The sequence below is a fragment of the Gobio gobio genome (genome assembly GCF_949357685.1).
Source record: "Gobio gobio genome assembly, chromosome: 12".
Taxonomy (NCBI): Eukaryota; Metazoa; Chordata; class Actinopteri; order Cypriniformes; family Gobionidae; genus Gobio; species Gobio gobio.
Genome location: NC_137105.1, coordinates 43173457 through 43317635, shown reverse-complemented (window position 1 = coordinate 43317635; position 144179 = coordinate 43173457). Strand labels below are relative to the sequence as shown.

The window sequence follows — 144179 nt, the reverse complement described above, 5'->3', positions numbered from 1 at the left end:
AGACATCCTGAAAAGGACAGCACGTCACCCGTGAACTCTTTTTGTGAGGAAACGCTCTTGTGCTGAAGCACTCAGGGGGAAACGCGACAGCGCACGGGATTGTTGTGCAGCCCGTGCCTGTACTCAGCAGGAAAAACGCCCAACCAGACCAACAGGATTTGCTGTTGCTGTTAAAACAGCAGTTTTTCTCTGCTTGCAGAGGCAGCCGATGAGTCAGCGCGGATCCCGCTGGAATGTGCCGTCTCTCCAACACGCGTTTCCTGGATTCTCCGGTCTTCTAAATAACTTGCTGATAGCAGCGATAAACTCAAGCAGTGTAGCATTGAGAGTCCTCTTCATCTGCCGTGTGGCTCCGAAGTGAATGACAGCGTGCATTCGCTCTCGCTTCCTGTTTATACCCGCGGCGCGGGGCGGAGCGCGAGATGCAAATCTCGCACGCCAATTGTTCATTGGCCGGTTCTAGATAGCTCGAAGCTGATAGGGGCTCCCAGAAGTGATCCCAATTCGTCGGTACGTCCGACGTACGTCGAACGTGACCGACTGAATGGGAACTGAAGGAAGAAAGCGGATGCTGAGGTACGAGTATTTTTAACACGAGCGAGTTTGTGTGAACATGTTTGAGTGAAGTATTGATTGTGAGTCTGTCTGAACCTCTGACCTCTATTATGCAACTGTGTCTGACTCACTGTCTTGCCTTAAGTGTTTGCGTTTTTTTTTTTGACACCACAATAAAGCTCTGCAATAAGATACTTAGCATAACACAAACGTATATTCTTAGATACAATATAATGCATAACCATTGAATTTTTTTTAAAATAAATAATTATTAAATTGGTAATAAGTAATAAATTGAATAAATACATAGAACATTGGGGTTTGCACTTCTTTTTACTTTGTTTCTACACAGTAATATTAACAATCCATACATGTATAAAATTCATGAATACATTTTTTTTTATTAGATTTTTACTTTGTACCCCCCAGGAAGGCGTTTCCTCATGACATAAACAGTCAAACTGAGGAGGGAGGGTGGGGCCTCTGGAGGAGGACGAGGTGCTAGTGAAGGGCAGGAAGTAAGAGGAGATGGTGGCGGGAGAAACCAGGGTGGTGATCATTGATGCCAGGAGCAGGAGTAGCCAGGTGGGAACCCAGAGCGCAGCCAGGACGATGGCCCACGGCGAAGTTGAGGAAGGGAGGAGCCATGGGTAGAGACTTGGCTAACAACACCAGGGGGGCGATGGAAGTAGAGCCCATGGCACAGACGAAGATCAGGCGGGACCAAACAACACTTATGGTTTAGGAGACCAAGGCAGAGCTGCAGCGACAAGCATCCAAGGTGGAGTCAGGGTCGAAGCCGGTGGGACTGAGGACCAAGGCGAAGCCGGAAGGAAGGTGGAGCTGGAGGAAGCCGATGGGGTGGTGGGACAAAGTGTAGCTGAAAGTCTGTGGCACAGAGGGGGTGATGTCTCACCAAGGCGTAGCTGGAGGGACAAGGGAGTCTAGTGGAGCCATAAGAACGATGGTCCCAGGTGGAGCCGAGGGAAGGAGAAGCCAAGGCGAAGCCGACAGGTCGACGGGGCAGAGGTGGAGTGATGTGACCAGTGGCTGGAGGCGGAATGAGGGACTCCTCTTTACTAGGTGGAGATGAAGACTGGAAGACCAGAGGCAATTCCACACTGTAGGAGGAGAAGACGAAAGGCTGAAGGGAACAAGTGGAGGCGGGGCTGAGGTTCTGGCTGTTATTGGAAGAGGAGTTGGGAGAGGGAGGCTGGGTGCTAACTCTGGAGACATAGGAGATTTTGTGCTGGACGGGACCAGCGGGGACGGGGACTTCCATTTCCAAATAATGTCCAGAGGTCAGCCGCAGCTCACACTCAGTGGTGGGAGTGTGGGAGGGGTCTTCCTCTATTTAGTACTCCACTAATACTCCCATGGCGGCACATGATGTTGTCGGCTTATGCACCTGGTCAGACATTTCATGAGGCTTGGGCTCCAGGGTGATGGTAGGCTCAGTCCTCCTTACTGGTACTGGATTGTGCATTCCGGCACGGCAAGCTGTAACTCTCCATCTACGGTGGGCTCTGGCATCATGACTGTGCAGTGGGGTGATGGCTGTCTGGGCTCTGGTTCCCAGCAAAGGGAACAGTGAAAAAGAAACCAAACCTAAACATTCACTTTACAGTCAGCCTATTTTAAGCAAATGGATAACACATTTGCAAAGAGGCCATAGAGTTCAATTCACATTTATTTGTGCTTTTCACAATACATATTGCTCAAAAGCAGCTTTACAGAAAATGCATTGATCTACATGTATCTACACAAAATTTAGAGTGATCTGTTATCAGAGGTGACTGTGTCAAGTTATACATTTCAGAAATGTACCTATACAAATCACACAGTTAGGTAACAATGTATTAATTTAAGGCAGAAACAGTGAGCTAATGAATGCATATTAACAAATGAACAGGATATATAGAAACTTTGCTTATGTTGATACAAAGTTTGCATCATCTGAAGTCCTGTCAGGAGTTGAAGTCCTTGAGTCATCTCTTCACAGGTGTTGGGGCGTCTGAAATCTTCATAAGAGGCTGGATACAAACTGGAGGACAAGGTTATGAGATGCATTATGTGAATGCTTGACTGAAGAGATGCGTGTTTAATCTAGATTTAAACTGATAGAGTGAGTCTGAGCCCTGGACATTATCAGGAAGGCTATTCCAGGGTTTAGGAGCCAAATGTGAAAACACTCTCCCTCCTTTAGTGGACTTAGATATTCTAGGTACTACCAGAAGCCCAGAGTTTTTTACCTTAAAGAGCATGATGGATTGTAGGGTGATAGAAGATCAGGTAAATACACAGGAGCTTAACCATTTAGGACCTTAGGTCAGTAGCAATACTCTGTAATTGATAAAGAAACTTAATAGGTAACCAGTGTAGAGATGATAAAATTGGTGTTATATGATCAAAATTTTCATGACCTAGTAAGAACTCTATCAGATGCCTTTTAGACTATTTGTAGCTTGTTTATTGAGGATGCAGGACAACCACCTAGTAATGCATTACAGTAATCGAATCTAGAGGTCATGAATGCATGAACTATCTTTTCTCCAGCGATGTTTCTGAGGTGGAATAAGGATGTTTTTGAAACATTTGAAATATGATTTTCGAAAGACAAAGTTGCTGTCTAAAATAACACCCAGGTCTTGAAGTAACAGTACTGTACATCCTTCTAAATGCAGATTGTATACAAAGAGATTATGTATGATCTAAACCACCTTGAATACCAGTGTAATTTTGTAGTTGATCTAAGAGTATTTCATGATCTATAGTGTATAGTGTCGAATGCAGCACTAAAATCAAGTAAAACTATTGAGATACAACATTGTTCAGAAGCTAGAAGTAAGTCATTTGTAATTTTAACGAGCACAGTTTCTGTGCTATGATGGTGCCTGAATTCAGACTGGAATTTTTCATAGATATCAGCACAATTGCTCCTTTTTCTAGCATTTTAGTCACACATGGAAGATTTGAAATGGGTCTATAACTTGCTAATTCCTTTGGATCTAATTGTGGTTTCTTAAGGAGAGGTTTAATAGCTGCCAGCTTGAATGGTCTTGGGACTTGGCCTAGAGATAAAGACGAGTTAATAATATTGAGAAGAGAAGAGTGTATAAATACATAAAGTATAGATAAAAGTTCAGTACAGAACACGGTATATTTCTGATAACTAAATGAATCATGGGTGGTTGAGTCTCACCTCCGCCTATGAGTGTGGAAAGGTGTTTGGAGGAGAACTGTGACTCTGTGTACTGACCCCCGAGACTGATAAACACAGTCCAGATGGGGACAGAGGGGCCGACAGAGGGAGCCCAGCAGGGCCCACACACCCTCAGTCAGATACCGCTCCGGTGTCCTCTATAACCCCTCTCCTCTTTCATCCTCCACAGTCCATATGCATGTGAGAAAACAACAACATATATTTATATACAAATATATACATGTTGTTTTTTCCCCCTCTGTGTGTGTGTGTTAATTTCTGAAAAGAACCTCACTACTGAAGATCTTAGAGGAGCTCGGGGGAATGAAAGCAACAACTATCTGCATTGTCATGATAAAGACTATACACAGAGATAGACAAAAAGTGATAAAAGCTCTTTAGGAGGGTGATAAAATGCTCTCTTTGAGTGATAAGTATGTGATTAGTGCTAATTGTGTACGGCCATCAGAGCATTCAAAGCCAAGTGCGCAGTTAAACATTTCATTTACATTTGTTTTCTTATCAATGCTATAGAAATGCTATTTTATACACAATTCATGTGAGTTTGGATACAATTTCACAAAATAAAATATTACAACATTATGGTAAATAAAATTCTGTTCATATAAATGTATGAAATGTTATTGATACTCAAACTAGCTTAAGCTAAAATAATAATGGCTGTTACGCCTGCATTAGTGCATCCTGGTGTGATGATTTATTAAAAATGTCATGCCAAATAGACAGCATCCCCCACTGCCGGTCCATCTGTACACACTATCAGAGACACACATTCATATATTAAAGCAGTATTAATGCGATCTTTAGACATACACTGACCATCTGTCCTTCATATACAGCCCATGCATTTTCAATCTGTTTCCCCAACTCTGAGACATGTGATGAACTAAACGCATCCATTTCATGTGTGGAAGAGAGTTATTGTGTTACATAAGCCCTTGAAGTCTTGAGATGCTTGTGTAGTATCCATCTGTACCATTAAAGAAGAGTCTCTCTCTGAGGATGAATGTGCTGTTTCAGCTGGCTGGAAACTAAGGCGAGCTTCACAGTGCTGCATCCAGGGAGTTATTTCTGGCGTGCCTTGCTAACGCGAATTGCTGATGACTCTTTAATATGTCCTGTCACTAAGCCCTTTCCAGGAAGCTTTCTGAATCTTAGCCAAAAGGGAGAAAGGACAGGTGTCACTTTTATTCTATTCTATTCTATTCTATTCTATTCTATTCTATTCTATTCTATTCTATTCTATTCTATTCTATTCTATTCTATTCTATTCTATTCTATTCTATTCTATTCTATTCTATTCTATAACCTAAATGATAGTACACAATAAACTAAATACCTTTATATCTTGATACTAATAACTTTGGGTTAGTTCACCCAAAAAAGAAAATTCTGTCATTTATTACTCACCCTCAAGTCGTTCCAAACCCATAAGACCTTCGTTCATCTTTGGAACACAAATTGAGATATTTTTGATGACATTTGAGCGCTCTCTGACCCCTCCTTTCTTCAATTTCTTCATGTCTGTGTCAGTGTCCTACAAAGTTTACGTTGGTCAGCTTCTACATCAGCATCACACGCATGCGTTGTGGTGCCCACGTGAACAGCATCAGCCAATGGTAAACCGGCGTTCTGGCGTAGCTCTGACGTAACTTTGAAGCGCTGCACTGTATTTACCATACGTCAAAACAGCTAAGGAGACTGACACAGATGAGAAGAAATTGTTGAATAAAGTCGTTATTTGGGTTTGTTTTTTACGCAAAAAAAATATTCTCGACACTTAACATTAAGGTTGGACCACTGAAGTCACATGGACTATTTTAACGATGTCTTTACTACCTTTCTGGGCCTTTTGTTAATTAAATAGCTGTCTATGGAGGGGTCAGAAAGCTCTTGGATTTCGGATTTGTGTTCCGAAGATGAACGAAGGTCTTACGGGTTGGGAACGACATAATTAATTACTTAAATGAATTAAAAATTAATTTTTGGGTGAACTTACCCTTTAATATAGCTTGAACATTAAATATATATAATGATCAATCTAATAGCGTGAAGCAAATAAAGAAGCATGTCAAGCGATTTCACAGGGTATTTAAGCAGAAGGAACCAACATGAAATAAAACCAATACATAATTCAAGATGGTATTTATGACATTAACCCAAACAAAAGTGCAGAGTCACCTTTCATCGTGTGCCCGACGACAGGCCACATTTGTGCCAACGGTCTAGTTCAGTACCTCACCCTTCCCTGTTTCTGAGGTGCAAGAAGGTTGTTTTTGTAACAAATGAAATATGATTTTCAAAAGATAAGTTCCTGTCTAATATAACACCCAGGTATAACTGTAGATGATGAAGTTACAGTACATCCTTCAAAATGCAAATTGTATTCTAAGAGATTATGTGTACAGTTTTTGGTCCAATAAGTAATACCTCAGTTTTATCTGAATTTAATAGAAGAAAATATCGTTAACACATCAACTTGGATCATTTAGAGATTTCATCTGGTCATATCATCGGCGTAACAGTGGAAACTAATTCCATGTTTTCTTATAATATTACAAAGTGGCAGCATATATATTGAAAATAGCAGAGGGCCTAACACAGATCCTTGTGGCACTCCATAATTTACTGACGTTATATTAGATTTTTCCCCATTTAAATAGACAAAATTGTAACAGTCTGGTACGATCTAAAACACCTTAATGCATGTCCCTGAATACTAGTGTCAATCTAAGAGTATTTTATGGTCTACAGTGTCAGACGCAGCACTAAGATCAAGTAAAACCAGTATTGAGATACAGCCTTGGTCAGAAGCTAGAAGTCATTTATAATTTTAAAGATGGCTATAAAAGTAAGTCTGTCGCCCCAAACATGTCAAGCGATTTCAAAGGGTATTTCAGCAAAAGGAACAACATGAATAAAACCAATACAATTAAAGATGATATTTCCAGTCATGACATAATTCAGCTCATACATTAACACAAACATAGTGCAGAGTCACCTTTCATCGCGTGCCCGACAGCAAGCCGCATTTGTGCCAACAGTCTAGTCCTGTACCTTCCCCTCCCCCCTCAAAAGCAGCTTATGGATTACTTGCAAAAGCACTTGCAAACCCTGTGTGACGAAACACTGTGTCTTTAACAAAAACACATTGTAGGCCAATAATATAATGACTTTGATCACTTAATCACTCAACATGCATCTCAAATATGTGCAATTTTCATATACAGTACATTGTTCTGTTTTATCGTGTGTGTGTGTGTCCACTGATGGAACAAGGCTTTATGTAAGAAGATAAGGGAAGGTGAGCGGGTGCAAAGCAGGCTGACAGACCAGTGTTTTGTCTCCTGGATTCACTGCAGACATCCCAATCTACTTTACTCTCACCTGAACACTAACGTGTCACATATCAAAGTGACTAAGAACTTGTCACACGCCATCCGTGGATAAGCCACGCTGTGGGACTGAGAGATTCTCTATGTCGGTGTGAGTGTGTATAAGGAAGAGAAGCGGTGTGATTGCATTCCTTCTAATCCCATGATCCAACATCTTGACGCAAGCTAACCGTCAATTAAATACTAATCACATACATTTGAAAATGCTTTTATTTATCCAGAATTCTGACGAGTTGTCTTCTGTAGAGCTGCTTTGAATTTGTTTCATAATTGATGAATTTTGCAACATTGACACTGAATAATGACACTATTGCCTTATGTATCTGCTTATAGCTGAATTGATCTTTATAATTAATGAACTTTGCAACTGAATTAAATCAACACTGAACTGGCTTGAGCTGAATAATGACACTATTTTCTTTTTAGAGCTGCTTTACAGCAGAATTTGTCTCTTATTTCATAAAGCTTTCATCACTTATTCTGTTATTTTCCTGTTTATTACTATGAAGCTGCTTTTGAAACAATCTGTATTCTGCATCCGTCTTTTCACATTTATTGTAATACAGTATGACACAAATGCAATAGCATATCATAAAAGCAAGATGACGACAAGTTATAACCGTAATTAAACTAAACTGTTCTATCTTCATGCAGCATAAATTCTCTGGCTCTGTGCATCATACAACAGTTCCCACACGAGCGATTTATAGATTATCATGACAGAATATGCTAATCAATGACTTGATGAATTTATGTAGCTGATGTGGAGTTCGTCAATTCTTCTTGAGTCTATTCATTATTGTCCGACTCCGGTTTGAGCATAAAAGGCTGAACAGTTTCAGACAATTTCAGTGCGTGTCTGCATGAGGTAATCTGAGCTGCTAACACGAGCTCTTGAAGCTCCGCCCTCTTCTTGAAAGGGGGCCGGGAGCAGCAGCTAATTTGCATTTAAAGGGACACACACAAAAACTGTGTTTTTGCTCACCCTCAAAAAGTGAAAATTTTAGCATGCTATAAAAGTTATCAGTAGTTTTTTTGAGCTAAAACTTCACGCACATAGCCTGACGTCATCATACTTAGATTCTAGTCAGAATATGAGTCTGACACTGCTCCATTGGGCTGTGATTATGGGGGCGTGTTTCAACCCAACCAGGACAGAAAATGCCTCTGCACTCAATTGGATAGACCTACAACCAATCAGAGCAACCAAGCGACGCATAGTTGTAAACAGAAATCGACTGCACGCACACTGGAAGAAGTAGAAGATGAGTGTAAACGATCTTTGCCGGTGTTGTAAAAAAGAATTTAAGGATACACGGTGTATTTACCAACACAATCATCATTTTTGAGAGAAATAGTAAAGGTGAATGTTGTGGGCGGGGCTAAGTCCGGCTTGTATCCAGGCTATCACACACACTCTAGGGACATCAGAGACTTATTTTACATCTTGTAAAAAGGGGCATTATAGGACCCCTTTAAACAGAATACAAATCAAAGCACATTTTTTTCCCTTAATGGTTAAAAATAATGTAATCCAGCCAAGGCCATTAGATTAATAAAAAAGGTTTACTTTTAAAAGGATCATGTCTCCTCAAGGGGAGTGTTATTGTTAACTAAAATTAAAACAAAAAAATTTAATAAACAATAAAATAAAATAAAAACACATTACAAAATTACAAATCCTAAACTAAACTAAACCTAAACTAAAAATAAAAGCTATTTCAACCTACTAATACATCTATAAAAGCATATAAATAATACTAAAATAACACTGCATTTTAAGATCAAATAATCAGTCAAATACTATTCAAATCATCTCAATAAATGAATAAATGTATCATATAGCGCATTTTCACAATGGCATTGGAACGAATGTAATGGGACTTTTGCTTTTGCGTGATGCTGAATCCAGACCTTATCACAACGCAAATTAAAAAAAACTATGTACATCTTTAAGATGCTGATCAATTGATGTCATGGCGATTTAGACAGGAGGTGCCTCTCAAGCAGACAGAGAAGTGAAAAGGGTAGGTGGTGAGTGAGGCTACAAGTCATTACTTAAGACAACAGATTCATTCCCAGACCCTTAATCCCATTACTGCAACATGAGATCAGTTTTCTGTTCTACTGGTAGGGAGGATGACTCTGGTCATGAGCACTCATGATGCCTGCAAACCCTAATAAATACTGTTAACACATATGATCGATATTATACAATTCAACTATATATAAGCATATCAACTGTCTGTCCTTTTCTATGAGAAATGTTGTTGCATGGTGACTGTTAGAACTTGGACAAAGTTATCTTTGTCCTTTAATGGATTGTGTACGTTAAGTAAAACACACACACTCACACACACACAACCAATCAATAAATCAAAGTCTTTAACAAAGCACTTTGAAAGACTAGAAAGGAAATGAGTAGGTTGGAAATAAAACTGCAGGAGCCTTAATAAGAGGATGTGAACATACCGGTGTTTACAGTAATGACATAAGAGCATAATTACTTATTCCTTTTCTGTTAGGCTATTTTTACTGCAGATTATATGCCTCACCTGTTACAAGCAGATTTGCTTTTATAGATCATTAATATGGAATATCTCAGAATATTGTCTTGTGCCTTTTAATTATGTTTAAAAGTAGCATTGCTGCGGGATGAAATTGTTTTGGTGAGATGGGTTTATAGACAAGCAGCTGGAGGACAGCCAGAGGACTGTGACAGTGTCAAGCTGTACTGCACAGACAGGGAGTGTCATTTAATCTGCCCCTGGGCTTTCTGTCATATTGTGTTTTCTAATTTTTTTTGCACGTCTTTGTTAAAAGAACAAATTAATATACAAGTTTAATTGTAATTATACAACAGGAGCTCTCAAATGCTTGAATCTTATTGGTTGACGAACGTTCTAAGATGTATAGGGTTGGGAATCGTGAGAAATTGTCCGGTTCCGGTTCTGGTTCTGCCTAACGATTCCGGTTCCATTAAAATTATTAAACAAATAGTGGTAAAGGAAAAAGGCACAATACGCAACTCAAACAATCCTTTTTGTGTTTATTACTTGCTCTAAAATTAATTTACAGGTTGGCAATGACAAAAAAAGTCCTGTACTGCACATATATTACAGTATTAATTAAGCCATTCTTGCAAAAAAAATTTTTTCAACTGAACACCTCTTATATTGTCTTATTACATTTTCTCTCTCTGAGTCTGTCTCTGAATAAAACCAAGTTATAAATTATATTTATTAGTTATATTTATGAATTAGTTGTATATTACAACCCCAAATCAGAAAAAGTTGGGACAGTATGGAAAACGCAAAAAAAAAGAAAAAAAGAAGTGATTTCTAAATTTACTTTGACTTGTATTTCATTGCAGACAATATGAACAAAAAATATTTCATGTTTTGTCTGGTCAACTTCATGTCATTTGTAAATATGCATCCTTTCCTGTCATTCAGACCTGCAACACATTTCAAAAAAAGTTGGGACAGTAAAGCATTTACCACTTTGTAATGTTGCCATTCCTTTTCACAACACTTAAAAGACGTTTAGGGACTGAAGACACCAAGTGATGAAGTGTTTCAGGTGTAATTTTGTCCCATTCTTCCTGCAAACAAGTCTTAAGGTGGGCAACAGTACGGCGTCTTCGTTGTCGCATTTTGCGCTTCAAAATGTGCCACACATTCTCTATTGGAGACAGGTCGGGACTGCAGGCAGGCCAGTCAAGTACCCGTACCCTCTTCCTCCGCAGCCAGGACTTTGTAATGAGTGCAGAATGTGGTTTTGCATTGTCTTGTTGAAATATGCATGGACGTCCCTGGAAAAGATGTCTTCTTGAAGGCAGCATATTATGCTCCAAAATCTCTATGTACTTTTCAGCATTAATGGTGCCTTCACAGAAGTGCAAGTTACCTTTGCCAAGGGCACTGACACAACCCCATACCATGACAGACCCTGGCTTTTGGACTTGTTGCTGGTAACAGTCTGGATGATCCTTTTCTTCTTTGGTCCGGAGCACACGGCGTCTATTCCTCCCAAAAAATACCTCAAATACTGATTCATCTGACCACAGTACACGTTTCCACTGTGTGATGGTCCATCCCAGATGCCTCTGAGCCCAGATAAGTCGACGGCGCTTCTGGACACTGTTAACATAGGGCTTCCTTTTGGCACAGTACAGTTTTAACTGCCATTTGTGGATGTAACTACGTATTGTGGCACTTGACAAAGGTTTGCCAAAGTACCTTTTGTACCAAATCATAATTACAATCACCTGTTGACATCACCTGTTTCAAATCACATCATTATTTAACCATTTTACCTCATTACTAGCCCTAAATTGCTCCTGTCCCAACTTTTTTTGAAATGTGTTGCAGGTCTGAATGACAGGAAAGGATGCATATTTACAAATGACATGAAGTTGACCAGACAAAACATGAAATATTTTGTGTTCATATTGTCTGCAATGAAATACAAGTCAAAGTAAATTTTGAAATCACTTCTTTTTTTTTATTTGCGTTTTCCATACTGTCCCAACTTTTTCTGATTTGGGGTTGTAATTTAACAGTAATTCAGTTATTCAGTGAACTTGTAAATAATAAATGGTAATTCAGCATTACAAAGGTAATTGTGCCTAAACGCTTACCTAAACCATGGTGACTCAACGGTTGAAAAAGGATATAGGCCTTTCACTATAAATCTGGTATCAGCCCTGTGGCACTCATCTATTCTCTGTCGTCATTTTCCCTTTACTCGCTAAAGTAAATGGATTTACCGTCTCCGAAGTTCCAAGAGGGGGTGTGGGAGTGGCGCATTGTTTAACATCAGAAAAAACATAAATAATATTTCTATATATATTGATAGTCAATAGTTTATTACTACTGAAATAACATATTTACCCATGTATGAATTCCTACCTGGCAATGGGGACGTGCAAAGTGCAGCAGTCTTCCTTAAAGGTCCTATGGCATGGCATTTTTCTATTATTTTATAATGTTTCCTGAGGTGTACTTATATTGTTAGTATGATTTTTACATCATAAAATATCATAATTTAGAAATAAAAGGCATTTTTTCTATACTGCTGTTTGCCCTGTGGCTGAATGCCCTGCTTCAAGAGGCGTGTCTGCTGTGAGACTTCAGTAAAAACGCCCACTGTTGTGATTGGCTGACATCTTTGCATTTGAAATGAGCGGAGGGGGCGTGGTTTAACGAGGTCTACGAGGCACGAGCAGGCACGAGTTGCTGCCAGAGAGACGGATGGACCTGAGTTCACTTCACATCGGTTCTGTCAGTCTCAGTTCAGTGAACTGTTTTAGTTACAGCATATACTTCAGGTTATTAGTCTATTTCTAGTCGGAGGGGCTGTCACTCATGTCAGAAAGTTAGTAACTTTAGTAAATTATGGATCAGCGCTGACTGGAGACGCGAATCGTTTAGAACGATTCAGTCCGATTTGGTGAACTGATTCGGTTCACTAAAAAGAACCGGTTCAAAAGAAAGATCGTTCGCGAACCGGACATCACAAATGTACCAGAGACTGAGCTCAGCGATTGCTAACAAAGTTATTTATAGTAAATACTGAGTTATGAGAGCGCTGTCAGTCAGCGCGAGTTTATTGTGTTTGTATTTGAGAGTTTTGAATAAACACGAGTCCCAGTCACACCGTTTTCATCATTATTACCAACTTTGTAACACATGCAAAGTACCATTACAGCTGTCGAGATGAACGAGTTATGAGTAAGTGTTGATAATACAATTATTTTTAGATGTTCCTATCATATGGAAAGCGTCAGTGACGCGCATTGAGTACACAGCGCAAACAAAGACACAACAGCAGTAATCGAATGTAATCCAGTTTATTGTGGGAATAGCTGGCTAGCCTAGCCCAGATACGCTCACGCTTACCCCCCTTCTGCTTAATCTCGTGCCGCGTAAGGCGCCTCCGCTGTGGGCCAGATGCAGTACTGGGGGTCGGGGATGTTGGAGGCCGACCGATCAGTGCAGCCCGAGCCTCGGCGTGTGTAAGGTTTATCTCTAAAGATGTAACGACTGTATGCACATTGTAGAACCGATAGACGCGACGAGGACGTACAAAAACACTGACTCACAAGATAGAAAACACGAAAACACCGTTCTGTCGGGAGAGAGAGAAGCCGCAGTGTGTGCACGAATAATAAATAATTAACTACACATCAGAAATCACAGATCAGAAGGAACTGAAAAAAGACTTCTGTTTTCATTTGTACATCCAAACACTGAGAAACTGCCAGCGTTCACTCGTTCACAAGCAATGATGCAATGATCTCTCGAGCGTTTGCATGGGCGTGCTAGATTCTCTGGGCGGAGGAAAGGGAGGTAACCGTTCCTGCTTGGACGTCAAACCAGGAGACTTCAGGATTGGCTCGTCTGGCCTGTCATTTTCTCAAAGGCAGAGAGAGACAGCCAGAACTCGGGTTTACACCGATCAACATTTCTATCCACTTGGGGACAATATTCAGGCTAGGGAAACTCATATTAATGTTGAAAAACCTCATAAAATGAAAATTTCATGCCATGGGACCTTTAAACAGTTGAAAACATTGCATGTTTTGAGGTTGATTCTGTGCTGTAGCAAATGTTTTGTCAAATTGCTAGTGCAGCCTCCTTTGCAAGTTATTAACTTTTCTCATGTGTTACATTTTGCTTCATTATCATTCATTCTTTGGAAATGAATCCATACTTGTGACTTTCTCTTCGCCATGCTGGTGGTCAACGAGAAAATATCTGACGCAAAACCGTGAATGTGTAGCGCGAGGGCTTTCAGTGCTGAACTGCGTTAATTGGTTACACTCCTGGAAGCGGCAGGCAACGTAATTAATATTCATGATGAGGTGAGCTGCCACTCGCTATTAAACGATACGCTCCCAGCGCTTCGCACACACATTGCACCAGAACCGTTTTCAGAACTGAAACTTCAGGTATTTTTCAAAAATCAGTATCGGTTCTGCATAAGAACCGGTTCTTGGTTCCCAACCCTAAAGGTGTGCAATTATTTTCAGGGAAACGCATGGCAAAAGTAGTTCCAGGCAGGTCTTGACCGCGTTACAGTTCAGTATCCCTTTACCAAATGATTTCAGTTGTTTCAAAAGGTCCTTAAGGCCTACAACAGCAAAAGAACCAAAACCAACAATGACACCGACCAAGCAAATAAATATTATAAATAGGATAAAAACATAAAATGTTTAAATTTTTGGCCACAAAATTACGTTTTATTATGTACGGAAAGCACAGACTTTCTTTCTCCCTCTCTCTATCCCAAAAAAATAGACTAATTTCAATGATTTATGCTAAGCTATGCTACAAGTGCTACCGCCAGACCTGGAGATTGGCTGAATAGATTCGAAAACGGTAAAACTCAACTGTTTAACTCTAGTTTTACTCTATTAAAAGGAACACCCCACTCTTTTTGAAAATAGAGTAAAACTAGAGTTAAACAGTTGAGTTGTACCGTTTTCGAATCCATTCTGCTGATCTCCGGGTCTGGCGGTAGCACTTTTAACATAGCTTAGCATAGATCATTGAATCTGATTAGACCATTAGCATCGCGCTCAAAAATGACTAAAGACTTTCACTATTTTTCCTATTTAAAACTTGACTCTTCTGTATCTTCTGTAACTATAGTTACATTGTGTACTAAGACTAAGACTGTACTAAGTTGCAATTTTCTAGGTCGATATGACTAGGAACTAAACTCTCATTCCTGCGTAATAATCAAGGAACTTTGTGCCGTACCATGGGTGCAGCGGCGCAATGATATTACACAGCGTCCGAAAATAGGCTAACTTCTGTCAACATAACCAACGTGACAACCTGCTTACACAGGGAGCGTGCTGGGGACTAAAACTATTTTCAGGTGCTGTGTAATATCATTGCGCCGCTGCACCCATAGTTCCTTGACTGAGCCTATTTCCAAAAAAAGTGGAGTGTTCCTTTAAGAGACAGACTGAGGTCATACATGTTTAATCTCTCTCTCTCTCTCTCTCTCTCTCTCTCTCTCTCTCTCTCTCTCTCTCTCTCTCTCTCTCTGCATTAATAACTGCATTAGTCTGCTATCACTGGCTCAAGTCTCCGTTACTAGCTCTAAAATGATGTTTTGGAATTAGCAATGGAGGCGTGGAATGAGATGTGTAAGAATGTAGTCCTACACACAAGAACGTTTTAAGGACAAAAACCAGACAAACCTAACCTTGAAATACAATATCTGAACAATATGTTGAAGTGTGGTAACGTAGTATAAGCTGAATAATAGACTCCGGTCCATTGAATTATTCGAAAATATTAATGCACACGGGTGTGTATTATTTTCTAATAATTCAATGGCCCGTCGTCAATTATTCCTTTACATAAAATATTAGTAGGTTGATTTGCCTATAAAGTGTAAACACTGTGTTTTTTTTTTTTAAAAATTTGTTTGAGAATTCCAACATCTCCAACAGTAGGTCAACAAATGGCATGATTTTAAGGTGGGACTATCTGTTTATCTGACCAATGGCAGGCCGGGGGAGTGTTTGGGAAACTTTTTTCTCTTTTTGCTATTTGTGAGATATAGTGGCGCAAAACTAACACATATTGGTTTATCTCAGTCCAGTGTCATACTTATGTGATGATGACAGGATGATTATGTAAATTAAAAATGTATTACAGTTTAGCTTGAGAAATATTGCACATTTCATACCCAAGTCACTACAAAGTATATGCATATATCTTTGCTTTAAAAACATAAAACCTACCAAAAGACCAAATGGAATAAACCGACTGACAGCAGAGGAAACAAAGCTTTAACTGCAGTACGACCCACACAAACACTAGCCCATAAATCCTCTCAGCACAACACAACCTGCCTGGTGTTGAAGGCTGGAAGATGAGAGATGACGCTGGTGTGGGACCTGCTTCCGCCGTTTTCAGAAACTGTGAAATCCAGCATGGCAGTGACGGAGACACTGAGTCTATTGCTGCGGTAACAGGGCAGATTTTGAAAAGGGTACTGACAGCTTACTCAATGCGGGCATAGCCACGGGCTGCACATCGCTTTGCAACGGGCCCTGAAGTAGGGAAAGACCTGGCAAGACCCTGCTTTCCCTTTACATACCAGCATCTCGGCCAGGAGAGAACAATGCAAAAGCATTTAACTAAAACTATTTTTCACTTACATTTTATCTATGAAAAAAAAAGTTATTTTATTTTTGTATTTTTATTCTGTGCATGTTAGTTTCAGTATGACAAGATTCAGCGAATGGACATATAAAATGTATAGCCTTTCTCTTGTAGAGAAAAAAAATATATATATTGATGACTCATCCTGCACTACACAGATATTTTTACCCAATCAGATACTCATATAATCTCTCTAGAATGAGAATGTCCCTCCCCTTATACTAGGAAGTAAAGGAGAGATAGAGAAATTAGATGAATATGAAAATATAATTTATGTATTTTAAATACATACATGCACACACACACACTCACACACACATACAATTTAAAAATAAGGTAAAACGTGTTAAGATCAAAGCACACACCGCAAAACAGTGTGTGCTTTGATCTTAACACCTTTTACCTTATTATTTCAAATTTTCAGGTTATGTGAAGTAAGTCCTAAATTATAAGCGTTTTAAATTACTTACAATTTGGTCAGAAGACTTCTCTGTGTTATGTTCTTATTCAAAGTCTTAAAACTCTAAAAATCAAAGCCTCGGTAGGCAGTTTTAGTAATCAGTTAAATTTCTTTAAATCAATTCAAATGTAAAAGCAAACAAAACTTCATCATTACAGTATAAAGTACAATAATCCCACTTTAAATCAAAGGTATAGTCAGCTCTGGGCTTCTTGTCCTCAGCTCTGTGCTTCTAGGCAATAAACTCATCAGTCTTTTATGTTGTTTGACACCGAAGGTAGGTTCTAATATTCTTGATTGATGTAAGTTGTAACTTTCCCAAATTTTCCAATATCCTTCTCAAGGCCTCGCCTATTCATGTCCTTGAACTCCAGTAATCTCAACCAAGATGGCTGATTTCCTTTTAAGGTTCTAGGAGTAGAGCCACAGTAAAACCAATCTTTTGTGTTCTTGAACACACACACACATAAACGTGCACACTTCTGCTCCTCCTTCTCATGGGTAGGCACACACACATACATAACTAACAATTACTGTACATCTCCGCCCATACAGTATAAGGCATTTCTTAGAAACAAAAATAATTAATAATTGTAAGCAATGCACTATATCAATACTACTACGTATATCTTTACGTAGACTTTATATGAACAAAATGGTTTTTATACTGTACAAACTGTATATTCTATCCCCTAAAACTAACCCTACCCATCACAGAAAATGTTCTGCATTTTTACATTTTCAAAAAAAACATCACTTGGTATGATTTATAAGCTGTTTTCCTCATGGGGCCCAACCAGATGGCCCCACAATATCAAAAGTTTTCACATTTTACTATCTTTGTGGGGACATTTGGTCCTCATAATGTAGGTTAAAGGGTTAGTTCACCCAAACATGAAAATTCTGACATTAATTACTCACCCTCATGTTGTTCCAAACCCGTAGGACCTTCGTTCATCTTCAGAACACAAATTAAGATATTTTTGATGACATACGAGAGGTTTCTGAACCAACGTAATTAACACTTTCAAGGCCCAGAAAGGTAGTAAAGACATTAAAATAGTCCATGTGACTCCGGTGGTTCGACCTTAATGTTATGAAGCGACGAGAATACTTTTTGTGCGCAAAAACAAAACAAAAATAACGATTTTATTCAACAATCTCTTCTACGTCATTCTCCTATGCTGTAGAGATGTGTCGTTCATGAATGATTAGTTCATTTTGAACTAATCTTTATTCTGACGCGAGAACGAGTTGTCTCAGAGAGCGATTCGTTCATTGTGTGTTGACTGTGCATGCGCAACATCCCATATGCTCTGTACGGGAAACAGAATTGATTAGTTCATCTCTCGAGTCTTTGGGTTTGAGTCATTCGTTCATCAAGTCCCAGCCCCATAGGCAAGGCTATGCAGTCACCGGAAACAGAAAAGATCCGTTCATCTCTCGAGTCTTCTCGTTCAAGTCGTTTTTTTTTCACATGACCGCTTCCCTCTTCAGTGTCTCGCAACATATACATTACAGTCGTATTATTGACTGCGTGACATGACAGCCGTGTTGGATACAGAAATGAGTTCCTTCCTTTACAGTCTATGGTTAATTCACAACCTTCCTTACAAACAAGTGAGTAGTTTTTTTTATGTTTGTTTAGTTCAGTTTTTAGCTACTATGATTGATTTTCATATAAAGACAGGACACATTGGGTTGTTCAGTATGGATAGGCATAACAAATGTCTATTGCACATATCGTCTGATGATTTTATAATAATAAATATATTACAACATGCAGTCAATAATACGACTGTAATGTATATGTTGCGAGACACTGAACAGGGAAGCGGTCATGTGAAAAAAGAACGACTCGAACGAGAAGATTTGAGAGATTAACTAATCTTTTCTGTTTCCGGTGACTGCATAGCCTTGCCTATGGGGCTGGGACTTGATGAACGAACGACTCAAACCCGAAGACTCGGGAGATGAACTAATCAATTCTGTTTCCGGACGCATGTATTACATATGAGGCTGTCACGGCCCAGATCAGACATGATGAACGAACTAACGGCTCATACCCAAAGACACGAGAGGTGAACTAAACTTTCCAGGGAACAGGCGTGATTAAATGTGAAGTGACAAAGGAAAGAACGATTTGGATCGGGAGGTGAGGTGAACTAACTGACTGCATACATAGCCTGAAGACCCAGCTAAAGCAAATAATTAATCTTTTCTTTTCTCAAACTTTTCTCAAAGTTTGGCCATGGCTGCATTAGCTTCTAGTTTATTTTTTTATTCCAAAAGTACTAAATGTGTTGAAAAATGTAGCAAGCAACATTTTAATTAGATTCTGCTGAAATGAACGCAATGACTTGAAAAAAGATTTGTTCATTTTGCTGAACGAGATTCAAAGATCCGAGTCAGTAAAATGATCTGAACTTCCCACTAATACTATGCTGTTCACGTAGTAAACACAGTGCAGCGCTTCCAGGTTCTACATCAGAACGCCGGCTCACCATTGGCTGACGCTGTTCACGTGATCACCACGATGCATGTGTGTGATGCTGACGCAGGAGCTGACCAATAATGAGACGGTGTTCTGCTGATGTCTTTACTACCTTTCTGGGCCTTGAAAGTTGCAATGCCGTTGCTGCCTATGGATGATTCAGAACACTCTCAGATTTCATCAAAAATATCTTAATTTGTGTTCCGAAGATGAACGAAGGTCTTACGGTTTTGTAACGACATGAATGCGAGTAATTAATGACAGAATTTTCATTTTGGGGTGAACTAACCCTTTAAAGGAGGACACACACACAGTATATATGCATTCTAATTCTGTACTAACAATACTATCAGCATATCAAAATATCCTCATTGTTTTTACAAGGCCAGGTACAATCATTTCCTGTGGTTCAGTTTTTTTAATATGTGAGGTAATAATTCAGGGCTGCGGGTGACCCCTCAACTGGTGCGGCAGAAAGCTCTCCACCCCTCCCCATCCATCCACATGCCTCCATTTTGCTGCTGAGCCTGTTCCTCATGAATTAATGAGCCTTGCAGTGCGGCAGTGAGGCCACAATGTGCTGCAATGACTCACAAGAGTCCTGCCGCAGCCTGACAGCAATTCAGTTAAACTATAAATTCAGTCCTACATTCCAATTAACAAACTGGACTCCCAACCAACATCCCCTCAAGAACTAGCTGAATTTGTTATAGGACTGCATCTAACCTTTATTGTTAAAAACAGTAGTTCATTGTAATGCCATATCTGCTGATATTGGGTTATTCTACGACTGCACTTAAAGGAATAGTTCACCTAAAAAATAAATGTACTCACCCTCATGTTGTTCCAAACCTGAATGACTTTCTTTCTTCTGTGGAACACAAAGGAAAATATGTTGAAGAATATTGGCATGCAAGCAGTTTATGTTCACATTGACTATGGCCAAAAAATACAATTTGTAAATATTAATAATAATATTTCCTAATAAAATATATTTGTTTATGTCCCACAGACAAAAGAAAGGTTTGGATTGAGTAAATGGTGAGAGAATTTTCATTTTGGGGTGCACTGTGCCTTTAAAGGGACAGATCACCCAAACTGAAAATAGGGAGAGAATAGAGCAAAAGATGTAGAGCAGATGTGTGATGATGGAGAGCATTGCATCAGGGGGAGGGGCTATACGTATGTAGAGTGTAATGGGATATTGGCTCAAGTACTTCTCTTGCTTGTCACATTGCTGTTAAACTTTAATGTAATCAGAGTGGCATGGCTGGCAGTGAATGGCCTTTAGAGCAAGGCATGCATCGGAGATGGGGTAGATAAAATGCTGTAATACAGGAAAAGCAAGAGCAGATGAAAAATGACACCAAGTCTCCTCTTTCACTCTCTCTGTTCCTCTTTAATGCTGACTTGCGTCCAGTGCCTCATTTGAATGTTGCAAGGTTGTTTTGACCTTTAGACTAGAAAAAGCTTTCCACTGCCTATTCCTCTCTGTATTGAGAATTGTGGTTCACTTCTCTTTTATTTTAAAAGTGAAATGTCATTTTATGCACAAATTTTATGCATAAAATGACACTTCACTTTTAAAATAAAAGAGAAGTCACTAAATGGAATAGGGAAAATACTTGCAGACAGCAAAGCAAATGTCAATGTTAATTTGACTACCGGTATGTTAACATTTCAGAACATATATTTTCTTATGTTTTCCCAAAGCATAACTGTGGCAAGGTTGTATAAGGACACCTTGCAGCAACCAACATCTTCCTTCATCTGCAGTGGAACAGTGACAGGACAACTGTTCAAAGAAAGGAGAAGAGGATAGAGGACAGGTGAATAAAGTCATAATAGGAGTGTGAGATGCCAAGGTGCATCATGGGAGACTGCAGCACTGCAGTGGTAACTGCAGTAGCTCCTCCTCCTATAGTGTCTTACGCACACACAGATTCACACAAATGCATTCATCTCATCAGCCTTGCACATTCACAAGGACAGGAAAACATCACAGAAGGAGGAGTCTTAAAGGCACGTGGAACAGGACAGCGACACACTCTTAATGTACAAATCCCACATGCAGACTAGTAGATGAGATGTTAAATCATTCATAACTCAGGGCAGGCTGCGCTTAATTGCTGTTTCTATCTTCTGCTCTGAAGAAAAAAAGCCTTCCGTGTCCTGCAGTGTATCAAGCCATTCAGCAAATAGAGCTATCATAAGATATAAGACTGAATGGAAAAAGCCATTCCAAAACCTAGTGAGAATTTTAGGACAGCACTGTGACAAGCTCAGTGGAAAAAAAACCTATCCAAAATGGTGGCGTCATTATGAATGTACTTCATTCAGTACTGAAAAGTATTAATAAAAACAGTTCAATCTAATTCAAATGTACAGTTTTATGCAGTATTTGTGTGTTAGGAATATGTTATGCTTGTTACAGCAACATGCCAATGTCAAACTCTAGTTGTGTCCCAAATGACGCACTATACACTCTAAAAAAAAAGGCTCGTAATCATAGGGGAACCTTTTTTTAGTGCTATATAGCACCAATTTTGGTGCTTCAGTGGTTCTTCAGCGGTTCTTCAGAGGTGCTATATAGCACCTTAGTCAAAGAACCGGTGAAGAACCTCTGAAGAACCGCTGAAGAACCTCTGAAGAACCGCTGAAGAACCTCTGAAGAACCGCTGAAGAACCACTGAAGAACCGCTGAAGAACCTCTGAAGAACCGCTGAAGAACCACTGAAGCACCAAAATTGGTGCTATATAGCACTAAAAAAGGTTCCCCTATGATTACGAGCCAAGAACCATTTTTGGTGCAATATAGAACCTTTTTTTTTTTAGAGTGTACACTATAGACTTATGCACTGTGCAGCGTACTCAACTATGTGTAGTATATGAATTTTATACTGTATTTTGTAAATCAACATCAGAGTCTGATATCCCCTCTGCTATGTGATTAAAGCTACAACAGTTGAGTGCATGAGTCACACTTCCTTTTTTCGGTTAATTAAAGGCACAATATGTAAGATTTTTTGATTAAAATATCCAAAAAACACTATTTTATCCAGTGTAACGGACTGTGTCCTTGCATCGCCTTTCAATGATGTCATATCCGCGATACACTTGATTTTTTCTGTAGAAACCATGAAAACTCTAAAATCATAATATGTATTTTATTAGACAGGCGAGCAACTGTTTGGATATACATTTATCAACAGAAAACGAATCATTATTATACAGCGCAACACGGTTAGTCTTATTGATTGAATCGCTTGTTTTCTTGATTCACCACGAGCAGTGTTGGGAATAACGGCGTTACAGATAAACGGCGTTACTAACGGAATTATTTTTTTCAGTAACGAGTAATCAAACGAATTACTGTTTCTCTCGTTACAACGCCGTTAGAGTTACTGAGGGAAAAAAATGCGGCGTTAGTCGCGTTACTATAATTGAGCTCACTGAAGCGCTTTTCATCCGAACAGGCTCTCTGTCAGTCGGACCTGCAATGTGTGTGTGTGTGTGTGTGTGTGTGTGCGTGTGCGCGCGCACCAGCCATGCGTGTTGGGGGTGGGTGCGGTGGTACACATAACTGATGATGATTGGTGGGTGGGAGACAAGGTTGAAGTTGATAGGTTGAGTTCACACCTATTTTTTTTCACGGTCTATGGTTCACACACACACACACACACACACACACACACACACACACACACACACACACACACACACACACACACACACACACACACACACACACACACACACACACACACACCTATGACGCACACACATTCAGCGATAGTCCAACGACTTCAAAGGTAGCTTTCGCAAATTGGAAGTATAAGCGCTACTTTTCCCTCGTTGAGGTGAAAGGTAAGAATATTTAAGTAACGTGCAACTTATGCCCAGGAAGAAAGAGTCTCTCCACGCCGGTGGCAAGTGATTCTGAAGCGCCTCACATCATCATATGCCACAAAATTAGTGGCTAAAAACCCAGGTGATAACGTGAGCTCCACTACCACAGGAAAGTATAGTACTGATAATATTTACACAATATTTACACTATAGTAGGCCTACTGATAATATTTACAATAATGCATTGAATTTGATAGGTGTCTCACATTGTCCCACAGCAACATTACAATAGTGCACATTAATGTACAATGTTTTATAATAATAATTTATTCTATTTAGTGTCCAATTCATTCATTTAACATATCTAATATTGGGGGCATCCAAATTATTTGACATATTTGAACATTTGAAAGAAAAAAAAAGTAACGCAGTAATTACTTTCCCTGGTAATTAGTTACTTTTATAATGATGTAACTCAGTTACTAACTCAGTTACTATTTGTAAGAAGTAACTAGTAACTATAACTAATTACTTTTTTAAAGTAACGTGCCCAACACTGACCACGAGTAACATTTTGACCATGCCTCAGAGACAACACTATAAGCAGAATACAAGCTCAGAGGCCGGTGTTTCGCGCAGGTAAATGGACTGCATTTATATAGCGCTTTTAACAGACCAATGGCCATCCAAAGCGCTTTACACATTGCCTCACATTCACCCATTCATACATAGACGGTGGTGTCAGCCATGCAAGGCGCCATCCAGCTCGTCGGGAGCATCCTGCTTCATACAACCGTAATGTTAATAAAACTTTAATATATTCGCTCATTCATGAACATTATTTCTACCCGAGTCCGTCACCATCGGCTGTGGAGGTGAAGAGTCAAGACTACAACTCCCATGATTCCACGTTTATTCACAGCGTCATCAAGCTAAGGTAAGGCGTCATCAAGCTAACACAATATTTATACTACAAAATGGCATAGAATAGTGCACAAGTGCTTAAACTGGGATGCACAGTTTATTGGAATCTGAAATTGTGTGTAATGCGCAAGCTGCGTAGTTTTCCAAATGAATCACTTATTAAGTTCACACTGCCCTATCAAACCACCCACACACACAAAACAAAAATAAAACAATATATCCTAAATATATGTTGTCAACAGCACGGAAAGAAAATATTTTTAAAACTGAAAATATATTTTGTTAAAATAAAAAATGCAAACATACATTACAAAATAAAAAATACAAGAATGGATATATATACATATATGTATATATAAATTTTTTAAATCTGCAAAGAGGAAATTTAACAAATCAAAAATATATTTATGTAAAGCAGTGTTGTTATTGTTAACAAAAACGAATTGAAATAAAGCTGCTTGAAACTGAAATAAATCATTTAAAAGACAATCAAATAAAGCTGAACAGAAATTCAACTAAATTCAACTTGAAAATGAAAATCAAAACCAAAAATCTAAAAATAAAATAAATTAATAAATACTATTATAGCATATAAACAAATATTAAAATTGATGTTAATATATTTAAAAATCTAACAAAAATAATTTTATGTATATTTTGAAATCTATTTTAAAATACAACCGAAAATATATATTTTGTCCATTTTGGCAATAAACTAATTTTTGTTTGTTTATTAGTTCCTTGGATCCTTGTGTTCACCCTGTTGGAGTCTGTTAGGAAGGCATGAGCTAGCCTTGAAGACAGCTGCCCATGTAAGCAATAGACAACAAGTCAGCTCACTAAGCTGTAATGCCGTACACGGTCTCTAATGCAAGCAAAGCTCACCGTTTAAGATGTGAGAGTGCTTGTAGGTGGGAAACAAGCAAAGACATTCAATCTTTCATACTTTCAAGTCACCTCCCCTTTTCTGCCCCTGCCTCCTCATGGCCTTTAATCTAGAAAACTCTCATACAAGAACATAATTACAGTCAGCAGACAATTGCTCCCCATGTCCCCGAGTGCACAGAAACACTTTAGCAAGCCTTTTTGAATGCATCTTGTCAATGGTGCTTTGAAATCCTCTGCATTTCCCATGGCTATGTGGCAGACACAGGTGTCAGATGAGAGAGCTTTGATGAGCATCTTGCTTTGAGAAGAACACAGGACGGCATTGTTACACAGCCTGTTGATATGGGCATGAAAGCCACGGTACCGTGTTCCCGTGTGTTAAAGTGATGCCAACAGGGGCAGCGGGAGGTACAGAGGTCTCAGAAAACCAAAGGCAGGTGGCAAGCCAAGCCAATACACTTGATCAACATTTTTGAACAGATGGACGTGACTTCATTCATTTACTTTACCATAAATCATGATCATAATCACAAGATGCTGCATTACAATGAAAACTTAAGTGTGGATGTTAAACAATAATTGATGGTCCTGGAAAAGGGCCAACTTAATCCATTTAAAAAACAGATGCATATTATTTATTTTCATTTTTTACTAAGAAACAATTTTAAAGGGTATGTCAGCAGGCATACAGCTAATTTGAGATGCTGAGATCAATATAAAACTATGAACGTTTGGGGTTTTATTCAGCATGGATGAATTCAATTGATCAAAAGTGACTTTTTACATTGTTACAAAAGATTTCTATTTCAAATAAATGCTGTTCTGTTTTCAACATTAATAATCAGAAATGTTTCTCGCACCAAATCATCATATTAGAATGATTTCTAAGGATCATGTGACACTGAAGACTGGAGTAATGACGCTGAAAATTCAGCTTCCCCAACACAGGAATAAAACTCGACAAGTCTTTATGGAATATTGCAATTATTAAATTGCGGGGCAACCTGTCACTCACATGACATCACAGCAATAGCAAACCACAATGATCCAACCATCCAATCAATTCCCAATCGACAAAATCAAGACCTGTCCGACATTTTTTCTTGTTCGAGAAGCTGTTTCACTCGGATATGCGCCATAATAAGGAAAAAGAGACTACCGCAACTTGTTTTATGCGACTTTAAAATAATTCTAAATAGTTATTCTAAATAGTAATAATACTGCACAATATCACTGTTTTTACTGTATAAAAAAAAATGCAGCCTTGTTGAGCATACGAAACTTCTTTCATAAACATTTAAAAAGCCATTTGAACCGTAGTGTAAGTCAAGTGTAGGTTTTAATTTGATTTTCACAGAGACAGGATACATCATTCACACAGCTTGTGAAAATAAATGAAGGTGCGCAGGACAGCCAATCAAGTCTTGAATTTTAATAGGAGGATGTTTAGGAGGAAGGTGCTTATGATGACAGTGATGGATTCTGGGTAAGAAATGCCCTAGAATCTGTTAGATAAGGAGACAAAGATTGAAGACATGAAGGGAATGAAATCGGAGGGTGGTGGATGTGACGGTGGGTTCTGCCTTCCAAAACATACACATAGGCAAACACCTTAGGGCATAATAAATGACATTTTTATCTTTTTAACACATTCTGCAGGAACAATTTCAACAGTGTCTCATAAAATACAGATGAAAAGAAACATTTTGGGACTGTTTGCATGTTATGCTCAAACAGATTATTTGCTGTTAGCGTTTAAGCATTCCCTGGGATGGTTGTTTGGCAAAGAGCTCTGAGCTCTTTCAGTACAGAGATGAAGGACACTGGCATTAAACGTGATTATATAACACGCTTATGGATGTGAAATTCACTGCATGATGGGATGAGAGAGGGGAATGGGGACAAAGACAAAGTAAGAGATAAAGGCAAGCTTTACACTGCACTGCATCCACTGGAAGAAACCCGATTGATACTGCGCCCGCCCATAAAAAAGCCACCAGTGTGTCTTACACTGTTCTGCCTTTAGAAATGCACCAATATCAAAATTCTAGCTAATAATTATATTCATTTTATTGTCAGTAACTCATAATTGGCAGATATTAAAATTCCAGATACGATTGTCTAAATAAATGAAAAATAAATCTGTTTACATGCATCCAAATATTCTGTTATTAATCGAAGTGATGACTCAGATTGAGAAAAGCCTTCATGTAAACACCTCAATCGATCTGATTCGATTGGATTGAAAGGGGTGGTGTAGACCTGAAATAATCTGATCAATAGGAAAAAAATAAATAAGCATGTTAATACATGACTATGGCTCAATTGAATACCTTACGCAACATGCACAGTGCAGTGATGTGTATGTTTACCACAGCTATTTTTTAAGATATCTATGTGCATATACTTCTTACGAACGTCCATATGTTTCTTTACTGGTTAGTGAAGGAGACCGAATACAAAATATTTGCTGAAAATGCTCTTCCTTTTCAATCAAGGCAAAACCAGCAATTATACTCGCGGAAGCTCCTGTAACATTATAGCAGTGGCTTTTTCAAGTTCTGAACGGTGTGACTGGGCCACAGCGAATGCGCTTAAGTTTTGTTCGAGAAATTTCAAAGTTCATATAAACAGAAATGTCAGAATCTGATCAAATTAGTGCACGTAAACATATAATACTGAAAATTAATGGTTTTAAAGGGGACCTAATATGCACTTTTGAACAAAGTGTGTCGGCTGTGTGTGTACACAACCACCCTATAATAGTAAAAATCCACCCACTGTCTCAAAATGAGTCGTTCTCATTTTCCACCCAATGTTGCGTCCATAGACTGTAAAAAAAAAATATGAACATAGTGTCCGTGACGTCACCCATAGGATTATGAAGCGCAGTTTTGAAGCGTAAAGTAGGGTCGAGCTGGCCGCTGCCATCTTGGCAGCGCCTCATCGCGTGTCACTCACGGATAACAGAAAATGGGCAAAGAGGCGGGACGTGGGCAGAGCTGAGGTGCTGACTAACAGACAGCAGACAAACGGCAATCCACCTGTCACTCAAAATGGCCACGCCCTTAATTATGCAGAACTTAAAGGCTTTATATAATGTAAACGAATGAGTTATAAAAAAATACACCCCCCTCACAGTTGTCATGAAGGGCAAAATTAGATATATAGACCAAAACCACAATTTGTACCAGGCTGTAAACATGTTTTTTTCTGCTGTAAATTTGGGCATTTTAACATGGGGCTCAATGAGATTCTGCTCCCTTCTGGAGCCTGTCCCTAGTGGCCAGTCGATGAATTGCATTTTAAGTCACTTCCGTATTGGCTTCAAGAGAAACTGGGGGAGGTTGCCGCTTGGTTACGTCACAATGGAACAGGCCCCGCCCACGACTGCTGACAGACTCTGCCCTATTAGCTTAGATCCTCCCCTGAGTGAGCTGTACACAGTCTGCCATGTTTATCTCCTCGCTAGTGGAAACACAAGAATGTGTCAGCTATGATAAACAAACAATCTAAATGTTCTGTTGTTGGCTGTATCAATGAACATAGAACGCATTGTGTTTGACTGTTGCGCTCGTCTCGCATCTTTCACAGTGCCTCGCACAGGAAATGGCAGCACTCAAGTTAAAAGAAGTTTATCTTTTAAAAAACACGCCTTTTTCAAGACGCATGTTGAATTGCCCCCAAATGGGAGGAAAAAAACTCAATGTCCGCCTAGTACGTGTTTCATAGAAAATACTGGAAAAGCAGTGCAGTAGAATGCAAAAACGCGTTCTGTGGAAATAGCTAAATAGCTCTACTGTTTCTCCTGTTTAGTTGTTGCTGTAGTGTCCGAGTCATAATCTGGAAAGGGGGGCGGGGAGCTGCAGCTCATTTGCATTTAAAGAGACACGCACGAAAACAGATATTCATTTTTATAAAAGATTATATTTACCAGTGTTAAAATAAAGGAAATGAACAAATAATATCTGATCCATTATCCAATATATAATAACAAATCTCTAATGTCAGCCAATAACCGATATGGTACCAATGTGCATCCCTCCTTGCCTCTCATTTGCATTAAGTTGTCACCTCCAACAATATTTCAGTCTTGTAAGGAAACTCAAACAGAAGTGAATGCCTTGCCCTGAGCAGGGCAAATCAACACAACCAGGCCAAAAAGATTCTATATGACATGCCTTTTCAAGACCTTTTGAACAATAAAATGAATCAGTTTAATGTGGCATTTTCCTCCATTATGCTGTACGGTTGGCTGGGAGACTGCGTGGGCATCCAGTCAGTGCAGAGGCTGGGAACCATGCCTTCACTCATAATTACCCACTCCACACAGCCTGCTGCGCCCTCTCAGCTAATCTGAGAGGTGAAAGGAGCGCCATGACATCATCGCCACTTTTGTTCTCATGGCAACAATGGAGGCAATGTTTCATTAATACAGTAGCCATGGCGTTCATATGCAAATGGGCGTCTGTGAATGAACGTCCAGCAGGTGGAAAGGGGAGGGAGAGCTATTCTGCACTCGTCTAATGATAGCTCGTCTGCAGGAGACAGTGAGAACCACAATGACATGTAGGCCACAGGCACAAGGTCCAATTTTGTCTCTTAGCACAGAAATCAATTACAGCACGAAGCACTGAGGAAAAATAACTCTGCAGTCTTGACAAGGCCACACAGCCGCAGGACAAACCGAACGAGAAGCAGACAGATGAAGGTGACTGGGTTTTTTCCGTCTTCATTGTTCTCTCTAATAGGTGGTTTTGGGGAACAGGAGTTGAATGCATAAACACTACTGTAGAAAGAGTGTTTAAAGATGCATTAAAGGAGAAATGAGCCTTTCCCTTTCACCCACTCCGGATCAGACAAAGCCCCAGGAGCTGGAGGAGGGGGAAAGAGAGAGACGAGAGAGGGGGAAGGATGGAGAAATATAGAGGAGGGGGTCAATGGCAGACATGTTTGTTTCCTCCTCCACAAACCTCAGGCTGGGAACTGAAAGATGCCAGAATGCAAACATTACAACCATTCAAGAATATAACAGAATTAGGAAACAATACAGATAAACTCATAATTATTTTCATGATATGGCTAATAACTGATAAATGGCAGATATTAAAATTTTGCCTTAAGAGTGTAGTGTTGTTAGCACGCCCGCCTCCCATGCCAGAGACGCTGGTTTGAATCCTGCTCAGAGCGGGTTGGGTAGAACTGGTTACATTTTGTGCCGTGACCCAGATGGGAGTGAGGTTTAGGGGGGTGAGTGTAATGGAGGCCAGCTAATAAAAGCTATGCATGTAAACCTCACCAGCGACTGTGGTCTTTATCGTCCTTGTTAACATGCCCGTCTCCCATGCCAGAGACGCCGGTTTGAATCCCGCTCGGAGCGGGTTGAGTAAGACTGGTTCCATTTGGTGCAGTGACCCGGATGGGAGTGAGGTTTAGGGGGGTGAGTGTAATGGAGGCAAGCTAGTAAGAGCTATGCATGTAAACTTCACTAGTGACTGTGGACCATGTTGGCGTGCCCGCCTCCCATGCCAGAGACGCCGGTTCGAATCCTAGCCAGGGGTGCGTTTCCCAAAACCATAGTTACTAACTAAATTAGCAACTTTGATGGTTGCAATGCAATTTCCCATTGCCAACGACCTAAGTTGCTAACAGGTTAGCAACTATGGTTTTGGGAAACGCACCCCAGAGCGGGTTGGGTAGAACTGGTTACATTTTGTGCCGTGACCCAGATGGGAGTGAGTTTTAGGGAGGTGAGTGTAATGGAGGCCAGGTAATAAGAGCTATGCATGTAAACCTCACTAGCGACTGTGGTCTTTAGCGTCCATGTTGGCGTGCCCGCCTCCCATGCCAGAGACGCCGGTTCGAATCCCGCTCTGAGCAGGTCGAGTAGGACCAGAAATCACTTGTGTTGAGTCTCCTGCACATTTTTTTGGTGATAAACACAGTTACTACCTATGCAGATTGTTCCAAAACGTTCACTTATTATGGCTTGAGATGAGTCCTACTGTGTGTAATGCCAGAACAAATTGCTACACAATCGAGCAGCAAGCCAGCTGAGCTGTCATGCAGCATCATATGAATGCCTCCACACGTGACCAGCAGAAGAGACAGGGAGGGAGAATGAGACAGCAGACCCCACCCACTCCACTCAATCTAATATTTACGATAATATTTCACATCTTGCAGCAAAACACTGCAAGATGTGTATTTCGATGTGTATTTGGGGGAGAGCGGTTGTTCCCTTTCATCAGTGTATAAATCTGCTACAGACATGATATACTCAGATACACACTCCCGCTGCATAGCCCCAGCACATCACTGTGACGTTGCATGCTGTGTGACTCAGTGAGAATGAGTGTGTGTGTGTTATGTCAGTGAATTAGACAATACGTGAGTGTGTTATGTAATGCAGAGCATTTGTTGCATGCTCCGTCCCATCTGCAGCAGAGAGCTGTTTTTCGGTGTGTCAGCTAAGTGCTGCTCACTACATCAAGTAAAACATAACTTTCTATAGCACTAAAGAGCGTACATGGTATGGACTCGGGAATGGGATACATTACTGTAGAGCTCTTCACAAGCACTAAGCTTAATTCCTCTCCAGCACGATACAAACAGTCTGAAAGTCTTTGATTCTCTTGAGATCCATTATAAGAGGCTCTTTCGGGTGCTTAATGGTTTAATATGCGAGTCTTGTACTAAAGAGACCAACACCAGTAAAGCATGTTGTTGCACGGTGTTTTAATCAGTCCCATCTGCTTTTACCATTACAAAGATTTATTTCTAAATAAATTAGCAGTATTTAAAAAAATATGCACCAGGGATGCGCCAGCATTTAGTAAGCCAATAATTTCACACTAGGGCCGATAACCAACAAATGGCCAGTACTAAAATTCTATACTCTTTTGTCTAAATAAATAATAATAATAAAAAATTAAACACTAAAACAACAATCAATCGTTTTTAAATGATAAAGGGATCACAACAATGTAGTGTACAGTACGAAAATGTAATATTCTTTTTGAGATTTTATAAAGATTATATTTAACAGTATTATTACACTATTAAAGATTAACTTTAAGTGAGTTTTAGATGTGGCAAAGGCAATCTATATGTAAAAATATAGGAAATTACTCTGCACAATTAAATATCCAATATCGACAATACTAATAAATTAAAAGATAATATTAGGTGATAAATAATTTAGAACCAATATACAGTATATTGTGCATCCCTAACATGTGAAGAAGATTCCAATCATATTAGTAGGCTAATACAAATTTCTGGTTGAGATCACATAACCAGAAAATACTATTCATTTTATATCAGTAACCCCTATTATTGAACACTTTTGGTGACCGAGTAACTTAATTATGGGTGACTGTGAATAGCGCATTTCTACAATGGCATGGGAAACTGAAATACATATTGTTTTGCGCAACATATACATCAGTATAAGGACTAATCTATACAACATAAAAATAAATGCCATGTACCTTTAAGATTTGACAGCATATGAAACACATCTACTGTCGATTACCACACAAAATAAGTTTGTACCTCAGTTTGTAACAACTATGGAAGCCCATGCTTTGGTAAATCTAAATTATGACAAAAAAAAGTCATAATTCAGCAAGAAAAACTCCTTGTGTGTGCAAACATACTTGGCAATAAAGCTCTTTCTTATTCTGATTATGATTATGACAAAGTTTATGAAATTAAAAGTCATAATGACATGGTATGTTGAAATTATGACAAGAAACATAACTATGAGATAAAAGATCCAAATTATGAGATGAGGTTGAAATGTCATGATTTACCAAAGCATTATTTTTCTTTCTTATGTGGAAGAAATGCACTTCCATAAAAACAGACAACAAAAACCGAAACAACGTTGACAGAAATAAACTTTAATTTATAGACTCCTATTCTTACTTAAATACTGTCAGTATAGCTTATCTTGTATTTATTATTGAGTATTTAGTATAAATATTCCTTCAAGATCACATCAATAAGTGTGTTAAGCATTGTGCAAAGCCTTTAAATAGTCATGTATGACTCATGTATGACTATTTAAAAGCTTTGCACGATGGTTGACACACTTATTGGTGTGATCTTGAAGGAATATTATTATACCTCCAGTTTTGAAACAAAGCCCATGAGGCAGTTCACAGTAACCCCATAAACAGTTAAGTGCTGAACTCCACAGCTTCAGTCTCTCAGCTGAATACACTGTTGTCTGGCATAGACACTGAAGGGCAGGCTTTCTCCACTCATGGATGGGCTCTGTCACTGCAGGAGGGACAGCAGTCTAGATTTATTATTCAAGATAATTGAGCTCTTATGAAAGCCGATGCTGACCTAAATTCATTTGACTGGTTAAAATTTAAATGGCCTCTGCCATTGCCAGCCCCTGTGACCACAATAGGCTGAGAGCAAAGGCAAAGCAGCCAATCTTTATTGGCCACTGAATGGAGGAGCTGGAAAATTGGTTGCGTCAAGCTGTTTGCGTACAATAGCGCCTGCCATTTTGCTTGAAAGATTTGGGCGTTCTGCCACAGTTGTACAGTTGTTTTCCAGTATTATATTACGTCATGCACTAGTTTTGTGTATCTGTTTAGTGTCTTATTGTTCAAAGAACTCTCTAAAAGTCTCTAAAAGTGCTTTACTCTAATTCCAAATGTATGGCTGTAAGCCAACCACTTTTCTCATTGGTCCATCTGAGTGGTGCTGTTGGATTGGGCAGTAGAGAACAGATGGCTGCTGATAGGTCAATGTAAGTGTCAGTCAATAGAAGGCAATGGTTTTAAAAGGCAGGTGTGCTGCAATAGATATCTTTAATCTACCTGGCTGGGATGTGTCAGGCGAAAGCCAAGCTGAGGAATCCTGTTGCCCTTCAGCCCAATGTCACTGCGCTCATGAGCTCTCTTGAGAAGCAGGCAAAACAGAAAAAAAACATATGATCGATGTGATATGTAATGGATGATGTGTTACGTTGACTTATCGGGGAGTTTATGGAAGAAGTCTCTGATGTTCACCAACATAAGGCAGCATTTGTTTGACGAAAAATGCAGTAAAAACAGTCTTTTGTAATATTTTAAATGTCTTTCATTTGTCCTTCTTGATTAAAAAATCATACCAACCCCACACTTTCGAATGTTAGTGCACATAAGCTAAGCATAAATGTGCGGTTATATTAAAAATCACCTCAAAGAAGAGTTTTGAATATAAAATAGATTTGAATACATTTGAATAATGTTTGGCTTCCTGTCTGCGATCACTAAATAGTGCTGATTTGGCCTCTCCGCAGTGCTTCAGAGAGGTGACTGAGGAGGAGGAGGGGAAAAAGAAAGGATTAAACGCTCTCAAGAGCGATGCAAATGAGACATTTGAAGAGAGGGAAGGGGTGATTTTGACAGCTCCCTGTCAGGAGGGCTTGACAGACAACATGGATGTGAGACATTGCAGGCTGTTAGCCTTGTGTGTAGGATAAAATTATATGAGAAAGGACTTATTTCAGTGACAATATGCATTTTATAGCTGCTGCGTTGTCCTGCTTTAGTATACACGCAGTGTTGTTTTCATTCAACAGTATTCTGCTCAGTGCATTGTACCTATAAAAACAAGAAAGCTAAGGTGAAATATATTTTGCTGTAGACTCTCTATGACATCAGCACTCCCCAGCGTTTGTCTCACCCTGTCAAAGTGTGATTGCTGACCACTACTTTGCAGTCCCTGAACCGGGGAGAAAAAAACAACAGTCCACAGGGTTGAGAGGGAAAACACTGCCATCATGAATACTCATCAGCTGCAGCCTTGGCTTCATTCTGACACCAGTTCTCCTTCTCAGATCGAACATTTTCATTTTGTAAAAGAGTTTAAATATTTAAAACAACATTTCAAAATGAAAACTGCCTTCTCTTGTCGGCTTACCAGTTGTTATGCTAATGCTAAAGCTAGTTCATGAAATGCGTAAACGTGTAGGCCTACCTTCAGTGAGGCAGTCAGTCACAAAAAGGGGTGTGGTCAGGCTGAGCATCCGTGATACTAGAGAGAAACAGCAAGGTACGGTTAAGCATGACACCAATGGCAGTTTTCCGCAATATGTGATTTCTGACAAAGCAAGAGGTAGAGGCAGGACAAACAGCACTGAACTACAGTAGAAGTCAAGCACTGTGGAGATGACATTATCTTCTCAGCATGGATGTCTCTCCATGAGCCCACAGTTAAGCTCCTGTGAGTTTACTGTACACGGGAGACTATAGTTAACTCTGTTCCTAGCCAAACATAACTTAAACTCCCAAAGGCAACAGCCTCATAGTTACAGGACCAGTGTATCATTTCCTTCATACCAGGTGGTCCTTTAAAACCCAGGAAATCCTGAAGGTTCTCGTTAGTAATATACAGAGACTGAGGTAAGGTAAGGTCTGTCTAAAACAAGCTGTAAATGTCCAAATTTTGGTAACATATTAATATAAAGTCCTTCCATAATATGACAGCTAAAGGGTAGATAACACACCGTTCAATAGTTTGGAGTCGATAAGATTTTTAAAAATGTTTTTGAAAGAAGTCTCTTAAATATAGAATAGTTTCTATTCCCTTAAAGACAAGTCATTTCACTCGGCGGCCATCTTTGAAACGCCTCTCGGGCATGCAAATGCAGCTCCTATCTCTTTGAATGGGGAAACATCAAATTTTCCAAAACTGTTCGCCACACTTACAATTAAAGGTGCACTATGTACATTTTTCGTCCGCTAGAGGTTGCCTGTTCAAAACAAAGGTGTAGTTTGATGACGCCACGTTTGAGAGCAGAATCTTGGGTCATGTGGTCTTCACCTCACAGCCGGTGGGAAAGAATCGGGAAAAGACTCAGGCAGAAATCATGTTCATGGATGCGATTATTAACGTTACTGTAGTATGAAGCAGAGCAGGACCGAGTGTTGTGGAGCTGAGGAACCGCTGGAGCGATTGTTAATGAGACTTTTATTATGACACAGTCGCCGGCGCCACTTCCGCTTTTCCGGTCATGAGTATGAGGTAACGCAGCTCTGTTCAACGAATTAGATACATCTGAGTGTGTTGAAAATGATGTTATGACGTTACTCAGTGCGTTCGCTCTGCGGCTGCTATGACACTTGTTCACACTGTAGTAAGAGTAAAACGTTTCTGCTAAATAAAACCGGAAACCGAGGGTAACGCAGATATGATGCCACGTCCCGGTTCCTTGGTTAAAATAGCAATTTCTCACAATTTACAAATAGTTGGAAACCTTTTGGATATTGTAAGTACTCAACTGAACAACCACTTAGTGGTTTTTGGAAAATGTACATAGTGCACCTTTAAATTTCATATTTGAAATCCCCAATGAAACTGTCTCATAAATTTTGTTTGTAAACGCTTGAATCATGATTTTAAAAAACAATTTTTCAGCCTGGACAAAGTTAATGCGCAAAACACGCCTAAACACGCCTGTTTCTATAGAAACCGGAGCTTCTAACGGCAGCTGCAGTGACTCGATTACTTCTCAACAATTGGCTCTTTAATTTAGAAGGCGGGGCTTATTCGCCACGGAGTGCACCGTCTTCCTATACATAAAGTATTTTTTTTGCGCTGTTGAACAGATTCTTAAACCCCTCTGATTGGCCATTGTGTTCACAAGCTCAACATATATGTCTGTGATTGGCTACAACGATCAACGCTTCAAAAACATGTTGTAAATAGACATCTTCACCCAGTGCTTACACAGATACACACGGGACAGGAGTGTTTGAAAGCAGGTGTCAATCAGTGGATTCATCTATCAGCAAATACATATCGGTTCAAACGCTCCCGTGTGTATCTGTGTAACACTCGGCGAAGAGAGCATCAAAGATGTCTATTTACAACATGTTTTTGAAGCGTTGATCATTGTAGCCAAGCACAGATATATGTTGAGTGGGAAATGCTGGTATTGTCATATTTTTTACATTTCAGTACCGACACAGTAATATTGTAAAATATGATCACAGGAAAACATTTTTTTTATTTTTATATATATATTCTAAAATGTAATTTATTCCTATGCTGGCAAAGCTGAATTTTCAGCATTATTAGTCCAGTCTTCAGTGTCACATGATCCTTCAGAAAACATGCTGATTTGCTGCTTAAGAAACATTTTTTATTATTATCATATCAATGCTTTTTTTTTTTTTTTTTTAAAACATGATGCATTTGTTCAGGATTCTTTGATGAATAGAAAGTTATTTTGTAACATTATAAATGTCTTTACTGTCACGGATCAATTTAATGAATCCTTGCTGAATAAAAAAAAGAAAAAGAAAATCTTACTGACCCCAAATTTACTACTGTATATTTGTTAAATACATCTGTTACAAAAAGTAAACAGGCTTGTTTGCCTTTCGTAATATTAATGAATATACTCAAATTGACAAGTGAAGTAGCAGAGATATGACTGCCATATTTAAGACACCAGAATGTACATAAGTGTCAGCATTTAAGGTCTTATTACTATTAACTGCCTGAGAACAAAAGGCCATAGTGATTTTAAAATTAAAATCAGAGGGGAATGAACATTCTATTGTGTTTCTGAAAGATGTCAGCAGGGTTTAGTTACACTGAAATCTGAAGCACCGCAGATTGATGACTTTGTTTAGAGACTGCATTTATTTTTATGCAGATAATGCCATAAATGTATCAAGTAACACCTGATTAAAGAGCAAAATTGGAGACTGGTTTAAAGGAGACTGAAAATAAGCACTTGCATAAACAATGCTTCATGAGGCAATATACGGGATGACAACATAAAACCAGAAATAAATTAATTTCCTGTGAAAATGAAAGCACATCCTCGCTACATCAAGGTGATGATGCATTAGTGTGATATACATAGAGCCAAGCACACACGAACAGACAGATGTTCCCCTTTAAACCAGTGAGGCATATTATTATCCAGACAGCGCAGAGCAAAACATCCGAGAGTCTTGATAAAGGCATGAGATCGAATTCCATATTGCTCGATTTTGTTGTCAATCATGACAAGGAGAACCGTCAAGGAAAAACATCATGTGATCAATGTAAGCAAATAGTGGATGTTGTGGAGGTGATGCGACGCCCGGTCCAATAGAATGAATGGACTCAAATAGCGTCCAATCAGAGGAGAGCTTGGGCTCGATATAAAAACCCCACAAAGCCGATTATTTCTGGACACCATTATCAGTCTTTGTGTGGGTTCTGGTGGACTTTAGGAAGGATTAATTCCGCTTTCCCAAAGAAAATCAGTACAAGGTATGGTTTTTGCTTAAAATCATTCAAACAAGCCTTTGTTATTCTAATATTCAGAAGTTGTGATGTGATAACGCTGCCAAATCAATTGACAAAAACATACATTTCTGGGCTGTATTAATGATTTAATCATGATCAGGAATGCATCCATTTCCAGACATAAAACGTGCGTTTAAGCTCTGTTGGCAATTTGCAATGCGCCGTTTATATTTACCTAAATGATTTAAACGCGTAGAAAGCCCAGCAATGTCAATACAAAGACGTTTGAACGCTTTAAATGAGATGTCGGCCAAGAGAACACGGATTTGTGCAGGATCTGGTGCTTTTGTCCCAAACATCAGCAACGACCTTGCAGTCAGCCTCCTTCTTCTGCAAGGTCTTTGGAGACGTTGCGCATTACGCATTCGCTTGCTTCAAAGAATAATACATGTTTCCCATACAAGACTTTCGTGATGCACAGAAGGCATTACATGACATTCAAAAACTCAATGCTTCTTTATAATGAGGCGTCAATTATTGGACGCGCGCGCTCGACATTCCATCATATTTACTGCCCGCGTGACATGACACATCACCGAGCACAATTGTCGTCACACCACGACCGTTAGGTGCTGAAACGGTTTACGCGAATATAAACACATTCTTCTGTTTTAGAAAGTGCGCTTTAATGCCGTTACATCGTCATTAATGCAGCTGAGGGACTGTCTTTGCCACCGCGTTTGAATTCGCCTTTAACGTCCTTGTTTCCAAACATTTGCACCAGGTAGACGCAACCATGCCTTTCGGTAACACTCACAATCAGCTGAAGATGAACTACTCCGCCGAGCAGGAGTATCCCGACCTCAGCAAGCACAACAACCACATGGCGAAGGTGCTGACGCCCGAGATGTACGCAAGCCTTCGGGACAAACAAACTCCCAGCGGATTTACCCTGGATGACGTCATTCAAACCGGAGTTGACAACCCAGGTAACGTTAAATGACCTACCTTAAAAATGGTCAAGTGTCCGTATTTCAACCGGCGTCCCGGTGCAAGGTGCTCAAATGTTAAAGCATTATGAATTTTTTTTTTATATACATATTTTTTATCGTGTTTATAGCTTTAAGCTTGTCTATATGCTGTTTTACCTCAGAATGTCAAGAAACATGTACTTTTATCTCTGTCCCGGTCACTGGAAGAGGTGACCAAAGATGTTGATGACTCATCCTGCACTACACCGTTTTAGACCAATCAAATGTTCTCTAGTATGGGAATGTCCCTCCCCCAATACCTCCTGAAGCCAACTAGCAAGTTTGTTTTAATTGCTAAGTTATCACTTTTTTTTTTTTTTTTTTTTTTAATACATGAATAAAGAACCAATGCAAATGTACAGACTCAATATAGTACATAACTAGGAGTGGAAAGCACCAGTTATTTATACAAAATGATATCTCGACATTTCTCATACTTCAACAAAATAATAATTAAAAAAGCAGCAGCACAGGTTTATCATAAGCCTTTTTGAGGGTTTTTTTTTCCCAAGATGAAATGTCTAAATGGATATTGAGCAAGTAAAACAATTAATAAATCCTGGTTCATGTCTGTGAGAAAGCCGAGTTTGGTTGAAAATGGACAAACCCAGCGGTTGGGTTGTTTTAACCCAGTGAATGGGTTTTTTAAACCCAGCGGTTGGGTTAAATATTTGCTTAAAACAACCCAATTGCTGGGTTTGTCCATTTTCAACCCAACTTGGGTTATTTTTAACCCAGCATTTTTTAGAGTGTATATTTGACATATTATCTCATTCATCCTCATGTGATAACTCCAGCTTATTAATTAGACATCACCAATGATTTTAGATAAAACATTTTGCACCAATAGCAATAGTAACTTTTAAATTTCCTCAGGTCGTTTGTGGTACAAAAACGACCTTGAATATAATTTCTGCATCTGTATGTTTGAGTTACCGGGACTCTGGGGACGCCTCCTTGGGCTGGCTCATATTTGAGTGCTTTTACAAAGCATACATTGGGCTTTCATTGTGGTGGTGGTGGTGCACTGATCGTCCCATTCAAAGCATTCTTGCCTGATATGTCTAAAATAAACAAACAGGCTCTGAACCTGTATTGTACAAACATCCTTTGCATATCACGGCTTGCTCATACTTGCTGTTGTCATCCTAGTGGCTAATGCATGTTATGCACTTCAGTATAAGCTTTTTCATGCATTTGACTCTGTATACTAAACAGCGGAAACCAAATTTCTAAGGTTATATTTGTGAAGTCCAACAAAGAGAGGATTGTGTTAAATCTCATGATCGCTGCAAGGCCAACCATGCGTAACCAACATGAGGTGTGGCTATATTAAGCTGTGGGCCCAATCTGTAATTTCCCCAAATCCTTCTGTCGCTACAACAAACTATCGAAGTCCTGGATTTGTCTGACTGCTGATGTTGTGTTCCAGGGCATCCTTTCATCATGACGGTGGGCTGCGTTGCTGGAGACGAGGAGACCTATGAGGTGTTCAAAGATCTTCTGGATCCCATCATCGAGGACCGTCACGGTGGATATAAACCCACAGACAAACACAAGACTGACCTGAACCCAGACAACCTCCAGGTACTCTGCGTCTCTCTGTCTGGTGCATCTAATTGGGTTTAACGTTTCAAAATAGCCGGCTGTTAATAGCGGTGTTTTTAATAGGGTGGAGATGACCTTGACCCCAACTACGTTCTGAGCTCCAGAGTGCGAACCGGCAGGAGCATCCGTGGTTTCTGCCTCCCTCCTCACTGCAGCCGCGGGGAGAGACGCGGCATCGAGAGTCTGTCCGTCGAGGGTGAGCTCACCTAGGCGTCTGTTTGCAGAGGACGCACTTGAGTCATGATTGGTCGTTAAAGAGGAGTGGGAGGGAACATGAGTGATTCAAGCATCCACTCTGTAATGCTGCAGGTCTGATGTATCCTGTGCTTTTTCACAGCTTTGGGAGTCCTTGATGGCGATCTTAACGGAAAGTACTATGCCCTCAAGGACATGACAGACGATGAGCAGCAGCAGCTGATTGATGACCACTTCCTGTTTGATAAGCCTGTGTCCCCACTGCTGCTGGCCTCTGGGATGGCCCGTGACTGGCCCGATGGCAGAGGCATCTGGTGAGTGAGAGCAGGCTTTTGGGTTCATTCCTCTTATTACATTTTGGAGTTTGTCCCAGCATACTAAATGGATCCATGTAGGTGCAATAATAATAATAAAAATAAATATAATATTCAATAATTTAAAAAAATATATAATAAGTTGGAATTCCTACATTTAATTGATAAGAAAAATAGCCATGTTGGTGCTGAGATTTTCTAGTTTATTATATACTATATTTTTATATTACGGGATGCATATAAATATAATTTTATTTTATTTTTTTTTAAATTGGATGCACAGACCAAATAATTTTCAGGGTAAAAAGAAATCAAATGTGTTCTATACCTCCATCTCTATACCTCCATCTCAGCTGGCACCTAAATGCAACACACACGCACCTTTGTATATGGGATGCATTTAGGTGCCAGCTGAGATGGAGGTATAGAACACATATTTGATTTCTTTTTACCCTGAATATTATTTGGTCTGTGTATCCGATTTATAATAATAATTATATATATATATATATATCTCTATCTCTCTCTATCATATATATCATATATATCATATATATGATAATTATATATATATATATATATATATATATACACACACCTATAATTGTCATATATGATATATAATTATAGTTGTTTTTATTATATATATATATCTCATTATTTTTATAAAAATATTTATATATATCACACACACTTTATTTTTATAAAAATATTTATATATATATATCACACTTTATTTTTATAAAAATATTTTATATATACTAATTTATTATTAATAATAAATCCAAATTAACCATTTTGAGCTTTTATATATATATTTTTTTTTTTATAACATTAATTTTCTTAATGTTTTTAGGCACAACGACAATAAGACATTCCTTGTCTGGGTGAATGAGGAAGATCATCTTCGTGTCATCTCCATGCAGAAAGGTGGCAACATGAAGGAAGTCTTCAATCGCTTCTGCACTGGTCTCACAAAGGTGTGCTTTTCTTTTCCTGTCTGTCCCCTTCACTTATGTAACATTGTCTGCAACTCCAATGTTGTCATTTTTAATTCTTAACCTGCTTCTCTTACAGATTGAGGAATTGTTCAAAGAGAAGGGCCACGAGTTCATGTGGAACGAGCACTTGGGCTACGTCCTAACCTGCCCCTCCAACCTGGGCACAGGGTTGCGTGGTGGCGTTCATGTCAAACTTCCCAACGTCAGTAAGCATGAGAAATTCGGCGAGATCCTCAAGCGACTGAGGCTCCAAAAGCGTGGAACAGGTATACATGTTCACCTGAGCCATATTTCAAATCCTAAATCCTGTGCCGGATGTCATCTCCAGTACTAACCCTGCTCTCTTCAACAGGTGGAGTCGACACCGCTGCAGTAGGCGGTGTCTTTGACATCTCCAACGCAGACCGTTTGGGCTTCTCTGAGGTTGAGCTGGTTCAGATGGTGGTGGACGGCGTTAAGCTGCTTGTAGAGATGGAGAAACGCCTGGAGGCAGGCCAGTCGATCGACGACCTTATGCCTGAGCAGAAGTGAACACTAACTTAACTCCTTCCCTGCCTCCACCAGTCCTCCCTTCCTCCAGTACCAATAATCTTAACCGCATCAAGGAACATACACTCCACCCAAATGGTAGTGGCACTAAAGTTAGACAAGTCTTCCATCAGTGTGAAGGATTTTGTATCTCAAACGTCCTGCAATGTTGAAGATGGAGTTTAACACCAGAAAATAAAGTCTCTTTGGCCCATGGAGTTTCTTGTGTGCATGTCTTCTTGCTTAAATGAGAGTTTGTTTGCTGTAATTTCATGGAACCATTTTCTTCTGCGTTTGTTACCAGAATCAATGCTCTGTTCATGTGGTTTTCTAGTCAAATGATGCTTATTTTGTGTTTACAGTTTTAAACTGTAAAGATGTCATTGTGTGCTGTCTGGGATACAATGGCCAATCCCTGTGCTTAAGGTCATTTTATAAGGGGACAAACCGACAGATCGTTACTGATTTGCCTTAATACAAGAACCACAATCTCAAGAGCATTTGTGGTTTGAAGAGCAGACTGTAGTTCTTATTGCATTCATATATATCATTCAAAAGGGGTCGCTTTTGAATGCTACTGTCAAACCGGTCGTGTACTGCCACCTAGTGGCCATAATAGGACATGCATCAAAAAGGACTTCATTATTTTTGTTGCGCTTTGTTTTGATCTCTTAATACTTGCTTTATTCCAAGTTGTAAACAATTTTACGGAAACCATGAATGTAATTACAGACATTCCCCGTATACTACAGGTGTTTATCCAACAATGTCATCCAAAAAAAATCCCTTTTTTGTCTTAGACTCTGTACAAAGAAGGTAAACCCGTTTAGTTATTTTAATTACAAAGGATACATTTTAGGTAGTTAACACTTACAGCTCAACAATCGCTATAAAATATAAAAATCTTTGTCAACTCCGACATCGCAGAGAAAAGTAACGCGATGACAAAAGTCTGTCTTCAGCCTCGCGTCTATACGACAACTATTAGAACGGAGTACTACTATTTTCGCTATTCAATTTAAAATACACTGAAGAATTTTAATATTTCGACCCATTGATTAAATGTGATACTGCACATTTGAATCTCAAACTCTACAAGATTAGTTGGATTTATGAGTGACTTCTGAACTGAACTATTCCAAAATCTTTCAAACCTTGGGTCATTGTCATGAAAGTAAATTCATCTTTGCACTGAAATGTCTAAAATACTTTCTCTAGGATTTCCAGTATTTGACTCAAACATTTAAAGCAGCGCTATGTAACTTTCTTGTGCTCAAAAATGTATATAATGAGCGAGTACATCACGAATCCATTTTCCAAACCGTGTTTTTGTCTCATTCTGAATGACAACGGTTAAGGTACATATTTGAGTGTGACTATTTAGTCCGGCTCGGGTCGCACCGCTGCGGAGGAGCACAGTACCTGCGTGCCTCGCTATAGACATAAACAGAGAAGTAGCTCCGGCTACAATGTTCTTCCGCAAGACGCATGCAGTTTTGTTTATTAAACACTAGAGCGCCAAAAGTTAACTAGTGTTGCTTTAAGCTCATGTTAGTACTCCTAATACTGAGAAATATGGAGTGTGACCGAGTGCTAGTTCTGCTACACATTTAAAGAAGGTGAACTTTAATATATAAAAATACCATTAAATCTTGTTGGATGAAGCCTTTTGCTTAGGAGCCTTATTCTTATAAGAACAACTGAAGGCTGTATTTTATGTGCCCCAAATATAGTGCTTTGCTTTCAGCTTTTCTTAATATTCATTCTATCAGGTGTGAAATTGCTTATAGCAACCAGGCATGACTAAAAGTTGGCCTTTTTAGGCCACTAAAAGAGCATTTAACCAGATGGTAAAATCAATGTATCAAGTAAAAACACAGAGACTGGTCATAATAACACAAGGTGACATGATTTCTTGCTACGACTCATTTCTTTTTATTTGTGCACATGTATAGAACACAAGGTGCGAGTCACTGTATTTCACAGAAGCCCACACGGGCAGTTTAGTCTAACAGCATCGAGTCAAGCATGTCTCCTCTCTCCCAGCCTCACAGTATTTACAAGGTTAAACTCCACAATAAAGCTCTTCACTGCCTCAGCGGCAGAATATAAAAATCACATGACTAAAAACAGGAGTGGAGTGGAATGGGCTGGTATAATATAAAGTAACATTAAAAAAAAAAAAAGAAAGAAAAAAAGTGTTAAATAAATGTAAATGCGCAGAACGTTTTCAGCTGAATTGAAGCAGGCTGTCGCACCCCAGCCAAATCCTGAACGTATAGTGTCAGTTCCTGTAGGCTAAATACTGATTGTATAATGATGGTCCACCTTAATCTCTGCACACTTCACACACTCTTCAAAACACGCCAATGCTGTGGAAAACTCTGCACTTCACTCTTCTGTATGATGCACACTGCAGTGAAAAAAGAAAATCTCACTCACAGCATACATAAATCCCATACGCAACACATACACCCTCACATATATGCCTCTTTATGAATCATATACATGCTTATCAGTATATGGGGTTTATCAGTCATCGATCAGAATAATCGTTCTACGCAAACTATGTATATTTTTGTTCTCTGCTCTCATATACTTCCGTTTTGTAGATGAGCTATAAAACATATATAACACATCAGCTCTTATCGATCCAGTTCAATTAGAAGTACACAGAATCCTCTCTCTGACAAAGAGCACTGCCTGCCCTGCCACTGCCTGCCCTGGCAAAGCATCATGGGTAGGCAACTACAAATAAAGGAAAGCTCTTGTCAAAGTGATTAGTGCTTGATCCCCAAGGTGTGATGTACAGCTATATTTTACATGGATACAAGAAACCGTGAGAGGATCGGAGGGGGAGATCCGGAGGCCTGGAAGCAGAGCTGATGGGGGCAGACCGAGAAACCTGAGGCTGCTTGTTTGGCCTGGAGAGTGTGTTTGTGGGTAGTGTGTTTGATTGTGCCTCCGGGTTCAGGGCTTAGCAGCTTCACCCCTTCTGTCGTCCAAGTGGCACAGAGGTGAAAGATGGAGGCTCGACACCTCGAGACATCAGTCCAGTCAGTCACCCAGGACAGGGTTACGCCAGAGACCTCTGACGTGGTTTTATTCTGGGGTACAGCTACAGAGAAACACATTAACACATAACTATTAATGACATTTTTATAATATACACTACCATTAAAAAAAAGGAAGAAATACTTTTATTCAGCAAGGATGCATTAAATTGATTTACTTTAAAATGTGGCAATGTATCAATACACACTCAAGTAAATCACAATTACAGCCGTTGTGTGCACCTACCCCCAATAGGTTACGTGGCACATAGCCCTCTTTGTCGTTGAGTTTACTCCACCACCACTCGGTCTCGGTATCATCCTTCCTGCGTAGGACAGTAATGGCGTCACCCTCCTGAAAGGAAAGCTCATCTGCGCTCTGAGCCTCATACTCCCACAGAGCGTACACAACTCCTTTATTCATCACGCCCATCTTCTCCTGCACGCCTGTAAACACAGAGAAAGAAAGGTCTTAATACGGTTTGCAAACGTCTCGTGCGGTACAATATTATAGCATTAGGATGAGCGCCACACAAAACAATTGGTTACACCTAATAATATTAGTGAGAATTGAGTAATACTATTGATTTAGAAGTTTGTCAGTACAATGTTTTTGAAAGAAGACACTTATGCTCACCAAGGATACATCTATTTAATCAAAAATACTGTAAAACTCTAATAGTGATATATTGTTGTGTAAAATAGCCATTTTCTGTTTTAATATATTTTTAAAAATGTCATTTATTCCTGTGATCAAAGCTGAATTTTCAGCATCATTACTCCAGTCTTCAGTGTCATGTGATCCTTCAGAAATCATTCTGATATGCCAATTTGCTGCTCAAGGAACATTTATACTTTAAAATGTTGAAAACATTTGTGCTACTTTTTTCTCATGATTCAGGATGAATAGAATTAATAAAAAGCATTAAAGGGTTAGTTCACCCAAAAATGAAAATTACCCCATGATTTACTCACCCTCAAGCCATCCTAGGTGTATATGACATTTTTCTTTCAGACGAACACAGAGTTATATTAAAAAACACCATTGCTCTTCCAAGCTTTATAATGGCAGTGAATGGCGGTCCTGATTTTGAAGTTTAACAAAAATGTGCATCCATCCATCATAAAAGTAAACCTTATGACTCCAGCGGGTTAATAAAGGCCTTCTGAAGTGAAGCGATCAAACAACTAGCCTCACAAGTCGACTTGCGTCAAAAGAGTTTCCCCTGGCGTGATGTGTGAAGTATAGGATGTAGGAGTAGAGTAAAGCTTTGATGCCTCTCATGGTTCAAACAAATAGAGCTGGGCAACAAACTCTTCCCGTTTATCGAAATCCTCCAATATTTCTCTTTAAAGATTCTCGTTTTAGACTCGTTCATGACCAGTGTTTTGTTTTGCTCTATCCTCTGCTTTTGGCTGTTTGTCATCGCATTGGGTCAGGGGTTACTCTTTCACCATAAATCGGTGTGTACAGCTGTCTGTCAGAAGCTAGATATTTCAGTTGATTAAGATTTAAATATGGATATTTTTCTTACATAAACACATCGCTTCACTTCAGAAGGCCTTTATTAACCCCCCACGGCTCGTGTGGAGTACTTTTATGATGGATAGATGCACTTTTTGGGATTCAAAATCTCAACCCCCATTCACTGCCATTATAAAGCTTGGAAGAGCCAGGACATTTTTTTATATACCTCCGATTATTCATCTGAAAGAAGAAAGTCCTAGGATGGCTTGAGGATGAGTAAACCATGGGCTAATTTTCATTTTTGGGTGAACAAGCTCTTTAATTAAAAAAAATTTAAATGATAGTGTACTTAAAGAGCACCTATCATGGAATTTTGAAATTTACCTTTCATGTAGTGTGTAACATAGATCTAAGTGAACAAAAACATCCTGTGATAGCTTGAAATATGACAGTGCACCGTATTTATAGTTATTTTCTTTCAAAAGTAAGAGTCGACTCGGAGTCATTTTTAAGAATCGTTAGAAGACCGAAGCTTTTTCTCTGACTAGATGACGTCAACTTGTCAAGTTATTTGAATACGATACGCCCACTTATTGCGCTCCAAGACGCCAGTGAAAACTAGAAAACATCATGGCCACGAGACGCTGTGTTCTGAAGTGCGACTCAAAAGCAAACTTTTTTCATCTGCCCAAGGATGAGCATTTGAAGACTAAGTGGCTTGAAGACAAACCATACATCGTCGCGATTGAGTGTTTATTATTAGTCGTCAAATGTATGTTTCGCGATCTCAGGAAGCTTTTATTATGGACTTTTATTATGGCACATGGTATCTTCTTCGTCTGTCTGTACCATATATGGATTACATGTGCACAGAGCGCCCTCCGGCTGCCAGTATGAATTGAAAACAACACATAAGAGACTCAATCGCTCATGATTAGGCTATCTGCGCATTTTGAGGAAGTATTGAATAAAAAATACTCCTCTGTTTAGAAATTTGACACAGACATATGAGAATCTATCAATATGTCTCCTCATCTGCACACTTTTGAACTAAAAGCCCTGAGGGATGTTGATTTGTCGCGAGTCTTCGTGAGGAGTTTTTTTATGAATGAGATCAGCTGAGGCTCATATTACAATCAAACAGTACCGACGCGGTTTTCATATTCATAACTCCTGACACATATTAACAAATTACTGTCATTATAAGACTTTGATGGGCGTTCCGTTTCCGAGAATATCTGCACAGACTATACCAATCACAACTGACTGGGTCATCTGACCAATCACCACAGATTAGCGTCACGTAAAGGCGGGGTTTTGAAAAGTGAATCACTAAAGGAATCATTTGAGAATCGCTGTCAAAACAGGTAAAAATAAATGCATATTATAAGAAAACTAAAGTCTTTTTTGTCATTGCATGCATGCAAAACTGTTGTTGGGGACTTCTAAAACAATATTTGGAACATTTTAAATGCCATGATAGGTGCTCTTTAATATGTTAATGTTTTGTGGAACAGCTTTGGAACTTTTAGAGCAGTTCCACACATAAAAGTGAGTCCACATGAACAATCTTACATCAATCATGCCTAACAACCCGACAATGGGTAACTTCCACACAGTGGATCATTTTGTACAGCAATTGGTTTACTTCATTCAAAGTGCTCTAAACTCTGTACGCTGAGGACATCTGCTGGTTAAAGGCTTGTAAATGCAATGAGAATACAGCAAAAATATGTTCAATGACATGTTTTACAAAACAAATATATAATATCAGTAAATATTAAAGAGAAAATATCTGTACATGCCGTCTTTTATTAATTTCTAGCACTTAATTTGTGCTCTATTTCTTTAAATGAAAAATCACATGGCTGATATTTTGTCATCTAACGCAGTTACTTTCATACATTGAGACTTAGGCCCCGTCCACACGGAGACGTGTTCAGCTGTATACATAAAAATGTTGTACCGTATCAGCGTTTCGTCCACAGGGATCTGCCGTTTTAATAATAATAATAATAATAAATTTTATTTGTACTGCACTTTACATTTGGAACAAATCTCAAAGAGCTACAGTTAAGATCATTTAAGAAGGATAAAATACTAATAGATTGAATAGTTAAAAGTCATAAGTTCTCCTAAAAAGAAATGTTTTTAGTCCTTTTTTAAAAGTCTCAGTAGTTTGAGGTGCCCTCAGATGGTCGGGGAGGGCATTCCAAATCCGAGGAGCGGCAGAACAGAAAGCCCGATCACCCATAGTGCTGAGCTTTGTCTTGGGGAGAAGGAGGCGGTTTGAGTTTGTTGATCGAGTTGTAGTTGAAGGTGTGAGTAGTTCTTTCAGATAGGGGGGGCATTTCCATAGATGCACTGGTGGGTTAGAAGGGAGACCTTATATTCAATCCTGGCGGTAACAGGAAGCCAGTGAAGTGAATGGAGAATGGGTGTGATGTGATCGTATTTTCGAACTCTCATCAGGATCCTAGCAGCACTATTCTGAACATACTGCAGTCTCTGCAAGTTTTTGTTAGGGATCCCGATGTGAAGTGCGAAACAGTAATCCAGTCTGGAGGAGACAAAGGCGTGGACCAGTTTTTCAGCATCTGCTAAGGATAGCGTTGGACGGAGTTTTGCAATGTTTCTGAGATGGTAGAAAGATGTTTTGCAGAGGTTTTTGATATGGGCTTTTATTGGCTATGGGTTTTGGGAGCATGAAACCTATATTTTTTGAAACCTTGTCCCAGACAGAGTGGATAAATCTGAAACGTGTGTACAGCCAATCCATATATTCTGTGAAGCGGTGATGTCATCACACCATGCCCCGCACGGCAAAGACTAGAAGGGATACAACTACAGGCACTGGGCATGCGCACATCAATATTGCATCATTTAATTACTGTATTTGCATTATTGTTAGGATAAGTTTAGGGTTGGGTATAGGCGTTAAAAAAACAATCTTGTAAGTAGCAAATTTATTTGTTATTTTAATGTGAGATTTTGCTGTACCCCTTCTAGCCACAACTCTTCTTATCTGTTTTTAGTGTATTTCTGTGGCAGAATTACAGCGCCACATACTGGCCTGGCATGTATGCTACATAGTTTTGAGTCGGTTTCAGTGCTCTCGTGTGTACACGGAAATTTCTTGAAACGAGGGGAAAAAAAGATTGGATAGGGAAAGCTCTGGCTTTGTGTGGACGGGGTCTTAGAGTGTCAAATGTTTTGTAGATGAATTTGTACAACATGAGATGCACAAATGGATTGTTTGATTCATTTTAGAAAACTATTTTCTTAATCGCCTTCACGTTCCCATAAAATTCAGAGTTATCAAATCGGATGGTGTGACAGAAGGACAAATAAAGTAATTCTCTGGAGACTCTGAGAGGAAAAGAAAGATGCTCTTACCATAGAGAAACTGTGAGCACTGTATATAACCCTCCTCCATCTCCTCACATTTGTCTGCTGCCGTCTCCACATCACTGATGGTGGTGGCAAAGATGGCAGCACCAGACTCCACCAGAAGCTTACACAGGTGCACGCTGTTACAGGAGGCGGCACAATGCAAGGGCGTCCTACACACACGGATACACGTCAGTGACTCCGTCTACTCACCACCTGTTAGCTTTAATTGACTGATCAATCTCTTTCACACTGAAACTCAACGTGTCCTCACCAGCCATCACTGTCTGCTGCATTCACATTAACACCAAAGTCCAGCAGGAACTTGACGATGTGGTGGTGTCCAGCGCACACTGAGTTATGGAGGGGTGTGATGCCCTCATCATTAGGGGTGCTGGGATTGTCAACCTATGAAATTAGAAGAATTAAACCGGAATTGGTTAATAAAGATGGGCAAAATCCATCCGTGTCTGCAATATCGGTTCACTACACCACATGGCATAGATCAATATACATACCTCATAGATTATCCTTTGTACGAGGTCAAACTCGCCCTCCAGTGAGGCATCCAGCAGCAGGGCGAGTGGGTTGAACTTCACTCTAAGGCCGTGACCCGTCCGCTCAGAGTCTGGCTTCTTTAGGTTAGTGCGTTTGCCCTGTTGAGGACATGGACCATTAGGCTTTGTTCACACAGCACATAACCTCATTTTTTAGGGCTGACTGTACTATTGTTATACTATTGTTATACATAGTATAACTATGTTATACTATATTATACTATGCTGATTTGGGGCTCACAAAATATATATATTTTTTATATCTCAATGTTGAAAACGGTTGTGCTGCTTAAAGGGTTAGTTTTGGGTGAAATAACCATTTCATATTTTGTTGGAAAATGTAATTATTTTTTCAGGATTCTTTGAGGAATAGAAAGTTTAAAATAACAGCATTTATTTAAAATAGAAATCTTTTGTTACATTATAAAGTTTTGATTAATTTAAATGCACCCTCACTGAATAATAATATAAAAAAAAGAGAAAAAAAGACTGACCCCAAACTGTTGTATTATGTATGTATTGTATGTAAAATGGCCTCTAGTAAAAACTAAAAAACTGAAAAAGTAAAACGCATTCCAAAATATCCAACTTTAATCAGATACTCTAATATTCTGATTTTTAATTTGAAATGGGATAGTAAATGCCAGATTTCATGTCGTAATATCTGCAAATAGATATGAAATAGGTGACCTTTTTATGTCACATTTTATGTTGTAATTATGTCGTAATTAAATAATTTCATTATTGCAAATGTACAATTTATTATTTAGATTGCATATTACAATACAATCTAAAAAATATATTATTGTATAATATTAGTTAATAAAAAGTTTAGATTATATTGTAATATACAAAAATTATAATCTAATAATATTTATATGCAATACTTGATTATGATTATTGGTATTGTTATTATTGGGGATATATAATTATTATAAAGCTTCAAAGATTTCACGTTTGTAGCACTGAAAATGAAACCTCAAGGGAATTAAGAGTTAAAAATGATTGAGCATGGGTGTGTATCAGTAGACTAACCGTGGGCTGGGATGAGGGTGAGGTGTCTGCTTCTTCAGGGGTGCTGGCCTCAGCTAAAGGACTCGGCAAAATCGCTAAAGGTTCCGCAGGATTATTGTTACTGTCTTCTGATGGTTCTGGTGCCGGAGGGGTCAGCGTTTCATCTGCTTGCTCTAGGGGCTCATTATCATTGGTGTCACCTTTCAGGACATCGTCCTCAACAACAGCACCCTCTGAGGGCGTGGTAGGTGTTTCTGAGGGTGGATTCCCATTGTCTGCATCATAGAGCATTTCACCTGTGGACCCGGAGGGCTGGTAGAATGGAGTCACTCCTCCACTTCCACTTCCTCCCTCCATCCCTCCAGCCAGGGTGTTGAACCGCTGATAGAGAAGTTTCTGGATGTTGGGCCCGTTGGGGCCCTCTGGCTCTGTAATCGAGCTTCGCTTCTTAAGCGGCCGTGGAGCATTGGCCAGTTTCTTGCGCAAGACCTCCAGTTCGGCATCGCTCTGGTAGCGCATTGGGGAGTGCACCATGGGTGTGAGTTTAGTGGGGCTGAGAGGTCGTGGGATGTGGTCCACACTGGGTGGGGGCGGCTCAGGAACACCTATGATTTGTCCATCGAGGTCCAGCTCAACATCGAACATATCTCCTCCAGGACCCTGCAGGGCAGGAAAGGCCCCAGAGCCCCCGAAAGGTAAGGGGGAGGGGGGTGTAGAGCTGGGAGGTAGGACTGGCTTACCATATACTGCAGACATAAAGAAGAAGATACTCAATTATACTGTACTCGGGAATAAAACAAGCACATCATCAAGAAATAAACCTCATCATTCACAGAAGACACTTCATTCTTGCATCTGTCTGCACAGTTTTATTTTGTTATTTTTCTAAGTAAAATGATATCTATCTTTGACACCTGTGATGTCTCTAGCTGTTTTTTCAGTCTTTCTTTTAAGTAGTGCATTTTTGAAAACACTGTGTAAAGTTAAAGACACCTGCACTGTTCCATTCTGCTGCACTACATCTAGCCGTTTTTAAAACACTAAGACGCATCCTGTGTGAACATGGACTGTAGCCTAGAAATCTAGACGCACCCTAGCAGCAGCAAGTCTAATTTGCAGCCAGGGTAGTCTAGCAACTCTCCGTTGGCTTGCGAACTGGAAAAACAAAACTCTGGTCAGGCCAATCACGTCGTGTACAGAGTCGGTGGGCGGGCTTAACATAATGACGGCAGAGTTGCCGTGGTTGCGTGCTACTAGTAAACAAAGAAGCTGGCGAACAGAGGTCTTTCGAACCGGCTTTGGCTGCGACTCTGGAAGACTTGGAGTTAAGCTTTTCTTTGAGAAAAGAACAAAGGACGGCACTGAAGTCATTCTTAAGAAAGGAAGATGTGTTCGGAGTTTTGCCGACCGGATACGGCGAAAGTTTAATCTATCAACTAGCTCCGCTTCACCTTCTTCGTTGCTCTGGTTGGTTGTAGCGCTATCCTATTGCGTGCAGAGGGAATTTGAAAGACAACCGTTTATCCCGCCCCTCGGATTGAGCCCTGCCAATGATGTGTTCCAAGACCCAACATCTTGATGTGGGTCTGGCTTGTCAGGCTACACGGACTGTGTAAAAATACAGATTTTTTATTTTCATATTCATTATATTTATTCATAGAATCCCAAAGCAAGCTTATTGATTTATAGATAGACATTTTCTATACAGGGAGTGCAGAATTATTAGGCACGTTGATTTTCTGATCATATTTTTTTTCCAGGCACATTTGACCAATTCCAAACCACAGTAATCCTAATAACTACTATTGATTTAGTATTTAATAATGTATTAGTGATATATAATTGTTCATGAAGGCTGGAAATGAAAATCACCTTATATTCAGGTGTGCAGAATTATTAGGCATGTTTTCTTTTACAGATAAATTGAGCCAAAAAAGAGATTTAACTCAGACTGAAAAGTCAAAAAGTATTAAATGCCCATGAGAAGGATGCAATACTAATGCAATACTAGACATTGCAGTTAAGGCATGACCATTGGACAGTGAAATGCTCGTTGGGTCAGCAGGGTCAGACAAAAACATGTGGCGGAGAAAAGACACCTGTTAACTGCAAAAGAATTAAGAATTAAGGTGAAGAATTCAGGGTGAAACCATCAGGAACCCTTTAGTCTCCAGCGCCACCATTTTCCAAAGCTGCAACCTACCTGGAGTCTCCAGAAGTGCAAGGTGTCAGGATCTCAGAGACTTCAGTTAGGTAAAGAATCCTAAAAAATGACCCCCACTAAATAAGAATCATAAGCTGAAGTGTTGTAAAATACATGAAGCCTGCTTTTTTATAGACTTTATAGGTTTTATAGGTTGAGAATGACTCTTGAAGGACCAGCACCACATCCTCTAGTACCACTGTTTGAAGAATTCATCTTCCAGAATCTGGCAGTACGTTTTGGGAGTTCATTTTAGTCCATCCTGAAGTCCGTTTTGCAGAGATGGACTAAAAATGAACTCCCAAAACGTACTGCCAGATTCTGGAAGATGAATTCTTCAAACAGTGGTACTAGAGGATGTGGTGCTGGTCCTTCAAGAGTCATTCTCAACCTATCTGTCCATAAAGCCTATAAAAAAACCTTCTTCATGTATTTTACAACACTTCAGCTTGTGATTCTTATCTAGTGGGGGTCATTTTTTAGGATTCTTTACCTAACTGATGTCTCTGAGATCCTGACACCTTGCACTTCTGGAGACTCCAGGTAGGTTGCAGCTCTGGAAAATGGTGGCGCTGGAGACTAAAGGGTTCCTGATGGTTTCACCCTTAATTCTTCACCTTAATTCTTAATTCTTTTGCAGTTAACAGGTGTCTTTTCTTCACCACCTGTTTTTGTCAGATCCTGCTGACCCAACGAGCATTTCACTGTCCAATGGTCATGCCTTAACTGCAATGTCTAGTATTGCATTAGTATTGCATCCTTCTCATGGGCATTTAATACTTTTTGACTTTTCAGTCTGAGTTAAATCTCTTTTTTGGCTCAATTTATCTGTAAAAGAAAACATGCCTAATAATTCTGCACACCTGAATATAAGGTGATTTTCATTTCCAGCCTTTATGAACAATTATATATCACTTATACATTATTAAATACTAAATCAATAGTAGTTATTAGGATTACTGTGGTTTGGAATTGGTCAAATGTGCCTGGAAAAAAAATATGATCAGAAAATCAACGTGCCTAATAATTCTGCACTCCCTGTACATTTTCATGGGTGTTTATTACTGAAGTGCTAATGAAATTTCATAATAATTTTAGACATTGATATTATAACAGGTTTACACAAAATGCATTTTAAAGTTGACTTTAGTTAATATCTGCAGAGCGGTTTTTGGTTGTCCTATTTTATCAGTTGAACTGCAGTTATAATAAAAAAAAAAACTACATTTTGTTAATATTATAATTATATATTTGCAATTATATAAATACAGAATTATATATTTTTAATTAATATTATTATATATAATATATGAATATAAATATGTTCTATTAATTGTATTAATATAATATTTTTAGTAATGTATCAAGTTAGAAGTCTCCCTGCATAATTGTACAGTATTAGCTTGTGTGTCAATACTTATACCTGATATGAGAAGATTGCCTTAAAGGTGAGAACAAACTGCCAATATAAGTAGTAAACTGTTGAACTTTCACATTAAATCAGTTGCTGATGTATACCTGCTTTAACTGCAGGCTTGATGTTCAGAGGGTAGTTCTTTGGGGCTGCTTGTTGTAGGTACATGTGGTAGATGGAGCTTGAGTTCATGGTGGCTGGGCCTTTTCTGGGTGACTGCGGTCTGGAGCCCTTATCTGGGATGAACGGTCTTACCGCAACAGCTAGAGGAGGGTCTGGTCTCTCTCCGGGGGGGAAAAAGGGTGGACTGGGCTGGAAGGTGGGGCTGGGGGGCACAGAAATGCGCTGCTGGATCTGCTGAGATGACGAGCCGGTGGGTGTAGGGGGGACACGGGGCCAGGCCGGCAGTGGCGGCGGGTTGTTGGGTAGGCTGGGCACTGGCCGGAGAGGAACGTCCTTGCGGCGATCCAAGGAGCTGGTGGAACCCGAGTTGGCAGATGAGAGGGGGTGGTTGCTGGTATGGGCTCCATATGGGGGAGGCTGGGGCTTGTTGAGAGGAGGAGTAGAGCCCATTTTAGTGGAATCCTGAATCTAAAAAAACACAGGAAAACACTTTATGATGGTAAAATAATAAGAGAGCAGCTTTTTGTGTACGCTGGTGTTAGTTAGACACACCTTATCTGCAGGAGTGCCTGCAGGTGATGCCGTTTTACTTGTCGTGTCCATTCCAGATTCCTTCCAATCAAGTGGCTTGACTGATGCGTTGCTCTTGTTGAGGGTGGGCCAACCGGCATCATTAGCTAAAAAGGGAAAGGAAGAGACCATTAGAACAAGATTAGAAATGACAGAACCCCTCACAAACACATTTATGATTAGAGCAGTATGACGACTGCACTGCTAATATATTAGACACAACTTCTAAAGATGCCTAGGTATGTTCTTGAGTTGGGAGACATGAAGTGTTACAATCTTGCAGGTGGAAAGTAGGTTTACAAGAATCGTTCAGGTGACCCTAAATTGTAAGATAATGCTATTCTGCAAAGCCTTCATGAGTAATGTTGACTGCAAGATATCTTGACAATTTCAGAGCTTGAACGAGCTTGATGTGTGGTGTGTACATTTGGTGTGAAGTCAACAAGTTAGCTGAATGTTAGAGAATGATGAAATGGAACCAGTAATTTAGTGAGTTTTAATGTACTGAGGAAGGAGTAGAAAGCCCAGTGAACCTAATCAGGGTAGAGTTTCTCATGCCATCACATACATTCACTCTCACTCAGGAGACCTCACACAATCTACCTCAATTAGATTCTTGCACACACAATCATATACACACATACTCCCAAAAGACAGGATCAGCAGCTTTTGACTTGTATTGAATTACAGTAAAGAGTAGAGTGAATTTAATTGGCCAGGCAGAAGGATTGAGTGTATCATTAAGGTACTACTGGCCATGAAAAAACTATAATTTTGACTTCTCTCTTAAGCCGTATTCTGTTTGGAAAATTGCACCTCTGCGATTTTTAAAAGTGGATATGAACTTTAGAAGGATTACTCCGACTGCCTGGAAGAAAGTTAAATACTCTCTGTAAAAGACTCAGCAATTCAGTTTGCTTAGATACACAGGAGTCCAAAAGTCTGAGATCACTAGAAAAATGCTATTACTTTGACTATAATTTTATATTTCTTTATATATTACAAATTACACTACTGTTTAAAACTTTGGTGTCGGTAAGATTTTTCAAAAATAAATTAATAGTCATTCAGCCAGAGCATATTTGATCAAAAGGGACAAAGACACGTATAATGTCACAAAAATATATATTTAAAAAAATGCTTTTCTATTGAACTTCCTATTCATTTAAGAGTCCTGAAAAACTTTCAGGAAATGTTTCTTGAGCAGTAAATCAGCATCAAAGAAGGTTTTCTGATGGATCATGTGACACTGAAAACTGGAGTAATGATGCTGAAAATGCAGCTGTCATCACAGAAGTAAATTACATTTAAAAATATATTCAAATAGAAAAGTTGTTTTAAATTGTGATAATATTTCACAATATATTTTTGCTCAAATATATGCAGCCTTGGTGAGCAAAAAAAAACATTAAAAAAATTCTTACCACCAAAACTAGTGTATATTATCAGCAATAGAGCCGCAATTAGAGACATTTAAATTGAAAATTAACACAAATTTCAGATTGTCTTAGTATTTGGTGATTCTCTTTCGCTTTAATGACAGCAGCACTCGTGACTCGAGTTGGACACAAACTTGATGATCATGTACTCCAGAAGAGACTCCTGTCTCTCCAAGGGAGTCACATGATCAATAACACTAATTTACTTATTCATTCTGTATTTTTATTGAGACTCATGAGCCATATGGGGTAATGTAACCGAGTCACGGAGACTAGGCCAACTGCATTGATCCTGCTCACAACACTGAATAAGGTTCATAGGCCATTCATCCTGCCTTCCATCAGACACCTTCCCACTCACGAGAAGCGCCGTCCGACCCTGCCGTAGAGCAGGTGACTGGGGGTGGAGCCCCAGGGCCTGGGCGGGGCTCTGGAAGGGGCGGAGCAATCGGGTCCACTATGATGTCTAAATCAGAGACCTTCCAGGGGCCAGGAGGTTTTCTCACTCCATCTAATCCCCCCCCACAAATCCCACAACATCAAAGTACAGGGACAGCAAAGAGAAAAGAGACACACACACACACACACACACAGACGTATTCACAGCACAGAGCAGAAACAACACAAGAGGTTAGAAGGGAAGAAAATGAGAAATCAACTTCATAATAAAACAGTAATTGAAGAGAGTGAACCCACAGCAGAAAGCGATGGGATACATGCTGTGATCTTTAAGAGAAGTACCAAACCACTATTTACATTTATGCATTTGGTTTTCATCCTAAGCAAATTACATTGCATTCAAGGTATACATTTAATTAGCTCATGCAGTCTCTGGGAATTAAACCCATGACCTTGGCATTGTTAACGCCTCACTCTACTGTTTGAGCTACAGGAATGCTGCACACCAATCTAGGAGCTAGTCTCAGCCTTAAGCTCATAGTATATTTTGGTAATATTATTGTTGTGTGCATGCTGATTTTTCTAAACACACATTTTGCACTAATTGGATGGTCCACAAGGTGGCAATACTGGCCCAGGCCAACATTTCACAGTCGGAAAAACAAAGAGTCAGGACAACAACATGTGTCGAGCATCTGCGTTCTACCACTTCGAAATGGTCCACGTTTGGCTGTACGCATATGCCAGCCGCCAAAACTGAAATATACTTTGGGCTTTAGACAACAAACAGGTCTTTCAAACCGGCTGGCTGTTACATTGTCTGCACAAGTCATATTTACAGGGTATCAAGCAGATATAATTCTGAGTAAGAATTAGTTGCTGGATTTGCCAAAGTTAGAAAGAGTCAACAAATCTTTCAGACTTGAGACACTTAGTAGAAAGTGAAGTAGACATTCATAAGAAAAACTAGTTTTTCAAGCTGTGTCTGTAAAATAATTGTGTCTGACTGTTACGTGTGTCTGTGTTTAATTTATTTCTGAGTCCAAAGGTGGCGTTAGAGAAGGAATCCCCAATGGGAGAGGACTGACGTCATCTTGGATTTATAAAATATAGGACTCAACAGCGTCAATGGCACGCTCGCTTTCTCTTTGTTCCTCATGATATGGTCACTGGCTGTACACTATCTGTGCACTGTTATTTCTCTTTGTCTTTATTCGTTAATATATATTTTTGTAAACATCTTTTGTGAATCCTTTTGTATTGATTTTTGGAGTCTGTCGCCTAAAGTGTCTGCGATTGATTTATATGTTTGACCCATATCCATTATTATTTTTTATTAAATCAAACAATATATAATTTGGTTATTGGCTGTGACCCTGATAAATAAGCGGAGAGAGTTTTCTGGTGTTTTTTGTACAACAGTCACAGAGACATTATTTGAATAAACATCATTGCTTACTGGTCTATTATCAGAATTGACTGAAGATGTGAGAACAAAATGAAATGTGGCTGTTTGCTTTAAAAGGCTAAGTGAGCACTTCTTGGCGGGAATAAGCTGAATAGACTATGCTGGTAAATCAAAAGTCCGGATCTGCAAGACTAAATGTAGACCTAAATACAGACTACCATTGATCTAAAGTGATCAAAGCAGCTTGATATTCAACCCAATGTGGATACATTTTATGTATTACAAAATTATAAAGCTGATTCACAATGTAGGATAAAGATAAACAGACATAAAGGGTACCATTTATTTGGCACCATTTAATTCCAAATAAATGTTTGCAGTTATCATGCAGAAGTCAGTGTTTAAGGACTGACCTGATTTGGAGCGGGCATGGTTGGCCGGGGTGTTGACACCCAGTGCCTGAGGTTTGAGGGGTTCAGGAGGCACTACGTAACCCTCCTGCCTGCCTGGCACTGGGACCTGAATGTAGGGTCCCACGGCAGCCACACGGCCGGTGTTTCCATGAGCAGGCTGTGGAGAGGGAGGACCATTTACTCTATTCAGCTGCAGGAAGGGGAAAAAGGAAAAAAGGGGTGCAAAAAAGGAAACAAAAAAGGGTAATGAGTCTAGTTGAAATTCAAAAACATTTCTCTAGCAACCAGATTTATTCTCTAGATGTCTGAATGGTTTCTGAACAAGCCTGCTAAACAAATGAAGCTAAGAAACATGAGTGAGTGAGTGAGTGATGCACTCTCATGGCCTTACAGGAAGGTTTTCTTTTTGACGTGCCTCAGCTTTTCTCTTGTACAGTCGATCTCGGAGCTCACTGATACGCTTGTCCATCAGAGTCACCTCCATGTTTCTCTTATTCAACAGCTCTTTCTGCTGCTGAAGTTTACTGTTCTGCTCCTGATTCAGCTTATTGCGGATCTGATGGGGTGGGAAAAAATGCAAAAAAAGATCAATATCACTGACAGAAATAACACAGATATACACAGACTAATAATCAAGATCTACGTTTATGGCTGATTCCATGTTTCTATAACAACTAGTTAACAAATAGTTTTTATCTTTTAACTCTTTCCCTGCCATTGACTGAATTTTCAGGCTTTCCGTGTAAGCAGATGCATGTGTAAAATAACACAATTAAAATTCAACAGCATGTAAATGAAAAAAGGCTTAACATTACCAAATAAAATAACGACCCAGAATGAGGTATGGGACTGTGCAAGCTTTGGGGGTGTTGGACTCTATCTACTCCATCTATGTTTTGATCATCGTTCTGAATACGATCTGGATGTAGTTTCTGACAAAAAAGCTATTTTTTTTCAGCTTTTCGCTCAAAAATTTTATGAAACTTACTTACTCACATTCAAGTGTTGAGCAAAAAAGAATGCATGAAGAATAAAATGAACATTTTTGTGAAAATTATTTAAAAAAAATACTAGCGGTGGCTGGCAACTTTTTTAAAAACGCTGCCATACCCAATCCTCTTATATAATAGAAATTAAAACCTGTTGACGAGCTGTTGAAACTTAAGCACTTTCACTGACCATCTGAAAATGGAACCATGGAAATATAGATTTCTCTGGATTTAAGCATTGTTGGAAACAGTTTGGATTACATAACTACACAAGTCAACAAAATAAAACACTTGTTCTAGTGTTTTTTTTATATTTTAATGCAAAAATCTTACATATTGTACCTTTAATATATCAAGATGGAAAAATCACCACAACAAAATCTCTTAAAATGTAATAATGGCTAAACGGTGCCCATACCTGCAGTTCCTGGTAGAGTTTGCGGAGCTCCAGGGCAGCGTTGCCGGTGACCTGACCCCCAAGGGTCTGCAGGCCGTTCAGTTTGCCTCTCCTCAGGTCCTCCAGCTGCAGGCTGAGCTGATCCACCCTCGAGACGGCCGCCTGCAGCTCCGCCTGCTTCTCCTGGAACAGCCCGCTGATGTGCTCGATCTCTGCGGCTAACAGAACACAGGAGAGTTATACACACGCAAACTTGCGTGCAAACACATACATGAGCCGACATACTTTCTCCATTACTATAGGATTATTATTTCATGTTCACTGAAAATATAAATGCATGGCTGCCCATGTTGTACAAGAGCTCATTCAAAATGCAAAACTAGCAGGCTGAACAGATATATTCTATACAGCAAAACTGACTTTTATTGCTTTTACAACTTAACCATAACATAGCCTAAATCCCTGTAGGAAAAAAACAGCATATGCTGGTTAGGTATGTTTCGAAGCATGGCAGCTGGTTTGAGCTGGAGCTAGTGTCTTAGGACCAGCTTTACACCAGCACTTGACCAGCTGCCATGCTTCAAAACATACTTTTCAACAGGGATGCTAGCACAACATGAACAAAACACAAAAACGAGGGTTAAAACTATTAAAAAAAGTTTCATAAATAGATAATCTTCACCATGAACCTACCATGAAGTACCTATAACAATCCACAAAAATCCAATTTTATAAGACTCATCTCCAGCGGAGTGGACAATCCCATCTGGAGTTGCAAGTGTGGGAGAGTTGGCATTATGTCAGATCATTATAATTCACAGGCTATCGCAGTCCTAATCCTGACCGTACAGGATGTGTATTTAAGTGTGCATGTGCTCGCAGTTGCAGTTGGAAGCTCAGTGCCCTTTCACACAACTACTTACATGAAGCAAGCTGGCTTAACACAGCCACGCAAAAGGTCAAAACCTCATCATAATCAGCAGTGACCAGTAACTTATCTATTTGGATGAATGCTAAAGTCAGTGATCAAGCAAGTACATACACAGGTTGCCATTGATGACTTTGCTGTAGTCCACTTGGCCCCTCATGGCACGGATCTTTTTGAGTTTGGCTTCCTGACTCTCCACCCTCTCCTTCAGCCTCTGTAGTTTTTCGGTCTCAGACACAGCCTGCTGCTGCCGTCGCTCCTGCTGCTTCAGATAGCGCAACCTCTGCTCCTGCGGACACAACACATACATGAGCATGCAAAAAAAGCAGTAAATTGTCAAGGGCAATCAAAGTATGTACTGAACCACTCAACGACTATCATAGGCCTTTATTTGACCTTACGACAGCTCAAATAGCTAAATCAAATCATTGCGCTAATAAGCTTTACCATAAATTTTTCGGCACTGATGTGACATACAGACCTCGTTTTTGGCAAATTCCCAACATTACGGTAAAAGGTGTTATGGTGTATGTAATTTGTATACTAGGTATCCAGAGCCGCTAGTGAATCAGAGAAGCGTTGAATCAGACTCTATGGTAGACTACACAATAACACTTGCAAATGCTGAATGATTGCCCCAAAGGAAAACATCTCTATGTTTGCACAAAGAAAAGGAAAAGTAATGTTTAAGCCCGGGGCATCTGCAGTGCCCTAACAGAGTAAAGTGCATTCAAGACAACACCAAGCAATCTTGTCATTACATCACAATACATCACTTAAACAACCCAGACAACCTAGTGATTTACTGTCAGTGTCAAGCATCAAGACATTTGCTATTAAGAGCAATAGTAGTACCTGTGGGAAAAGATGCTGCTTACAAACCTGACTTATTGAGTAATTAAGAGAAAATAAAAGCAATTAGGCTTTTTTTGGTCAATTTTCTTTATCTGCAGGGAACACAAACAGATGCATTGAAATGGAAACAGTGTCTCTGAGTGAGTGAGAAAACTAAAAATAGCACATGGTGGACTTTCAATGACTGGAGGCTCATAGTCATCACAGCACATCGACTCACAGCAATAATAATCCAAAGAGCTCTGAGATCAGTGTTCCTGTCGGGTCTGATCCTGGAACAGTCTGTATGTGTGACCAGTTCTAGATCCCACACAACACTCTTTGTTGAATGTAGAAACTAAGCTATTTAGCACTAGTGTGGATGAGAAATGCCTGCCACCGCATACAAAGCATGTCAGAGTTGTTTGCTACATAATTGGCATTTTCTGTCTTGTCCAGTTTCCCGCCTCAGCCTGCGGTTCCCATGACTAACACCCCTATAATGGTCAGAGAAGCCTACTGTAATGTCCTATAAATGGCACTGAGGAAAACAAATATGAGGTCAGTAACTTAAAATATCTAATAACAACATTGCACAATGATAATAAAGAGATTAAGCTACTTCATAAACAAAGTTAGAGGTTTACCCAACAAGCAGCTGTGTTTTGAATAATTACAGGGATCCTTAACACATTAATTACCAAATTTTCCCCAGAAATGTCTTAATTACAGTTATTTGCATAGTTAAAGTTATTTTTTTCCAGCATAAAGATTATAGTTTATGGACAGTGGGCAAATATCTTTCAAATGCATATTAGAAGCCTATGCAAAGATTGAGAAAATAAGTGTTTTTCCCAAGTGCAAATATGAGTAACACTCAGAACTGACAGTGTGAATTAAATCACCCCTAAATGACACATTAATCAGTTGGCAACAGCTCTTCCCATTTCCCAAGGTTACTACTTGTTTTTATACCATCTATAGTCACTTTTTCTTTAATTAAACTTCAGTAGCTTAAATTAATACAAAAATTTATAAAAAAGGCTTACACTTTTCAATGATTGTTGACTTAAGGAACTAATTTAATGGCAAAAAATAACTAATTCAACATTTTATCTGAAAAATAAAGTCAAAGCATGCAATTACACATGGTACTCAAGCACCTTTCCCCAAAGATATGATGCTACTATTCAGCTGCTAGCTATTCAGACATCACACAACTGCAAGTTTGGTTCTAGGGCAAATGAAGATGGATAAATAAAGAAAAAGCTACATTGCATCTACAATTGGAGTCAAATAAGTTCATCAATTTGTAAGTTACACCATGCAAAAAATACAATTCACAACATAGTGTGGCCCAAAAGTAAGAGACCACTAGAGAAAACGCTTCTATTTTGTAATCTTTTCTAATAATAACATCATAATAATAAAGTTACACATTTGCTGACATTTTAAGAAACAACAGACATTTAAATAATGGGTAATTCTACATTCTACCTGAAAAATAAAGCCAAAGTGTCTGATTATACACCACAGAGTGCCACCAAACACTATCAAAATAAATGGTCACTCTGCTTAAGGTCTAAAGAAAGTGAGGCTCAATCCACAATATCAATTAAATAAAAATAGAAACCATGCCATTTTAAAGTCAGTGAATTAATTTATGCCAATGTTTGATTTACTTGCAAACGCTAACTGGAGGAAATATTTGCGCGTAGTCCCCACACGGATGAAAACAAAGACCTATAAAAAGATGCCCATCAAAGGACACATCTGAGCGTGTTACCTTAGCGACAAGCATCTGTTGCTGGGCCTCAATTTGCTGCTGCTGACGAGTGGCCATCTCCTGCAGCTCTGAGAGAGTGAGCTCCACGCGAGGGTTTCCCACCTACACACGGACAGAGAGAGGGAGAGCGAGAGAGAGACAGAGAGAGGGAGAGAGAGAGAGAGAGAGAGAGAGAGAGAGGGAGGGAGTGTGTGATGGAGGTAGAGAAAAAAGGAGGGGCAATCAGGACAAAAAAAATATATGCACAGAAACAAGGATACAAAGATGGCTGGTTTAATTCTACAGGCATAAATGACAGAGAAGACTGTGAGAAACAGACACAACCAGGGCTCACTGTAGTGAGAGTTGGGTGTGAAATGACCTGTGGCCAAGTAAACACTATGAGCTTAATTATAGCAGAAGTGCTATGTTAGCATAGGCCTGCTAAGCTCATCGTGAAGAGGAACGGCAACGCTTTTAGCCGAAAGGTTCTAAAACAGGCCAGTGCCAGAGATGCATCCCAGAATCCCACTCTCTGTCACTCTGCATTCTGGAAGATAAGAGCAATTGTCCATCACCGCGACTGTCACCAGGGTGTCGCCATGGCAGCAGAGCAGAACCGCTGTGTAGCAAAGATTAAAGGCACCAAAATACACAGACTGCAATTGCTATGATAGACTGTTATTTAGAGCAATCAAGCAAAACTGAGTTCGATTCAAGGCGGCGCGGTACAAGATGTGAACATGGAGTAGTGTAGGATGACTTACATAAACCTGAAGCAGACCACTCAAGATTCAAGATTCAAAACTTCTATTGTCTGTGTCAATATGACAAAGCTTCCATTTCCTAAAAAGTCAACAGTCTGTTTGTCTCTGGGCTGTTCTAAGCAAAAGCTATACAAGTGCACTCAGTGTTTAAGGTTGAAGCTGGGCCATTCGTTAAGGTTATGTAAGGACTACATGCAATCAGGCATATCAGTTGGAGTCAAATGAGTTCATCAACTTTGCCAATATGTTAACTACATTATGCCAAAAATACAATCCACTACACGGTGGGGTCCAAAAGTCTGAGACCACTAGCGAAAAAGGTTGCCAAACATTTATTAATTAATTTAACAATTATAATAGTTACAAATTTGCTGGCATTTGATTAGCAACCTAGAAACTTAAATCAAAGTATTTTACACATAACTTTTATGTCTTATGTTTACCCAGGCTGCATTTATTTAAATAAAAAATACAGTAATAAAACATTAATATTGTGAAATATTATTAGAATTTAAAATAATATATTACAATAATATGATGATTTACTTCAATAAATATTTGTTATTATTTATCAATGTTTAGAGTTGTGTCGCTTAATCCTTTGGTGGAAAACATGGTCATTTTTTCCACTGAAAATCTTTGATAAATAGAAAGTTCAAAAGAAAGTTAATTTATTTGAAACATAAATCTTCTGAAAAACTATAAAATGTCTTGATTTAATTAAATGTGTCTTTGCTAAAAACAAAACAAATTGTCCCAAACTTTTGAAAGTCGATGCAATTTTGTCTTTTAAAAAAACATTAGACGATGTTCTGTAATTATATGAGAAATGTGTTCCAACATGTGCTAGGCATTGCCCATCACCACTGTGTCCCTCAGCAAAACACTTGCTGAAACAAAAAGTCTCACTTTGCTACAGGGAGACTATGCTTTCAATAGTAACCTCCTCTTACTGACTAAATTTGCTACCCAACAAAAGTTTAAAAACTCTGCCACATTGATGCATCATGGAACGGGATTCAATGCCAATCTATTAGCATTAATACTAACATTAACCCGCATGAGCGCACAAATATGCACAGCATGAGAAAGAAACTGTGGTGATGCTCGTTGTGAGGTTTTGCCAGGTCACCTATAGCCCATAGCTACTTCTATTCTTAGCCAAGTTAATACCATGATCTATATCCATAATTCATGGGTAGTATTTTTTTCCACTATGATGTAATGGTTGAATACTCATGTCTCACGATTTCTTGTTTTTGTTGATCTCTTCGCTTTAAATCACTATGTGTGAAAATCGCCTGCTAAATCACCCCTGTTGTTACAGCACCATATAATTATAAAATGGATTAAGATAACAGTGGGTTTAGCAAAAAGAACAGATGCACACACTGAAAACAACAAACAACAAATAAAGGGAACACTTTACAATAAGGTTCATTAGTTAACATTAGTCAACTACATTGGTTAACATGAACTAATAATGAACTGCAATTTTAAAGCATTTATTTATCTTTGTTAATGTCAATTTCAACATTTACTAATGCATTATTAAAATCTTGTTAACATTAGTAAATTTACTGTGAACTAACATGAACAAACCATAAACGGTGGTATTTGTATTACCTAACATTAACAAAGATGAACTAACCATGAACAACAACGCTGTTCTAATGTTAACTAATGTAACCTTATTGTAAAGTGTTACACAAATAAAACGAGCAGCTCTACGTACTTTAAGCAAGATTCTATTCTGTGGGATTTCCTTCCTTATTATGACCGTCTTCAATATTAACGCATTATAACAGCACACATCCACGTATCACAACAGATGTGCTCTCTTGCTTTATTCAAATGCAACTTGCGTTTTGAGTCTCTGTTTTTGACTTTACTATTAATACTACTATAATTATTACTATAACTTCTTGTGATCATCTTGTCTGGACGATTGTTTTGTACCCTGTACAAAAAGGATTTATAAACAGGTAAGATTTAAAACATTATATCCCCTTAATTATTTATGCGTTAAAAGAAAATCTGTGTTATTAGTGTATAATGAATATACATTATTATCCCTTATATGTCATCCTAGACTTGTCTGAACTTGTTCGCTCGTCTTTGGCTCAAAGACATTTGCTGCAAACTTTTCTTCATGGAAGCTTCACATTAAATAAAATATTTCAACTCAAAACTTTGTGTACAATTATTTCCCAGACGTAGTTTTGGTATTGAGGTTAAACTCAAGTCCACTTGCCTTGCGTTCGCTATATAACAGTGGGTGGTCACAAAAACGATTTGGCAGATTTTAAGTGTTTGCCCCTATAGCAGCGAATTTATTTTTGCATGTTCTGCAGACAGGGTGACCAAACTCGATTAAAGTTTCCCTCAGTACCATTGTTAAAGCTAAAATATGTCCACACCTCAGATTTGGTCCTTTTAGGAGGCTGAAAAATCTCCCGAGCGCTGTCACTGCCATCTGCCATTTCTTCTCATTCAAAAAACAGCGTTGCACGTTGCGCCTGTGCCAGACTGATGCTGGCTAGGATTTACCGCGAGTTCTCAAAATCGTGATAATCAAACATGGTTTTGATGATAATTACATTTTAAACGATATTACTAACCGTCAGTACATTTTATCGTGGTTTATCGTGAAACCGGTAATCGTTCCATCTAGGGATGCCACAATTCTCAATATAATATTGAACCGTTCGGTACGGCCTTCACGGTTAAATACGTGCTTGTGAATTGCGGTTTTTCGGTTTTGCATTTAATTAAGTATTTTTCTACAAATTCTATCATTTGCCTCCATCCCAATACACTGAACAACGCGACATACATTCACATCACACGTTAGTGGTAGAGTTATACTCACGGAACACTATAGTTATTCACAATCAAGAAAGTTCATTATTTGCATGCGTTTTAAAGCCTTGTCGGTGTGTGCACGGTTTTAACATGCGCTTTTCCGAGCGCGCGCACTAAACGCTGGTCAAACACGTTATTACTGGACTAATCGTCTTACTGCGCTACACTACTGTCAAATACACACAAGGTTAACATAAACACAGTCGGTTATGTCTAAAGTGAAAGTAAAATCGGCACGTGTCTGTATTAGATGCACGCAGGTCTTACATTGACAGCAGCAGCCTAGTGAACACGCGGTCCTTAAAGGGACAGTTCACCTCTAAAATTATGTCATTATTTACTCACTCTAATATTGTTCCAAACCTGTATTCATTTCTCATTTTTGAGTGAATCATCCATTTAATGTTAATACAACAACAAAAGACAAAGAGAAAATCACTCACTGCTCTTGACTGAAAAACTTTAATACAGTAGGTTTAATAAGAATCAATGTATATTTTATTTTATAGTGAAGTCTATGTAATGTTTTATTTTTACATTTATTCATTCAGTTTCATACGTAAATGCTGCTGTACAGCTCTGAGCTGCCAGTGTAAATCTTTATATATATATATATATATATATATATATTTTTTTTTTTTTATATTATACAATACACTAGGAATGTGTACAAGGGCTTTTTTTTTAAGTTTAAGTAAGGTTTTTCAATTCTTTTAAGTAAAATAAAGAAAGACTATTGCAATTAAAAAAATAGTATTTTTTCTCCTTAACCTCTTGCTGTTCCTGTCGCTTAAGAATAGACTAGAAAAAAACTGATGTGACAAGCCATCAGAACCGAACCGAACCGAAAACCGTGGTTAAAAAACGGAGGTATGTATTGAACCGTGGACTAACTCTATTGTTGCATCCCTAGTTCCATCCCTAAATCCTAATAGAGCTAAAATGTTCAATTAATAGAGACTTTGATTTTAGGTCATATCATCCAGTCCTTTGATTTCAAATTTAGAAAGATTGTGCTCATGCTTGGTGTCAATACCAAACTGTCCCTTCTAGTCCACTAATGATTAGTGATTTCAGAGAAAAAAGTGGGTTTTGCCTGGAGCAGAAGGCCCAATCGGGTCTGGATCAAATCAACTGTCATTTTTAATCAGAGTGAGGGATTGAACTTTTTCCCCACTGCTACCGCTTTGCTTGGAAAAAAGCAGGCTATATGTTAGATACACCAAGCAGCATTACGAACACGGGTCTGAAGACCCCATCAAAGAAACAACATTTCAATACTTTACATTATGAAATTCAATCAAATGGTTCATAACAAGAAAAGTGTAACACATCTTAGCTCAACGCTTACCTATTTTATTTAAGCTCAGCTTCCCTCAGCACAAAATACTCAACACAACACGACTTGATCAATCAATGAAGCAGCTTTCCATGCAGTTCCCATAAGCACGAGCTGCATGGCAGATCTCCCAATTTCATTAACGCTGAAATGATTTGACTCCATTTGCAAGAGAGTGATATATGGCTTAAAGGCCAATTGTGTCATGTTCTGTTTACCGACACAGGCGATTCTGTATGGCCACATCACATTGGTTGTAAAGAGCCCACTTTCATGGCAATGTGGCGCAAGGAACGACATACTGATTTGATTATCCGGTGCTTCTGGAGAGAAAAAAAACTCCCCAGTGTCCTCTGACATTGAGCGGAGGGAGCTCTTGGCCGCCCTCAAGTCAGACTGCATGGCACGATCCTTTTTTACCAGACGCAGTTGTACAAATATGACCGTGGATCTCTAGGGAAGGTGTAAGAGATCATTCAACGGTGTGGTGAAACCCAGTGCTTGTTAAAACAATAATCAGCCCTAAGGTAAATTAAGAAAAGATGGTTATTTAAAGGGCAGACTACATCATTCCTTTGGCCAAGCTGAAGATTTCGCTGCTAAGATTGTGCTCAATGCTTTCTTGCCTTGTAGGTAGGAAGCAACAACAATTTCTGTGAAGCAGTTTATTCAATACAAGACAAAGGAAGCAGGTCAGTGGGTAATAACTTGGACTCCAGGGCCATGTTCTATAGATCATGTGCTACAGTATGCTTCTCCAGAGAACGACAGATACATAGGACAGTCCTATTTTGTAAAAAGCAATTTCAGACATTTTGCTAACTTGCAACATCATGTTCACTTTCACATCCGCAATCATGTATACTTTGTGTATAGGGAGAGGCGGTTCTGACTGCACATTTTACAAGATATGATATTTGTAAATGGCGCACCAAATCCTTTGCCATTGTCTTGTCAGCCATCTCTCCTTAAGGCCTGTTCACACCGGGACGATTTTCACACGCGTTTATTGCCGACGTTTAACGCCTCGGGACTAAACAAAGGGCGCCAATGTGAGTGTGCACACCGACGTGCAAAACGCCAGGCGTAAAAGCGTCATTTTTTAAAAAAAACGCCTCGGTTCGTTTTTTTATTTTGACGTGGCGCTTTTGTTTACGTGCCTGGAGCTGCTGAAGTGACATTAAAACATGACTGGGTGGCGCTCAAGCACAAACCGCTCTTGCCGAGCACACATTGATACGACGAAGAAGTAGTAAGTAGACAAAGAAGAAGATGAGCTGCTAATGCTGCTTGCCAGTTAGCAAAAAGTGTGTGAATGGTTTTGGCCATAGACATAATATGTCTATGGTTTTGGCAAGCACGTAAATACTGTCTCTCTTCTTCTTCTGTGTGACAAGCGAGTGTCAGAGGCGTAAAGTGCCGCAGCACCACCTTGTGTACCGGTAGCGCATCTACTGAATGTGCACGTTCACTCGGCACATCGCCAGTGGAAATCGCTTGGGTGTGAACACTTAAGACACGCCGAAAAATGTCACGAAAAATGCTGGCGATAAGCGCGCGCGATATTCGTCCCGGTGTGTACAGGCCTTTACTCTCGTCACATGATAAGTGAAATCCGACTCCTGTTATACTGTGCTGCGACTCCGCAGCTTGTGCTGTACGGAGCAGAGTAGACGCTTTCAGAGTATAACTGTACAGGGCTTGACAGTGCGACCATTTCACCCGCATTTGCGACTAAAAATAGATGTGCAAACTGTAAAATGTATTTTGGAGCACGTGTGTGACTGCGGAAAAAAAAATCCCTGCGGAAGTTTTCTTAATTGTAAGATCATAAAATATTAACAAAAACTATATAGTATCTCAGTTATACTAGAATAACCCTAGTATGGCACAATCAGTGTGTTTTACAAATGCTGAAATAATTAGTTGTGCCCAAAAAGTTTCTAAATGCGCTCCTAAATTTTGTAACTTAGGAGCACAGGTGCTCCTTGGGGGAAAAAAGTAAGCATGAAGCCCTGCTGTAAACTAAATTGTTTTTGTTTCAATATAAAAAGGCAAAAAGACAGAGGAGCAAATTAACTGGCAAGCGTTGTTGCCAAGATATTCAAAAAAATATTCTCCATATGCCCCAAACTTAAAAATTGCAAGACAAACTCGGGCATTAAATACTCCATCTCTGCAGGGCAGCGTCCCCCAATCAGAGCAGCTTTGGATGCAACTTTACATGTTGCCAAAGCACAACATGGAACATCAGATAAAGGATAAGCTTGCCTTCCAACAGAAATATTTTAATAGAATGCAGCACAACCAAGGAGTTTCATAACTCGAGCGATATGAGTACCCATCCTTCATCACTTCACAGAATGCACCCACATGGACAGCATGTTCAGCTGTGACTCTTGGCATGGAGGAGGCACACATATAATCCGCTTTCAACACTAAGATTTAGACCGGCGCTCATTTATTGGCACTGGCCTAAAAGCTGTGCAGATCTTAGAGAGGATGCAAAAAGACGCTCAAGCAATGTTACGATAAGCTGTAATTTAGAACACCAGGTATTTGACCTTATTTAACATTAGCGCATAGAAATCTGAAGACATAACTCTACCATGACCACATAATCGTGAACACTTACTACTAAATAGGGCTGGGTATTGACACCAATTAATCAGTTTGATTTTATTCCAATTTATTTGGGTATATTTCAGTTATAATGTTATTTTGCTTAAATCTCTCTCAGCTAATGTTAAAAATTATACAGGGAACCCCCTATGGTACATGGTACATTCTGCAAATATTAGTTTAAAAACACTACAGTGCCCAAACTATGTAGTTAAACTGCTATTTATTTAATATAAAAATAATCAACATAACCAAAACCTAGTGAGCTACCTTGCTAACTGTCAAAAACATCTAAATGACTTAGTGACTGCATCTACATTAATAATAGAGCGCTGCACAAGAGACTCAATTTATAACTGATTTCAATCAGTACGTTTACATGGACAATAATACTCTGATATAAACCTGATTAAGACAATACTCTGATTAAGAAACTACCATCTAAACAGCGATTTCTAATTACCTTTATCCGGGTAAAGTCATACTCGAAGTAAACAAATCAAATTAAGACATGGAGTATTCCTATTTTAGTCGCATTATCGAAGTGCATTATAGACATGTACACACCTTAAAATCACACTATTAAAAGGAACATGCCACTCTTTTTGAAAATAGGCTCATTTTTCAACTCCCCTAGAGTTAAACAGTTGTGTTTTTTACAGTTTATGCAGCGCCTGAAAATAGTCCCCAGTATACTCCCTATGCAAGAAGGTTGTCATGTTGGTTATGTTGACGGAAGTTAGCCTATTTTGAGGTACTGCGTAATATCATTGCGCCGCTTCACCCATGGTATGCAGCAAAGTTCCTTGATTATTACGCAGGAATGACAGTATTGTAACTTTTCATTTTCCGTCGGTCTTAGTACACGATGTAACTACAGAAGAGTCAAGTTTTAAATAGGAAAAATATTGAAAGTTTTTGGTCATTTTTTTGAGCGAAATGCTAAATGTCATAAATTCAATTATATATGCTAAGCTATGCTAAAAGTGCTACCGCCAGACCCGGAGATCGGCTGAATGGATTAAAAAAAAAACGGTAAAACTCAACTGTTTAAGTCTAGGGGAGTTGGAAAATGAGACGATTTTCAAAAATAGTGGCGTGTTCCTTTAACGTTGTGTAGGAGTTTTTGCCACATTTTGTGACAGGACACAGATGCACACGCAGTGGTCAACCATTGGACGGCAAACAAGAGAGCATGGCTTGGCTTCAAGCAACTCTTTCCCACCAGTCCTTACTTTGTTCTGTCATCCAGTACCTCTGAGTTTGTTGCGGTGGCAGAGGAGGCCCGTTGCTGGAGAATTTGTATACGCCGTTGTCTATATATGCACATATAGCATGACAAACAATGAACTGCACTTGAAGCTTTCATAAAATTTAAATATGAAATATACACAACTGTATATGGACCCATAACAAAGACAAACTATATGTTGATACATGAAATTCCAGAGGGAACGTCAGAATGCGTGGCATGGGGACGTAATGGCGCGTGCCATTAATCGATCTATGTTCTATAACATGTAAAACGGGAACATGAACGGAATATTCTAAAAGCAACTCATGTAAACACCTTAATCAGAAAATTGTCTTATTCAGATTAATGTCAATAATTAGATTACTGCTGTCCATGTAAACGTGAATAAACAAAAAAAAAAGATTAGAAATGTCTGGGTCATATTTTACCCCAAAATAAAATATCAGGTATATTGTGCATAACGAAAAAGGGAGCCTATTTTAAAGACCCATAAGACTTCTTTTTTAATTTTGGGGTGAAATATGACCTACATATTTCTTAACGGTTTTAATGAGATTCACCCAAGGATGAATGACGTGTGATGTTTTTGCCACACGTTTATTTTGGATACAACATCTGCTACGTAAATAAATGCTAACTTGATGAATTCTGACACAAACACTGGAGAAATAATGAAAACAAGCAGACAACTAACCAGCTATTAACAATAAACCTGAAATCATGAAGTTGCATGCAAGTTCACATTACTGTTTCCGTGGAAGAACAATAAAGGTAGAAACTAAGAAAAAAAGATCAAGAGACATTTTCAAAATAATAATAATTTATGAGGAAAAGCGAAGTGTTGAGTGAAAGAAACAGCAAAACCTGGAACACGTGAAGCCCCGGAGAGAGCATCTGCCCACACACACAGGAACAGCTTAAACTTTATAAAACATGATCTGCCCACACAGTTCAGCGTTCTGGAGCTCATAACTCTGCATGTGTGATGGACAGGCATGGTGTTCCTGTATAAGCAGGGGCTCTAGTGCTACTAGATGGATTAAATGGGTAATAGACTGCTCTATGCTATGAAAAAGAACACAAGCAAAAGATTGACAGCAGCTCTCATTACTTTCCAAGTACAATGGATCACACACAGATTTAACAACAGATGATTTAACCATTTGAAAAGCATTTGAAGTCTATGAATGTTCAGAAATGTATTATTGAAAAGAGACTGCTCTCCATGCAGAAAGAGACCATCCTACGCGCAGAGGCAGCCTTACCTTTTAGAGTCTCCCTTGGGGCAAAAAGTCAGTCACGAGCTGTGTAGAAGAACATGATGGGATGAAAGAAGATGAAGCAAACAAGTAGAGGGGAATGACAAAAAGGACTGAAAGTCCCAGCATGCACTGACACTCTACTGCAGACAGGGCCACTGTGACCCTCTGACACACGGTTAGAAAGTAGACTCTCAGGAAGAGCAAAAGACAACAGATGGAGTGACAGCGATAGGAAATGAGAGAGAGTGGGCCACCCACTATTTCATAAGGGGAAAAATGTTTCCTTTTACAGGCTGGCCACACATTCAGGGATTTACCGGACTGTGAACACTGGGCGTGGTTTTGTGTGCGAGTGTGTGTGTGTGTGTGTGTGAGTGTGTGAGTGTGTGTGTGAGAGAGAGAGAGAGAGAGAGAGAGAGAGAGAGAGAGCAAGAAACATCTTCAGAGAAACAGAAGTCAGAGCAGAGAAAAACAGCCCTGCTGTAAAACCAGGGGATGATCCTCTTAAAAGCCGTTATGTCATGAAACGGGTGTAATCCACAAAATAATAAAGACGTAACGGGAGAGTAACAATACAACTGAATGCGTTATGAGAAATGTCATACTGCTGAATCAGCAAAGTGTCTGTGTGCCAGAGATGACTTGCCTTGAATCCTGGACAGGGAGAGATATTACTTTAAGTACAGGGATGGGCTGCTTTAGGATTGTACATGTTGTAGAAGTAAGATGAGGCCGGGGGGAGAAATCCGATTAAACATCCCAAAAAAAGCAGCTGTTTTGAAATATGCCAGGAGTTTTGTCTTAGCTGTACTCTGAGGCTCAGACTCAGTCCAAGTGCCTGTTCTGACCTAGGGTGGACAACAGGATGTCATCACATTCGAGGAGAATTATTTGGGGTTAGCTGTGCATCATAGGTACAATGTACTATGAAAAAATGGTCCAGCAAAAGTGAATCTTTGTGGATATTCAGTTTTGTTGCCAAGTTTTGAATTTCTGCCAACAAAGAAGTCACTGGGCATTTCTTTGCTACACACAATAAGATGCAATTCTTCAGCTGGAGTTTAGCGATCTACATTTGAGATATTCTGCTTAAATGAAAGTGTCATTCAGTCTGTGTTCTGTCACTAGCTACTTGCGCTGTTTGCAGCGATCAAACCTTCTCAGTGATGAACTGTAATAAACCCAAACATGGATTGCGACTATTTTTCTTGCGACTGTATCATAAATGCACTTACGCACTCTGTGTGACAGTACAAAGTCTTTTTTGCTGTTGTCTTAATAGAAAAAACATTAAATGTAATTTGGAATTACTATTAAGAATTTCACTGTTTTCATTTTTGTTTTTTGTTTAGAGTGTAAAATTATATGACAAACAGCCTATAGTTAATATAGATGAGGATAAGTGCTCTTATAGGTGAAAAGTGCAATAATTCAGATGAAATGTAATAATACATTTCTAAAACGACAACAATCATTGCGATTATAATTTTGAGCAAAATAATTGTGACTAAGTTTTCAGTGACTCAAACTTCCAGACATTTAAGTTGACTCAAATGTGACTAAACAAAAACAGGACAATGTTGACTAAATATGATAACTAAAATTCTAAAAAAAAAGTACACAAGAATAAAGTGACTAAATCGAAATTAAACTACTTTGAAAATGACTGGACGTCTTTGATCATTTAAATAATTATTAAATCATTAGTTATGATCATTTAATCATTTACTCACGCTCATGCTATCCCAGATGTATTTGACTTTCCTTCTTCAGATGAAAACAAATGAATTTTTTTTTAGAAAAATAATCCTGTTCTGTGAGTCCTTGTAATGTAAGTGTAGGGGACCAACAAAGCTGACGCTTCAAAAACCAAACAAAGCAAACAACACAGTAATTCATACAACCCAAGTTGATGAATCAATGTCTTCATTAGTGAAATTACTTAGAAGGAAAATACTAATTTAAATGCTAATGAACTTTAACTATAAACCATTACTTCCGGACAACTGTTTCATGAGATTATGCTTGACAAAAACCTCTGTGAGATATATCTCTTCCAGGTCAAATTCTATAAATGGCAGAGCAATTCTCATTCGGTCCTCACACTCTGTTTCTTCAGAACAGATGGCAAATTAATCCTCAGTTGTCAAACTAAACCATTTAATTAAATTATACAGAGAACTTGCAGGATCATGGGCCAAACTAGCCAAATGCCATGGCAATATAAGTTAACCCTCTTGAATCCACTCAAACACAGAGAGTGAAAATGCGAGTCATATGGCTGCCTGACAAGACAGGCAGACAGGTGTGTTGTGTAACAGTCCCTATAGGAAGGCAGCACCTGTCAGAAATAAGTGTGTGCTAAGCACCGTAGTGGTGAGACTTCATGCATGGGTGGCAACAGCATCACTAATCAGCTCCCTCACCGACCAACTACCTGTGCCATCGTTACATCTCTGAAGACTGAGATGGCTGCGCGAAAAAAAAAAACATGTTCCCATAAATGCTTGCGTTTTCTCATTCCGTACACTGGTGGTCTACGGTTATCTTTCTCCCTAAAGGTGGAATTAGTTCTGCTTCCTGGAGCCTGGTTTCTCCCCTGTTGGAATCTGGGCCAGATGGTTGGAGGAGACGAGCGCAGTGGACCACTCTTTGCAGGAAGCAGACCACAAAAAGAATGAGTGATGTGACAAATGCTTATATGAAAGAAAATGTTGAGTGGATCTGGGACATGACAGGTCTGGCTGCGTTTGGCTCGGGTTAAGAAAGAAAGGACTGAATAAACGTGACGTGATTGAAACTCTTCCGTACTGAAGAGTGTCAACTTCAGCCAGAACTTTGCAGCTGCTACTTTGCATTACAGTAAGCAGAAAAGCATAGGATTTTAGAAGTGTGTGGAATTCAACCCCCCAGGATGCATTTGGAATAACCACAATGCTAAGATTAGAAAAGAAGGCACACATTTTGATGAGGATGCGATATCAACTAACCCCATTCTCGTTTTGCACGTCTGAGCTGCTTCCTCCTCTCCTGCTGGGCTGCTCCTGAGACTGCTGGCTCCCTAAGAGTGGAGAAATAAAATACAGTCCGAGTCCATCAATAAAAAGCGCATTCAATTGTGAAATAGAATCATGAAGGAACACTAAAAGCATCTAAATATGCATTGTGGAATTTTAACAAGCAAAACATGGTTGGCTGAACAAGACTCTGACAGTGGAGGAAAAGTTTAAAGGCCTGTTTGTTATTGCCAGGTGACACTGGGAACAGAGCTTGTGCTTTCAGTGGATTACTGCCTCTCTTTCCCTCCCACACACAGGGGTTTCAGGTTTATGCCTTAATCCATGTGGACGCTCACTACAAGCTAATCCTGCCTACAGAGATAGGAAAAACCGCACTGTACAAAAAGAGTGAAAACAAACAAACGATAAAGAAAGAGAGAAAGAAAGACTCTTCTTTCACCTACATATGACGGCATTACACTATGTTCAGGGATAACGCAAGCAACCATCCCATTGGTCATGGTGATATACACAACTTTACAATAAAGTGACGACAAGTCAGTTTTATCTGTCTAGTATATTGTGTGAAAATTGTTTTTCATAAAATAACTACAGAGGTTTTTCCCACTTATATTCTGTAGTACGTGAATATACACTACTGTTTAAAAGTGTAGGGGTCAGTGAGAAAATAACACTTTACTACAGAAATTATTATTTTACATCAATGAATCCTGAAAAAGAATTCTATAAAAATAGGTTTCTACAAAAATATTGAAGCAAACAGTTGTTTTCAACATTGATAATAAAAAGAAAAGTTTATTGAGAACCAAATCAGCATTTTAGAATGATTTCTGAAGGATCGTGTGACACTGGAGACACAAACTAATTCAGCTTTGCCATCACTGGAATAAAGTACACTTTAAAATCTATTAAAACAGAAAATTATTAATAAATATGCATTTGTTTAAAATAGTATGTAATAATATTTCACAATATTATTCTTACTGCATTACTGATCAAATAAATGCAATAAATAAATAATAAATCTCTCAAAAACAAAATCCATAGTTAAGTGCTGTGCAATTTTAATAAGAATTGTAACTCTAATGCAATTATATCATCATATAACATATATAAATGTGCTTTCCATTTACAAGAAAAATAAATAATTCAGGTTACTTATTTATAATTTAGTGTTTCAATGTGTCTTTCTGCTTTAAAACTATGGACAATTTTGTATTATTTATTTAGAAACAAAATAACAATTTTGAATGTATAAATGTATTTATATTTTACTGTAGAACATCATGGCCTACATTCATACAGCTGGTAATGCATCCAATTAATCAAAAAACTAAATTTACATAGGAATCAATTATTAAAATTGGGCCCTTAAAATATTGCGCAATAAGCATTTTCTAAATTACCATTTCACAAAATTGTCCCTATTTCACAATAGTTTCAATTGGAATGTAATTAATAGTCGCCCATAAGCTGTGCTTGAACACCGTGTATGTGTGTTTGTACCTGTCCAATAAAGGCAAGATGCTTGATTATGTAACCAGACAAGGAAAGATGATTTATTATATAAGCAGTAATATATAGAGATGCTCCGATCAGCATTTTTGGGGCCGATCACCGATTACTGATCACCAAGATCATGATCTGCCGATTGCCGATCACTGCCGATCACAGAATGGCAATCTTTTATCTACAATCTTGCAGAGTTTGCACCATTTGTAGAAATGAAACTAACTCTAAATTAACTGAGTCAAGATCTTGAAGAACCACCAAGTGTTTATTTTAGAAAATTAGATAACTTAAGGCTACTGTAGGCCATCTTTCCCAAATAAATGTATATAATTATCTCACCTAAATATTTGATCATGCAGTGCATTTTTGTTTTTAAAAACAATTTTTCAGGTAGGTCTAACATTAGTATTGAGGTAAGAAATACTAAATACATTTAATAAGAAATCAAATGTAAATTAATATTGGTCTTCCCTGAATAAATTAAATTAGATTAATCCTTACACTTAAGGTTGCAAAAGTTAGTCATTCAAGAGCAGTGAGTGTCTTAAAGGTTCATCAAACACCACAAGACAAAGAGAAACTCAGAGACAGCAGCAGTTTATTCGACTGCGGTCACTTTAAGAGCGAACACGGATACGGTTACATGCAGTTGCACAAACGTTCACTCGCGAGTCACGACGGGGTTTACGTGCACACTCGTCAAGACGGTAATTTAGTACATACATTTGTGTGTATCTGACCATTTCAGCGCAATTTGTACTCGCAAGCTTTTTGTGAGATGGCCTGTGTGTGTGTGCGGGCGCACGGTCTGGAGAGCGCGCGAGTGCTGAGCGGTTTGAACACTGGCAATACTTAAAAATAAATGCAAATGATAAACTTTAGTGACGATGCGACACATGCGATGCGCTGATGTGAAGCCATTTGAGCATTAAGTTATGAAAGGGAGAGAGAGCGCGCGCACGCGGTGTTTATTCCTCTCTGAGTTTTCCCTTTGTATCTGAGGAGATACAACACGGTGATTCACGCGCGCTGTTTGTGAACGTACGTCCCACAGAAAGTTTTCAAATGACTGCGTAAGTTATTTAATATAGAAATATGAACTGTACCTCACCTTCAGCATTATAATTATTTTACCCGCGCTGGAAAGAGAATGAGAGAGACGAGGGTGTCGCTGCATATTATGCCCTAGCTCTCACGGCAGGTGCGGGTTTTATGTAACGTTATATGTAATTTATCGGTTCATGAGATCGGCCTTTTTGGAGACCGCCGATCAATCATCCCAAAGCGATTATCGACCGATCGAGATCGGTTGCCGATCAATCGGAGCACCCCTAGTAATATATTACTTAAATCACCACGCAGCAGCATTGCTGCCTAGGTGGAGCAATTTTGTGGCCTACTCAGTTTGGGATATGCTTTGAGTTAATTTCATCAACATTATTTCATCTTAAATATGGTATTTGAAATGATTTTATTGTGGTAGACTTCCCAAGTGCCTTGCTCACTGTTGTTTGAAGGCACTGACATTTGCAAAGCTACTTTGATTCAGTTTGTGAATAGCACAACAGAAGTGAATCATGAACAGAAACCTGCATTGTTCGGCCAGGATGTGCTTGTCTCTTTCTTTCACATGTTAGAGGCCACTGAAAAGGGAATGAAAAACATTCTTCCACTGTCAGCCTATGAGAAGAAAGCGGTGGTGGGTGGGACGGGGCCTTTCGCCAGTCAAGAGGGAGTGTTCTCACCCTGATCGCTGCTTTCAGTGGGCGAGTCTTCGTGGCGCAGGTAGAACTTCACCTCCTGCTTTCTGGGGCCCCATTTCTGCAGGTGCTCATACATCATGTGTTCGAAGGGGATGGCTCGCTCTGGAGAGGGGAAAACATAAAAGACACAACGCATTAAAACAACAAACCATGAACTCTGATATTAGAAAGGTCAAAATTTTCATGTTTTGTTCCTCATGGGGGAAAAGCTGGTAAAAAGATGAGGGGATAGTGTGTTCACATGAGAGCATCTCATGCTGAGGAGAGTATTTTTCCCATGTTACACACTTGCCAACCTGTGAGGAGAACAGAGGAACATAGTGGGATCAAGAGAACAAAGCCACAGTGAAATTGAAATCAAACGTGGCATCCAGCCAGAGGAATGTGGTGGGCTGGGTGGGTAACAGAGACAAAAATGGGGGAAAACAATATTTCGGACATTGCTACCAGGTGGAGGGACATCTGGAAGTCTGGCAGCCACCCAGAGGGGGATGGGATAAAACAACAGAATAATAGAAGTATGAAAGTGGAGAATATAAGAAAAGCACACAAGTTCAGGAGCAGCCAATTTAACCTTATAAGAATCCTAGAGTCAAAATCTTCAGCTAAATATCCAAAACAACACAAGAATATTAAACTCCTCATACGAGCAAAGTATTTTTCAGTTTGACTACCAGCATTTTAGGACAGGAACTGTTTTTTCTGAAGAAAAAGGTGCTTGGGCCATGATGCTAGGATGTCCCGGGTGGGTGTCATGGTTTTCCCAAAAACAGGTGCTAATTCTTACCCAGTGTTCTGGGTTGTTGCTAGGTGGCTGCTTAATAGTCCAGGACAAGAGAAACCATTCCCAATCCCATATAATATTTTATATTTTATAGTTGGGTTCTTTATTCATAATAACACTTCAAATTCAAGAATATTTAGTTATTTTTAGACATTACATTTTTTGGAATTTAGATCAACAAGAAAAAAATAATAAGAAAATAATTCTGTCATTGTTTACTCACCCTCAAGCCATTCCAAAACGGTATGAATTTCGTTCAACTTCTAAACAGAAATCAACATTTTTAAATGAAGCCTGAGAGATTTCCGTCCCTCCATCAAAAGAAACAATGTAATATATATATTGTTAATTATATTTGATGAGCTCTATGTATGTGCATAAATCAATGGTTATATGTGAATAAAATCTAAATTAAACCTGTTCATATAAAGCAATCGTGTTTCTTCAGAAGACGTAAATTCAATCACTCAATTCATATGGATTACTTTTACGCTGTCTCTAACTTTTTGAAGCATCAAAGTTTTGGTTGTGTAGACTTTTAGACATACAAAAGTTTTATGGATTTTGAATGACCTGAGGGCGAGTAATTCATAACTGAATTTCTAGGTGAAAACCCCCCCTTAATTGTTTTAATTATTAATTAATTACGCCAAGTAAACTATCAACAACTACAGGTATTCAAAAATAATTATTTTGAGATACACTCACCTAAAAGATTATTAGGAACACCATACTAATACTGTGTTTGACCCCCTTTCGCCTTCAGAACTGCCTTAGTTCTATGTGGCATTGATTCAACAAGGTGCTGAAAGCATTCTTTAGAAATGTTGGCCCGTATTGATAGGATAGCATCTTGCAGTTGATGGAGATTTGTGAGATGCACATCCAGGGCACGAAGCTCCCGTTCCACCACATCCCAAAGATGCTCTATTGGGTTGAGATCTGGTGACTGTGGGGGCCACTTTGGTACAGTGAACTCATTGTCATGTTCAAGAAACCAATTTGAAATGATTCGAGCTTTGTGACATGGTGCATTATCCTGCTGGAAGTAGCCATCAGAGGATGGGTACATGGTGGTCATAAAGGGATGGACATGGTCAGAAACAATGCTCAGGTAGGCTGTGGCATTTAAACGATGCCCAATTGGCACTAAGGGGCCTAAAGTGTGCCAACAAAACATTCCCCACACCATTACACCACCACCACCAGCCTGCAGAGTGGTAACAAGGCATGATGGATCCATGTTCTCATTCTGTTTACACCAAATTCTGACTCTACCATCTGAATGTCTCAACAGAAATCGAGACTCATCAGACCAGGCAACATTTTTCCAGTCTTCAACGGTCCAATTTTGGTGAACTCGTGCAAATTGTAGCCTCTTTTTCCTATTTGTAGTGGAGATGAGTGGTACCCGGTGGGGTCTTCTGCTGTTGTAGCCCATCTGCCTCAAGGTTGTGCGTGTTGTGGCTTCACAAATGCTTTGCTGCATTCCTCGGTTATAACGAGTGGTTATTTCAGTCAAAGTTGCTCTTCTATCAGCTTGAATCAGTCGGCCCATTCTCCTCTGACCTCTAGCATCAACAAGGCATTTTCGCCCACAGGACTGCCGCATACTGGATGTTTTTCCCTTTTCACACCATTCTTTGTAAACCCTAGAAATGGTTGTGCGTGAAAATCCCAGTAACTGAGCAGATTGTGAAATACTCAGACCGGCCCGTCTGGCACCACCATGCCACACTCAAAATTGCTTAAATCACCTTTATTTCCCTTTCTGACATTCAGTTTGGAGTTCAGGAGATTGTCTTGACCAGGACCACACCCCTAAATGCATTGAAGCAACTGCCATGCGATTGGTTGATTAGATAATTGCATTAATGAGAAATTGAACAGGTGTTCCTAATAATCCTTTAGGTGAGTGTATAATCTTATATAAAAGCCAGGACTGCTGATAATCACATGAAAAGATTTGGTGAGGCAAAATATCCACTTAGTAACCAGACAGTAATGATGCATCTTATACGACCCATCACCTGCTGTAAAATAACTGGGTTCATCACGTTTTCAACGACAGATGCATTTCAAGATGAAAGGACACAGTGCTGATGGAAGGGCTTTTGAAAGGAGGCTCCCTGAGCAAAGATAACATTTCTGCCACACAGCTGTTTATACAAATCACTATCATCAAGAGAAAATGGAAAAATGAAGGGAAAAAAAAAAACATGGACACAGCTGTCAGAACAGAAGTAGCAGTTAGGTCTGAAAGGACTAAGTGAGTGTTTTTCCTTTGCTGCCAGATTCTTCAAAATACTGAGCATGTGCGTCTTTGTGAAAGTAAAAGCACTAAATGTTTTTTTACTGAAATAAATTGCTAGGGTGGGAAAGTGAGAAAACCAGAGAATATTGGAGTCTGTACAGATAATTTCAAGTAAAGCTGAGTGCTTTCCCAATGTGAATATTTTTCACCTTTTAATTAAAAAAATGTCAATGAAAGACAAATGTGTGTCTTGCAACAGTCATTGTCGACAAATACCCTGCATTTACTGTAACGGCCAAGGACAAGAGAAATGGGCTAAGGGGGAATGGAGGGACTCAAAGAAACTCACCATTTCCACGCCAAACTTCAGCCAGGTGGCAGCCGCTTTCTCCCGGTTCCTTACAGAACTCCACCACATCACGACAAGTCGTCTCTGGAGTGATGGGCACCTCCGTCAGAGCCTGCTCCCCATCACTCAAATACACCGTTAAAATCATCTAGAAGTGAGGGAGAGAAAAAGAGAAATTTTTAATATTTCATACCCAAGAGGGAAAAGCAGGGATTCCCATTGAGACATAAGACCACTAGGGGGCAGTGCCATTGCTCAAACTTGAATAACATTAGTCATGTATCAATTTGCTATTCAACTATTCTTTTCACACGACATCATGCTGTCTGTCTTCATTTAAAACAAAGTTTTTAAGAACTTTACCTCTTAAGAAGTTGCATATAGGAAGATCGAGCACAACTATACTGCACATTGACTTCAGAGTCTGTTAATGGAGATTTCTAGCCCATCCCCTCAGCAATAACTCACTCTAATAGAGGGGAAAGCCTGGGCCTGTTAGCTGGACAGTGACTGACAGGTGTGGTGGGCTGATTATTAGTGCTGCTGTAAGTGAAGTGTGGAGAGAGAGAGAGAGAGAGAGAGAGAGAGAGAGAGAGAGAGAGAGAGAGAGAGAGAGAGAGAGAGATGATGACATCATTAACTCCCAAGTGTGGAGATGACGGCATGATCATCTACTACTCCTCTGTCTGCAATATGGTACTGCACTGCCTTTTTATATTTCAAACGTGTCACCGTGCAGCTTGGCAGAAAGCAGACGACAGATTCATCACATCATCCATCAAGCAAACATCCCAACTGTTCACAACAAAGGTCTGCGATATGGCCTGTATCTCGCACGTGACATTTCTCAAGATAGACAAAAGGGCATGAGGATTACAAGGCTGGGGAAACATATATCTGTTATCTGTTATATCTGCAAAACCTGACATAACTCCAAGTCTGACCTTTGTGAGGTGCAGAGTCTTAAGAGAGTAGTGAGTAGGCCCAAGACAACTTGATAAATGGGTGTTTCTTCAACTATAGGCACTTCTGGCCCTGAGGACTTAAAGCAGTGAGAGTGTAAAAAGTGTTTTAAGAGTTTACTTTAGTGCATCTGTCTGCCACCAAATGATGTATTGTACTAAACACTCTGTAATGGACATGAGATTATACATCGCAGCCATCAATCCTCAAATTACGGTGCAATAATAACTAGTTCTGTGGCTCACACACACCAGCAAAAATACAACAGATGAGACCTAGTGTGCGGTGTGTATGGCCATCATTGATTTAGTCTTAATGATTGCTAGTTGGGTGGGTTAAGAATCCTCCTCTACCATTATTAGTGCACGAATAAATACCCTCAATTCACACCATAAGTGTGTCTGTGACTGCAATTCTTACAAAACCCATGTAAATCCACTCTTCCTACAGCATATCCAGGCAGGCCAACCCTACATTACTTTCTCTTGAATGAAAGGGCAGTTCAAAACAGGTATGTGGGAGAAGAAAGAGCTCTTACACTGAACTGACAGATGCAGAAACACCACACTCACATTCTTCTGTGCATGAAGTTGAAAGGAACAATTGGATCAGGTCCGTTTCAATAGACTCTGTCTTGCACAACACTAGGAAAGAAATATTTGGGCCACACACTTTTTTTTTGAAATATCAGAATGACTCTTGTGCATTTACACAACAATGGATTCTGTGTGGTGCAACACTAGAATGGAAATATGTAGGCCGTGCACAAAGAATGTGTGTGAAGGACAACAAAAAAAAGGTGCAAACTAAAACGGCAGGGAGAACAAAACACAGGTGCAAATGAGTCCAAGTGAAAAGCTGGATAATCTGAGGAAAGTAGGGCAGTGTATCGTCAAAAGAATCTGGCGATACGACAGGGTTAGGATACGATATATTGCAATACTGTAAGAAAGGCTGTATATTGCAAAATGTTTTTTTTTTATGGAGAGGATCTAATTTTATAAAAGCTATCATAAAGAAAAATCAATCATAAGGGACCTGTGCTGGCAAAATGAGTCACAAATAAATGTTCAATTATGAGTTGGTGTTATTTTCACATTCTCTATTTAAAAAAACCTATGCGTGATTTGTTGGAATCAGACAATAATAACTGAGCAACACCTGTTTGAAGTCGATAGAGTCAGCAAAGTCAATTTTGAGAAAAATCTAGTTAAAGTTTTATGAAGGTTCCAAAACAAAATCACCTAGCCTTACTATACCTTAAAATCCCTGGTAATAACTCCAAATTTGGCACACATCAAGTCAATACACATATCTATAAGAAAAATAGGCTCCACTTTATATTAGGTGGCCTTAGCTACTATGTACAATGTACTTATTGTGTTCATATTGTATTGCAAAACACTTTTGCTCATATTGAGGTGGGATAAGGGTAGGGTTAGGGACAGGTGTGGTGGTATGGGTAAGTTTAAGGGTAGGGTTAGGTGTAAGGGAAGTGTCAACAGTGTAATTATACATTTAACTAAATAAATTAATTACAGATGTAATTATATGCAGCTAATTTTAAATTTACAATGTAAAAACATGCTTGTACACAATAAGTGCATTGTATCAAATTATTAATTAAAATGATTGTACATAGTAGTTAAGGCCACCTAATATAAAAGTGGGTCCGAAAAATATATATTCAACTTTTTCCTCCCATGATGCCACAATTGTTTGATTAACATTGAGACAGACAGCCTATATATTAAGATCTACTGTAGTGCACGGATAATGTTTGCATGAATACTCGCCAAGACAGATGTTTTGAAATACTGTAATTGACCATTCGCAAAGAACCGCCCCCTTTAGTTACTGTTGCTATGTACGACAAGCCATGGCGCTCTCACGTTCTCACGTAGAGAAAATATATTGCGGAGCAAAGAGGACACTGACAAAACGCCGACAGACAGGACAGAGCAAGTTACTTTTGATATGTCTCAACTTTGAAATTGTCATTTTTTAAAGAAATGTAAACAATAAATACTGTTTTGTGGCTCTTTAATGTGTCGTGATCGCTGTAGCGCCTCAGTTAAAGCTGCTCGTGAACCGATTATCTCTTCCTTCTAGTTCATTGATAAGCATGAAATAAACATGAATGAACACTAAAAGAAATGTTTCAACCGTGGAAAGACGTCAGTACACACCGTTTTTCAAGTTCAAGTCCACCGACCTTAATCTTCTAATTCTTCTGACTGCTTTGTCGGACAAACCGGCAGATTCGGCGATATGATTGGTCGCGGGGAAGGGTGAATTCTGTGTATATCGGTATTGCGCACTGTCTGAAAGGCGTCTTTGTGCACACGCTTCGGATGTGTCAGTCAGCATGAGTAAGATACATCAGCATGAGTTGGAAAATCACATTTCATTGGTTCAGACTCATGTCATCGAGGATTCGCTTTATAACGATACTTGTGCTGAGGGGAAGCTCCAGTCGTCGAGAAGCAAGCAGAGAAAAACTTTTTCAAGCATTATTAAAACAAAAGGAAAGATTTTGGAAGGTAGACGTATGTAAAGAGATATAATTTTATATAATATAATAAAAAAATAGGGGTGTGCACGAATATTCGATTATTCGAATATTCGATCTGTAATTAATATTCGAAAAATAAAAATACTATTCAAATTTTACTAAATTGCTTTGCTGTCCGTAAATGATAAATCCCACTAAAACTCGCAGTTGTAACAAAATCCACTGGGTGGCGCTGTGGAGCATGTTAATAAGTTAAGTGTATTTGATCACATAAATGTCGTCATCTACCTTGCGATGTTTGGAATTACTTAGAGGAACATGAGTTACTTTTGATAAGATGAATTAATGAAACTGAGTATGAGAAATCACATCAAATCCAAACACCAGTCGAATGAGGACAGCTGTCCATCACTGCATTCACGAGTGCAGGAAAGCACAGATGTTCACAGAGTGAAAGAAAGATAACTTAAATGATAGCAAAATGATCTCGAGACAAATGCTTCCTTTAAGTTTTGTCGAGGGTTTAAGAAAAGAAAACACAAAGCGCTGTTAGAAACTTCACTTAACACCGTTATCTGTGACTCTGCAACGTCTGTCAGCGGGGCTTGTTTTCTCACCCGAGAATATCGTCATCCACACGATATTATTGTCTTTCCTCAACATTATATTGTGAAAAATATAAACACGATAACCATATTCTGACTCGAGTGTATATGTACGTTCTGCCCGATAACTGGCGCGCTCTGCTTTATTAGTGTTTTTTTTTTCCGCTCGTGCTGCTTGAGATGATGCTTTTGTTCTTTACGCTTAGATTTTTTGTTTACACATATTGTTCAATGTTTTGAACTGAATGAAAACCTAAAGATAACGTAAGCTTGTTGTGTATATTACCTAATCATACGTTTGTTCAGAAATGGTGACGATAACTTGATGAATAAAATAAATATCTCTAATTTTCTCAAAATAATGTCATTTAAATAAACGAATATTCGTTTTTTATGAGCCCAAATATTAAAATCCAATATTTTGGAAAAATGCCCATCCTTAAAAAAAACACGACGATATCATCGTCCATCACAATGTTTTACTGTAAACATCGTCAACTGCCAATTTAGGGGACATCGCCCAACCCTACAAGTGGCTTGTAGGTTACATAAATTTAAAACTTTATTGAATACAAGTGAACAGTCAGCCGTAAAGTGAGAACAGTGCTAAGAATTAAGTGCTTGAAGGTTCAGATCTAGCAGTATTTCAGATACAGAAATTGATAAATCAAACGTAAAATAACATTGCATAATCTTCACTGTATATAAATTAAATATATATTAATGCATGTTAAAACTAGCTACAAAAGTTATTCAGTAAAGATCAGTGCGTGTTATTTGTATATGTATTGTGTTTAACTCTATGTAATGGAAATTAGATTATACATATACAAAATCCCAAACAAGCGCACCGCATTCTAATGTCCATGGCAGAAATGCAAAACAGTAAATATAAATCACCATACAGGCAAAAAGGTTCACTTCAAGAATGAAAAAAGTGGCATCAATGTGAAACAAATCGGAAACAAAAAAGCGCAAACTATATAATAGCTTTCCATAAACACAGACTTAACACAAAAAATACTTAAATGACTATACACACTCTTCCAGCCTAGGGTGAAGTCATTACACATTAACAACATTAAGACAAATTGTGTCATTTAATAGAAAACTATGAATGGCGGTGGAGGATTGTGAACAACTCTGCGCTTATGTGCGACCCCATTTATTATTAATCATCTGTTTGGCAACTTACGTTGATATTCTCTTAACGTTAATACATAAACAATGTGCCACGCCACCGCACGTCAAAATGCACGCTTCTTTCAATAGGAGGTGATATGGAAGTAGCAATCAAAATTTTGGGGTGGCACCCAGAGTGGCCAGTCAAATGCCACTGAACACTAGTGTCGGTAATTGAAAACAGTATTTTCAAACATAATATTGCGATATTATGTTATTTTCCTACACCCCTAGAGGAAAGAGAGAAGATTTAAAACACTGCAAACAGTGAACAACAGTGTTGCCACAGTTACTTTGAAAAAGTAACTTAGTTACTTTACAGATTACTTGATTTTAAAAGTAACTAAGTTACTTTACAGATTACTTGATTTTAAAAGTAACTAAGTTAGATTACAAGTTACTTTATTAGTTACATTCATCAGTTGCCAACAACACCTCTGCAGCCTCAACATAAAAATGACAACCGTTTTTGCCAACACTAAACATAAAACACTAAACATAAAACCCTAAACATGTTAATGAAAAAGGTACAAATTACTTTGTGTTCTTATTAAATACATTTATGAAAAACATTTTTAATTTATATATGAATGTAAATAATGATATGGGCCTACACAAATAATAGAAAATTACAAGATTTATATTTTATTGTAAACGTAATGTGCAGCTCTGTAAAGGGACAACAAATATATGATCGATCCGTGAGAACAATATATTTTTTAATAATCTTTAAGTGCACAAAACTATGAAAATATATTAAACGCTTCAAAACAGAGCGGCAACAAAGCGCTTATGCGCATCCCGGGTGCAGAATGATGCGCTTAAAGCAACATGGAGTCAGAGGGCGCAGTGCAGCGCGAGTGCACATTGAAGAGTTCACGGCATAAAGAGAAGATGAGCGTTGAGCCCACAAATCCTAGTCTACTATGTAGCCTATATCGGTCCAAACATTCACTGATTATTTGTTTCTTCACAGTTTTTAATTCTGGTTATTGTGCGTGTGATGCTAATTAATAGTCCTTGTGTTGTCACCTGAGTAGCGAGCACAACATCTTTCAGAAACCGCTAGATAAACTCCAGGAAGATACATTATTTTATCGACATATCAAGTATTATAACGGGAATATATCATATGGAGTGAGCTTTACCGTGCTGCTGACTGGAACCGAACGCGACGCGCAGTTTTGCTGAACGGAGAATGATTGACAGCTACAGCGGAGGAAAGACATTCAGCTATGGTGGCTTTAGATGACTTTGTAGGCTACTAGCAAATAATAATATTCTAATAATGATTGCTGAAAGATAATGTGACAATATATATTTCTGATGATTATTTAATTATCACGACATGCCTAATCTGAGCAAGTGACTGCCTGTCTTGAGTTTTGTCGACAGACGGAGGCGGCAAGAAATTTGACGGAGGCGGCCGCCTCGTAATTCTCTATGCAGGAAAACCCCTGCTGAGACTAAACAAGAAAGCAAAAATATATATTTTTACTAAGGAAAATGACAAAAAAAAGTAACTCACAGGGACTTGGATAAGTTACTTTAATCTGATTACTGGTTTGGAAATAGTAACGCGTTAGATTACTCGTTACTGGAAAAAGTGGTCAAATTAGAGTAACGCGTTACTAAGTAACGCGTTACTGGCATCACTGGTGAACAAGGACATTGGGTTTACAAGAAACAGAAGTCAAACAGGACTGCCACTGAGTTTAAACAAATTAAATAACAACATTCAAGCAACAAATCTATAAAAGAAAATGTCTAACTTAATATAAACACTGATTCCTTGTACCATTACTCAGCGGATATGCTGTGTCGCTGCTGAATCTACAGCATTACACAAAATAATTTATTTCAAAGTGGAGTTTCCAGTCTAGACTCAATGAGAAATGACTGTGTCACAAAATAAATACATGACTATTGCACTGTCCTCCCTGCATGTGAAAACCATTAAAAACAAAACAAAAATAACAGTGTAGTCTGATTCATAGACAAACAATTAATATTTAACTCACCCACTGCCTGGTTATTTAATGAAGTGTAATTAATGATACACATTTCCAAAAGAGTTTAGTTGTAATAAATGGCATTTGATTTAATGTTAAAAAAATATGGACAAACGATCCAAGTATGAACAAATGAATGGAGTATGCAGTCAGGACCAAAAGAAGAGAGCTGGTGCAGATGCTGCAAAAACAATTCTGTAGAAAACACCCATCAGCAATGAGATGGCATTACAAAAGGATTTTTTTAAACCCTGTGAGTGTGAGAAAAACACTTTTGCTCAGCTCATTTAAAAGTCACCATGCCTGCCAGATAACGTAAGGTTTGTCATTATGTCAAAGCCTCAAGCGGTGCAGAGAAGCACCAGAGACAAACAACGCATGGCCACACTTTTGCATTCACAGTACACACTGTCACTGCATCAAAAAGACTGACATGTTTATCTGAACACCGGCACCGACCGCAGCCAACTTCTGCTGAAGTTACGCACACAGAGAGCTAGATAGTCTCAATGAGGAGTGAAAGGGATTTTAGTAAACAATAGGAGTGTGTAGAATTTAAAAAGGACTTTCCAATGTTCTACATATTTCTAATGTTCTGCTTATTATTTTAAACATATTTGGTAAAATACAGATAATAGTGCAGCACTCATGCACAGCTCAGTGGATCACGTTTAACCGTATTTAAATCCATTCCACAATTTTTCCTCTAGGGATGTTAATTTTGGGGTTTTTTTCCCCTAACCGACAAACGGAACTCATTAACCGTCAACCGACAAGATTGTTAAATTAGAATTCAATTAGAATGAATAAGTGTCTGTGACCCATTCAAAATAACAAAATTAGTTTTTTTGTGTTGTTTTACATGCAGAAATCGCAGCATAAACAGCAGAGCATGAGGATTAACACATCTTCAGGGATTCTGTGAAAAATGGATGTATAAATAAAGGAATAAATACACAAAATATTTCACTTAAATAATTAACAGATTAACAAAACAAAATAAAAAACTGTGCGACAAGTAGAATATACGGTTTCGGTTCATTTTTATGATGCGCTCCACAAACACAATTTCACGGAAAGGAAAACAAGATGGCATAAAGTGACATGTTTGTTTTCTTTATTGTACAAAAGCACAATGCTTTTTTTCCATGTTGAGTACACAAATAAAAGTCATGATATCTAAAGTCTTACCCTTATCTGAGCATAAATTACAATATTTTAAGTTGTTTTCCCAAAGAAAGTGATCGCGCAGGCACCTTACATGCACAGCCGCACACACAGACAACATATCAGCTCTTGCAAACTTTACATCACAGCCTGTTCATTGTCAAAATAAAATATTCATACCTAACATTATATATACAGGGAGTGCAGAATTATTAGGCACGTTGATTTTCTGATCATATTTTTTTTCCAGGCACATTTGACCAATTCCAAACCACAGTAATCCTAATAACTACTATTGATTTAGTATTTAATAATGTATAAGTGATATATAATTGTTCATGAAGGCTGGAAATGAAAATCACCTTATATTCAGGTGTGCAGAATTATTAGGCATGTTTTCTTTTACAGATAAATTGAGCCAAAAAAGAGATTTAACTCAGACTGAAAAGTCAAAAAGTATTAAATGCCCATGAGAAGGATGCAATACTAATGCAATACTAGACATTGCAGTTAAGGCATGACCATTGGACAGTGAAATGCTCGTTGGGTCAGCAGGGTCAGACAAAAACAGGTGGTGAAGAAAAGACACCTGTTAACTGCAAAAGAATTAAGAATTAAGGTGAAGAATTAAGGGTGAAACCATCAGGAACCCTTTAGTCTCCAGCGCCACCATTTTCCAGAGCTGCAACCTACCTGGAGTCTCCAGAAGTGCAAGGTGTCAGGATCTCAGAGACTTCAGTTAGGTAAAGAATCCTAAAAAATGACCCCCACTAGATAAGAATCACAAGCTGAAGTGTTGTAAAATACATGAAGCCTGCTTTTTTATAGGCTTTATAGGTTTTATAGGTTGAGAATGACTCTTGAAGGACCAGCACCACATCCTCTAGTACCACTGTTTGAAGAATTCATCTTCCAGAATCTGGCAGTACGTTTTGGGAGTTCATTTTAGTCCATCCTGAAGTCCGTTTTGCAGAGATGGACTAAAAATGCTCCCAAAACGTACTGCCAGATTCTGGAAGATGAATTCTTCAAACAGTGGTACAAGAGGATGTGGTGCTGGTCCTTCAAGAGTCACTCTCAACCTATCTGTCCATAAAGCCTATAAAAAAACCTTCTTCATGTATTTTACAACACTTCAGCTTGTGATTCTTATCTAGTGGGGGTCATTTTTTAGGATTCTTTACCTAACTGAAGTCTCTGAGATCCTGACACCTTGCACTTCTGGAGACTTCAGGTAGGTTGCAGCTTTGGAAAATGGTGGCGCTGGAGACTAAAGGGTTCCTGATGGTTTCACCCTTAATTCTTCACCTTAATTCTTAATTCTTTTGCGGTTAACAGGTGTCTTTTCTCCGCCACATGTTTTTGTCAGATCCTGCTGACCCAACGAGCATTTCACTGTCCAATGGTCACGCCTTAACTGCAATGTCTAGTATTGCATTAGTATTGCATCCTTCTCATGGGCATTTAATACTTTTTGACTTTTCAGTCTGAGTTAAATCTCTTTTTTGGCTCAATTTATCTGTAAAAGAAAACATGCCTAATAATTCTGCACACATGAATATAAGGTGATTTTCATTTCCAGCCTTCATGAACAATTATATATCACTTATACATTATTAAATACTAAATCAATAGTAGTTATTAGGATTACTGTGGTTTGGAATTGATCAAATGTGCCTGGAAAAAAAATATGATCAGAAAATCAACGTGCCTAATAATTCTGCACTCCCTGTATAAGAAAGCTCAATTGAAATAGTGCAATCTGTCCCATTCAGCGTGACCACCACAATACTGTGGTGTTATGCCAAGCACATTTTTGCACATATGAAGGATGTTTTACAAAGATATTGGAGCACGAGTGAAGTACAAAGCCTAGTTTACATAAATAACAGTTTTGCATCCAAATTGAGAATATGGAAACATTAGGATTCATGCTGAATGAGAGAGGTAGGCTACGTGAACCCAAGTGTATTTATTTTTTATTATGCAGCAAACGTTTTCAAAATGTCTTGAAAGATGTCTCTTTAAACTGTGTAACCGATAGTAGGGCTGTCAAAAAAAAATTGAATTTCGAATATTCGTCGAATTTACACAAAAAAAAAAGCACATTCGAATGCAAAAACTGTGCATTCGATTTGAGGCACGCGAGACATGATGATGACGTAACTGACACGGTTTGTTTATCCAGTACAGCGGTGCGGCTGTAAAAAGGCGTAAAAATGGGCAACCTGTTCAATGGCGTATTCAGTCAGACACAGAGCAGTGCAGAAGAAGGCAATCAGGGCTTAGGAGCATGAGATGGATATAAATGAAAGAGAAGATTTGCTACCCGCTGACGAAAATCCTCTCAGTTGGTGGCAAAAATCATGCGGTATATAGTATCCACATATTGCGCAGCTGGCAAAGACATACTTGATCAAGCCTCACCAAAAACGCTCAGCACTCGCTGCAGGTCAAGTTGACTGTTTGGTGTTTTTCACCAACAATATGTAGATGTTTAATGAGTAGAAATGGATTGTTTCTGAATGTCCGTTTGCTATTTTGTGTCCACATTACGTTGCCTGTTGAAGCGTGTCTTCTCAGGTTGCAGTTTTATGCACTTTTGTTACCTAATTTTCCTTACATGCTCATTAATGAAATTATATTTGATTTAATAACAATTGTTTAAAAAAAGTTGATGCACTGTAAAAAGTGAATGTCATTAAATTTCAATAAAATATGCGATGCTTGATTTGGTTTACATTTGCTTGTTGCGCTCGCTTGTGCCCATAGGAGACAATGCAGTACATTTTCCATCTAACATTTTACATTTATTGCCTTTAGAATTCGAATATAATTCGAATTTTGCTAATATTTATGAAAGAATTTCAAATTTAGCTTTTCAGACATTTTGACAGCCCTAACCGATAGTATTAATCAGTCAAAATTCGTTATGTTGGTTAACTGATTAATTATGAACGTCCCCATTTCCCTTACAATTAGCATAGAAAATGTGACAAAACTAAGACATGAGCAAAGAGACATGAATTTCTGGATACGGAAATGAGGAAGGACTAGGTTAGAAGCATGAGAACCTCAGTGTCGCCAAGCTTGAAGTAATGAACATATGTCAAAGTGACTGACCATAGATGTAGATATACGAAAATTCATTGAAGGACTGAAACCATGATTAGAAAAATGGTCATATGGCTTTGTACAGTGAAAACAACAATCATGTGAGTTCTGAGTCGGAGTTTAAAATGTTTCAAACTGATAGGATCTGTTATCCAAGTAAGATCAATAGACGTGCAGAAATCCTCATCTCAGTCTGTGTGAGGAGCACCAGTTCTTGGCTGTTGACAGTAGCCCCTTTCGCACTGTAGTTCCATCAAGGTGGTTCCCTGAGAACTAAATGTTCCCCTAGGGCAGTTTTCCTGGTTGCATTTGTGCTGCCAGTAGGAACTCTGAAGTGACGTAAGCCATGCTTGTTGTTGTGACTTGCTTTGACTGTGCGGCGGATCTTTATTTTGACGGCGCTGAGAATGCCAGAGCCTAAGCACACAGTTCTCACATTCTCCATCTTCATTTGTTTACAATCTGTTTAACAGTCCTGTCTAATACGTTATTAGATAGAACTGTTATACAAAGAAAGTAGACAGTATTAACGTTTGCCGTGTGGTTGATGCCACATAAATACATAAATCATGTTTCACGTGGTCTTAAAGTTGCGTTGGATTTTCACCTTAGAGTAAAGGTTGAGAGTTCCATCTAACACTGTTTTCCACGTTTGTGGAGTTAGCTTCTGGGGTAAATATATAGGCTATAATCTATGTGTGTACACTGCTTTTTTTAAATGGCGGGTGCTGCCGTTTTGCTTGCGTTCGGCTAATCAGTGTCCTCTTCCTTCACTGGTAGTTTCATATTGTGCTGAGTTTGACCCTACTCTGAAGTAGGAGCTCATTTAGTTCCCCCAAAAGGAGTTCCTATTAGGGCTGCACGATATGAGGAAAAGCTGCAATGTGCTATAACATTGTTTAATATTGCGATGACGATATGAATTGCGATAAATATTCAAATGTGAATGTTTGTTATACTGTTCCCATGTCTTAGTGCTAGGTTCTTTGCGAGCATAGAACCTAAACATTGAATAGCCTATTCCCACTGAATAAAGAAATCAAATAGATAATTTTTGACATGCTTTTATTGAACAAATTGCACATAAATTAGGCATTATAGGCTAACTATAAGAAATTAACGTTCAATTTCCCCTGCTCCTTTTAAAATATTTTCTTGTAAACTCAACAAAAACATCTCTCTTTGAATAAAACAAATGTGGGGAAAATAACTTTTATAATTAAATAAATAAATAGAAATGAAAATGGCCATTTAAAATAACTGGAATGGCTCTCACTACTACAATCCTTAATCAATAAACTCCTTTTTAAATCAATAATTTGTGTCAAATTATTTATTTGGAAGGTAGCCGTGTAATAAGCGGGATAACGTGGAGCGAGGCGGTTGTTATAGCAAATACAACCCCGACAGGCTGATTAGGACCCCGACGGAAGCATAAAGCACATATAATTTACACTTACCAAATTTGCCTGGCGCATGTAATAAACTGTTTTCCCTTATTCATTGGCTGTCTGTTGCGATGTGTTCATCGCGCGAGTTCATATCGCGATGACGATGAAAATTCGATGTATCATTCAGCCCTAGTTCCTAGAACTAAAATTGTTCCCAGTTTCTGTGGTGCAAACACGCCAAAAACGGGTACTTTTGCCATTAGTTCTAGGAACTAAGAACCCACACTAGTATGACATACAAAAGAAAGTTCAAGTATTTTGTCCTCAGATCAGCTCAGGTTGCTGATTTTCATCTTAAGTGAAAAGATGATGTCTATTTCTTGACCTCATAAATGTTATACAGGATTACATTCACTCTAAATTCTGTGAACATTCACCCCTCATTGAAAATAAATAGTGTCCTAGAAGGTAACTTTTACTAAGCAGCTCCCAGTGCTCACCGCCACCCCCAAAACCTCCGCTGTTGTCTGTCTGTTATGAGAAAAGACTCCTCACCTGATAGAAGGTGCTTATGTGTCGCGTGTGTTTGGCCAATTGTGCCGAGTTAGACTCTACTCTGAAGTTGGAGCTAGTTTAGTTTCCCCAAAAGGAGTTCCTAGAACTAAAATCCTCCCCATTTCCTGTGATGTGAACACGCCAAAAACTGGTTACTTCTGTCATTAGTTCTAGGAACTAAGAAAAGGTTACTCTGGTGCGAAAGCCCCTAGTATGACACAAAAGAAAGTTCAAGTATTTTGTCCTCAGTCCTCAAATCAGCTCAGGTTGCTGCTTTTCATCTTAAGTGAATAGAAGAAGTCTACTTTTCGACCTCTTAACCGTTTTACAAGATTACAATCACTCTAAATTCTGTGGCCCTTCACCCCTCATTGAAAATAAAGTGTCCTAGAAGGTAACTTTTACCAAGCAGCTCCCAGTGCTATACTTCCCTCACCGCCACCCCCTAAATCCTCCGCTGTTGTCTGTCTGTCATGAGAAAAGCCTCCTCACCTGATAGAAGTCAAAAGACAACAACATCTAAAGAACACACTCCACTTTTGTTGTGCAAATCAAACTCCAAACTAATTAAAACTTGGGAGTTCCCGTTTAGTTGTGTTGCATTATACTAGCGTCGTATTTGATTTGATTCCTTAATGAATCGATGAACCAGAAGCTTAAGCATCACAATAGAAACAGACAATCAGTGTTAACACCCATTATGCCATGCCTTCATTTCAAAAGGAAGATGTTTTGTTCCCTATGTGATGGAATTTACCGACTTAGCAGCATCCAATCTAATAATCCTGGAGGCATCAAATGACCAAAACCATATATCAGAAAAATGCGACGAGAGATGAGCTAAGGTACATTTGAAGTCATTTTAGTTACAAATGTGAATCTGGACTAGCCTGGTCTTACCAGACTCGCGTACATTTCATTTGTACAGAGAGTCTGGCCTCTCTCTATTGACAAGCGTTTACTTCCTTGAAGGCGGGTCCTCTGTTGAAGTTTAAAACTATTGGATCTGCACAGAGCCACTCTGGATCTGCCATAACCAATCGCTAACGTTTGGTCGTGACGTGTGTCATGCACCGTCCGCCTTTTGTTTCTCACATGGAAGTCCGTAAAAATAAATGTGCAGCCACCTCAGTGATAAAACCTAAAACTTGTGCATTCGTATTGTGATTTATTCACGGTGGAGGGGAGAGTTTTGTGATCGGGAACGCGCTGCTCACATGGTCCGTCACATGATTGTGCTTTAAATAAAATGTCATATGCTTGGTATGATGAGAATAAATGCTGCCGTAAATAACGGCCCAATTCAAATGTTTACGTGCTTTTCTTCTTTTTATTCTTTGAGCGGTGATGAAATATATTGCTCTTGTAAATACTTGCCAGCATTTAAAGAAATACAAGACTAGAAATGCATCCAAATTACAGCAAACCGCAACCGCACGGTGCTCTGCAGTGGTCAAAAAGGTTATAAACAGAATTTTGAAGTGATATATTCTTGAAAACTCGAGGATTTGGATTCGGACAGCAGTTAAAGTCACCACACGACCTTGGTGTTTGTCTAAAAACAGTAGATAATTCGGCTGGGGATTTTTACGAGGGTGGTGGGAGACGGCAATAAAATCACCCCTGTAAATGACGACAATACCTTCTGACCCCACGAGAAACAATTACCGTCCGAATAGGGCTTCAGCCAACTCCTTCACCACTAACGGAGCGAGCTGGAAAATCAAACTTTTCAAACCCGTGGTCAGGATCACAACATCATGGCCACCAACAAAACTCAGCAAAGATTGTTCTGGCTCCGGCTTTAACTTCTGGATATTCGGCAGCGGTGCCACAACGGAACGAATGGTTTCGCTCGCATCTTTCTCCGCCGGCATTACTGAACTACAACTCAAACTAGCGCACAACATCAACGTCATCGTTCTCAACCACTCCCTCTGTTCGCTGATTGGACCAGTTAAACTTTGATCGGAGAAAACCTAATGCCTGGTTCAGACTACACGATTTTTTTTGTCTGTTACGATAGTCACTGTGTCAGATTACGCGATTTTGACTCCTAAAATCTTGTCGTGCCCTGGACAAGAAACATGTCAGACTACACGTTGCTTCGCGACCAATCATCACTTGTTGTCTTTAACGACGCGCGTGATGTCACCGAGAAGGCGAAACTAGTGACTGACTCCCGGAAACAAACAAGAGCGTAAACAATGTCTGAAGCGGCGTGTTTTGTACTGGCTGTCTTGTGTTTAGAAAAGCGCAAAAAAACACCCGACCATGGACACGTTCCTGGCTTGCTCGAAGAGGGCAGTATGGGTTGTCAATCCTCCAAGGAGAACTTGAGGTAAAATATTGTTATTTTTATAATAAATATTTTGTTATTAGCCAGTAGTGAAAGCTCTCTCTCTCACACACACACACACACACACACACACACACACACACACAAACACACCCTCACTCACACAGTAACTCACTCGCTCTCTCACACACACCCTCACTCACGCGCACACAAAACACACTCACTTAAGTTACTCACTCACTAACAAAATCTCTATCTCTCTCTCACACACACACACACACACAATTTTCTCTATAGCGAAGAAGAATATAATGAATGATTTGCTAGCTTAAAAGTTACAGCTAATTCCAGTACTCACTGGGTTGCTGAAGGGCTTCCGCTGTCGTACGCCAGCATTTTTTTTTTTGTAATCTGTCGTGGTAGTCCCTCGATGAAACATCGTACAGGCAAGAGTACTGTTGCCACATCTCCACGAACCTTTCCTCCATTTTATAACTCCACCTAGCCGCACCATCATCATTGAAAGCTGTGTACGAAAAGCGTCTGTGCTCTGATTGGTCACCGTCACCCATGTGACGGAACCCGTCATGCTAGTCTTTCTGCTGTGACGTCGTGAACTATCGCAGACGCGGATTCGGTTGTCGTATATTATGACACACTATACAAGATGATACGATCAATTCTTGCGTCCCGACGTCCATTGTCGTTTACGAATCCCTACGACACCATACGTCAAACGGATCGTGCCAAATTCGGGGTAAAATCGTGTAGTCTGAACCAGGCATAAGATTATACCGCAGTCCCAGACGGAGTACTGAAGGAAAATGAAAATTGAGCGGAAGTACGTAGGAGGGCGAAGTCAGGCTAAATCTGGACCATCATAACCACTGAATAACAACATATTTTTTATAAAGTTATGCATAGTAGTACATAACCTTTTAAGCTCTAGGCTACTTCTAAGCTATCTTCAAACCATTCATCCGAGTATCCGTGAGCACCAAGACCTGCAACATTATAGTCAGCCTTCTTTTTGCATTTGTGTAAGGGAGAGATCTGCTCGAGTAAGCATCCAGCCTATTGGTTTCAAATCCCATATAAAACGCCTTTAAATGTTGAATACCAAAGCAGATTTACCTTGAAATACTCAAGCAGGTCAAAAATAACAACACTGCAGCACTCCATAATCTCGTTCTCTTGAAAAGTTAATAAATGTTACCTCGAAAAAACTGAATTCTTCCTTTCAGCTGAGGAAGAGGGCATATATAATAATTCAATGTCCAGACAGTCAACTCTTACTTGATTAATCTGAACAATGAAAATGAATGACGACTAGATCCCCAAATCTTTTCAGGCCCCACAACTCCCCTCCCCTGTCGCTATCTTTATATAGCCAATCAGATCCATTCAGCAACGTGACAAAGCCTAGCAGACAGAGATGGAGAACAGAAACCAATGACTGTCTTGGCACAGAGCATATGAAGCCATGCAAGAGATTGGCTACTTTTTGGCAGTAAAACTAAACTACATTTCTATGATTAGGGTTACATTATCATTGAAAGGCGGTACTATATGTTCTAAACAACGCTGTCAGCAACAATTTTAGATTAATAAAGAAAGTAGCCCAAATGTTGCAACTTCTTAGCAGAATTACCATAAAATAGTCACTACATTAAAATATAGACATCAAATGTCGCTTGCACAGATAGTACTTACTACCTGAGCTACCTGTGACAAAGATTTCATGAAAAAACGAATTATTTTGCCATCCAACCATACTTGAAAGGCGCAGGTTAGTATTAACAATCTCCCCCTCTCATCTCGAAGCAGGACATCTATTAGCATCACCTTTCCCCACTTAGATGCCGTCCGTCTTCTCCTGGCCTCTCTCTTGAGCTGCCGGGCATGCTCCTTACTCCAGGTTTTATCTCCAGGTTTGATAGACAAGCTGACGAGGCCTCGAAGAACAATAGTCACAAACTTCTTCATGACGCATGAATCGCTTGTAGCTCTACAGCAAACACATCCTTTGAACGGGTCTCTTTCAAACCCACTCAGCAAAAGTAGCAGGCAAGGGTTCCCTGCAGCGGAAAGCCTTCAGTAGTTACGCTAGCTGTGTGACTGCTGAGAGCAAGTGAGTGTGTGAGTGAGAGAAAAGGAAAAATCAGAGGAAGACGAAGGAGGGAGGGTGCTTCTCTCATCAGAATTGTGAAGGGTGCGTCACCAGGTCCCCTCCAGATTAAGGCTCCCTCGAGAAAGCATATGACTGCACCCCGGATCGGAGGAGGCTGATGGGTACATGCCGCAAAAAGCTCAGGGGGGGGGTATTATTATGACCTGTACTGTGAGTGTAAGATGTTACAAACCAACAAAAGAGCTCAGAACACAGATAATCCCAAAACAACCTAAACAGTTTTACTAACATATCGGAGTATTTATGAGATTACAGGATTACCCAATTTGAGTGAATTTGAATTGAAGTTTAAGCCAATTATAAAGTTTTGTCAGGACTAAAATTACACTCCAAGAAATGCTACTAATACTACGCTAATTAACAAGTATATACAAATACTAACACTAACTCACAGACACACTTCAAGTCTGTAGAATTGGTCTGTGCTACACCAACACTAATACATCTTTCACATTTGAGAGTAGAAGGTTATGCATTATTGATGCTACCATGTTAAAAGGCCATGAAAAGATGAAGAGTTAAAACATTAAGTTAAAAATAATGGAAATCGAATGAGTCGAGTTTTAATAAAACATGCTAAAGTAGATTTTAGTTCCTGGAATTATCCTCCTTTGAACCATATGAACCCCCCGAGAGACAGACATTGTTACAAGCCTTAAAGCTTGGCTAAATGATTGGCATTATTATTTTTATTTAGTACTGGCCGATGGCAACTTGGTCAAATGCATTCATAAACATAAATTAAACTTTATTCTGCTTTAAAAAGGACAGTTTTCTCTTTTTTTCTCCCTAAAATATAAATCAGTGGGACAGATCTTTGGACCCCATTGGCTTTGTTCAACATTCTTCAAAATGTCTTCTTTCGCATTCACACAGGTTCGGAATGACATGATGGTTAGTAAATTACAGAAAAATTATGTACATTTTTGGGTGAACTATCCCTTTAAGAATTATCCGCTCATTACGGTGCACTATGTAACTTTTTGTTCAAATTTAACAAAGTATAAGTAATGAGTCAATCCAAAATGTGTCTTTGTCTTTCCCAAATTCACTATGGTGAGCCCGTTATAAGTGTTTACATTTTAGACCTAGCTGGATGCTTTTAGCACAAAATTGCATATTTGCGTCACTTATCCATGTGTATCGGTTGCTACTTTGTGTGTATGGCATGGGAGTGGTTAGGTGTCACAACGAGCAAGAAAAACGTATTTAAAAAAAAGAGAGAACATGGCAGAGCTTTAAGATTGAAGATTGAACAAGAATCAAGATTGACTCGACTTTTCTGAGATGGCAAGAACTGAGGGCTTTGAAATGTTGTAAAAGCCAGTTTTTATTACTCAGATAAGCAAGGTATTTTATTGAAAAGATAAAATGCTATATGTAGCTCTCAAACAGAGTTCATTGTAAATCATGATTTATTATGAGGAGTCATTCCATTATGGTTGTTATAGAGCGGTGCTGGAATGTATTTTCAAGGAAGTGCATTGTCTATTGATGGGTTTAGCTATAACATCTTCAGCTAGTCAGCTAAAGGTCCTTTCCATCTAAACTGGTTATTCTCTTATGCCTAGTAGTGAAATGTTTTATGAGTAGTAGGATAATAATATTCATCCGCACAGTCACAGAGAGCTGAAACACAACCCAAAAAAATGCTCTTCCGCAAATGCAAGCAGGTTTTTTTTTACCGCTAAAGGTCCAAAAATTACATAGTGTACCTTTAAGGTTTATTCAAAAATTAATTTGTCTGCATGCCATGTGCATGTATAATATGACCTTTACAATGTTCAGTAATTTGAATGCCCCCTCCAAAGAAAAAAGTGGACTTGCATAATGTATGATGACATCTCACACATTCATTGTCGCTGGCGGCATGAACAGGGTATACACTGGGTCCTGCCATCCATGTGGATGTTACTTTGACACGTACCGCCTACCTAAGCATTGTTGCAGACCATGTACACCCTTTCATGGAAACGGTATTCCCTGGTGACTGTGGCCTCTTTCAGCAGGATAATGCGCCCTGCCACAAAGCAAAAATGGTTCAGGAATGGTTTGAGGAGCACAACAACGAGTTTTTGAGGAGTTGACTTGGCCTCCAAATTCCCCAGATCTCAATCCAATCGAGCATCTGTGGGATGTGCTGAACAAACAAGTCCGATCCATGGAGGCCCCCCTTCGCAACTTGCAGGACTAAAAGGATCTGCTGCTAACATCTTGGTGCCAGATACCACAGCACACCTTCAGGGGTCTAGTGGAGTCCATGCCTCGCGGGTCAGGGCTGTTTTGGCAGCAAAAGGCGGACCAACACATAATAACGTTATGCCTGATTGGTGTATATCCTGCAAAACATAGCATGGTGCTTTAAACCACTGTCACAAACAATGGTGAAATACCAAGTGCTTCCACAACTCCATAACTCACCATGGCCCGGTCTCACAGACAGGGCTTAGATTAAGCCAGGATTAGGCCTTAGGATATTTTAAGTAGCTTTAGAAAAAAACATTACTGATGTGCATCTTGAGACAAAACAGCAGCACTGACATATTTTAAGACCTCTCAGTGCAAGTTGCTTTCAGTCAAACATCTCAAACATGCATTTTAGTCTGGGACTATCTTAAGTCTTGACAGCGAAACACGTTTTTTCACTTCTAGATCATGCCTGTAGGTCTAATGTTACTTAAATAATTCAAGTTTATTTTAAATAATTTAATAAATGCAAATGTATTTTCTGGTGCATATCTTAACGTAGAAAGAAAGAAAAAAGAAGAGGAAATGGGTTTCATGGTGGCTTTAAAAAGAAGAAGAAAAGAAAGTGGAGAAAGTGCTTGATAAATCATAGGACCCAAAAAAAGAAGTGGCAGAGGTTTTTCTTTCAAAGGTTTTAAGAGGACTGTCTCTCTCAGACTCAAACCTCTTGTGACAGTCACCATTCATATTTGAGGAGCTTCATCCAATTCTAAGTATGACAGTTAAGCAGGAAGCGTGAATTAATTTGTAATGAGCTCAAGTGGCAAGAAAAGAGGGAGTAGAGAGAGACAAAAAAAAAAAATACAGGGAAGACATGAAACAGCAACAATAGCTTTTGAATAATTGCAGACTGATCGTTTTATCTTGTTTTTAAGGCCAGGCTTTTGGCCAGCTGCACGCTACATGTCAGAAATGAGTTAAATGAATCAAAACCAGTCATAAATAAATGTAATCAGTGCAAGCTGTCTGCATCAATAAAGTTTGTAATATGTTCCTCAAACTACTGCAAAATCACAATTCCAACCGGCACCTGTAGCCAGTGTAATGATACTGAATCATGATACCTGATCACTGAAATGAACTGAAAGAAGATATTTTAAAGATTGTTGGTAACCAGACAGTTCCCGTCAACTGTATGCTTACCAACCTTCTTTAAAATATCTTCTTTTGTATTCAACAAAAGAAAGAAACTCACACAGGTTTGGAACAATGTGAGGGTGAGTAAATGACAATTTTCATTTTTGGATGAACTATCCATTTAATTCTACATACCAGTGTTGTTATTGTCAACTAAACTATTAAATTAAATTCGGATAACTGGATATGATTTGGATAATTGGACAAGAAAAATATGTTAAATCAGATTATGTTGCATATAACTGAATAAAGAGTAATATATTGATATTTAATATATTTTCTGATTTTATTGTGTTACTTTCAATAAGTGTGGTTATTTAATTTTAATCAGCTTGTATTTTTTAAATTCAGATTCAATAAAAATGATTGAATTTAATTCAAAAGTTTAATATTAATACACTTATTTAAAACATTTTCTGTTTCGGTTTTCGGCCAAGTGTATCCAGAATTTTCATTTCGGTGCATCCCTAAACCATTTTTAAAAAATAGTAAAATTAAAAATTAAATAAAGATAAATGAAAAAATTGAAAAAAAAAATGAAAAAAAAGAAAATGAAATGAAATAAAAAGACAAAAGCACATAAAAATTACTAAAATGTAAACTAAAACCAAAAGCACATTTAAAATAAATTTTACATTTTAATTTCAGTGCATCCCTAAACAAAATAAAACAAATCCTAAAATTAAAACTGAAATAAAGATAAAGTTAAATATAAGTTTTTTTTACTAATAAAAAAAAGGACAAAAAGCACATCAAATTACTAAAATGTAAGCTAAAATTAACACTATCAAAAATAAAAGCTAATTCAAAATAATAACAAATAATATTATATAAACAATACTGAAAGAACACTGACTTATACATGTAATAGCAACTGAAGGATCAGTCCACCAATGAGAAGAAACAAAGACATTTCTGGAGCTGAAATCCATAGGCCAACAACCGGAAGCAGCTGATCATAAACACCAGACTGAGTTGGATTAAATAAGAAAATAAATAAATAAATAAATAAATAATTAGGGGACTATTTATAAAAAGGGGACTTTGGGTATAGGCCAAGACCAGTCTTGAATTGAATTCAAGAAATTAATTAAAAATGAAATGGATATTATTCTTACATGGACTGAAATTCAAAAGCATTTTTGTCTGCCATTTTTCTTCAAAGAAATGATGTTACTCTGTAACGATTAAAAACTGCAGAGACTGAATGACAAGAGGAAGAGGAAGAGGAAGATGAGGTTGTGTGTGCTTCAAAGTGCCCCAACAACAGTGCGTTAGCAGCTCACTACACTGGCCTTCATTGGCTGCCTGAGTCACACGCACAGAGAGGATGAGACTAGACGAGAAGGGCACACTCTCTCGCTGACTGAGGCTGTGACACTGATGCCATTACAGAGCTGCGGGGCAACCCGCCATGCAGGGTAACCTCACGATTCTGACAGCACGTTCATGTGCCATAACATGAAAGCTCATTGGTTGAGGACGGTTCCTCTGTGTGATCAGCACTGGTTAGTCCAGCTCAAGGAAGAGTCCGGAAATATAAACATCGTCATGTCCCATCACAATGATTCGAAACAACAAAAAGACACTACAAGGGCTGTAACCAAGTTACAGCAAGTCTAGTTTTTTTACAGGTGAATGACCAATTTACTTGGCAGAAGGACAAGCACATAAAGGCTTAATATCAAACCCTGAACAAGACCAAACTGCACAATGTTCATAATGATTATAATGACCCAGAATTCACTTTACAGCTTCTCTCAGTACAAAGTTAAAAGAAAATGAACAGCTGCATCTGAGAGCACTAAATGAGAACGCAGAGGGGCAGGACAGCCACCATGATCAATACACCCTACTGTGCAAAACACTCTAGATTAGATGTCAAACTCCCAGTAAACACGAATCCAGGACGTGCATACACACACATGTGCAGAGAGTCACAGATTAGGGTACTGTGGATCAGTCCAATGCTGTGAATTCTTAGCGTGCAGAGCACAGAGATGACACATTATGAATCGCTCTCCAAACAGAAACGCTATCTAGCAGAACAGACACAGCGGGTTCAGCTGAGGTTTGTCTGTGGACAACAAGGCTGTCAATTCAAATAAAATGAAAAAAAATGTTACTCTAGAATGATGAAAGCTTGTTTCATGCGCTTGCCGTTTTCAGACAGCAATAGTTTTAAAAACATGTCTTGAGATGCCCGTGTTGTGTGTTCATAACATTACAGACATTATTACAGAACACTGATTATTATATAGTTATATAGAGTTCTACAATGCGAGTAAATCACTTGCATATGCGAGTAAATCTTCACTCTGGGCGATTAAATAATATCCATCATTAGCCATGGGCTAATAGATGCTTAGATTTTACTCGCCAGTGTGTGTGTTAGAGGCTAAGAATAAGTTTAGCATAGATTTATTTTCACTCGCTGAACACTCCCGTCAAGCAACCTGTCCATTTCAGGTCAGCTCAACAGCAGCGTACCGAGCAGTATTTATGCTAGTATTATTTTACCTCTTATCAGACGAATGTGATCATCTCTGAGCTCAGCCATAACTTCCGCTAAGTGAGGTCAAAATACGAGCGTGGTCATAGATATATCGATCGTAGATGTGCAAACGCTAATGAGGTATCTACGTATACGTCTATGACCACGCTCGTATGTTGACCTCACTTAGCGGAAATTATGGCATAAATACTGCTCGGTTTCTTGCAGAAACTGATCATTTCGCTAGATAAGACCATTATTCATTGCCTGGTATCGTTTAAAGCCCTTTGAAACTGTCCTGAAACTTTCATTTGGACCTTGAACCGTTTGGAACCCATTGAAGTCCATTATATGGAGAAAAATCCTGGAATGTTTTCATCAAAAACCTTCATTTCTTTTCGACTGCAGAAAGAAAAACATGGACATCTTGGATGACATGTGGGTGAGTAAATTATCAGCAGAAGTTTATTTAAAAGTGAACTAATCCTTTAAGTTATCCATGTTAACTTACAATACTGAGTGCTTTGTAATATTTTGATCTGTTAAGAAAAACTGCAGCGCTTAACACTTCATAACCCAAATAGGAGAAGAAAAAATGTAACTAACAAGGTCAAAGTAACAGTTATGCTTACATAGTTTGAAATGTCAAGAATGTAGGAAAGAAAACAAATCCCAAAGCAAAACTGACAATAACACCACCACAGAAAAAGGAAGGAGAGAAAAACCTAATTTAAAAAAGCTGAGCGATAAGGATCCCACATCCACACTGCTCAGTCTGCTGTATGTTAGTTCATTCTTCACGCTGGTGGGGAGCTCAGCACTACAAATGACCAAAATAAAGCAAGCCTTGACAAACACTGCTCTTAATTAAATTACACTGTAATTAAAGCCAGGGGAAGGGGGCTTTAAGAGTCTAGAAAAATACATATTTTAATATTTTTTATATGTATTAATATTAATAATATTATATCTAATATGCTGAGATTTTTTTAAAATAAACAAATTAACATTTTAATGTATCTTGAATTCACTTCAGACTGTCTGTAACCTAATTCTTTAATACTCGATCGGTCATAACTGAAACACTAGAGTTGCAGGCAGGATGACGTGAAATGAATTCATTTTATTGATTATGCACCATACTGCTGCAATAACAGACTGATTTAATGAATTAACTGAATTAACTTTTCCCTTTAAGGGGCAATATCTCCCACAAATTGATTTCCAGGGGTATTTTTACATTTATGAGGGCAATTTTCTAAGTTTATTCTTACATTTAATCAATCAAATTAAACCAGTACAAACAAAAGCCACATTTGTACTACAGAGGTGGCACAGAAGCAGCATCTGGAACGCCATGTACACAGACTATTTAATGCAGCTCAGAGGTGGCATAAATTAAAAAATTAAATAAATAGATTGATGTTTGAAAAATGACATTGATTTTTAACCATGAAATTAAAACTGCCAGTAGGTGGCAGCAAGTTCCTGTCTTAATGAGTCATTTGTGCATCCTCGTTTCCTTTTCTCCACCCCCTTAAGGCCCGGGTATACTTCACTTACCGCGCCCGGACGCGTCACGCGCGCAGTCTTTCAAAGTATACTACACAATGGATGCGCGCGGATGATCGCGCTCGACACATGTGCAGTAAAAAAAGTGTCTATGCTCTACCAGGCACTTTCCGGGTCACGGGCTGGAGGACGGAGGAGCGAGGAAATGAGTATACATCAATTTGAGTATTAAGAAGCACCCACTGAATCATCAATCCTTTAAAATAGCTGACCGATTCAGAAACAAATCAAGTCTTAATAAATGAGTCATTGAATAATTCACTCAAACGGTTTAAAAACGCTGATTCATTCAGTAACGAAACACTGTTGTGTGTTGCTCTGAGATTGTTCACAATGGTTCTGCTCTGCTTTGTTTGGAACTATTTTCATAGGCAATGAGTGACATTCAATGTCAGCTCACACATTCTAGAGTTAAAGGTGCAGTGTGTGATTTTTAGCGGCATCTAGTGATGAGGTTGTGAATTGCACCCCCCAACGCTCACCCCTCCCTTTCAGAGTACATATACCCCTTTTCCACCAAAGCAGAGCTAGAGCTAGATCGGAGCCAGAGCCTAGTTTCAAATCGGTTCTTTGTGTTTCCACACCCAAAGCCCCAGCTCCGAGCCAGGAAAAGTGGTTCTTAAGTAGCACCAAAACATTGCTGGGCTAGAAGTAAGAACCGATTACGTCAGGCGCTGGGGGCGGGGTCAACAAGACGAACACAAACTTGAGATCCGCCATGTTTGAAATAGCAGCTAATGGAGCTAACAGCTGCTGCTCATTTGTAATCTCCGTCTATACATATTAAGGCGAACTGCATGAATGCGTTGGATTCGCTGTGTTTTTGTTGTGTTTTGATGCCGATGTAGGATCGTAAAGCCATGTGAATCAATAGTAACGCAACGTTTGCTTTGTTGATGGAAGGCTTGTTCGCAGCGGCGCTGTGCAGACCGATCGCCGTATGACAACGAGTCCAGCGAGAGCACACGACTCCTTATGCTTTTGATTCACTCATGCGTTTTTTATATATATATATATATATATATATAATATATATATATATATATATATAAATAATACGTGGATCGGTCTGCACAGTGCCGATGCATCTCGAACAAGCCTGGTGTGTGTGTGTGTTTCCCCGCTGCCCAGGGTTGCCAGGTTTTCACAACAAAACCCACCCAATTGCTATTCAAAACAAGCCCAATCGCGTTTCAGGAGGGCTTCCCCGGTAAAAATCACATTTTGGGGTAAAATATGTTTTTTTTTCGCATTCCCGGGGCTAAATATCACATAATTGGGGTTGTTTTATCCCGCGGACATGAAAAAACAGCCCGCGGCAAAACCACGGACTTGGCAACACTGCCGCTGCCTCGCTAGCATTGCTGAGAGAGATGAGACGTGTACAGTGACGCAAGACCTGGCTCTGTTGTGGCTCTCAGCATGTGGAAAAGCAAACGGTTCTTAGAAAGCTCCTCAGTCGAACCAACTATGAACTGGGATTAGCACTGGCTCTGAACTAGCTCTAGCACTGCCTTGGTGGAAAAGGGGTAATAGAGAAGCTATGGGGGCCGACACAGGACAAAGATGTCGTTGTTGGAGGGAGCAGAGCGTGACTAGCGATCTGTAGAGAAGTTTGTCTGTTTAGGGCTACAGTAGAAACACGCCGCCGCAAAATGGCAACTTCATTGTAAGGGGACCCGCGGTGTATGTAGATAGAAATGGCTCATTCTAATGTAATAAAAACATAACGGTACATTAAGTAGATTCTTTATACACCACTGAAAACATAGTCCTGTATATTATATTGCATTTCTGTCAATAGATCCTCATAAATACTACACACTGAACCTTTAAAGGGTTACTTCAGTGATTTAGCATTAGGCTTTGTAGCAGTAGAAACCCTGTAGTATATTTGAATGATGGTACTTTCCCCCGTCATATCCCCCTGAGACGAGAGAATTATGCATTTTATTTCTGGAAAAAAAATCATCCGATGACGCCAGTCTGGCACGTTTTCAGATCGCATATGGAAGCTAAACTATCACAGGAATTCATTGAAAAGTTGAAACACTCACTTTACGCTGCACCGTGCTCCGTTATGATTGTCCGTGCGGCCGTCTGTGTCTTACATTCTGTGCGTGAGATCTCTCTCCCCTATGGGCGGGTTGATAACATGCGGAACAGCTCCATCTAGTGGCTGTAGTCTTTAGCCTCTTGCCAAAAAATCCTCCGATGACACAAAATGACGATATTTGCATCATCGGAGGATTTTTTCCAGAAAAAAATTGCCTAATTCTCTCGTCTCAGGGGGATATGAGGGGGGAAAGTACCATAATTTGAATATACTACCGGGTTTCTACTGATACAAAGCCTAATGCTAAATCACTGAAGTTACCCTTTAATATATAACATACCCCTAATTGACAAGATCAAAACGAGCACTATAAAGTGTGCAAAAAGGTGCCACTGATCTGTACTCGCTCTCTCAAAAACTCCCTAGACTTAACCCTATATCAAACTAAAACATCAGGGCTAGCGTTGTGTTGGCTAAATCGCTTCATTAATATCTAGCATTACGCCGATGTATCAGAGCTGCTAAATTTACCCACAGGAGTTATTAAATGGTGTAGCAGGCAAAGGGAGTAAACCACTCATCACTTTTCCACAAGGCCAACCAGCACTCTGCCTGCTCACTAAGACAATCCATAGAGACCCTGGCGCAGGTTCTGAAATGCATCAGTGACCCTGTTTCCAGCACACTCCGAGCACAGGGCGTCTTCAGTAAACTGTACACAATTAAAGTGCTTTATTATAAACACCACAGGTGCATTTGGGAACGCGTCTCTTGAGTCCGCGCGTCTTTGACCTCTACTGAGGTTTGATAAAGTATGCTCTCAGATCTTCTCATCTACTCAGATTCTTGGCTTAGACATTGCTCTAGTTCTCTAGATACAAATAGCCACTAGGCAGTACATATGTAGGCATTTCCCATCATGCATCTGCATTCCCAGCATGATAGAGCAATCTAGGTCATGGAGGATGTCTCTTGTGATTCAAATGGCATGTAGGCTCTTCATCACAGTCTTAAACAGAGTACTATACAGTTTCTAAGAGGATGATAACTATGGGAAAATGGCGTTCTCACAGTTCATTTAAGCAGACTGGAGATGTCTTTATTATTCTAGAGAAGACAAAGAAGTAGTGCTCTTCTTCCACCCCCTCCGGGCACACTAGGCGTGCCAAACATTTTGTCCTTTCATATTAGATATGAGCTGTGTGTAAATATATCCGTGCAGCACAGCACTGCTTCAAGTTATTGACACTTAGGAACAATTAAGAAAAATGCATGAATGAGACAACGTGATCTGCTTGAGGATAAAAAGAGTTAAAGGGTTAGATCACACAAAAATGTAATTTCTGTCATTAATTACTCACCCTCATGTTGTTCCAAACCTGCAAGACCTTCGTTCATCTTCAGAACACGATTTAAGATATTTTTGATGAAATCCAAGAGTTTTCTGACGCCACACCAATTTAATTACCACTTCCAAGGCCCAGAAAGGCAAACATGTTCTGTCATCTATTTTTCCGATAACTTTTCCTGTTGTTTTAGGTTTTTGCCATGGTATTGTTATCATGATATTTTAGCCAGGTATTGTATCAAAGTCATAATTTTGCTATCTTGACAACACCATTCTTCATCCCTCACTGTGTAGCAGGTATTTGCACGCCTGTTTAGCCCCTGAGGTGCAATCTAGAGGGTTTTACATACAAAGAGTCAGGGAGGCACAAAATATAGGACCATAATGCAATGTACAGCTCTAAACTTGCGCTGAACTCAACCACACCCTGCTGTGAGTTGCCGTTTACTCCTCATTTGGCTGTTTCCATGGCTGTCAGCCAATTGCAGCACAGGCAGCTTAGCGGCTTTATCTACACTTTAACAATGCCAACATCAGCATAGGGAGAAGGTGTAGGGGTTCAGCATGCAGGAAACCAAACCTAACATCCTTTGTTTGGAAGCAGCTGCGCATCTAATCATATACAATAAAGGCTATAGTTTGAATAAATAGGTAGAACATGAATGGTGTGGTACCTAAAAGCTGACTTTGCAATTAAGCTAAAAGCAAACCAATCAAATATTCTAACAAATAGCCTGTAAAAAGGCAAATTAGGTACAGCAGACAATCCACTAGGCTTGCTGCGATAGTTGTTGTTGACAGTGTTACCGGTGTTCAGGCACAACAGCGGTTACATCACTTTCCCACTGTGGCACCGCCCCCACCGTAGTTTTTTTACAGCTAGTAATAAAATAATTTAGTTCAGTTAGAGAACGGACAATTAAAAACTGAACATGTCTGCTCAATACAGTGTGAGCCGAACCAGGAATCAGATTTCATTCATCACGAGAGTGAAGAGCTGAATGACGATGAACATTTGGTTTCAAAGCGAAATGTAAAGGCGCCTATTTTAGTGAGTTTGTCATTGTACGGTTTTGTTGTTGTGTTTTTCATTAAGAATAATAGGCTAATAAACCCACCATAAAAGCAACCCGCACAAAATTTTCGCTAATTCTAAACCGTGAGTATACAATGCGCACGGCCGCGGTGTCATTCGTTCATGGTTAGTAATGGCCGATAGAAACGATATGCAATATAAATGATACAAAATTGCCCTACGATAGAGATTTTAATTCTATTGCAATATGGCGATAATGCATGTTGATGACGCAATCTACCCGCAAAATTTAGAGCCACGAGCTGCAACTGGCTGCAATGCATCATCGTATTCGTCATCTTGAGTAAACATGGCTGAAAGCGAAACGGAGGAGCTGGTGAAAAAGACCAGTGCAACATCCATTATTTGGACTTGGTTCGGATTCAAGCCGTCCGACGAGCAGCAGCAAACTATACTCTGTAGAGTGTGTGGGGCAACAGTTCCGGCTAAGAGAGGTAACACGACTAATCTGTTCAACCACCTCAAATAATTGCCTAATACTGGAGGTATTTCTCCAATTCACAGTATCCGTTCCTTAATTAACAAGACACCAGTTTTCATTTCATTAAGAGAACAAAATGTTTAAAACCAAATACGTTACATTAGGCTGCAGGGAAGAAACTTTGTCTTTGGGAAGAAATTTTTTTATTTATTTTAAGTATCTGTGCATTACACAAAATAATTTTCTTTCTTTCTTTCTAAAAGTATTGTCAGTACAGTGTCTGTTCCTTAACTAAAAAGACACCAGTTTTTCCTGTTCTCTGCATCTTGGTGGCATTTAAGAACCAAGGACATTCAAGCAGAAATTAAAAGAAATGCTGACGGCTCGCACGCACTCACGTGACTTTGGCGATCCAAACCGCTGAATCGATTCACTGATTCATAACGATTCGAAGCTTCATGATGCAGTGCTTTGAAATCGGTCATCACTATATAAGTCGTTATTTCGTTTTTTTTTTGCGCACAAAAACAATTCTCGTTGCTTCATAAAAGTATTGTAGAACCACTGTAGTGAGATGGACTTTGTAACGACATCTTTAGTACCTTTTATAGGTCTTAAGAGTGTAAAGTACATTGTGCCAATGGAGGCCTTTCGGAGCCATCGGATTTACACTAAAATATCTTCATTTGTGTTCCGAAGATGAACGGAGGTCTCACGTGTGTCGAACGACTTGAGGGTGAGTAATTAATGACAGAATTTTTATTTTTGGGTGAACTAACCCTTTAATAGTGAGAATTGAACCCTAAAATAAAGAGTTACCAAAAAGTATACCCAAGCCTTGAGAGTCCTCCTATCTGCGGTCACTACTGAAGAGGGTAGATCCTACAAAACAAATGTGAGCTTTTTTTCACTTTATAGGCAGGCACTAGGATGCTGAGCTTGATCAGGCTCATTTGTAAGTCACTTTGGATAAAAGCGTCTGCAAAATGAATAAATGTAAATGTAGGCTCCCTCCCACCCACAAATAACAATATTCCCTCAAAAAAACACTTATATCTACAAGGCAGGCTCGAACACACATTTTCTCTCTATAATCAGCACAATCACATTACTGTTGTTTTGTTTAGTTGCAACCAATCACATTCCTTCTATGCTGCAGCAAAACATGATCTTATCCAGATGTCAAAGGACTGCAATCATAATTAGCAATCTGTGCTTTCTGCTAAAACATTCTGCTGGCCACATCAGGGAAGAAGCACAATGTGCGCATATCTGCATTTGACATGGTGCGTGGGTTACTAGGTACAAGTAATTATTGCATTTTGATTTGTCAGTGGAATAAACTTTTTTTTTTTAACGGTGGGGCCTGATAATGCCCTCCAAAACTTGAGAGAACCAACATTGTTTACTCCAATTACACAATGATGATTTGACATGAAACTAAATACCATGAGGCGTTTTCTAGATAAGGTAATCGTGGTATGTAGTGATTAACGCCATGATGAGGTTATAAAATACTATTTTGTTGATGAGCGTAAAACCTTGTGGGTTAAATGTGCCCAACAAAGTTAATGTTTAATGGTACAATGCTTCCTTTAGAGTTAATATGTGATCTCAGAGTAATTCACCTGCCAGGTCTTGTGACAACCCAATGATTTTCTGTGAAGTAGTTTTGAAACAAATGAGATTTTGAAAAGCGAGAAACAAATAAAAAATGACCTGATGTACTAAAACTAAAAGCCTTTGTAAACAATAATTCAGAAAGGTTGCCTAAAAACAGTTATCACATTTTTAACCCTCATCCCTCCTTCACACTTTATAATAAATCCTTCCTTCGCGGGTCAAAATGACCCGAAGCCCTAAAATTAGGCTATACTTTTTTAAAAAAACTTTTCATTTCTATAATGTTTTTTCATGCAATTTTGTTTTAGATTTTTGTTATTTTTTATTTACCTTAAATCACTATATTTTATCAATAAATAAATAATTTAAGCACATTCTTTCAACTTATGCCACTAGATGGCCTTATATGGGGCAAATGAGCTGTTCCGCTGGGTCAGATACATATATAAAAATATTTTTTTTGGTAAAGTTTTAGCATTTTTTCTATGTGTACTAAAGCATTCCTCGCATTCCATATATTCCAACAGGGTCAAATTGACCCGCGAGGGAACGATCTGTTACTTTTTAAAATGACAAGCTCAAAACTCCACGAATCCAGTCATATTTTTGTGTGTTTCCGTGGTTCAAGTGAGACAAAAGTCCTAGGGTCTTGGACCACTCTGACAAACTAATTATTATTTTTTAAAACATTTAAAATAAATTTTGGGTCAAAATGACCCGAGGGAAGGATGAAAGGATAATACGGATATTCATCCTTCACGTTGTTAGTTTCTAAAAGGAATTGTGTTTCAAGTGGAAATAAAAAGGAGCAATAAAATCATGAATAAATAAACATGAATTGCATCATATCTTTACCAAATCCATCTACTCCAATTTTGAGACCCTTTCAGAATTGAGGAAGGGAAACAAAAAAAATGTCAATAATGACTTAGCATTACTGGAAGCTATTGATGCATTAGGCTGAAAAGAAATAAAGAAGAAGAAAAAAACACTTAACGTTGCACATTAACATCATAAAACTAATAGCTGCCATTAGTACATGGAAACCATGGAGCTCCTCAGAAGATGATCACAAGCCTTGTCACGAAATAAAGTTCAAACCGATCTATTTTGACACTGTTCTGCAATAAAAAACTCATTGTTTTCCCATCTCAAACAGAGGTATTGTATTTAAAAAGCTAAATGATTAGTGGAGTTAAAACAGCACAGCATGACTTAGGATATTCCCATCCACAGGCCATTAGCATTAACAGCTTTCTCAAAAGGAGCCCGTTATGGATCCCTTGGCCTGGCTCTGGGAAGCCCACAATGCCTCTCTCAACAAATCAAACTTCAAGCTACTGCCATTAAAGTTTTATGATACTGTACATACCTTCTGCATTGGAGTGAGTTTTCAACAACAACACAAAATATTATAAACAAAGAAAATGTCGTGATGCGGGCTCATAGTTCATAGATTCATAGTGATGCCTCACCACGTGAACCAAAACAATATATGTAAACAAACTGCATTGTTTTGACTCGTTGAGAAAATAAGAGAAGGGATACTCACAGGCATCATCTTTGCTTGTGTCAGAGGAACATCTGGTCTTCAGCTTCACTTTGCCTTACACAACATCCACAAGGTCCAACCCGAGATCACAGCCTCTGCACAGCAGGAGGACAACTTCACTTGCACCATTACTGACACATGAATGTCCACAACACCAACAAATACAGGCCAAACAGGCCACGGCTCTGTAACTTACATCGTATTATTTTACTTTAAAGGTTGACGTGATTCCAAACTGACAATAATCACATTAATCTCCGTTAGTTGAGTAAGAACAATTAAAGAGAAGCTTTAAATGAAACTCGCTAAACTGGAATATCAGCTGGTTGTGTGTGTATAAATGGCAGATGTTGGGTGTTTCTATACACCCACTGAGAGCTCGTAACTCATTCTCTCCTCACTCTGAATAACTTGTATATCCTTGTGTTATAAATCAAAACAAAAGGTTTAAACCAGCTCTATTAATGTTGGTCTCATTTAAAGACATTTATTTTAAGGGGTTTTCCTCTATCCGCCCCAGTTCTCACATCTGTTAGCCAGTTAGCACTGGCACCAAAACATCTCGCTGTACAGTAAATGTTCACAAACATTGAGAAAATACATCGACGGCGGATAAAGCTACATTATACTCACGTGTCACGTGTACACATATGCCATAATCTTTTAGTAACGATGCATGAGGTGTTCCTCGTATCCTTCAGGAGCGGAGTATCGATTAACTCGCGACAGCTAAAATAGTTAGCCTGCTAGCCGAAGCCAGGTAAAACACTCCAATACGCGAAGTGAATGGAAACGAAATCAGAACACGCTTATTCATCTAAATGCAGTCAGATATTGGCATAATACATTTTTAAAAATGAAAACGAAAGCAATACAAAACGGCCCAGAATGGCTGAGGCGAATACAAGCTGCTCGCGCGGTTGTGTTAAATGATGGCACGCGCAGAGCTGGAATGGCAGGAATGTGAAGCATAGTGGATGTTTGTATCAGTAAGAGTAATCATTACAGTGATGAAACAAAAGAGTATAATACGCCCTTAGTTTCTCAATGAATCACATTAATTGGTAAGAAGTTGGTTACTTTACAATTGGCACTACTTGCAGGTGTTTAATCATACATTCAAAGCAACATGGCATACTCTTATATTAGAAATGTCCAATACTTTGACCCATTCACCAAGTATATTCCAATTATAAATATTGTAAAGGTATCATTTCAAATGTTATGTTTAGAGTTTTATACATTAGAAAAAATGTTTAAAGGAATTCAAGTTTTTAAAACAAATCGGATGTGCTGGATAGTGCTCTAACACCCACTACTGATCAATAACATGAACTACATATTAAATACAAGACATGACATAAGATGTGATTCTAAAATGCCAACAAATACGATAAAACATCACATGCAAAATATTGTCAATAGGCATTTTCAGTTGGAATTTAATATCAGCTCAAAGAAGAGACTTGATTTGTGTATGCCCTACAAAACAAATGCTATTCAAGGACTGAAGCTTTTGGAAGGACTTTTTAATAGTTTCATTTCATAAGTTAACAATCAAACAGTTTCATGTTTGCCGGTATGAATTCGTCTGCAAGACAGAGTGAAAGACAACAAGGCAGGGAGTTATCCATAGTGTGATCCAAATCAAGCGTTTTATTGTTTCCATAAAACAAAATACAGATATCCAGGTGAAGTTCTTCAGGGGAAGATTTACAGAGAAGACATGGGGAATGACACTCCGGTGGTCCAATCAGTGGGCGGGCTCTGTGAGAAAAGGAAAGTCACGTTAGATCCCCAAAGTTTCTACATATGTCCCATAAATAAGCATTTTAAACAAAGCTTCATACTATCATTTAGGCCCTTTCTATTTGTTGTTTTTTTTCCTCTATCTTCAATAATAAAAAAAATAATAATATTCAAGGAAAGTTTAAACTTTTACATGTTTTACCAAAGTTTGATTAAAAATCATAATACTGAAAATGTGAATTTAAAAGTGAAAACTTACTTGACTGCACTGCCTTCTTCTTTCCTGCAAAACAGAAATGCTATTATTAACACTTTAACAAGAACGTTTGCAAGCTCTTAAAATAACATTTGATGCCTTGTACACAACTTGTAACAAATTGTCTATCAACATGGGCCCAGTTCATCATATAACTATGACCGATTATGCATATAATGCTTACATGATACATAATATGTTGTGGCATAAATAATGATTAAATAGTATATAATTATATTGTGTACCATGAAATAAATAATGGCTTATGCCATGTTGACAGCACATTTTTAAATAGATAGTTCACCCAAAATTTTTAATTCTGTCATTAATTCCTCACTCTCATGTCGTTCCAAACCCGTAAGACTTTCATTCATCTTCAGAACACAAATGAAGATGTTTTTGATGAAATGCAAGAGCTTTCTGTCCCTACATTGACAGCTACGCATCTGAAACTTGGATGCTTCAAAAAGTTCATAAAGAAATTGTAAAACTAATCCATATGAATCGAGCGTTTTGGTCCATATTTTCTGAAGAGACTCTATATCTCGCTTTATATGATGAACAGATTGAACAGACATAATGTTACGTCATGCGAACATGCTTGATCTTCCGTTAGTGGTTTACCACAACTGATGTGCGAGTTGATGAATGTTTATGCGGGTAAAAAACTAAATGCAATCTAGTCATCATATAAAGCGATTGTTTCTCTTCAGAAAACTTTGGACTAAACTGCTCGATTCATATGGATTCATTTTACGATCTCTTTATGAACTCAAACAGGGTTTCTGCAGGTTTCACCAAGTCAAATTTAAGACTTTAAGAGCATTATTAATTCAATTTATGACCTATTTAAAGGAAATGCAGTCACAAAATTACTTGCAAAGTTAGTTAATTTATTCAAATTGAACAAATCGATTAACTCGCATCGATAAACTTGCACTTCCCCATAGCTCAATCCCACCAGGATTTCACAATATTTTTGTGATTTTTGAGATCAAAATTACTGAATTTGTGGTGGTAATTTCCAGAAATGTGCATAATTAGGAGACTACATTTACTATATTATGTATTATATTAGATGCACAATAGTCACACATGACAATAGAACAAACCAAATGCATAAATCTTGTTTATTTTGGGATCTTGCCATTATTTTGCGGTGAAATTACAAATTATGCAGGACCTCAAAAAGTGCATTGTTGATTTTTCATTGTAATCAGTAATCGTGGAAATGGGAAAAACTGGAGGACTATTAGCTGAAGAATAAAATCCATTTTATGTGTCCGTGATACAATCCGAAAGAGACTCGCGCCAATAACACGAAAGCTGATTAGCTGCAAAATTACATATTGGGTCTCATTTGTAGTCATAATACAGCAAATTATATTTGGACTAGCGAAAGAAAGAACTACAACACCACGGAATTAAAAGTAGCGTTACATGGACGTAGGAAAATTAAGACCAGGGGCCAGTTGCATAAACTAAGCCATTATGTTAAAGGGGCTATATGCGTTTTTCTGAAATTTAAACTCGCGACTGACACCTGTGGCCAAAAAATAGAACTGCTCTTATTTTCTGCTCGCTCTCGCAGCGGTGGTGACGTCACATCCGCAGACAGCGCGGGAAAAACCTACCCGCCAGAAAATAGGAAAAATAGGATACAGGCTTATAGGTGCACCCACTGTGAGCGGACAAGGTGTCAGTATGCTCATCAGGAGATGTTTGAGTCATAAATGGTAAAATAAAAAGGCTATTGTTACGTTTATTTTTGGGAAAAAGTTGCATATAGCCCCTTTAAGACAGTGTCTTAAGATCTAATATGAGCCACTAGCAGTTAGGCAAGTGGCATTCAGTCTGACTTTTCGTATCAAATTAGACCAGTCTATGTTTTTATGTAACTGATTTAAAGAAATTATGAACAGTCTTAAAGAAAAAAAATGTATGTCTAACTTGTAAGACTAGTCTTAATGGTTTATGCAACCGGCCCCTGTTTAAAAATATTTAAGTCCTAGAACAGAATAATTCCATGAATTTAAGACTTTTTAAGGCCTAACATTTTGATTTTGAAATTCTAGACTTTTTTTTTTTACTTTTTAAGACCCAGTGGAAACCCTGTCAAAGTTTCAGTTGCGTAGATGTCTATGGAGGGACAGAAAGCTCTCAGATTTCATCAAAAAGATGTTAATTTGTGTTCTGAAGATGAACGAAGGTCTTACAGGTTTGGAACTACATGAGCGTGAGTAATTATTAAATAAATGACAGAATTTAATTTTTTGGGTTAACTAACTCTTTAAAAAATAAAGATTTCAAAATAGGGTTTTCACAGTGATGCCATAGAACAACCATTTTGTTTCCCTTATGATTTGAGCCTTTAAAGAACTGAAGAAAAGAAAAATCTAAACATTGTTCCACTATAAAGAACGTTTTGTTTTATGGAAAGGTTCGTCATGGAACCATAGATAGTAAACCATATAAGCGGGGTCTCATTTCGGAGGCTGCGTCCTCTGGAGGTCACATTTGAAGGCCGTATACATCATCAATGAGGTCTTATTTAAGAAAAGTAACCGTAATAAAATGTACTGTTATTCTTTGTGAGGTGTAAAATACTGTAATTTCTTTCTTACTTGCAATCTAACGGTTACTTTTCTTAAATGAGACCACCTTGTGATGTATGCGACCACCGGAGGACGCAGCCTTCGGAACGCAGCTTATTTAGATACTAAAGAGCTCCTCAATAAACTTGGCCTCTCACCTCCATATGAAAGTTTGTAGTACATGAAAGTCATGAGTCCTACTCCAACCCACATCTCCTGGTATGCCTTGGTGTAGTAGGGGGCCACCTTAGTCCACCAGCCAGCAAATGCACCACCTGCCATCTAGTGATCAAAACATAAAGATGCATGAACATTAGAAAAATATGTACTATTACCAAATGTTAGATGATACCAAATGTTATGTTAGAATGTGCAAATGTTAAGTGCCATTAAAACAACCAAACGAGTAACATGACACAAACAGTACTTTCAAGGACATAAAGTCAAGGACCAATTGGAATGAAAACTATAAGACTTAAACATTTAAGATACAAAAAGACCATTACAAAAAGAGCATAAAACATTCTCAGTTTATCGCTGTCAGAATAAAGCGAGTTCATGCCAAGCTCAGTTGGTATGAAGCTGACTTGAATTGCGAAAAGAACAGCTCTTTTCACCGTCCAATATAGGGGCACATTTCGTGCTGAGACTATACAACATTTGCCTTGCTTCATGTGTGTCATTCAGATGTCAAGCTCGCGGAGAGCCTTGGTTTTCGATGTTGATTCATGCAAGGCGCTCAGTAAGGCCTTGTCATATGGTCCAATAAACGAAACAAAGTAATGGTTTAAACGACAGGGAATCTACTAGACATGGTCGGTGATTATTAAAATTATGCCACCTGAAATCATACAGCATTTATTATAAGCAAATGTACTCACCTCTAATATGTACGTGCACTGGACCGCCTGGAGAAGGTCACTGTTCAGCGATAGCTCAATGGGAGAATGTAGCGGAAGCTCTCTGCAGGTTTCCGCTTTGTAATTGAAAGCCCCGAAATCAAAATAAAAGTCCTCACGTGATAAAATGCATTTTTGTAAGACTTCAATTTATCTCTCGTTGTGCTTATAGTGTCTCTTTTAGATACACTTTTACATATAACTTTGGAATTTTTATTGGATGTAATAAAATGTTAAATTTTATAAATAATGTTAGATCACATGGTGTCTTTCCTTGTTTTGAAAGTCGATATATGAGAAAATGAAATAGATTTGTATTTGTATTTATTTATTTATTTGGATGGGACAATGCATATTGATGAACGTACAATATAAATTGACGTAAATACACCGGATTTAGCACAAAGCTAATTTCCATCCGTAGTCCCAGACATGGATAAACAAACAAAACAAACATAATACCAAACATATAGAGATTAAAAAAAAATGTCAATGCATAGATAAAATACTTGTTATAATAATTATTCCAGATATTTTAAAAGAAAATAATTCCTATGCATAGTCATCCTAAAGTGCTTATTACTAATATACCTATTTTATTAAAGTGCCAGTGCATAGTTCTTACCTAATGTTCACAGTTTTGGTTTTTAATCAGCTATCTTTTAAGCTGTTTCTTAAACAAATTAAAAGTGGGGCTTCCTCTAATTAACGTTGGTAAAGTATTCCAACTTGTGCACCCTTTAATAGAAAGGACATTTTGCGCAAAAGTAGACTTTCTAAATAGTCTGCAGATAGTCTATCTTGATTACTGAAGTATTTCACTGATTTAAAAAAAGAGCAGCATAAAATCCTTTGTATATTTGGGTAATTCTATAATTGCAGGTACATTTGGTGTCCAAAGTCATTGTTTTTTTTCTTCAGCTTTTTTCAAGTGGTTACATTTTTTAATTATTTGTTGCTCATTGTCATGGATCACAAGATGTTACAGGCCATAACAATATAATATTTTTTGTAAAAAGTGTATTTTATAGCTGAGAATCATGATTTATTGTTTGAATTAGTCAGTGACTGTATTTTTTGCATCATGTATCATTGTTGTAATCAAAATATTTTATTTTACTTTTCTTTTGGTAATATTTATTATTATTTATTAATTTTTATAAAAGACCTAAATAGTAATTTTCCAAATTCTACAACGTTAAATTGTTTAAAAAAACATTTTTATCTTATAAAAATGTGTGGCCATAAATCTTGCGTCAATTCTGTTACCGTACTATAATTTGCCTTTAATTAGAGGAATTATCTCCCACAACTATGTCCCTCGATAAGATATGAAGCACTGAAAGGTATGTGTGTGAGAAAAACGTCGAAATTGTTACCACAATATCAAAAGGAAAACAGAATTGATCACACAGAGGGTTGTTTTAAAGTCTTTTAATCAGGATTTAATTTATGCTAGCAAGGAGTTTTTGGCTAAAAAGTTTGAAATTGTCAATTCTGTTACTGTCAAACTCTGTTACCAAGGTAGAGTAACAATGTTGACAGTATATAACAGAATTGACAGTGACATAGCTGACATAAAGACTATAAAGGTATAGTTATACATACTTTATATACTGTAAATACATCTTTTTTTCTTTGAAAGTATTTCTGTTAAAATAATTTCTGTTACTGAACAGTTTTTGGATAGATAGATAGATAGATAGATAGATAGATAGATAGATAGATGGATGGATGGATGGATGGATGGATGGATGGATGGATGGATGGATGGATGGATGGATGGATGGATGGATGGATGGATGGATGGATGGATGGATGGATGGATGGATGGATGGATGGATGGATGGATGGATGGATAGATGGATAGATAGATAGATAGATAGATAGATAGATAGATAGATAGATAGATAGATAGATAGATAGATAGATAGATAGATAGATAGATAGATAGATAGATAGATAGATAGATAGATAGATAGATAGATAGATAGATAGATAGATAGATAGATAGATCATACAATAAAAACGCAAATTATGTTTTGGTGAAATTTAATTGTGTAGACATTCCAACAGCAATGGACATATTGAAGGGAACAATAAAGCCTGCAGGTTTCGGAAATAAATAAATAAAATGGAGCATGTTGCATTTTGGAGACAATTACACAAAATCACAACAACCACCAAATCATTAGCAGAAAAAATGTGATTTAAGACAATATTGGGTATTGCATCTGCAGGCCATTGTGTTCACAGAGAATGATCACAGAGAACTTCACTTTGTCTGGTCCAACAGTTATTCAGCAGGCAAGAGTAAATAACAATGCTTAAATGGAAGCTTTTATGATCAGCCCTCTCATTGTAAAGTAAACAATTGCCAAACCTATACTTTGTTTGCCACATTCAGTCCATGCTACATGAAAAACACAGTTCTGTCACTACATGATAAATGAACAAGCGGAGAATATTAGTTTGTATCTGTGATGTAAAAAGTATGGGAGAGGTGAGAGTGCTAGGTAGTTCATGGGCACATGCAGGAAGCAGGACCACTGATGCGCAAAGGCAGTGGTGCAGTCCTCTCCCCTCAGGCTAATCTCTGCTCTGTAATCCAGAAATATAACTCTGACAAAAATGACAGATTAGGCTGGATATCTGGGTTGACTGCTCTGGGTGTATGTGCTTATGTGTGTGCTACTTTCAGTTTGATCAGTCATTAGCTATGGACCCTGGAAAGCTAAAGTACAAAGATTTTCTTCTTTTTTTTAATTAGAAAAACAAATGGACTCAAATGCAAATGCAATTCTAAAGTGAGATAATAGCATCGAAGAAATCCCAGACAGCAACATAGTGTCGCCCAAATCTGGTACACGTGGAATTCACACGATTCTAATAACATTAAACTTAATCAGAATGAAAATTATGTCATTAATTACCCACCCTCGTTTCATACCCATGCTGTTATTTTTATGCTTTTATTTTGTCCATAAAACACGAAAGTAATGTTCTTTGAAGAATCATTATGCAGTTCTTGTAAAAAAATAAAAATTAAAAAGTTCATAGTTAGTCCAGGGGCTGTTAAAGGTGCACTGTGTAAATTTCAGTGGCATCTAGCAGTGAGATTGTGAATTGCAACCGCCCACTGCTCACCCCTCCCTTTGGAAGCACATAGAGGAACTACGGTGGCCGACACAGGACAAAGATGCCGTCGTCTGAGATAGCAGAGAGTAGCTAGCGCTCTATAGAGCAGTTTGTCCATTTAGGGCTACTGTAGAAACATGGCGGCGCAAAATGGTAACTTCTGTAAGGGGACCCGCAGTGTATGCAGATAGAAACGACTCATTCTAAGGTAATAAAAACATAAGGTCTTTACACTCCACTGAAATCTTAGTTATGTATATTATATTGCATTTTTGTCATTAGATCCTCATAAATACTACACACTGCACCTTAAGCAACCCCCCCACCCCCCAAAAAAGAACACCATCCAAGTATTTAAAAAAAAAAGTAGTCTATATGACTATACACACAATACATTAATAATAATAACAACAATAAAATCTTTATTCTAAATTATTATTATGATTTTTGGTGATTAAAAAAAAAGTTTTTTAAGAGTTTAAAATTAAAAAGTAGCTATTTTATGTCATAAAAATCTTTTTTTTTTCATCTTATTGATCAATTACAAAAGTTTATGTCTCATCTTCCCAGTTTAAACATCACACCATTTTCATTCAAATCACTTTTATTCAGTCTAATTTAACTGTCAATGTTGCAAGTGTAGATCTGAAACTAGGGAATTTGCAAAGAGGAAATACATAGAAAATGGTCGTATGGACTTGTAAACCGATCTCATGAGAAAATAATAAGTTGGCGATTTCACTTGAAGGTCCACCAAATACCATCAAAGAGGCGTAACAGATCATACCAAAATGATGAATGAGATTGTACAAATTCTTGCGAATTAACCATCAATTTGCCAAAACTTAAAATAGTTACGAATAGAGTGGTGTAGGGATGATGTCAAAACCCAGAAGATTAATTCACCACTGGTTTCCTTGAGATTTTCCAATTGGGTTTATTATGGGGTTTTTCCAAGGCCGTAACCACGTCTTAAACATTTGGGAGGACCAAAATTTTTTTTTGGGGGGGGGGGGGGGGGGGGGGGTTTAGTGTGTGTAGGGGGTGGCGGGGATGGGAAGTTATTGGGTTATTGGTCTTTGTATTTAAAGGATTAAAAAAGGTTAAAATGGAATAAAGGAAAAACAAATAAGAACAGTAAAAGTTCCAGTCAATTGTATTATGAAGTAATCAATTTAAAATATTTTCAAATAATATTTTAACTTAAAATATGCACACATTCACTCTTATTCATATGTCTAATGTCAAAAATTAATATCTAATGACAAAAATGGGTTCATTTGTCAATTTCTAATTTTTGGGGTGGACTTGTGCCCCGCATTGTCTATGGTGGTTACCATACATGAGTAAAATAAAGCCTGTGATAAACATAACGATGATACTTTGACGTTTTGTTCAACAACGTAAACTGCACACACTCACTCCCCAAGGGGACTCCCCAACACTCACTAGGTTAGGTACTTATTAGAAACATACATTTAAAAAATAAACATAACTACTACAAAATATTAAAAAAATCAAAATGCGTGTTTGTAATTTACATTGAACAAAATGCCAAAGTATTGTCAAGTTATGTTTACCACAGGCTTTATTTTACCCCATTAAAAAACACCAAAGGAGGGAACCACTGAGTGGTGAATTAGTCTTCCGGGTCTTGACGTCATCCCTGCACCACTCTATTGCCATGAGATCGTGTTGGACACTTCTACCATTAGGCGTCTCACAATGTGGTGCTGTAGGCCTCATAAGATAACGGATGGCAAAAGGGCAAACTCCACTCTCTTCGGATAGAGTAGGGGCAGGCAGCATGCAAATGTTTATCCACATAACTAGAAATAGTAGGAATTTCCTCCCTGTGCTTCCCTGACTCCTCTGACAAAGAATTAGAAGCATTTCCAGCCGTGGGATTTCTATCATTACTCTCTGTAGATGGGCTGGGAGAAGAAAGAATATTTGGTGGAGCTGAAGGGACTGGCCGTCTCTGCATGCCGTCTTCCTGTCTCCTCAGGAAGTCCCGGAGAACTTGCTTGAAGACGCCCACCAGTTCCCAGGGAGGGATGTCATTGTGAGCCAAAAGATCATGGAGCCTTGATAAAGCACAATAAAATGTTTAGTAAAATATGTACATGTAATGCTTTTATGCGGAGCCCTGCACATGACATGCAGGGGGGAAACAAGATATCATGACATGGGCACTAATTTGTTCCTTTAACCTTTTTAAATTGTGGCCAGGATTTAAATTAGAATAACTTACCTAAATTAAAACACAGGAACGAATTAGTAGGCTACAATGTGGCCAGGAATTATTAGTGGGAGCAAATTCTTAATCTGTGGCCACATTATCTATTTTTATCTGCATGTCATGTGCAGTGCTCCATAGTTTAATAAAACAGTTCAATAATGTGAAAAAAGAAGTATCTACGAATTCACAGTACTTATTAAAGAGTAGGCAATGACCTACTACTTCCGTCGAGATTCTAAAGTGTGTGTAGAATGGACGCTTTACTATCCCATGAGGCCACGGGAGAGGATTTGTGAATGGAAGTGAAGCGACACAACTGACGCTGGTAGGTCACATGATAAATGACAACATAGTGAAAGTAGTAGACCTACATCCGGATTACATTCATACTACACACACTCATACTATATAGAACATACTTTTTATTACTTATTTTACATTTACTTATATTACATTTTATTTTAGGGTTCAGTTCTCTAGTTGCTGATTAGTTTCGTGTAGCCAGAACTTCAGACTGACCGGGTCTGGGCTCTATCGCAGCTTTCATTGGTCAAGGACCGCCCAAGAGGATGTTTGACTGACATGTAACGCAACTACGCGTTCCGCGTTTTGTTCCGCGTCATGTTTAGGGGCGTGAAAATGTACAGACTAGCCTGACATCGTCACACTCAGATTCTAGTCAGAATATGAGTCTGATACTGCTCCATTGGGCTATGATTATGAGGCGAAAATGCCACTGCACTCAATTGGATAGACCTACAACCAATCAGAGCAACGGTGTAAGTGACGTCTTGAGCGACGTATATGTCTACAGAACTCAACTGCACGCACGCTGGAAGAAGATGAAGAAGAAGATGAGTGTAAACGATCTTTGCTGGTGTTGTAAAAAGAATTTAAGGATACACGGAGTACTTACCAACACGATCATCATTTTTGAGAGAAATAGTAAAGGTGAATACATATACGAACAAGTTCCTCGTTTAGTAAACAAATTCAACCCAAGCGCTCTTTGGTGACTGGATGATTACGTTACTGTTTATCATCTGTCCATCATCGTATTAAGCCCGCCCTGACAATTTGATTGGATCCGAACAGCTCTGGTTCAAGCATAGTTGCTCCACAACGGATCAAGTCCAGACCGAACTTCCCGACCTCAAATGTTGTGGACGGGGCTAAGTTCGGCTGGCATCCAGGCTATTAACAGACCGGCGTGCGTCTATAAATTATTCATTTAAGTACGTTGTGCAAGTTTACTGCAACAATGGAGCTGCGAACTTCACATACTTTTGAAAATCCAGCGTTTAGTTGATCCTGGTACGCGCTCATTGTCACAGTTGTAAACACGACGGCGTTCTTCTTCATACGAGGGAGTTTGGCGTCACAGCATTTGCTTCCAGGCGGACCGTTAAAGAACGCAACACACACGTCTCGTGAACATCCTGTAGAATTCAACCAATCAGATGACGACTTCAAAACTCCTGAAGCGTTTCCAGAAAAGTGTACCATATGCATCAGATGTTCAGCCAACGGTCCTTGGGCGTGACGTCTCTGAGGCTCTGAGGCTGAGACAAGTTGCTTATTAGCATGTATATTACTAGGATATTGGCTGTTTATTAGTAGCCAACTTATAAAGCACATGTTAATACCTTATTATGCATGACCTTATTCAACATCTATTAATCCTACCCAATACCTAAACTTAAACACTACAAAAACTACCATACTAACTATTAAAAAGCAGTGAATTAGGAGTTTATTGAGGCAAAAGTTAATAGTGAGTATGTGTTCCACATACTTAAAGGGTTAGTTCACCCAAAAATGAAATTTCTTCCATTAATGACTCAATGTTGTTCCAAACCCGTAAGACCTCCGTTGATCCTCGGAACACAGTTTAAGATATTTTAGATTTAGTCCGAGGGCTTTCAGTCCTGTGAATGTAAGTCTGTGCACCCTTTGCTGTCCACGTCCAGAAAGGTAATGAAAACATCATCAAAGTAGTCCATATGTGACATCATTTGGTTAGTTAGACTCTTTTGAAGCGTCGACAATACATTTTGGTCCAAAAATAACAAAAACTAAGACTTTATGAAGCATTGTCTTCTCTTTCGTTATCTAGATATCCGCGTTCACGAGGCTCCAGTGACGCTGCAGACGTAAGACGCTGTGACGTGTTAGAGCTTCGTTTGTAGTCTGAGGGAGACGCACGCTGTACTGAAGGTGTTTCTCAATGTCAAGGATCCTTCCTCTGTAGGACTAGTCCTTCCAAGTCACTTCCTTCAGAGGCTAGGCGAGGCTCCTCTTTAGCATTCGGAGAACAGGTAAATGGAACAGGCTAGCAAGTGCGCGTCAGCCTCATTACGTCAGTGAAAAGGTCCGTTAGCCATCAATAACGTCATTTGTATAACGGTTGTAATTTGTACTGGCATTTAAAAGTTAAACTTTACTTACATTTACTACGGTTATAACTAATGTTTGGTAACGTAAATACTTACACTTGAAAGCATATTGCCCCGTTAACACTCCGCCAACGTCCGATATTTTGTATTTTTTGAACAAGATAGCAAAGCTGCGCGCATAGGATTGTGGGTGATTTGAGAACGCTAAGTGCGCGAAGTCTACTCGTAAGCATCCTTTCCTGTATATGGCATATCTTTCGAACGAAGGACTCAGACCTTGGTTGAAATTCCGAGGATCCTCGACATTGGAACAGCCCTTCGACGGACGTCGATGACGTAGCATCCTCGGAATTCTGGCTTCCGAGGATCCTTCCTTGACATTGAGAAACGCCTCTTGAGTCTCCCGCAGACTACAAACGAAGCTCTGTCGCACCAGATAACACGTCACAGCGTCTTACGTCTGCAGCGTCACTGGAGCCTCGTGAACGCGGATATCTAGATAACGAAAGAGAAGACAATGCTTCATAAAGTCTTAGTTTTTGTTATTTTTGGACCAAAATGTATTGTCGACGCTTCAAAAGAGTCTAACTAACCAAATGATGTCACATATGGACTACTTTGATGATGTTTTCATTACCTTTCTGGACGTGGACAGCAAAGGGTGCACAGACTTACATTCACAGGACTGAAAGCCCTCGGACTAAATCTAAAATATCTTAAACTGTGGAGAACTTACGGGTTTAGAACAACATTGGGGTGAGTCATTAATGGAAGAAATTTCATTTTTGGGTGAACTAACCCTTTAAGTGTTCCCGTGCCGATTACTCAAGAGAGTATGCTATTTCAGATGCAGCCAGGACTCTGGTCAGTGTGTTTGAACAAATCTTTTGAGTAAATGATTCAAATGACCTATAAAGATAGTCATTTGTTGCCAATTACTGGCATAATGATGTAAACTCCACAAATTGTTACTGAAAAATCCCCACCACTAATGCACACCTCCCTGGAATCCACAAACACAGACTTGTGAAGTGACAAACACAACTAGCTTGTATACTTAAAATCTTGAGAATAATTATGCAGTTTCTTGCCGTCAAATTGTTTTACATGTGATTTTTTTAGAGCATTCGAAGAAACATTTTAGAAAAATTACAATAAAAATGGAAGCTAACATGCAAGGCAAAAGTGAAAGAACTTGTTTTACCTGGAAAGTACAATGGCAGTGTGTGAGGGTGGGACGCGGCCACAGAGGCGCTCTAGCTGGCGGTGTTCAGAAGCAGGTATAAGGGCAACCAGGCTTGGGTATGCTGGGGCCTGACGGTATCCCAGAATGCCACGGGAGATGCAATACTGGAACTCCTCTTCTTGAACCTGAAGTGCTCTTTGCTCCAGCTGCCAAAGCATCTCACGCAGCAACATCCGACCTGGGCCTCCATTTGTCACACATCCATTTGTGTGGGGCCAACCTATGAAAGGCATGGCTGGGCTGTATAGCGTAGGAGCAATAAGAAAGTATGTTGCTGTAACAAGTGGATTAAATGCTGTATACCAAAGTGACTTTCTCCTATGATCATCCTCTGCAAATGAAATGTGACTTCATTTGGTCTTCAATGGACAGTCTTTTACACTGTATCACATCAAGCTCTGTGGTCCACATCCTGAACTGGCAGTTTAGTTAATTCAGCAACATACAGCTCCCTCCATCAAGCTAATGCTAACAACATCTGCAGGACAGTCATGTTTGTTTATCTTATTATTTTTTTGTCGACCACCAGAACATATATAACTTTGCTTATTCACATAATTACCCAATCATAATGAGTGATCAACAACTGAGTCATGTTGAGAAAGGCTCAGAGAGCACTTTTGTTCAAAAAGCCATGCTTAAAACAAGCTAGCCAATTTGACGGTCAGGCATAAAATGCACTTCACAAATGCACATCAATTTAGCGTGGTACTTCAATGCACTTGATGTTTCCAGGCAAATTTCAAACTATATGCCCATTTGAAAACATTGAGCAGTCATACGTTGCTTGTTGTGTTTTTTGGAAGATGGCTGGTTTGTTTGTAGCTGGTTCATTAAAGGGTAAGGTTAGCAGATTGACCAGTTACCGTGGTCCAAAAACAAGGTTAACCAACTGTAGCTGGTTTGTTGGTAGTCCAAGGTTTACCCTTACTGTAATAAAATGAACCATTGTTTTACTACAAATAAAACCAAAAACCATGGTTACTATAGCATGGTAACCGCAAATTACCAATGGTTTGGCTACACTAATCATAGCTTAACCATGGTATTTGTAGTAAAATTGTGGTTACAAATGGTAATCAATCCGCCAGCTAATGGTAAAAAGGTTACCAGTTAGAACCAGCTAATGACCTGCTAATCACTTGTGCCAGTTAATCAGATTGGACCAGCTAGAAACCAGCTTAAACCAACTAAAATGTTCCAAAACAACAGGGTGCATGACCTAAAAAAGATGAAAAGGCAAGCTTGGAATAAACATAGATAGATAGATAGATAGATAGATAGATAGATAGATAGATAGATAGATAGATAGATAGATAGATAGATAGATAGATAGATAGATAGATAGATAGATAGATAGATAGATAGACAGACAGACAGACAGACAGACAGACAGACAGACAGATAGATAGATGATATATAGATAGATAGATAGATAGATAGATAGATAGATAGATAGATAGATAGATAGATAGATAGATAGATAGATAGATAGATAGATAGATAGATAGATAGATAGATAGATAGATAGATAGATAGATAGATAGATAGATAGATAGATAGATAGATAGAAACAGTGCTCTGAGAAAGACGATGAACTCTTGAGAAGATAGATATACATGAATCGAATGGACAGGTACAAAAGGGACAAAAAGGGACAAAAGAGTTTACAGGAAGGGAACAACCACCAAAGGATTCAATGGATATTTTTACCTTGTGGGTCTTAGAGGTTGAGGTCCATGATGCCTTGACTCCATCTGATACCATCAAACTGCACCAGGTTATGCAAATAAAATGTGTACAGTAAATGAAGCTAGATTGTCAGATATAAAATGAGGATACTGACAATATTGGGTCAAGATAATAAGGAAAAAAACAACCTAAAGAAATAACTATTCTTGTAGAAGAGTGTAAGAGAAACTAAAATAAGGGGTTTGAACGAGAAGAATGATAGACAAGCAAAATCAGGAGAAAAGCAGCAATGTGAGGACGACTGCGCCGGGCAAAGTTGAGATGAAGAATGTGACTCTCTCTCCTGCCCACCGCAAACTGCCTTCTGTGTCTCTGCTCTGATAACCCAGCCCACTCTGACTCGTATGCCCTCAAACATGAACAAACACATGCACGCACACATACACACAACACACACACCATAGATATAATGACTTACATAATGAATACTGTACAAAATGTATATTCTATCCCAACTTTCTTCATTTTTAAATTTCAAAAAACATCATTCTGTATGATTTGTGTGCTGTTTTCCTGATGTCCACCGAAAGAAAATCAAAAATATTTTTTGCAATTTGTCCTCATAATGTAGGATTTACCAGGCCCACACACACACACACACACACACACACACAAACAACACAACCCACACACACACCATTTCAGCTCACATAACAGCTATAACACTTAATATTGTTTGAAGTATGCATCCTGCTTCCCATCTTTCAATATACTCCAGGCTTCTTGTTTTCAACAGTAATACAGTTAATTCAATGTGTCAGTCTGAGTAAAATTATCCGAAAAAAATGCGCCCTGTGTCAGCATGTAATGTGACCCAGTGCCAAGGGGAATTATGTCAGTATAAGGCAACCAAACGAGAGTTCCTCTGCTCAACAATGTGACACACGGATGAATAAACCTGTATTCTTGGGTGGAAGATGACAATTCTGTCATATATATTCATGAGTTTATTAAATAAATACAAACATGGATTCATTCGGAGACGGTAACTGTATACCAACTATTTTCTTCAAGATAATTCATATCACAACAAATAACTGCTTTTTTAAATCTAAATAAGACAAATACATCAAGCATAGTAACCTACACTTAATTTACTACATTTGGATGACCGTGCGTATTTATGTGGATGAAAAGCATTTGTGCACAGATTGCAGTTGGTGTCCATATGGAGGCCTCTGGGAAAGCTGCAGGCTGTATGGTCTTCTGAGACTCATAATCACAGCCCAGCACCTGGTTCTGGTTCTGGTTCTGGGTCAGGTCAGGGTAAAGCACCAGACTGCTGGCTACACCACCTGCCCTGTGCATATGCCATAATCACATTTAGATTACATCTAAATACTAAAGTATTGACAACTACAACTGCAGAAAGATAAGCAATATGACCTCCAGGGTGGACGTGATTTTACCAAGTACAACATGTATCAACATCTTTGTTGATCCTTGAACAACACAATCAGATTTGAGGGTTTAGTTTAGAGTTTATGTGAAGTTTAGGTTTACAACCTGGGTTAGGTGCTTCTACATCAGTGTTTTTCTCTAACTTTTTTTAGGGATAACTTATGGGTAGCATTAGATTTAGGACAACATTTTTGGACTGAAATATTGCTTGAGGATCAACAAAATATGTTGATCCAGGAACATGTCTTACTTGGTGACCTTGCTGGCAGCATGTACACTCACAGAGTCATTCAAACTTATTCTGTATACATAAATGGGATATTACTGTAAAAGTGCTTTGAAAATCTGCATAAGCAGTTATCCCAGTGTTCTCCAGTAGAAAATAACCAAACAACATTATCTTCATCATCAATAAAAATAAATAAAATAATAATAATATGTATGGTCAATAAAATGGTCATTTAATCTATTTAATGAATGAATGAATAAATAAATAAATGAACATACTGTATATATATGGTGCAGGTCATTTAATTAGAATGTCATCAAAAAGTTGATTTATTTCACTAATTCCATTCAAAAAGTGAAACTTGTTTATTATATTCATTCATTACACACAGACTGATATATTTCAAATGTTTTTTTCTTTTAATTTTGATGATTATAACTGACAACTAAGGAAAATCCCAAATTCAGTATCTCAGAAAATTAGAATATCGTGAAAAGGTTCAATATTGAGTATTGAGTGCTGTACATGCTCATTCTTTTCATGTTCATACTTTTCAGTTGGCCAAGATTTCTAAAAATCCTTTCTTTGTATTGGTCTTAAGTACTATTCTAATTTTCTGAGATACTAAATTTGGGTTTTCCTTAGTTGTCAAGTTATAATCATCAAAATTAGAAGAAATAAACATTTGAAATGTATCAGTCTGTGTATAATAAATATAATATACAAGTTTCACTTTTTGAATGGAATGGGTGAAATAAATCAACTTTTTGATGATATTCTAATTATATGACCAGCACCTGTGTATATATCTATATATATATATTTTTTTTTTCTTTTTTTTGTATTATTATTATAATATATTATTGATTGACTTTATTTTATTTTGCATGGAATATGGAAGAGAAAACCTAAAACATATTCTTGAGGTCATCTTACACGCATTGCATATCGTGTTGTCAGTGTTATTTTTCCATTCCCACTCCCAAAATAAGAGATGTGTGCATGTGAACATGTGTGAGTTGCAGTGCAATTTGTAGCTCTCCCTCACAGCTTAAGCATGAAAAGGTTGACCATGGCGGAAAAACACTTCATATCAGATCATTGTCGAGTTATTCCTCTATTGCAGACTCAGACCTTAAGACATGACATCACCTGATGTCCAATTATTCCTGTCTACCGTGTCATGTTGTATTATTTTCAGGAGGGTTTAGGACAGTCTTGCTATAGTTCACTTTGTTCCTCTGTCTAGCAACAGCACACCTATTTGAGCTATTTGAGTTTTGGAATAGCTGTGTGATACTGCAGATGAGTTTTTCATATGCAAAACTAATTCTAGACATTTATTTCGGCATAGTTTGAACAATTCCCATGTTTAATCATGAACTGTGTAAGCCTGGCTCCGCCCTCCTATGTACTTCCGCTCAATTTTCATTTTCCTTCAGTACTCCGTCGGGGACTGCGATATATTCTTAGGATTTCTCAGAGCCAAAATAGAGAGAGAGAGTCGCGACAACGGAAGTTCAAAATGCTTGATAGTCACGTGATTCATGTAGACCTCAAATAGTTCCAGGAAGTGCTTTGGCGGGCAATTCAAATTGATAGTCACAGTGACGGAACTGCGATTTTTGGTAATTAATAGTCAATAAATGCATTAATTGTCAATAATTGTATTACACATCGACATGTTTATGTAGCATGAGTATGTAGTTACAGCGATGTAGTTTTTAAAAGATACATTTTTTTAATGTTGAATAATCTACACAAGCAGGCTTTAATGTACAGGCTTGTGTACATGTGCTGATAATTTAAAATCTTACTGATTAAACGTCTTACCTTTTAAAAGTGCATCACAAACGGTCTGTTCTGCTGTAACTCTATGGCGCGGCTGCTACTTCCAGGAACTATTGAGAGTCTCCACGAGCCGCCATTGCTGTAAAAAAAACATTCCATTGGAGTCTATGGAGTTGTCGCGACTCTCTCTCTCTATGGCTCTGGGATTTCTAAGAAACAAATTTTTACCGGTCCAATCAGCAAACAGAGGGAGTGGCCGAGAAAGATGACGTTGATGTTGTGCGCTAGTTTGAGTTTAGTTCAGTAATGGTGCCGGAGAAAGATGCGAGCGAAGCCATTCGTTGTGGCACCGCTGCCGAATATCCAGAAGTTAAAGCCGGAACAAGAACAATCTATGCTGAGTTTTGTTGGTGGCCATGATGTTGTGGCCCTCCTCCCCACAGGGTTCGGGAAAAGTTTGATTCCAGCTCGCTCTATTAATGGTGAAGGAGTTGGCTGAAGCCCTATTCGGACGGTAATTGTTTCTCGTCTCCCACCACCCTCGTAAAAATCCCCAGCCGAATTATCTACTGTTTTTAGACAAACACCAAGGTCGTGTGGTAATTTAACTGCTGTCCGAATCCCCATCTCTGAGTTTTCAAGAATATATCACTTCAAAATTCACTGTTTATATCCTTTTTGACCACTGCAGAGCACCGTACGGTTGCGGTTTGCTGTAATTTGGATGCATTTCTAGACTTGTATTTCTTTAAATTGCTGGCAAGTATTTACAAGAGCAATATATTTAATCACCGATCAAAAAATAAAAAGAAGAAAAGCACGTAAACCTTTGAATTGGGCCGTTATTTACGGCAGCATTTATTCTCATCATACCAAGCATATGACATTTTATTTAAAGCACAATCATGTGACGGACCACGTGAGCAGCGCGTTCCCGATCACAAAACTCTCCCCTCCACCGTGAATAAATCACAATCCGTTTTATCACTGAGGTGGCTGCACATTTATTTTTACGGACTTCCATGTGAGAAACAAAAGGCAAACGGCTCATGACACACGTCACGACCAAACGTTAGCGATTGGTTATGGCAGATCCAGAGTGGCTCTGTGCAGATCCAATAGTTTTAAACTTCAACAGAGGACCCGTCTTCAAGGAAGTAAACGCTTGTCAATGGAGAGTTGCCAGACTCTCTGAACAAATGAAATGTACGAGGCTAGAACTGTGTACCTACAAAGGGAGAAAGAAATCCACTGGAAATGGCACAGGACCGTTCACTGCCCTCACAAAAACCTAAATACCCAGAGGAGATTCAGGCCATCGTTGCAGTCCAGTCAGTCTGAAGTCGTCAGACGGGGTGAATGTAGCAGCTCTGTCACACATACCCGCACAGAAAGAGGCTAATTGTGAGTGTCAGTCTGTGTTCTGAGGTGGGTGATGCCATTGCCAGTGGCAGGGTTCCTGTGCGGGGACAGTGATGATTTGGGACATTGCTGGTGTGCACACATCGATACACCAGAGGGCAGTGTGCATACTTACATAAAGATGGGCTTTACACTTTATATTTTACAGTATATATAGTAAATACTGTATACAGTAAATATTCTGGTGGAAGAGAAGCTAAAATAAGAAGAATGACAGACGTGCAAAATGAGGAGAAAAGCATGTGCCTTTACATCCTCTTCTCACTTCTTCTGGTCTTTTAAAGTGCTTTAGTTCAGATTGAGGTTACAATATGTCCACTCTGCATCACTGCAAGTCGTAAGATAAAAAAAGGTTAATACAACCCGTGTTTCACCAGCTCTACATACACTGGTCAGACATAACATTATGACCACTGACAGGTGAAGTGAATAACACTTGATTATATGAACAATGATTATCTCTTCATCACAGCACCTGTTAATAGGTGGGATGTATTAGGCAGCAAGTGAACATTTTGTCCTCAAAGTTGATGTGTTAGAAGCAGGAAAAATGAGCAAGTGTAAAGGGTTTGACAAGGGCAAAATTGAAATGGCTAGACGACTGGGTCAGAGCATCTCCAAAACTGCAGCTCTTGTGGGGTGTTCCCGGTCTGCAGTGGTCAGTATCTATCAAAAGTGGTCAAAGGAAGGAACAGTGGTAAACTGGTGACAGGGTCATGGGCAAACCAAGGCTCATTGAAGCACATGGGGAGTGAAGGCTGGCCCATGTCCACCGCCGAAAGCAGCAACAGTGGGCACGTGAGCATCAGAACTGGACCACGGAGCAATGGAAGAAGGTGGCCTGGTCTGATGAATATACATTGATCTGATTTTATTTTACATCTTGTGGATAGCCAGGTGCGTTTGCGTTGCTTACCTGGGGAACACATAGCACCAGGATGCACTATGGGAAGAAGGCAAGCCAGTGGAAGCAGTGTGATCATTTGGGCAATGTTCTGCAGGGAAACCTTGGGTCCTGCCATTCATGTGGATGTTACTTTGACACGTACCACCTACCTAAGCATTGTTGCAGACCATGTACTCCCTTTCATGGAAAGGGTATTCCCTGGTGGCTGTGGCTCTTTCAGCAGGATAATGCGTCCTGCCAAAAATGGCTCAGGAATGGTTTGAGGAGCACAACGAGTTTGAGGTGTTGACTTGGCCTCCAGATTCCCCAGATCTCAGTCCAATCGAGCATCTGTGGGATGTGCTAAACAAACAAGTCCGATCCACGGAGGCCCCACCTCGCAACTGACAGGACTTAAAGGATCTGCTGCAAACATCTTGGTGCCAGATACCACACACACCTTCAGGGGTCTAGTGGAGTCCATGCCTCAACGGGTCAGGGCTGTTTTGGCAGCAAAAGGTACCAAACACAATATTAACATTTCCTAACATAATATTAGACAAGTGGTCATAATGCTATGCCTGATCGGTGTATACACCACACACAGTATAATTTCTAATTATTATTATTATTATTTCAACATTTGGCTGATTTATTTTATTCTCATGCCCCTTGAGTTCTTTTGGCTCAAGAAAGGCATACCATTTTTTTTCAAATCAACTCTTTGGAATGGGCCGTGGTCTGTTTAGATGAGACAAAGAGAGCCAGGGGGAGTGTATGTGTACATGAATGAGACAGTGAATCCATTAGGCCTGTCTGTCCGTCTGTCTGTCTGACTGACAGCAGCATGTCCTCAGGTGAACAGAGAGGTAAGAGTGTGCATTAAGAGTTTTATCTCCTCCGCTGGCTCTTTTATGATTACTAACCATTACTCTCAACATTCTTCAAAATTCCGCCTCTGCATTTGCCAAGTCACCTCAACGTTTCTGAATTGTCCTTTATTTCTACCTTTCTCTTGCCCCTCCTGTTCAAAAGTAGTATCAAATTTAAACGAATCAACCAACAGAAATATGTTTGCTCTCATGTATTACACAGTATTTAAGGGTGTTTGACATTTGCAGACGAATGTTAACTACATCACAGTTTGTCTGACTCTGCTAGATTTTTAAATGGTTTTAGGCACCGTTTGCTTTTTCACCCTGTCATGAGGTGTATTTGACAAAGTGACATTGGTCAGTCATGCCTGGCCTTTGGCAGTTTGTGTTTATGAGGGCATGGTTGACCTTTGCTCAGGTACAGCGAGTTCCCGACATACAGGCAGGCACCTCAAGGCCATCCAATCCCACTGTCACTGGGTGTAAGCAAGGTGAGGAAAAGGTCTAGAGATTGTTGAGACATAGAAATAAGATAAATTATGCTAACTCGCTGTCAGGTCAGTGAACTACAATTCACAGCATGCACCTCAGCAATCAAATATGGCCGCCTCAGACTCTGGCTAGACGACTGGGTCAGAGCATCTCCAAAACTGCAGCTCTTGTTGGGTGTTCCCGGTCTGCAGTGGTCAGTGTCTATCAAAAGTGCTCCAAGGAAGGAAAAGTGGTGAACCGGCGACAGGGTCATGGGCGGCCAAAGCTCATTGATGCACGAGGGGAGTGAAGGCTGGCCTGTGTGTCCGATCAAACAGACGAGCTACTGTAGCTCAAGAAGTTAATGCTGGTTTTGATATAAAGGGGTCAGAATACACAGTGCATCGCAGTTTGTTGCGTATGGGGCTGCATAGCCGCAGACCAGTCAGGGTGCCCATGCTGACCCCTGTCCACTGTCGAAAGTGTCAACAGTGAGCATCAGAACTTGCTTTTCTTGATTTACCGCGAGTACCATGTTTTACCATGCCTAATATTGTTCTAGCTTACTGCAGTGTGCAACATGTGACTCAAAGTAGCCGCCGAGCAAACGCACAGAGTAGCATTATAACATAACTTTCAACACACTCAAATGTATCTAATATGATAAAACATCGCTGTGTTACCTCACATACACATGACCGGAAGAAGTGGAAGCGCTCATCTGCACCATAATAAAAGCCCCGCAAAATCAAGCCGTCATCAAGCAACACCTTTATTTTGAATAAGCGACCTCTAACGGCGAAAAATTACAAATTGTTGCTTTAATCGTGTATCTATAACACCTTTTTAAATGTTTCTGCTTCAGTGTTTCTGAAGAAGACCACTATCTTCTTAAAGTAAGGCTACAGGTCCATTTGGGGCAGCACTGAGTTGGAGGTCATGTTTATAAATGGCTGCTGGCATGCTTTTACTAGTACTGCCCATGTTTCCACATCAAAGAGTGCTGTATTAATGTGGGACAGGACAGGCTTTTGTCTACAAGAGCTCAGATGAAAAGACAAACTCTTGCCTTGTTATTGACCTGGTAATTTTTGTCTTGTTTTCCAGCACAAATATCTAAAAAATTCTTAAATCAAGAGGCATTTACTTGTAAAGTACAAATAACGTAAGATAAGAAGTCTTCTTTTCTAAGTAATGTATTAAAAATGAGTTCTGATGAGTTCTTTCTTAAAATAAGACAATTTTTAAGATAAAAACTATTACTTTAAAAGGAAAAGTTTTAAAATGATTTACTCCAATGCCATATTTTCTTTGTTTTAAGCATTGACTCATTTAATTTGGATAAAAACTTCATATCTTGTATAATCTTGTTTCTCACATATAGCCTAGTCAATGTTTCTTTTGTAGCCTAGCTACTGGAAAACAAGACAAAAATAACGTAGCCTAGTTTATTTTCCATACAATGAAACTGAATGATGATGACCATGGATTATTTTCAGTAAATAACAACTTAAATGTCAGTCTGGTTTTATACAACTTTGAATATAGTCAAATTGACCACTAAAATGTGTAAGTAGCCTGTAGCCAACCATCTTTACTAATCAAAGAACGTTATCTGATGGTTCTTGTGTCAACCTGAGGTTTTGTCGTTTACAGACAAAGAGCACGCAATCATTTCCGGGTTTTTTTTAATCACACTCACTCGGTCATTTCCAGCTCTTCGGATGCTGACCACCACACCCGCTGTAGTCTCAGCCAATGTGCCACTGTCCCTCCAAAATGCTGCCACCACACCCTCCCGTTTCTCTGGAACGACACCGCCTCCCTCTGAGGTGCAGTTCTCTGTGTCACCAGCAGATGGCGAGGCGCGCTCGCGCATATCTCATACATCCTATCTGCATCAGCCGTTATTGTTCTCCTGAACCATACAAGATATTTTTGATACGAGAATATAAACATCATATCCATACAATTTTAAGAATTACTTTAAAATTTAAGAGAATCAAAAATCCATTATATTAGTGACTATCACTCGTGTCACCGTGGGAATCTAAATTGAGGTCCCCATGAGGAAACAATCTTATAAATCACACAGAATTAGTTTTTTTGAAAATGTAAAAATGCAGAAAGCTTTGTGTGATGGGTAGGTGTAGGGCTAGGGTTAGTGTAAGGGGAGAGAATATACAGTTTGTACAGTATAAAAACCATTACTTCTATGGAGAG

The 144179-nt window shown here is 38.8% G+C and overlaps 3 protein-coding genes across 10 annotated transcripts; 1 reads left to right on the top strand and 2 right to left on the bottom strand.

Annotated features, from left to right (window-relative positions):
* The first annotated feature begins 38040 nt into the window (after positions 1 to 38040).
* On the top strand, positions 38041 to 43129 carry ckbb (creatine kinase, brain b). 2 transcript variants are annotated; one of them, XM_079831173.1, is made up of 8 exons: positions 38041 to 38260; positions 39025 to 39225; positions 40700 to 40854; positions 40939 to 41071; positions 41213 to 41384; positions 42241 to 42364; positions 42462 to 42651; positions 42738 to 43129. In XM_079831173.1, exons 2-8 carry the CDS (start codon positions 39033 to 39035, stop codon positions 42914 to 42916), a joined length of 1146 nt encoding a protein of 381 aa, XP_079687299.1. In that variant the 5' UTR covers positions 38041 to 38260; positions 39025 to 39032; the 3' UTR covers positions 42917 to 43129. The 2 variants fall into 2 exon arrangements, with proteins under 2 accessions (XP_079687299.1, XP_079687298.1); XM_079831172.1 differs by having other exon boundaries at positions 38053 to 38260; positions 39021 to 39225.
* Positions 43130 to 44822: 1693 nt separating this feature from the next.
* ppp1r13bb (protein phosphatase 1, regulatory subunit 13Bb) lies at positions 44823 to 119563 on the bottom strand (the record flags this gene model as incomplete). Of its 7 annotated transcripts, none has more annotated exons than XM_079831376.1 (19): positions 44823 to 46031; positions 46214 to 46413; positions 50831 to 50997; positions 51099 to 51232; positions 51343 to 51480; positions 52417 to 53141; positions 56117 to 56603; positions 56688 to 56812; positions 58494 to 58655; positions 60365 to 60554; positions 60756 to 60920; positions 61772 to 61968; positions 62793 to 62967; positions 65299 to 65400; positions 78378 to 78448; positions 81665 to 81784; positions 85070 to 85217; positions 118610 to 118704; positions 119243 to 119563. In XM_079831376.1, 18 exons carry the CDS (start codon positions 118616 to 118618, stop codon positions 45990 to 45992), a joined length of 3357 nt encoding a protein of 1118 aa, XP_079687502.1. In that variant the 3' UTR covers positions 44823 to 45989. The 7 variants fall into 7 exon arrangements, with proteins under 7 accessions (XP_079687502.1, XP_079687504.1, XP_079687506.1 ...); XM_079831378.1 differs by having other exon boundaries at positions 58506 to 58655; XM_079831380.1 differs by lacking the exon at positions 58494 to 58655.
* Positions 119564 to 128965: 9402 nt separating this feature from the next.
* On the bottom strand, positions 128966 to 135186 carry rd3l (RD3 like; the record flags this gene model as incomplete). Its single annotated transcript, XM_079830442.1, has 3 exons — positions 134843 to 135186; positions 133088 to 133369; positions 128966 to 129332 (listed from the first exon to the last, which is right to left on the bottom strand). Exons 1-3 carry the CDS (start codon positions 134884 to 134886, stop codon positions 128966 to 128968), a joined length of 693 nt encoding a protein of 230 aa, XP_079686568.1. The 5' UTR covers positions 134887 to 135186.
* Positions 135187 to 144179: the final 8993 nt, after the last annotated feature.

Excerpts from the sequence above, each read along its gene's own strand:
- ckbb (XM_079831173.1), top strand. The coding sequence starts at position 39,033 with ATGCCTTTCGGTAACACTCACAATCAGCTGAAGATGAACTACTCCGCC. Across the intron at positions 39,226-40,699 it reads AACCGGAGTTGACAACCCAG|GGCATCCTTTCATCATGACG; the intron begins GTAACGTTAAAT and ends GTTGTGTTCCAG. Across the intron at positions 42,652-42,737 it reads GCTCCAAAAGCGTGGAACAG|GTGGAGTCGACACCGCTGCA; the intron begins GTATACATGTTC and ends TCTCTTCAACAG.